Source organism: Cucumis melo, chromosome 1 (genome assembly GCF_025177605.1).
Source record: "Cucumis melo cultivar AY chromosome 1, USDA_Cmelo_AY_1.0, whole genome shotgun sequence".
Taxonomy (NCBI): domain Eukaryota; kingdom Viridiplantae; phylum Streptophyta; class Magnoliopsida; order Cucurbitales; family Cucurbitaceae; genus Cucumis; species Cucumis melo.
Genome location: NC_066857.1, coordinates 25,910,613 through 26,054,791, shown reverse-complemented (window position 1 = coordinate 26,054,791; position 144,179 = coordinate 25,910,613). Strand labels below are relative to the sequence as shown.

The following is a 144,179-nucleotide window of genomic DNA, read 5'->3' as shown; positions in this document are numbered from 1 at the left end:
TACAAAACAAACAGCCGAAAGTCACCCAACAACACAATTGCAGTTTTCAACCTTTCAAGATATTCCAGCACAAAAACACACAACCAACTATAGAATCACCCTCCCCTTTGCATGTTGACAAAGAACTAAGAAGCAGGTGGAGAAGACCTCGAGGGCTCTTGAGCTTCAATAAAAGAATGCACTACTTGAAGAACAGAATCAATGGCAGCTCTTCAACTAGTTGAAGGTATGTTCACGATAGAAGCCAAGGTGGAAATGCATGCTCGAGGAAGCTGAAGCAGAACCGAGAAACTACCGTCTCCCATATGTAGAGTCTAATCACACAAGTAACATAGGTGGCCAATGTAGTGAATAGACTTGACATGCACAAGATATATAGGAAGCTGCCTTCCCAACCATAGTCTAATGTGCGGAATGTTAGTGTCATCTCTACCATATGCTCTGATGAGATTTCCGCTCAACCTTTTGATTCTGTGAACCCCGTTAGACATTGAGGCTCAGGATTTAGTTCGACCCTCATTTATGACCTCTTGATGGTGATGTTCTTAGTGCTCATTTTCCTAACAAACTAGCAAAGGGAGTAGTGTCTTTGGAAAAGGAAGAAAAGAACAGTCCTCCACAATCTATAGGTAAGAAAATCCCAAAAAAGAATAAGAAAACATGGACTGAAGTGTCATCTAAGGAAGTTGTAGCTAAAATGAAGAGTGAGATCAATCAGAAGACTCCCATTCACAGATAATCTCCATGTGAAGCATGATGATCCATGCATGTTTTCTATTCCTTGTTCTATAAAGTCTACAAAATTTGAACATATCATGTTAGATTTTGGATTTGCTATTAATTCCATGCCTACTATTAATTCTAGGTTCCGGTCACATATCCTGCACCTTGTTGATCAATTAGTGCAGTTAGATGATCTCTCTGTAGTTAGACCTTTAGGTTTGGTTAAGGATGTCCTACTTAGGGTGGATAGTCTAATGTTTCTTGATGACTTCTACATTATTATTGATCCTAATACTTTCACCCTCCCTCTGATTTGTTTATTCTATCAGATAGACCCTTCTTGGAAACGATGAAAGTTGTCATAGATGTGGAAAAGGTCTCTTGAAATTAAACAAGAGGGAAATCTCAAACCTTTGTTATGCGTAATGATTTCACTACTAATTCTCCATGTTTTAGTGCATCTATTTTACAAGATGGTAGCCCACCTTCTAAGTTAAGGATTGAGGATGTCGGCTATAGTCTTCCTGGAGTTCATGGTTGATGAAGCTAGTTGAGTACACTTGAGCATAACGACCTTAAAAATTTGCACTACATGAAGGCAACCAAAACTTTTATTGCTTTTTTTTTCTAGGTGCTATTCAGTTATTTTTATTTTTTTCTTAATCTAATTTTTCCTATCATTTTATGGTTTTAGGAAAATTTTAAGAGATTGTAACTTTTTGTGAGCTAAACGTCCATCCACAGTGTGCCAAATTCCAGGGAAGATTTTGGTTTTCCTTTCTTTTTGTCCATTTTTTACTGTTTTATACATTGAGGATACTGCATAGTTTTAAGTTATAGATGGGGTGTGTCTGTGTTCTAATTAGAGCCCTTGAGCATCTGAGCATAGGCAATTGTGTGCTTGCTTGTTTTGTGTTTTCTAATGACACATCTATGTTGCACCCTTAGAGTTTTTAGCATGTATGAAGTATTGCATGATGATAATAGGTATGATTTTACTATCCTAGGCCTAGCATGCTTAGAGTAGTGTTATCGGGTCCACAGGGTTGCTGTCACCCTGAAAAGCCTCCCACAAGTCAATTTAGTAATGCATGTACAAGAATTAAACCAACTTATCTCCCCAACCTTTCATATAAAAAATAATAAAAAAAAACAATAAATAAAATAAACCAACTCTATGTTAGTTTCAAGGAAATCCACCCTAGCACAAATTTGGCGTTGAAAGAGTCTTGCCTAAAGTAATAATTTCTGATCTCGATGAGAGCAAGATCTCAAGATAAGCAAAGAGAAATACAAAAAAATAAAAAAAGGAATAAAAAGAGAAATGGGAAAAAGGACTTGAAGTTGGATTGCCTAGATACTTGTTATTACCACTTTGCATTAGGGAGTTGCATTTTAGTCTTATTTTGCCAGAGTAGAGGGAAAGTGAACTAAGGGTCCTTTAAATCTATTTCGGGTTTTGTTTGAGCCTTAGTAGGAGAGTTTTAGACTCGCTTATGCATGAACAGATCTAATTCTAATATCTTGAATTGATTACTTGGTTTTTTATTGGAATATGAAGTGACGTTTTACTCTTGTTTACTGTTAAGGCGTGAGAAAAGCATGTAGCAACCTTGTAAGCTATCTTTATGTTATTGGTGTTTTGTTATACCTTGCACGAACGATCAAAGTATTAAGTTGGAGTTGATGATAGCGTATAAAATACGTTATCCATTTTCGCTTAATTCAAGCTCGTTTTGTGATTTCACAATCTTATTTGATTGTGTTATAGGTTTTGAGCAATATATGGTGTAATTTGGATTTGATGTCATTTCGGAGCTTATTCGAGTAATTTGGAGTCATATGTCATCAATCATTTCAAATCGAGGTGAAAGAGGAAACAAAAGAACCAAAAGCCTTCTGCCTTATAGCATCAGCACTATAAGGCAAAGAGTTGCATTTCGCGTAAATGGCTAACCACTACGGCAAGGACGCCAACACGCTGCATGGATGTCAGTGATAGGTTTTTGAAAATAAGATTTGATCTCGAGTCTTGTCTCAAACCGTTTATTGGAGGTGACAGCCTGAGAATAAGTTAGAGGAGTAGAAGATTCCCTATTGGATGAAGGAGAGGTAGGAGGTCTCATTTGAACGACACCACCAGAAGGTTGGCTGAGATTGGCCCAAGGCCTAGGTGGAGTTGATGACTCCGTTTGAGATCCAATCTATATGTCGGACGATCTTGATCTGGATTGGGTTACTGTGGTAAACCCTAAATCCATTGCATATTGATTTGCACTCATAGGTGAAGGTGCAGAATTAGAAGAAGAAGATGGGAGATTGCCCTTTGAAGAAGTAGAGTTTGTTCTTCCTCTAGTACTTCCCTTTTTCGAATTCATTTTCTAACGAGAAAGAGTTTTTAGAAAGGAGAGAAATTTTTGGAGTTAGAAACTCCCTTCATAAATAATCAGCTAAGGGGTTTTGTTCTTCTTTTATAAGCACAACTTCAAAATTAAAGCAAGACAGTACGGCTTGCTATCTTGCAAAAATTTATTTTGAGACAAAAAATTTTACATCTTTTTCCAACACAAATTTTGAGGCTTTAGAATCAGTTTTCGTAATGAATTTTTTATAAATCAATTCTCCTTGGAATTTTGGAACCCAAAGAACTATTGCAAGTAATTCATTTTTTACTGTTGAGTAATTTTTTTGTGTGTCATTCCAAATTCCTGAATGGAATCGAATTATTGATTCGGTCTTACCTAGACACTACTTTAGGATTCCTCCATATCTGATATCATTGGCATTAGTTTCAACGATAAAATTTTCTTTTGAATTAATTAAACTAAGGCAAGGGATTGATTTGATAAAACTTAATTTTTTTAACAGTTTGGGTGTGTTTATCTAACAATGGTTCTGGATTTTTCTTTAAACTTTAGTTTAGTGGTTTGCAAATGAGCTTGAGATTTTGGATAAAATTAGATACATAATTTTGAATAACCCAAAAATCTTTGAAGTTTGGTTTTTTTCTAAATTTTGGATTTGGTCAGGAAAATTTGAAGCAAACTCAATTGATTTCTGAATAGGCTTAATTTTTCCTAGGTGGATTTCAAAACTCAAAAAATCTTATTTTTGTTTCAAATAATTTGACTTTTGGTAAAGAGACTACCAAACCATTTCTTTTTATAATATCTATAAAAATATTAATATGCTTAAAAATATTTTCTAAAGAAAACTAAAACATTGTCAATATAAACAATTGTAAAATCTTGAAAATTATTAAACTTATCGTTCATAATTTTTTAAAATTCTGATTGGACATCTTTTAGCTCAAAAGACATTACATTCCATTCTATTGTCCGAACGAAACATTAAAAACAATTTTATATTTATCTTTTTCGAAAATTTGAATTTGCCAAAATCTGGATTTCATATCAAATTTTGAAAATATTTTTGCATTTGCAATTATTTTGAGTAAATCTTGTTTATTGGAAATTGGATATCTAATTTATTCCAAAACCTTGTTTAAAGGTTTGTAGTTGATTACTAACCTTGAAACTTCATACTTCTTTTCGATGGCGTTGTTGACATTAAAGGCGACACATGATCCAACGTGTTAGCAAGTCTGTGTTTTTTCTTTCCCAAAATGCATTTGGTAAATTAAAACAAATTTCTTTTTCAATTTGTAATTGAATTCGCTAAAAACTTTTGTAAATGTAACAAAACACCAACCTATTTACGACCCGTGTAACAAAGTCCATAAAGTTAGTCATTTTTTAAATATTTCAGGTTTGCCCTTTCATCTTTATTTTCTTCCTCGCGATTCGTCTTCCTCATGCAATTTCGTTTTCCCCGTCTTCCCTTGCGATTTCGTCTTTCTTCTTTCCTTTTTTTTCTGCAATTTTTTTCCATCATTTTTCTTATTTTTCAATTCTTTATTTACGTCATTTAATCTTTCTATCGTTTTTCTCCTTTTTCCTCTTTTTTTTTCGCTTCAAAATCTTTCCATCATCTTTGTATTTTTTTTCTCTTCTTTTTTTTTTTCGCTGCGATTTCTTTCCATCGTCTTTCTTTTTTCCATTGTTTTTCTTCTTTCTTCTTTTTTTACGTCGTTTACATTTGGATAACCAAATATAAACAACTGTGTAAAAAAAAATAGCAAAATCTAAAAGATCGTTTATAAAGAATCTTGAAAAAAAATTATTTATATTGGAGTAGTCATTTGTAAACGATCGTGTAAAAAAAATAAAAGATAAAGAATCTTGAAAAAATATCATTTAGATTAGAGTAGCCAAATGTAAATAATCGTGTAAAAAAGTAAGATTGTGTATAAAAAATCTTAAAAAAAATCATTTAGATTGGAGTAACCAAATGTAAACAATCGTTTAAAAAAAGTAAACTAAAAAAAATAAAAGATCGTATATAAAGAATCTTTGAAATAAATCATTTGAATTGGAATAGCCAAATGTAAACGATTGTGTAAAAAAAGTAAACGATCATGTAAAGAAATCTAAACGATCGTGTACCAAAAGAATTAAAAAAATCTTGTACCAAAATTTTTTAAAAAATTATTTAGTCCCCAAATCTAAACGATCATGTAACCAAATTTAAACGTAACCAAATTAAACGATCGTGTAACAAAATTAAATGATGAAATTGAAAAGATAAATTGTAGCCATATCTAAACAATCGCGTATAAATTGTAACCATATCTAAACGATCGTGTTGTAGTCATATCTAAACAATCGTGTTCTAGCCATATCTAAATGATCGAATATCAAACAATAACTAAATCTAAATAATCGCAAATATATTAGGCATGCATTGTTGAAGACACATTTTTTATATTTTACACGATGGACCTTTAGGTTTTTTTCATTTTCGAAATTGTTCTATAAAGTGTAAATATTTTATCGATTTTTTATATTTTTTAAAAGACCCCTTCCTTTTATTCTATTTTGAATCGAACATTCTTTCAAATTTTCTTCAATTCCTTTGTAATCAATTTCTTATTTCAGAAAACTAATTTGTCTTTTTTTTCTTTTTATTTGCTCACTTTTTAAAACATTAATATCTAAAAGTTTATGAAGTAAAATTGGAGTGATAAATTCCAAAATCAATCATTCACCAAATTTCTTTGTTACTAATTCTTTTTCTATTATCATTAAAGGATACAATTGAATAATAAAATGTGTTTCAAGAATTAATTCTTTGCGAACATCTTTAACTAAAACGAAAGATGTTTTGAAGGAATGTTCTTTATTACAAACATGTACTTTTGAAAGTTTAAATTTCATATTTAATCTTTTTACATTTGATCCAGTAAAAACATGTGGTTTTTTTCACAATATTTTGCAAGAATTAAACCTTCTTGAATACAATTTTGATCGAAACCTCACTTGAGACAATTAGTGCTTTTAAGGTAATTTTGAAATCTTCTACTTTTAGTGTAATTAAACAATACCATTTTTTAAAACTTATTTTTGAAATTAAATCAATTTCATGATTCAAATTACTTAAAAAAATCTTTTTCTAAATTCAAATCTCTAAATTATCATTTTGTTTCATTTGAGAAATTTTTTTTTTTAATTTCTAAAATTTCATATTTATGTTGAGAAATTTCTCTTTTTAAGCAATTAATTTCAAATTTTAAATCATTAATAGAAACTGGTATTTCTTCTTTTGAAGTTTTTAAAATTTCAGAAAGATTTTTTTCAGAAATTGTTTTCCTTTTTTGAAATGGCTTTGAAAATAACTCATTTGTTAAAGAATCTCTAAGTGTTTCTAAAATATTTCTTTTTAATTCTTCGTTTGAAATATAGCTAATATTCTTCTTCATTGTGGGCACTTGTTGGCATAATGTCCTTTTCTGCATTTGTAGCAAAAAAAAAACCTTTTTATTTGATTTACCTCTTTTTTTAGCTTCCTGTTGCTGTTTTTCAACGAGTTTTTTTGTTATTTAAATATTTGTAATACCCCTTAGGAGTATAAGGTTTGCTATACCTTCGAGATTTCTATAATATAGGGTTTCATATTATAGTTTTTTAGACACTTTTCTTACAGATGAACCTGATTCTTTGACTTTCTCAAATTCATATTGAGAACAAAAAGTCTTTATTTCTTTCTTTGGAAAATTTGAATGCTTTTGAACTTTGGTTTGAATTTTTATCTCGTTACATATATTTAAACCACACTCTATAATTTTAGAGGTTAATTGAGCAAAAGTAAAGTTCTCCCAAGGTATTTGTTTGGGGTAAGCTTTGTTAAGAGAATTGTAGACACGTTCTGTCATAAAGCTAGGAAGTCCATCAATGAAAATTTCTTTCCAGTGTCTAGCATTGCAATCCTTGAAAATATAAATTCTTAATAAGAACATATCCTTATACCATCTAAAATTTCCCATAGAGGAGTACTTTAGATTTTTTTATTATTTTCCTTTGATTTTCTACATTCTTGTCACTTCCTAGACCGAAATGCAGGTTAATTGCATAGAGAAGAGTTTCTATAAGTTATCTAATTCTTCCACCTCTTGAGTTGCTGAAGTTCCTTCTTCAACTTTAATTGCCCTTCTAACCTTTGTCTTATGTCTTTTTATTGTTTCTTTTTGTTTAGTGGTTAGGGCATGATCCCACCACAAATTTGAGACTTCCACTAAATCCATTAATCAGAAGCATGGCAACTTCTCTATTTGAATGACCGTTAAATTCATAGCCTATAGCACAAGTTGACATATTATTAAATATGTCATAGATTTCAAATTCTGGAGCTCCAATTTGGATACGCTACTGTCGTTGTAGGGCTGCTTCGCTCTAACAGCCTTATTCATCATTGATTGCTCCTATATTTCAATCAAAATGTTACATAAAAAGGGAGAAGATAAACTAACATTTGAAAATATTAAAAATTGTGAATCAAACATTACAATTCCCATGAAGTGGTCAACTTTACATCGATCAAAGGCAAATTGATCCCGACGTCTCTTTGTCAGCGTCAGGAAAAAGTTAAAATAATTTTTTAAATTTCAAGTTTTCCCTAACGTGGTCAACCGTGGCAACGTCGGCATACCCTGACGTCGACATGCAAGTAGATGTCGAGGAAACCTTTAATTAAAATAATATTTTCAATTTTTTTTCAACACCATGAAATTACACGTCGATAATGGCCCAACAATTGCTGACGTGTACTTTTACGGCATTAAGAAAAATTAAAAATATTATTCTAATTAAAGATTTCTAAACGTCTACATGCATGGCGTCGAGGAAACATTAGTCTATACCGACATCTTCAAAAGCACGTCAAAATAGAGGACCAATCCCGACACGTCTTCCCCGACATTGGGATAAGTGTTGTTTCTTGACTTCGTCTTTTCTGACATTTTTTTGTGCGACGGGATATCTCCAATTTCTTGTAGTGACAACTGCATTGATAGCAATCGCCTGACAAGTGGCCCATATTTAACTAAACAAGCAACGAAGAGATTGTAGCAATACACTCTCATCGACAAGTTCATCCTTCACATAAGTTCATAAATGTTAACGTTTACGACGAAAGCACTAAGGGGTTACATGGGAACAAGGGTTAGGCAAAATGAATCGGGCGTGGATCTCCCGACGCATAAAATGGATCTCCCGATGTCGTGTTTCTGATGCTGCATTTTATGCGTCGAGTTCCTCTATTTTATTGAAAAAAAATTTATCTGCACGTTTAAATTTCTTCAGCACCGACCCAAAACTCATCTTTTTTGCCAAGTTTTTTTCACTACTCTATATCTATCTTGCTTGAGAAGTTCGATGGTTAAAAAATCAAAAACAAGTTCTACCAATCTATTATTCTTTTTCCAGATAACCTTCCTTTCCTTTAAATAATAAATCAGACATCAAGAAAGTAAAAAAAGTACACAAAGGTCACAAACAAGGGAACACGTTAACAAATATAGATGTAAAAGATGAAAACGTTCCAGAATGAGTAAAATCGGTGAAGAGAGAGGGGTTTACATTCAAATTACCTCAAACAACACCACAGAGCAAGAGACAGAAATGAAGACGAAGGGAGTGGCGACAACGAGCAAAGCAACCACTGACGGCAACGGTTTCTTTCTAGCGACGGCGAGTAGAGCAACCCTAGCACCTATCTTTATAAATCTGTCCACTTCCCCTTCTTTGCAAATCTGGGAAGAGATTAGGGCTTATTAAAGGTTAACTCCCTACGCATAAAAAACTATGTCAAGAACTACAAATGCATATAGCAAAGCGTCAGAATTTCTCTTAGATCTCCCAAAGAGGTAAGTAACGTGTCGGGAGATAGTACCGCTCCTGAAGCACTAATTTGTGCATTGGGAGAGACCCTATCTCCCAACACAAGATCTTTCGATGGTTTAAAATGACATCGGAAGATCTAGAATTTCTTGTAGTATAAGAGGCGAACAAGTATGGCAAAGGCACCGAAAGGACGCTCGCCTGAATTTTAAAGCTAATAAACGTTTTGTATCCCCTCACAATATTAATACACACTACATTACAATTAGTTAATTAAATATTCTTACATGTCATGCCTACAAATTGAGTTCATTTTCCATTTCACTCCATCGCCATAATCACTTTGCACCACCAAATGCACCTCAATATATATAATTAGGGTAAAACATATTCTTCATATTCATATTGTATAGATTATACCACATAGGTTTAATTGTGCAATAGGTTCAATAGAAACATTAATTTCCTGAATTCGACCCTAGACTTACTATGAAACTCCCTTCGCTTGCACTTGGGCGATAGAGATGAAAACTTGTATTACATACATATCATGAGAAGATAAGCAATGCATAGATAGGATTTGCTCCTTTTATCGCATCATCCTAGTCTAGTCGCCTAATAGATCGCTTAATTAGAACTTAAACATCACATATCCATGAACAAAGTATGCACATAAGGAAACAAGTAGGGAGAATCCTAAAGACATGAAAATAAGGTTAAGAAAAGTTCAAAAAGAATTAAAAGTTAATACCTTTACCAACAAAGTGCATCTTTCTTTTTCGTGGCTCGATCATAGAAACTCCAAAGTTAAACGTACTTAGCTTGAAACAATTTTATGTTGAGTGACCTTTTAGGCATTTTCCCATTATGCATATAAAAGCATGCTGAAATGACTTGTGTTGATTTATCGGAAAGACTTTCACTCTAATAAGCCTTTAAGACAAGTAAGGATGGTGTTGCTAGGATGTAGGGGAATGTCGAGATCCGAACACCGAATCCTGATATGAACTCTAGACCTAAGGTGTTACACCTTGAGTATAGAAGTCAATAGAAATTTGTAAGTTAGATGTATACAAGCTTCCCAAAAACGGAAGTGTTATTGTAGGAGTGGAGTGTCAAATAACTCATAGATTTCTACGAATAATACTAGACGGGGAATATAACAAAATGGAACACAATAATTCTTCAACTCCGTCATCTGCTTCATATAAACTTAAAGCAACAATCGTCAACTGCTTCACATCTTGCGGCAGTGGAAGGAGTTGGAGCCACGAACTTGCGAATTTTTATATAATTGGAGCCACAAATCTCAGCAAGAAACTGAAGAGAAGACAAGATTCATACATAATCTTTTCCTATCAAACAATCCATTACTTCCTCAGGTTAGCCTATATGTGCACGTGTATTGTGTAAATGCAAAAAAAGAACATGTTTCTTCTGACGAGCTAAGTTCTAAATTCTTCTAACACATATTCTCCAATCTAGTATTGCCCTCCTGTGGACTTCTAGTGGCTGCCGCCTTAAACACACAAACACGACAACCAACACAAGATCAGAGAAAAACAACTCCAGATAAATCAGACTAAAACAAGTAAAATAATCAATTACCTTAACCCAAGAGCAATATAGATCGCTCTCATCGAACATAGCTTTGAAACAATCCTTTTCTTTATGAGAATCTCATAATGATTTCAGTCATTCTAAGAAACTCACAACAACAAAATGGACAACCAATAATGCGAATCCCACAGTATGGAATATTTCCACGAAACCTACAGCTTCAACGACCCTCCACTTGATGTTAACTTCATGTATCCTACATACAATTCAAAGAACTATGATTGTGTAGCCTTTCAGGAATTTCAGTCATTCTAAGAAACAAGCTACTACTAAAAAAGAATGTTAGTAAAGCTTGCAAGCATTGCTAAGTTATCATACTTACATAGAGTTAGAAACTAAATGGAATTATAAACCACTGATCTGAGTTAATAATTCTTTTCACACCTCGTAGCAGTACACAAATAAAGCAAAGAGCTAACATACACTGCTATTTATTCAAGCTTTGACAAAAAGAAAATGTTTGATTTTCAGTACGACGACGAAATAAAATTAACCAAAAACTTGCAAATATTTGAACTCACTGTTGTTCCACCCAGCTATTCACTCCGATCCGGCAGGCTCCACTTTAGGACCTTCTACACAAAGCACTAAACAAAACTATATATATTATCCTTTTTGTTGAATTAAAACTGACTCATAATCTAAGAATAGAATGCATACTAAATATATCTTTTGAACAAGTTGAAGAATAACCAAAACCAAGTTGAAGAATATAATGATCCTCAAATAAGCAAATAGAACGGTGGAAAAAGTCGTCGTCGCACTGACCGCTTGGTTAAAGGATACAAGTTACCGAAGGGAAACATTAGCACCAACGACAGAGCCACAAATCTAAGATTGAGAGGCAAAGGATGAAGTGGCAGAGGACGAATCAGAGATCAGCGGCGGACGTGTAAAGTAATCTGCGATTGAGACGCAGAGGATGAAGTGACGGCGGACGAATCAGGGATCAACGGCGTACAAGTAAAATAATCTGAGATTGAGATGTAGATGAATTAGAGTCTATCGGCCTTCTCTGTAGTTGGGACGCAGCGGAAGTGTCAGAGTATGGAATGAATCAATGGAAGCTTCTCGAGTGAGATTTGTGGGATTTGCCGTGAGTAGGGTTTGCCAAAATGATTCATTCACTTAAAAATCAAATGCTCTTTTTTAAGTTCCCTTTTAAAAAAAATGCATGGGTTACTCCGCGTTTTCATAAAATTATTAACGTTTTTTTAAAAACTGCCAAAGTATTTAAAATCACAGACGTCAAGATAGTATTTTTCTAGTAATAAGTTGTAATATTGAATTCAAGTAGTTGTATTAGGTTATTTGGGACGAGGGATTTATAAGTGTGTTTGAGAGTTCTTTTCATTCTCCATTGTAGTAGAACATGTAGTTACAAACAATTGGTTTTCTTTTTTTCTGTGTCAATTCTATTTAAAATTTTATGATTGATTGTTTATTTGATTTTAATTTGTAGAGTGGGAGTTTGAGATATAATTTAGTTTATTCTACATGCATTTATTTATATCTCGTATAAATTCTCAATAGTCATGTGAAACCAACTAAAGCAAACTTAGAGAGAGTTTTTCTTCTCTTTGGGTGTGTTCGTTACCCAATCATAATATAATGCAACAAAACACAACAACAACAAGATCATGAAGTGGGTGTTGAATATTAACAAGACTCGAGGAAGTTTGTTTGTGAGTTGTCCAAACATGTAACCTGCCGAGTATGATAATGCAAAAGCCCCAATTCCAATGCAAACATAAATGGTTGTAGTTTTGATATAGACAAGCCTATTTTATAGTCTTCCAATGATCTTTCTCAATAGCAAGAAATGATGAGCATGAAAGGGAAGCCCTTGCGGTAGCTACAAGCTTGAGCTCCTTGTTACCAATGTTATAGAATAAAAATAATGCATAAACTAATGGAGGCACTAAACCAAAAAATATGAAAGATAAGAAAGCAATGGTAAAATGGAAAAGACTATGCATCTTCTCTTTCAATTTTTCTTTCTAGTGACTCCATCTTCCCACTTCTTCGTATTCCACATTAGGCTTATTATTCATCCAGCGGAGCCTTGATAACTGCAAAGTATTTAAAGTAGATTCCACGAATAGACTAAGAAAACAGTTTCATGCATGAGAGAGAAAATATCATTTTTGAGTTAGCATATTTAATATATATGTGTATATATACATACATACACACATATATATCATATGCATATATCTACTCATTTTTTTTAGAAAATTATAGTAGGTGATAATTTGAGTATAGAGATTTACGGGCAAGTCACATTTTTTCCATTTTGTAGATATGACAAAATAATAAGTCCGACCCAAATGATATACCAAATACACATATATTTGTTTGATATACCGATATACATTATATACATTTGATACACAAATTTAGATATATAAAGGTTGAAAATGACAAAATATTAAAGACTTTTAATTTAATGGAAATTAAGTAAAAATATATCTAATGACATTCGACTCAATAAAGCAATGTGATATTGTTGTAAATAAGTTGATCTTTATCAACTTCAAAGCAAGGAAAAAAAAAAGTAAAACACTTTTTATTTTTTTGGTTGTTTGGGACAAGAAGTGAGTTATCATAGTTCTGTGTTATTATAGTTGGATTGTAATTAATTGTTTTTATTTGGAGTGTATATTATTTTAGTTTGGTTACAATGGTATGTGTTGGTGGTTTATATTTTTACAATAAATATATATTTTTCTTTTCCCAAATGTTTTTTAAAAAAATTCAAAATCTTGTCATAAATCTAAAAGTTGTTGGTTTATCAAGGGAGTATCAAGTGTATATCTCATGTATCAAATGTGTACCAAGTATATATTAAGTATATATCACGTGCATTTATATCAAGTATATATCATGTGTATCAAGTGTATATCAATTGTTGTATAACATATGTGTGTATCAAAGTGCATATTAATATAGTGTATCAAGTATATTTTAGTAGTGTATTAACTGTGTCAAGAGTATCTAGTGTATATCAGGTGTCTCGGATGAATTAAGCTTGTTTGTTGTCATTTTTACAAAATTAAATAATTTTGTGCAATGGGCCCAATTTTATAAACTTATTTTGGCAAACATAACTGAAGTTTTTTTTTTATGTATTTTCTTCAAACCTTTCCATTTTAGTTCCATAGTTTTCTTTTCTCATTTTTCCAATCACACGAGGAAAAACTAGATAGGACCTCTCGTTACATTTCTTGCATATATAATCATTAAATAGTTCTTTTCCCATATTAGTATAATCTTTTGTTATAATTTTGCAAGCACAAGAACAAGAGAGTTCTTTACTAATCAAGAAAAATCAAAGGGCACATTTTAAAAGCAGTGGACGAAAATAGAATAAAAATTAGGGGTCTTTGAAAAAATATAAAAAAAAAATGCAAAATATTTACACTTCATAGAACAATTCCAAAAACGAAAAAAGTCCAAAGGCTCACCGTGTAAAATACCAAAAATACCCTGTCAACCACACCGTCAACCACGCGATCGTTTAGATATGGTTATTATTTGAGATGCGATAGTTTAGATATGATTACAATTTATACGTGATCGTTTAGATATGACTACAATTTATCTTTTCAATTCCATCGTTTTATTTTGTTACACGATCGTTTAATTTGGTCACGTTCAAATTTGATTACACGATCGTTTAGATATGGTCGTTTAGATTTGGGAACCAAAATCTAAATGATTTGTTTTTTCAAAATTTGGTACACGATTTTTTTAATTCTTTTGGTACACGATCGTTTAGATTTCTTTCCACGATCGTTTACATTTGGCTATTCGAATCCAAATGATTTTTTTTTCAAGATTCATTATACACGCTCTATTTTTTTTTACATGATTGTTTACTTTTTTACACAATGGTTTACGTTTGGCTACTCCAATCTAAATGATTTTTTTCAAGATTCTTTATACACGATCTTTTAGATTTTGCTATTTTTTGTACACGACGTGAAAAACAAGGAAAAGAAGAAAGACGATGGAAAAGAGAAAAAAAAAGCAGAAACGAAGAAAAACGATGGATAGATTAAACGACGTAAATAAAAAATTAAAAAATAAGAAAGATGATGGAAAGAAATTGCAGAAAAAAGTAGGAAAGAAGAAAGACGAAATCACAGAAGGAAGACGATGAAAGAAATAGCAGGAGGAAGACGAATCGCGAGGAAGAAAAGAAAGATAGAATGACAAACTTGAAATATTCAAAAAATCACTAATTTTATGGGATTTGTTACATGGGCCGTAAATAGTTTGGTGTTTTGTTACATTTACAAAAGTTTCCCCAAAACTTAACATTAATTTTAAAATTTAAAAGATACCAAAATAAACTAAAAAAAGAATAAATAGAAGCAACCAAAATAGTATCTCATTATTAAAAGTTTAAACCCAACTGGATTCTAATTAGAATTAATTTCCATATAACAATATAATAAAATGAAATAAAATTTAGTAAAATATTATAGTCTATCCATGATGGACTGCGATAAACTAAGATAGAGCACTATATTTGTCTATCATGATAGACACAAATACTAGTTAATCTTGATAGACACAAATAGTAGTTAATCTTGATTTTCGTGGTTCATCACAGATAAATTGCGATAGTTTGCTATATTTATAAATATTTTCATAATTTTTGTTATTAAAAAGTGATTTTCCTATTAAACTAAGGGTCTATTTGAATTGACTAGAGATAAAAGATTATTCTTCAAAAATTATTTTTATTTATTTATTTATTTTTTTTTATTTTTTTTGTAAAAGGTGCTAAGCCAAACTAAACTTTTGGAAAGTGCTTCCAAAGCTAGTTAGATGGAATTTGAGAGGAGAAAAGTATCACTTAGGTTATGTCTAATGAGAAAGAGACCAGTAAACAAGTTTATCAATGCAAGTGCTACTATATTCCCCGCAATACAATTATGTATGTATGAATGAATGAATGAATTATTTATGATTGAAGTCGAACAAACATTAACTTTTAAGTAGAGAAGAAAATGGGAAAATTTTGAGAAATAGCATTTTTTTGTTTTATATTTTCAAAGTAGCAAGTTTTAAAAAATTCGTAATTATTTTTTCTCTGGGTCAAATATCGGCCAAGATTGAACCCAAATTTCTTCCCAAAATTTAAAAACCTATCTGAAGAAAATTTCTCGATCTCTCTCTGTTGAGTGCCTCACTGAGATAGTGTATTTTTCATTGGCCTCAAGAAAACTAATAATGGAATAAGGAAAACTTGGGGACCTCTTAGGCGAACCTTAGCCCAAGATCATATTACATAATGTTTATGTTCTTTAGCTCAGGACATCTCTGGGCAGCCTTAGTCCGAGATCATGTTACATAATGCTTATGTTTTTTAGCTCGGGGCATCTTGGGACAACCTTATCCCGAGATCATATTACTTAATGCTTCATATATCCAAAGTTTCTTGTTACGCTGTTTGGCTTCTTTGTCTTTATTTTTAAATTTTTAATAAAAAAAATGCACTATCTCAATGATGCACTCGACTGAGAGAGACTGAGAAATTTCCTTTAAAGTGTTTTTTTTTTAATTTGGGAAGAATCTTAGATCCTGAGAGAAATAAAACTACGAGTTTTATAAAAATGTGCTATTTTTTAAATGTAAAATAATAAAAAAAAAGTGTTAGTTTTGTGAATTTCCCAAGAAAATGAAAAAGGGTTACCATCTAAAAAATTGGCACTTGATGCAGAAGTTGCAATGACTAAACTTGTGATTGATTCGAACAAACCACCAACTACTATAATTTTCTCAATTTTCCACTTTCTAATTATTCAAACCATATTATTTTGTTGGGTCGTATGATCTTCTATTCCTCCTGAAGAGTTTCCTGCTCTTAGATCTGGACATTCTGTTGAAAATTAAACATGTAAGAATTAATTTATGAGAGTTAAGAAATTAAAAGATGTGAGAGTTAAAATGTTAGAGTTAATTTAGTAAGAGTTTTACATTAGTTAAATGTAGGATTTAAATTGTTGTATTTAATTATAGTGTGAGTTATGCTTACGACAATCCTATAAATAGGATTGAAATGTTGTAATCTAAATCATCCAAGTGTGATTTGAATACACACGAAAATTCTTCCAATAAGTTTTTGTTTCCTCTTAAATATTTCAGTTGGTGATTATTTATTTGGGGTGTTCATCACATGCTTCCAACAAAGTGGTATCAAAGCTTGAGTTTGATGTGAAAAAAATTGTTTTTGCAAATGGCAAACAACAATTCAATTCCCTTCCAAGTACCTCAGCTTACGAAAGGCAATTATAACAGTTGGTATATTCGCATGAAAGCTTTATTTGGTTCACAAGATATATGGGACATTGTTAATAATGGTTATGAAGAACCAGAAAGTGATGCGGCTTTGAGTCAAGCTCAACAAGAAGCTTTACAAAATACAAAGTAAAAAGATCAAAAGGCTCTCACCATCATTCATCAAGCCATTGATGATTCCAATTTTGAGAAAATTTCTAGAGCAACTACTGCACATAAAACATGTCAAATTTTGGAGAATAAGTAAAAATGAGTAAATCAAGTCAAGAAGGTTCGTCTTCAAAAATTGAGAGGTGATTATGAATCATTGCATATAAAGGAGTCTGAATCAGTTTCATATTATACTTCAAGATTGCTAGCAGTAGTAAATGAAATGAAAAGATATGGTAAGACAATAAGTGATGAGCATGTAGTAGAAAAGATACTTCGCTCATTAGATGAAAGATTCAATTTCATCGTTGTAGCTATTGAAGAATCAAAGGATTTGAGTACAATGTCCATTAATCAACTTATGGGTTCTGTATAAACCCATGAAGAGAAGCTTCTTAAGAAGAACAAGCAGACGACTGAGCAACTTTTTCAGTCAAAATTGAAATTAAAAGACAAGGAAGACAGCCTAGAAAAAGGCAATCGAGGTCGAGGATGTGGTGGTAATCGTAAACATGGTGATTTCAGAGATTGAGGTCGAGGAAACTACGATCAAAGAAAATTTGATGAGAGTAATTCAAACTCAAATTCATCAAGAGGTACTGAAAAACAACATTATTCGAGGTTAAGTGAAGAAAGATCAAATAATGACAGGAGGTCTGATAAAAGACAAGTTGAATTATATAATTGTCATAAATTCAACCATTATTCATAGGAATGCAGAAATAGAGTTGAAGGAAATGCAAATTATGCTGATAAAGATGAAGAAAGCGGTAATTCATTGTTGCTTCTAGCATGCAAAGATGTGGAAATATGTGAAAACAGTGCATGGAATCTCGATAGTGGTGCAAACAATCGAATGTGTGAAAGTAAATCAATGTTCGTGAAGCTTGATGAATCTATTGGTGGCGATATCATATTTGGTGATGCTAAAAAAATTCCAGTTAAAAGAAAAGGTAAAATTTTGATCAATTTGAAGAATGGGAAGCATGAGTTTATCTCTAATGTTTATTATATGCCTAATATGAAGAACATTTTAAGTTTGGGACAACGCTTAGAGAAAGGCTATAATATTTTGATGAAGGATTATAGTCTTTTGATAAGAGATAATCATGACAAAATGATTGTTAAAGTGTAAATGACAAAAAATACAATGTTTCTATTAAACATTCAAACTGATGTTGCTAAATGTTTAAAGTCATGTTTGAAAGATCTAAATTGGATCTGGCACTTGAGATTTGGGCATTTGAATTTTGATGACTTGAGGCTATTAGCTAGGAAGAACATGGTGAAAGGGTTGCCATATGTCAAACATTCAGATCGATTTTGTGAAGGTTGTCTTTATGGCAAACAATCAAGGAAGACTTTTCCACAAGATTTGTCTTCAAGAGCAAGGAGACCACTAGAGTTAGTTCACATTGATCTTTGTGGACCGATCAAACCAAGTTATTTTGGTAAGAATAACTATTTCTTTTTATTTATTAATAATTTCAATCGATAAACTTGGGTTTACTTTGTCAAGGAGAAATAAAAAATATTTGGCATGTTTGAGATTTAAAGCTCTTGTTGAAAAAGAAAGTGGTTATTACATTAAAGCTTTGAGATCAGACAGGAGTGGAGAATTCACTTTAAATGAATTCAAAACTTTTTGCGCAGAAAATGGAATTCGTTGATCTATGACAGTTTCATTTACTCCTCAACAAAATGGCATTGTTGAAAGGAAGAATCGAACAATACTTAACATGGCTCGAAGAAAGTTGAAGAGCAAGAATATGCCAAAAGAATTTTGGGCACAGGTTGTTAAATGTGCAGTGTACTTGTCAAATCGTTCCCTTACTAAAAGTTTATAGAACAAAACTCCTCAACAAGCATGGACTAGAAGAAAACCATCCATTGCTCATTTGAGAGTATTTGGATGTATCACTTGTGCGCATATACCTGATCAAAGGTGTAGTAAGCTTAACGATGAAAGTGAGAAACATGTTTCTTGTGAGCTATGATGCAAGCTCAAAATGCTACAAACTTTATAATTCTGTTACAAAGAAGACAATGATAAGCAGAGATGTCGTGTTTGATGAAGAAGTATCTTAGATTGGAATGATGAACCAGAAGACTACAGATTTTTGCTTTTTTTTTTTTATGATCATGATGAGCCTAGTGACATTGCTTCTCCAACAACACCACCAACATCGCCAATCACTCCATATCAAAGCACACCTTCATCATCTGCAAGTTCAAGTGAAGGGCCCCGTGGCATGAGAAGCTTACAAAACATAAAGCTACACAGAATCAATTGGCAAGAGGTCAACGATTATGTGAGTTACTCAAACAATCCCAATAAGCGCCTTTGAATTTTGAAGAAGCTACGCAAAATTACAAATGGAGCTATGGATGAAGAGATAAAAGCCATAAAAAAGAAGATATGTGGAAACTTTCTACTCTTTCAAATGGAAAGAAAGAAGTAGGTGTCAAATGAGTGTTCAAGACAAAAAGAAATGAAAAGGGAGAAGCGGAGAGATACAAAGCAAGATTAGTTGCAAAAGAATATTATCAAAGAAAAGGCATTGATTATGATGAATTACTTGCTTCTATTGCTCGTTTGGAAACCATAAAGTTGTTAATTGCACTTGCTGTTTAAAATAATTGGAAGATCTTTCAGATGGATGTCAAATTGGTATTTTTGAATGGATATCTAGAAGAAGAAGTTTACTTAGAAGGTTATTTTGTGAAAGGCCAAGAGGATAAAGTTCTAAAATTGAAGAAGGCATTGTATGAATTGAAACAAGCACCAAGAATGTGGAATAGCAAAATCAACAATTATTTCCTTGATAATGGGTATTTGAGGTGTCCTTATGAACATTCTCTTTATATTAAGACTAATGGTCATGGAGATATTTTGGTGGTTTGTTTATATGTGGATGACTTAATTTTTATAGAAAGTTGTGCAAGTATATTTGAAGATCTTAAGAAGGCGATGACCCAAGAATTTGACATGATGGATATAGGACTAATGTCATATTATCTTGGCATTGAGGTGATCAGAGGAAGGTATTTTCATCTCTCAATAACAATATACTAAAGAAATTCTAGAGAAGTTCAATATGATCAACTCTAAGCGTGTCATAACTCTAATTGAAACTGAGACCAAACTGTCCAAATATGAAGGAGATGATGTTGATCCTTCATATTTCAAAAGTTTGGTTGGGAGTTTGAGATATTTGACTTGCACACGATCAGATATCCTTTTCAGTGTTGGATTGGTGAGTCGATTTATGAAATCTCCTACAACTACTCATTTGAAAGTGGCATAGAGAATTCATCATTACCTCAAAGGTATGCTTGACTATGAGTTATTTTATTCTTCATCTAAAGAATTCAAGCTTGAAGACTATTGTGATAGTGACTGGACTGGAGATACTAATGATCGGAAGAGCACTAGTGGATATATTTTTTTTGTTGGTAATACTGCATTTACTTGGCGTTCTAAGAAGCAACCTATTGTGACATTATCCACTTGTGAGGCAGAATACGTTGTTGTAGCGTCATGTGTTTGTCATGTAGTTTGGTTAAGAAATTTGTTAAAGACAATTGGAATTTTGCAAGATGATCCAACTTTGATCCATGTAGACAGTAAGTCAACAATTGCTTTAGCAAAGAATCCTGTGTTCAGTGATCGTAGCAAACTCATCGATACAAGATTGCATTTCAAGAAAGAAGGTTCAAGCTGAATATGTGAAGACTAAAGATCAAATTGTAGATATCTTCACAAAGCCACTCAAAGTTAATGTGTTTAACAAGTTAAGAAATTTGCTAGGAGTTTTTTTTTCTTCAGAAAACAGGTTTAAGGAAGGATGTTGAAAATTAAACATGTAAGTTATAAGTGAATTAATTTATGAGATTTAAGAAATTAAAGGATATGAGAGTTAAAATGTTAGGAGTTAATTTAGTAACAGTTTTACAATAGTTAAACGTAGGATTGAAATTGTTGTATTTAATTATAGTATGAGTTATGCTTATGACAATCCTATAAATAGGATTGAAATGTTGTAATCTAAATTATCCAAGTGTGAGTTAATACACACAAAAGTCATCCAATAAGTTTTTGTTTCCTCTCACATATTCCAGTTGGTGATTATTTATTTAGGGTGTTCATTATACACTTCCAACACATTCTCCTCCATTGTTTTTTTTTTTTTTGTCGACCCCTTAAGATTTTTAGGTAAAGAAAAAACTAATAATAATAAAAGACAAGCAATCAGTGTATAATAAAAATACTATTTGAATCATCATGAATGTGCATGAAAATAAAACAAAATTTAAAGACAACCGATAAATAAGTGAAAAAAGTCCCATAACCAATAGAAAATTGTGGGGAAGATTCAAATATTAGACCGGAGGAGGAGCAACGCACTCTATTTCATAAGGATTTTGAAGTCTTTCCTTTTGCTTGAATAACACACCCCTCAGGATGGATTTGGATGTAATATCATTCCAAGCTTTATGAACTCTGATACCATATTTGATGATATGAAGTTTTATTTCAAAATTAATTGGTAACCAAAATAGTAGCACATTTTATCTTATGAAGATAGTGTGAGATCTCTTAGTTTTTCGAATTCTCAACATAAAAAATAGTTGTTTTATTCTTATAATTTTTCTTTTTCTAAAATTAATTCGACGAGATCATCTTTTCAAGTATTATACATACCAATCATAGGGAAAAGCTATGGTCACAAGAATCTACCAAATAGGAAAAAATTAAAATAAAGCGTTTAGGCCTTTATAGTCATTTGCTTTAATTTTTAAGTTAAAATTAAGCTTATGTTGAAGAAATTGGCACTTAATAAAGAGACACTCACTTGGAAGAATGAAAGTTTTATTAAGACAATTTACTATTGATGAACACCTTTGGAGAAAACACTCACTCACTTTCACTCAAAGTTTCTTACTAACTCTCTTTCTCTTTTCCTTACTTTTCTTTCTTGCTTTGATTTTTGCTTGGTCCACAAATGAGGATCACACCTCTATTTATAGGCATGAATTCCTTGGAGCCCAAGCTAAAAAGAGTCTTTAGAGTTCTACCTATTTTAGATATTTATTTACATAATTCTAGATATTTCTCTCTTATCCCTATCTAAAAGAATTCTCTAGAATTCTTTATCATATAAAATCTAAGATATTTCTAGGTTTCTTCTTTGGGATAGTTGCAAATGTAACAATTATATTCAAAATAATTAAGTATATAGCAACATTTAAAAAAAATTACAAATATACAAAATCTGTCAAAATCTATCGATGATAGGAGTCTATCACTGATAAACCATATAGTAAATATTGGTCTATCACTGATAAACCATAAGAGTCTATCAACGATAGAAGTCTACCACTGATAGACTTTGCTATATTTGCAATTTTTTTAAAATATTGCTACATACTTAATAATTATTCTAAAAATTGCTACCTATTATAATTACCCTTCTTCTTTAATTTACATAATTCTAGAATTTTAATCTACTCATTTACTATCTCTAGAAGATATTAGTTAGTGTTGCTATATACTTTTACACTCCCCCTCAACACTAACTATCCTTGGTCTTTCAATCATCCCGAGTTGCTGCAGAAACTTCATATGCTTGGTTGTGGGTAAACCTTTCGTGAAAATATCTGCAATTTGGTTTTCAGCCTTTATTGGCTTCATTTCAATTTCCTCTTGAAGTACCTTTTCTCTTATAAAGTGATAGTCTAACTCCACATGCTTGGTCCTTGCATGGAAGACTGAATTCTCAACTAAGCGAACTGCAGATAGGTTGTCACAATATAAAGTTACTGCATGATTAATCTCTTGGTGCAAATCCTTCATTAGTTGTTTTATCCACATATTTTCTTGTGTTGCTCTATACTCTACCTCTGTGGTACATAAGGCAACTATTGGTTGTCTCTTGCTACACCAAGAAACTGCTCCACAACCAAGTTTAAACAAGTACCCAGTAGTTGATCGTCGTGTATCATGATCTCCTGCATAATCATTATCACAGAAACCTTCTAACTTGCAATCCTACCATTTCTTATATAAAAGGCCATATTCAGTTGTTCCTTTGAGATATCTTAAAAATTCTCCGAACTGCTTCAAGATGAGGCTTCTTTGGTTTCTGCTTGTAACAACTTACAACTCTGACAGAGTATGAGATATCAGGTCTTATTAAGGTAAGGTAGATCAAACTACCTACCAACTAATGGTACATTATTGGATCTGCAAGATCTTTGCCTTCATGCATGTAGAACTTTTTGTTCTCTATTAGTGTGATATTGACTTGCAGTCACTCATACCATACTTCTGTAGAAGATCCTTCACATATTTTTGTTGTCCAAGAAAGTGCTTTAGTTCTCCAAGTTTCTTCATTTCAAAGCGGATTAGTAGGTTCTGCTTTATTTGTCGAACTTCTTCTTTGTGGTCTCCTATTGTGATTAGATTATCCACATAAACTAATATAATTGCGACCTTTGAGTCTCGAGCTTTGACAAATAAACTGAAATCTGCTAAAGCTACTGTAAAGCCACTTTCAACAAGAAATTCTGCAATCTTTTCGTACCAGGCTCTTGGCGCTTGCTTCAAGCCATATAAAGTCTTTCTTAGCTTACAAATATAGTTATGATGATGAATTTTATCCTCAAATCCTTTTAGTTGCTCCATATATATATTTATATCTTGATCCAACTCTCCATTTAAGAAGGCATTCTTAACATCCATTTGCCATAGCTTCGAGTCCTTACTAGCAGCCAGTGCCAATAAGACTCGAACAGTGGTAAGCTTTGCTACTAGACTGAACGTCTCATCATAGTCCATACCATATTGTTGAGAAAATCCTCCAGCGACCAATCGAGCTTTGTGTCTCTCGACTATTCCATCTGTTCGTGTTTTAACTTTGTAAATTCATTTACATGATATGGGTTTAACATCCTTAGGCTTCGACACCAAGTCCCACGTATGATTCATTTTTAATGCGTCAACTTCTTCTTCCATGGCTTTTCTCCATTGGATGCTTTATGACACTTCTTCGTATGCTGCTGACTCTTCAAATATTGCTAATGCTGCATCTACATATCTGGAATTTGGTTTTTTTTATTTTGGTTGACCTCCTAACAAAAGTGTGATCGTGACTATTGGTGTTAGAGACAAGTTAGCTCATGAAGCTGAAAAGCTATTATCATGTCGACTACGAAATAGTTAGGAAAGTCCCACATTGGTCGGTTAGTTGAGATAGAGGTGCGATACTCTATTTATTGAAGTCCCTGATCAAATTCCATTCCTTAAGGCTCGACTAAAGGAAGTCTCTGATAATGGCAATGAATCGATGTTGTAGCTAGCCGCTTAGATGGAATTCTCGTCAAAGAGTTGATGATAAGAGTTGACATTCTAGAAACAAAAATTAAACACCTTTAAACCTCATGCATGTAGACAACTCGATGGACTATGTTGTGCAAAAGTTAGTTATGCAAAGGCAAAGGTAAACCTCACCATGAGAGCGATGGAAAATCAAGCCCTATTTGTGGGGGCAGTCCAAACCAACAAGATAGTGATATTCAAGACCAATCCCTTCTGTAAGGCTTGTGATGCAAAAACCCTCAAAACTTCATCTTTGACATGGAACAATACTTTAGAGCCATGAATATGGTTATTGAAGATTAAAAGATCACTTTGGCAACGATGCACTTCAAAAAGGACACCAAACTATTATGGAGGTCCCATTCGTGGACATGTAAGAGGGTCGATGCACAATCACACATTGGATAGACTGAAGCAACAGTTACATTCTCAACTCATCCCAAAAAATATTGGGATTTGGCAAGATGTAAGCTACAAGAGCTAAGACATACCAATATTGTTAGAAAATATTGGAAGCAATTTTCTAGGATGATGTTGGACACATGTGACATGTGTGAGAAAGACAGTTTCATGTTTTATCAAAGACTTAAAACTGTGGGCGCAAGAGAAAAGTTATACGAACAAGAGAACAAGACCTCTACGTCACAAATGCAGTAGTCGAAATAGTGTTTGATCTAAAAGATGACCATAAAAAAGAGAAATAACAAATGAGTTCACCAACTAAGGGACATAAGAGTCCTCCCAAAGATAAGTGGAGAGAAAGACACTGTGATATAGACAATAGAAAATTTCATTAGAGGTTGGAAATACATTGGGGGTGGGGGGGACCAAAATAAAATAATCAGAGTCGCTTGTGCTCTATTACATAAACTTTTTATACCAAGCTGAAGTCATTACCTTAAAGATAAATGACAATTTTGGCACTTTCTTGAAAGGAGGAAACTAAACTTTTATTTAAAATAATTTCAAATAACTGTTAATAAAACATAATTTGGCCAAATCAGTAAGAGTGCCATGAAAACATGTCCCAACTGAGTCTAATTAATTTGAAAGGAAATAAAAGAAATAAAAAAATCAAAATGTTTAAAATAAAAATACTGAAAACAAATAATGAAAAGTAGAAGAAAAACTGAGTCCCTATACGACAGACCATTCTTGTTGCTCACCAGATTTCTATTTTCTCTACATTTGCCTGAAATATTTAACACAGAAAAAGATTGAGTATAAAAAATATACCCATTAAGGGACCTATTATTAGTTCTGCTAGATGATCTGTTAACTTTCAATTAAGAGCTAGGTACCAAAAAACTATCGTACGCCTGATGGAACACATGTAATCTAGTGATCTCATAGGGACACTCTCATTAGCCGGTGAACCTGAAGGAACACACATGATATTGAGTTGTAAGGGATCCAGCTGGATAACTCATAAAACATGGTATGACAGTGGTGGCCCTATTGAATGCACACAGTCATATATCTGTGAAAGGTGGTGATCCCAAGTATCACGCACTATTCTAAGTTACTTGACACAACTTAAATAAAACTTATCCATGCAGCGGAATTTAAATAAGTAAACTTCTCTTATTAATTCCAACCCAACAGTTTCTACAACAGAACATACATGATACAAATTTTCTGAACAAGAATTAAACAAAGAAATGCCAAAAGTCTTCAAAGTCTTCAACCTTCAGCGATTGTTTAGGTTCCCAATCCGATTGTGTAATCCTGGATCGATCGCTTAGTGGTTCTTTTGAAATCCTTTTGAGAATACAATTTATAAATCATTTTCGTTTAATATAGCGATCTAACTCTTCGTACTAAGTTGAGGTCATTATTGTTAAAAGAAAATAAAAACTTTCTTAACCAAAATGGAAAATAACACTAACTTTCACTGAAAACCTTAAAAGTTCATTATAATTATAAATAAATAAAAGTATATAGAAATAAGATCTAAAATAAAATCCTAGTTCAGACCCTATCTAATTTTAAAGAAAAATAATCATAAAAATAACTCACGAGTTTGATAAACATAATAAATACCAAAAATACTAAAAGTCAAAATAGTAAAGCAAAAGCGGAAGCAAATAGTTCCCTATGGAAAGTCGTCGTTACTTCTTGTCATTTGCCAGCTTCCCTCTACCTCTACCGCTACCTTTACCTAAAAAATTAAACATAGGAAGACTGATATAAACATATACTTAGTAAGGGACCTACTATTAATTCCGCTAGGTGTCTGTTCACTTCCCATTAGGGTTTTATAAAGAATTACCCCTAAACTGACGCGTTCCCAAACACAAGCAATCTAATAATCCCGTAGGAACACATTTGGTCTTCGGTAAACCTAAAGAAACACCTAGGACAAAACTGGTCTTCAGTAAACTCGAAGGAACACCTAGGACAAACTGGTCTTAAGTGAACCTCTAGTGAATCCGAAGGAACACTTCAGAAATTGGTCTATAAATGACCCCGTCGTACCACTCATATACATAACACATGACAGACTGGTGATCCCGTTGGACCACACAGTCATAAAAAGGTGGCAATCCCGAGGGACACTCATATGAGTACAATCATAATAGATAAAGTTAACAGAACACTGAATCCATAGCATGTAACACATCATGACATCACAACATGGCATGAATATTAATCCTAAAGTTCTTAATCATGCGATTAATATTTCATGCATCATCACTAACGTAAATTTGTCATCATCGTCAACATAAATCAATCATAACTATCACTAATCAACATACATCATCAATACATTATCCATCTTAGCTACATCTATGCATAATGGAGAATTTACTTGCAAACTCTTAACTTCAGTATAAAGGTCTAATAGGAGAATCTCTTACCTCGAGATTAGCTTAACCAAAAATATTCCTAACAACAACAGTCAAGCTTTCTAAACAATAGGCCCTAAATAGTGAGGAAAATAACTAAGTTCAATAATTTAACCGTTGCTTATAGACCTAAAAATATATTTAATCAACATACCCAAGGTTGAGGTTGAATCCAAATTATCCTTGATTGGAAAAATTTCACAGCTCAAGACTTCCGATTAGATCTAACCAATCATTCATGAAAAATACACCTAACTTAAATATGAAATTAAATTATTTAGAATCCAAAATCAGCATATCATGGGTATTATTAAAAACCCATTAAAATGTACCAAAATAGGTGAGGAAATGACAAAAAATGGCTCGACGGCTCGACTAAAGAGGATCGGCTCGGATGCTCAGCTCGAAAAGGAAAATGGCTAGCTCGTTTGCCCATGTCGCTTATAAGGGACGCGTGCGGCTCAACTTAAAGAGGGTGGCTTGCACAGCTCACAAAGGAAATAGCTCGCGTGCACAGCTTGGATGGCTAACCAACGAACAATTAGTCCGAAAACTTGAAACGACACTTCGAACAATGACCGGTGGTGGCTTGATGACCGATGCGCGAGATGGAGACGTCGAAGCGTGACGAAGCACAACAGAAACTCACCACGACTACGACTTGCTAACGAAAAAAAGCACGTGAACAGAGACGACACAATGAAGCTTGCGACGGAGCTTGACAGCTTGGATTGTGAATGGAGGGACAACATAAGGCGGAGGTTGACGGAGAACCAAAAGCAGCGGCGACAAGGGTTTTGGTGAAGGTGAAACTAGGGTTTTTCTTAAGGAAGAAGAAGATGAACAGTTTGACTTGTGCATGTTTCTCGAGGTTCTATAAAGATTATTGTTGTTGTTATTATTATTATTATTATTATTATTATTATTATTATTATTATTATTATTATTATTATTATTATTATTATTATTATTATTTTATTCTTTTTTGTTCCTTTTTCGTCGTCAATTCCTCCTATCATATCATCTCTTTTATCTTCCCAAAATTCATAACATCATTTATAAAAATCTTACTAATTATATCATCCTTAATATAATTATCCAATAACAAAAATTTAATAGCATAACAATCTCTAAACTAATTAAATATTTTCCCAATAAATATTTAATTAATCACAATTTCCATAAAAAAAATTCCCACCAATTAACTCAAGTAACACCCAAAGTAATTTCAAATGATTAAAATTAAGCTTAAGGTAATTAAATTTAAAACTACCTTATTTTAGGGCGTTACATTTAAACACAAAGCTCACTGCGTAAATTCAATAACACATTTCAAACCATAAATACACATTAGCTTTACTTATTCCTTTTACCAAGACATGAGTCATTCTCGTACATGGACTACTGTGATGGTCTTTTCATCAACAACATCCTTGAGAATTTTCGGGTTCGTCTCTTGTTGCTCAGGATTCCTAGCATAATACACATTTTTTATGCATTGTCCCGCCTCATTCCACCATGCAGGCCTTCTCTACATGACTACCTTTTACTCATTATGTACACATAACAACTAGCTCATCGATAGGAATAAAAACTAATGGTTTGTACATAATTTCACAGTCATTTAAAGAAAAGCATAAAAACATAATATATTTACAAACCGTTATATTGATTTGTATTGATCTTTCAAACATGAATGTTTGCAAAGAGATTTCAAATGTAAGCTTATATACAAAATCTTATATAAATAAACATAAACTTTTAGGCGATAAGAATACTTCACACAAGAAGATAATGAATAAAATTCTTTATTAAACGCAAGCTAAGCGTTCTACAATATGATACAACATATTACAATAACACAAGTGTTTAAACTTAGAAAGTAAAATGCCTTGGTAGCCTTCTCGCCTAGCAAGCCCTTCAACTTTTCTAACTTGGCCTTAACATCTAATTCCTGGAAGATAAAAATTGAAAACGTAAGTCTACATATTTAATTAGTGAGGTTTTTAAGAAATCCTTTTCGCGAAATTTTTGCAAACCTCATTTCATCAAACATAAAATAAAACAAAAATGTATCAGTTCATACCATTTTGCATAAATTCTTCTCCTTACATAAACACACATTAGTTACCAAATATTCTTCTCACCAAGGATTCAGAATCATTCTCTACGGTAAGTCTCATTACTTTGCATTTAGACTGCTATAACAACAGCATCGAAGAATATACAAATTTGTCCTTGTTGCTCAGGTCACTAAGCTTAATTAATATACGTATTAGCCCGCTTCTCATCACCATATAGCCCCTTTCACTCCATGGTTGCATTGACTCATTATGTGCACATAATAGTTAGCTCATTGACAGGAAATTACTAATATTTTGAACACCATTTCATAAACAAGTCATGCTTTGAAATACATAAATCATACATTGAAACACATAAATCATACTCTTTGAAACGTATAAGCTTTTCATGTAAATCTCTTTTAGAAACATTTAAATTTATTAAGGAAATTTATTCTTCTCTTCTGTCTTTCTCTTATGTTCCTTTTATGTAATTCTGAGCAATTCTATGTCTGTCAACTTTGAGTGGTTTATTTGATTACTAGTTGGTTTCCGTGCAAAATCAATTGAACGGTGAGGTTGGTTTATCCTAGGGATGATGGGGCGACAATCTGTTTGCACAATTCAGAGCAGAGCCGCAAAACGTCTTAAAGAGAGTGTGTTCCGTGACTCAGCCATCTACTAATCTAGTTTTTGTTTTGCAGTTTCTATTCTTTTATCAATATGTTCTACTGCCATTCATTTGCTGCCTTTTTTTCTTAACTATTGTTTGTCAGATCTGGACGAATTTTTGTGTTGAAGACCAAAATGCAACAACAGGCTTAAAATCATTCAAACACTTTAAAGAAAACACTTACTCTACTTAGTTACTTAAACTTCAAAGGCTTTTCTTCTTCTTCTTCTCACGTAGTCTTCTCGCATAGACACTTTGACAACACTTCAAAACTTGAAATTTTCTCTTCTAATTCTCAGAATAACCACGACTAATAATTTGTTGGCTGAAGACCCTTATTTATACTAATCCTTAAACAAGCTTAGTCACCCTTAAGATTTTGATAAGTTGCCACCTCCTACTTCTTAGTGGTACACGTGTAATCTTAAGATTTAACTTTATCATGTTTAACTTAAACCTTACATGTGGTCCATTAAGTAAATTTAGGAAATTTCTGAGAAGTTTCCTTGTTTCTTTTCGTCAAGTTTCATTTCACGAAAAACTCTAATTGCCTATCATTTCAAAAGTCTTCTTGCATAACTTTTCTCGCAGTGTAACCAACTTCTTCTCGCATAGACCACCTAAAATGCCTATATTAGGATACTTAGCCAAATTTTACTTCTTGTCTTAACTACAGGTCTAAGCTACTTGTCTTAACTACGAGTCTAAACTAGTTGTCATAACTACGATTCAAGACTACTTGTCTTAACTACGGGTTTAAACTAATTCTCTTAACTACGAGTTTAAACTACTTGTCTTAACTATAGGTCTTAGAAAGAATGTTATGGTCATGCTTGTCTAGGACCTATTGTCTTTGGCTGCATGCTCGATCCGACCTCATTTTCTATTGCTTTCATCGTACTTTAGTTTCTTTAATTTTTATTGTAAGCGGCCGCTAGCACATTCTCAAACATGCTTTCACACATTTGTGAAAATCTTTTCCTCTAATCCCATTTTCTAAAACCCTTTGTCAAGAACAGAGGTGGAGGTTGAGAAATTCATCTATTGTGTCATCAGCTATTTAGATTTGGATTGGCTGACTTGTTCTCAAGCGAGAACAAGTGTCACACGATTGCTTATGAAAGTGCGATCGTGACACTAGGGACAGAGCCATAGCAATGTGCTCCTTTCATGTCCTTCAGCACTGCATGCAACATAGTAAGATGTCATAACACTACAAGGTAGATGCCAGTTATGGGCTTTTCTTCACTTTTAGCTTGTGCTCTTTGCTTCGTGTCTCGCTTGTAAATCTCAAATTCACTATCATTGCTCGGATCCAACATTGACATGCTCAAATTCTACAAAATAGACATATTAAAACATAAAATCATAGAACAATCGTAAATTAAGTGGGATTAGATAGCACATTCTCTACCACCATTAAACACTCAATATTCATTTTTTTGAAAGTTGATTTTTAGTGTTTATAAAAAAACTCTTGTTTTATAAACTGGTTTTCAAAAATACATTTTAAATGGTTGTCAAACGCATAAATACATTTTCAAAACGATTTATTTTTTAAGGCTAAATTATGAAAATGACCATGAACTTGACATTTTGTGTCAAAAATGCCCCTAAAGTTTCAAAAGAGTATTATATCTATGTCTATGTGAATCTATCATAGATAAATTGGGATATTTTTGCTATAGTTGTCAGTATTTTTAGAAGTTTTGTCATTTAAAATAGTTTCCATAATGTTGGTTGCATTTTTCATATTTTAGTTCATTTCAAATTAAGCAGTTAGCTAAAGACAATGCCAATTATGGTTTAAAATTAAATTAGGTGTATTTTCAAATATAACAAAAATGAACCAAAATATTTTAAAAAATATAGTAAAATATTACAATATAATATATACGTGATAGATTAAGATAGATTAGACGACTATCTAGGTCTATTAAAATAGTAGTGAATTTGTGTATATCTAAATTCTAAATGTATCGGCCTAAATAAACCGTGATATGTTTTGCTATATTTGTAAATATTGTTATAAGTATTTTGATTTAAAATAATATTTAATTAAATGATTTGTAACCTATCTTTTTTATAATTTGTAAAAGTTTGCACTCAAAATAGATACTAGACTAAAATTGTTTGCATCATACATATAGATTAGTGCAAAATATACTTTTGCTCCGTGAGATTCCAAAAAAGATAATTTAATTTTCAGTTTCAAAAATTGATCTTTAGTTACTAACAAGAAAGTAAGTGATGTAATACGATTTTTAAGTGTCAATAACTTTTATACACACATTTATATATGTATATATGTTTGAAGATAGAAGATTAAGGGAGAGAAGGAAATGTGAATGAATCTAGATAAATTTAAATTACATAATTAATTGAAGAAAAAAGTTATAATAGGAAGATGAAAAGATTTTTAAAAATCATTTCACTCCAGCAAACATTAAAAGTTAAAACACAAGTTCAAATATTATTGCAATCTGCAGGAAGTCTCTATATTTCAAGAAAAACTTCAACATCCACATCAAAACATGAAATTGAGATTGTTTTACATAACTACTCATCAGGTTTGTTTTCAGCTTTGCACTTTCTAAATCAAATCAACATTGGTTCTGCAGCTTCCCCTATTTTCAGTTCAAAGCTATTTTTCTAAAGCTATTTAGTTTATTAGTTTTCAAAATTGCACCCTTTTTTCTTTCAATTTCTTAACAATCAACCTTTTTTAGGCAATAGTTTGTTAGAAAATGTATGAGCCCACCATATTACTTTACAATATATCTCACAATTTTAAAAGAGAGAAAACATGTTCTCTCTAATATATCTCTTTATATTATATTCGAAACGATACCACTAAAAGACATTAATTAAAAAGGGGTTTTGTAAATTTAGCAAAATTAGTTTGATAAATTAGGTCTATAGCACACCACTTTTAAATTTGCAAAAATGGTAAAATTCAACCCCACCCCACATTTGAAAAATGAAAAATTACAAAACTATCCACTAGAATTATCAACATTTTCACGCATCACTTGATGTGTTAGTTGATACACTCGATGTGTTGTTTACACACTTGTTATGTTTTGTTGATACACTTGATGAATTAAATAACACTTGATACACATCATTGGTTTGATACACTTAATATGTTGTTGATACATTTGTTAAACTCTACAAATACACTTAATCAATTAAAGACACTTGATGCACTAAGCACGATACATTACATTGTCGATATACTTGATTAGGTTTAATACACTTAATAAGTTTGATACACTTAATACACTAGTGATAAACATTTTATACTTTCATCGATACACTCGACAGATTTATTACACTTGTTGCAGTTCATATGTTTGATACCCTTGATGTACGGTTGATACACTAATATATACTGTTGATATACTTGATTTGTTTCACTGATTTACTAACCATTCACCTTTTTTTTACTCTTTAACACTTCACTGATACATATTATTAGTTTGAAGCACTTGATATGTTGTTGATACACTTGCTCAATTGTTGATACACTCAATCAATTAAATACACTTGATGCACTAAGCATGATACACCTGTCATGGTTCGTTGTTACACTTGATAGATTTAATATACTCAATCACTCTTGCTAAACTTCATTGATACATATTATTAGTTTGAAACACTTGATATGTTGTTGATCCAATTGTTATGGTATGTTTACAATCTTAAGAACATGTTGAACATCATTACTACCTATAGGCAATAAATTAAAACTGAAGGTTCAATACATGACTTAACCTAAATTTAAGTACGTATCAAGTTGACAAAAGAATCAAATGATGATATCACTCCATCAACCAAAACACAATTTATTTTGTAATCCACATAGGATTGTTGCTCATCCCATTGACCACTATGAAAAACAATTACTGCAAGCTTAACCATAACTACAATGAACTGCAACAATTTTGGGAAAATAATAAACACGTAGTAAGTGTATCAGTCAACTAATACATATAATATAAGTATATCATACCACTGATATAAAACTCTGATACAAATTAAAAAAAAAAAAAACAGAATCAAACGTAACTAAATAAAACCAAACAGATCTATGAAGCCCCTTTCGATAAAAGATATTAGGAACAAATAAAAAAACAAATAAAAGAGATGAGGAAGAACAAATCGTAGCCCTAATTTCAATAAATAATATATGAGCAATTCACAGAAAGAAAAAAGAAAAGATAATGATCAAACTCTCCGACCAATTTTAGACACTAAAATACATACATATAAGTATAAGAAGGAATATTAGGGCTTTAAAAAGGGGAAGAAATACATACATTATTTTTGTTTTCCCTGAAGAAAAAATGAGAAGAATAGGAGACGAATACAAGGAGAAGATGATAAAAAAAAAAAAAAGCCGACGAAAAGGAAGAAATCTAAAAGAACGAAATTGAAGAGAAAAGAGAAGGACGGTGGAGCAGAGGCAGAAGAAGACAAAGAGAAGAGAAGTAGGCGAAGAGGAGAAACTGTGAAGAAAAATGGTGGAAAAGAGGAGAAGAAAACGAAGAATGAAGGAGAATGAAGGAGAACGATAAAAGAAAGAAACGAAAGAGGAAGAGAAAACAATGGAAATTCAGAGGACAATTTTGGAATAATGAAAAACTAAAAAATTGCTATATTTGCAAAATTGAAAAAGTTAGTATTGATATTGCTAAATTAGATTTTTATTGTGCTACCAAATACAAGTTTCCAATTAAATGAGTACAAATATTTATACAAGGAAAACTATTCAAAATTCGGAGTTAATTAAAATTTATGAATGTATCCCATGGATCTTGCTAAACTTCTACTACATTTGAATTCATACTTCTCAAAGTCCGAATCCCAAAGCATGCTTATTAAAACACTTCTTTTATTAAAAAAAATAAAATAAAATAAAATTGGAGTGAGAGAGTGTTCGATTTCTTGACCTCAAAACAAGTCTATAGCTATGAGACCTATGCACTAGCCAACTGTATTGAAAATTAATTAAGCATCATTTAGGATGAATTAATGAGAGTTGAAAAAGTTAAAGAATAACGTGAGTTAATTAAGCTTTTTAATTGATGAGACTTGGTAAAAAATGTATCGGAGAAAGTTAGTTATGTTCATAAATTAGATATAGGACTTTAAATGTTTTTATGGTGAGAGTTATGGATATAGATTGTCCATGGCAATTCTATAAATATGAATGATTGGTTGTATTGAAAAAAGAATCAAGTGAAGATATCAATATACACATAAATATTTGAATTTTAGAATCTTTTAAATAAGGTTTTTTTTTTTTTTTTGTTTATCTCTCTCAAATATTGTAGTTTGGTGATTATTTATTTGGAACGTCTTTCACACGCTTCCAACAAAGTGGTATCAAAGAGTTTGAGTTTGGAGTAAGAAAGAAATTTGTTATTGCAAATGAAAAATAACAATTACAAACAATTACTATTTGTATGAAAGCTCTATTTGATTTACAAGATGTGTGGAACATTGTTAGTAATGGTTATAAAGAATCAGAAAGCGATGCAACTTTGAGCGAAAGTTTAACAAGAAGTTTTGCAAAATACAAAAAAGAAAGACCAAAAGGCTCAGACCATTATCATTCAATCAAGCCATTGTGATTCAAATTTTAAAAAGATTTTTTGGAGAAAGAAGTGAACATCAATCATGAGAAATTTTTGGAGAGTACATATAAAGGAGTAGGTCGAGTCAAGAAGGTTCACCTTAAAAAATTGAAAGGTGATTATGAATTACTGCATATGAAAGAATGAGAGTCAATTTTATAATATACTTCACAATTGCATGCTAGCATGTAGTAAAGGAAATGAAAAGATATGGTGAGACAATAAGTGATGACCAAGTAAAAAAGTTACTTCTCTCGTTAAATGAAAAATTGAATTCATTGTTTTATAGCTATCAAAGAATCAAAGGATTTGAGTATAATGTTCATTGATTAATTTGTGGGTACTTTCACCCAGGAGAAAAACTTCTTAAGAAGAACATGCAGACAACTATGCAACTCTTTTAGTAAAAGTTGTAGTTGAAAGAAAAGAAAGATACGAAAGAAAATGGCAATCGAGATTGAGGCTGACGTGGGTGGCAATCGTGGATGTAGTGATTTTAGAGCTTAAGGTCTAAGAAACTACGGTGAAAGAAAGTTTGATTAGTTCAAACTCAAATAAATCAAGAGGTCATGGAAGACAAAATTATTTCAGGTTAACTGGAGAAAGATCAAATAATGACAGGAGATATGATAAAAGACAGGTTAAATGTTATAATTGTCATTAATTTGGACATTGTTTCTTGCAATCCAGAAATAAAGTTGAAGAAAATGCAAATTAAGTTGAAAAAGATGAAGAAAGCAGTTAGACATCATTGCTTCTAGCATGCAAAGGTTAGGAAACATGTCCAACAATGCATTTTATCTCGATAGTGGTGCAAGTAATCACACGTGTGAAAGTAAGTTGATCTTCGTGGAACTTGATGAACTCTTGGTCGTAGTATTGTGTTTGGAGAGGCAACAAAAATTTCAATTAAAAAAAAGGGTAAAATTTTTATCAATTTGAAAATTGTGAAGCATGAATTTATCTCTAATGTTTATTATGTGTCTAATACGAAGAATAATATTTTGAGTTGGATAACTCTTTGAGAAAGACTATAATATTTTGATGAAGGGCTATAAGATATGTGATTTAAAAAAGCATCATTGAATTGGAATAATGAACCTGGAAACCACCATCAGTACCACCAACATCGTCAATCACTCCACAACAAAACACAACTTCATCATCTGAAAGTTCAATTGAAGGGCCTCGTGGCATGAAAAGTTTACAGTACATATATGATGAAATAGAAGAGTTAAGCCAAAGTTTAATAACCGTACTCTTTCTTGTCTATTTGGTGACCGCAAATGATCTTTGAATTTTGAAGAACCTTTGTAAGATGAAAAGTGAAAGATTGCAATGGATGCAACATAAAAGCCCTAAGATGAATGATTTATGGGAGCTTTCTACTCTTCCAACTCAAAAGAAAGTAGTAGGTGCCAAATGGGTATTCAAAATAAAAGGAAATGAAAAGAGAGAGAACTGAAGAGGTACGTTGATCGAGTGGATTTTGTTGCCCAAATTTGGATAAAAAAGGGTTGAATTTAACACTAATTTTTCCTCATTGGTTTTAGTGGGTTTCAAACACGATTGCCTAATGTCTCTTTGTCTACGTAATGGACAAATTTTGAAATGATCACGTAAATGTTTTGTTCAATTTTTAGATTCTCCTCCCAACTTTTTTCCACAATAATTACAAATTTCTTTCATGGTATCATTTATTTTTTGTCTTTTATAATGATTCCATACAACCAATGTCAATCTACTACTTTTTAGTATTTCCTCATTATCATCACTATCTAATGTAATAGGTGTAGTTTGATCATGACCACTTGAAGCACTATTTATTGGAGTTGATTCACTCGTGTTCATAGATGGTTGAATCACCTTGTTCTAACTCATTATCATTAGATAGAGTCATTTTTACCTACAAATAGTCAAAATGTACTCTTAAAATAAAGTAGATTAGCCTAATACACCAACCATAAAGAAACTAGAACTTTAGAATAATACTTGTTAGACCCACTAATAACACCCCCTATATTTGTTTACACATATTCACCATAACCTACATATACAAAGGTAAACACAAATATTGGGACAAGAATTATTTTAAATAAAGTAAAAGTTCAAAGGCAACTTCAAAATTTAATCACAAATTCTTCTAATCACAAATTACTGCTACAACAAAAAAGGGTTTACTTGATGCTTTTTACCTGTCAAGTATTTGTTAATGCGTCAAGTAATCCAATGTCAAGAATAAGAGAGGTTTACTTGACAATTTTTAAGCGTCAATTAAAATTATACTTGACAGTTTATAACTGTCAAGTATATGAAATTACTTGACATTTTTTACGCGTCAAGTAATCTGATGTCAAGAATAAGAGTTTTTTTTTTTTTTTTTTTTTTTTACATTTTCTACACGTCAAGAATTTGTTTATTCTTAACCCTCTTTGTCATGTTTTTTTTTTAATTTTCAAATGAAAAATTATATATTTTAAAATATCCATAAAATTTATCCTATACCTGTTCTGAAGTCGAACAATAATGAACAAAAGTAAAGCAAGAGAGTTACACAAATGTGCTAAACTACACATTAATTGAACAATTGAATCAACCCAAACTTTCAATCAAAGAACTAACAAATTACATTTATATCCTTGAATATACATATAGTTGGTTATTACTTACTTACAACATAGGAACATCGTCCTTATTCATATTACAAAACGAGCTATGATCATCATTCTTAATCATAAAACACAATGTACATGTAATAATAAGAAACAGAGACATCACCCTCCTCCAAGAACCACACTCTTAGATAACTCCAAACTCAAAGTCTCACCGATTGTTATCACCAACTCCTTGAAATCTACAAATAAAAAGAACAACATTAAAACTAAGAACTCTAACTTTCATGTCTAAGAACTTAGAATTATATCCTTCAAATAGAAACAAAATGTAGGATCTCTATGAAGTATTGGAAGCTTATAAACATATTTTAAGAATTAGTCGATGGTTGCTCACATAGCTATCAAAAGAATAAGAGATAACACATGGCATGTCATAGTACTTAGATGCCTTTTTTTTTAAGAAAAAAAGACTTTGTTTTAAACAAAATCAATAGTTTGTTTAAGAGAATATAGGCTAAAGCAAATGAAAAACCTAAAAGAGTGACTTTATCAACTAATTCTCACATAAAAAATCTTGTATCTTTGTTGGAGCAGTCCAAACCTACAGTTAAGTTGAAATGCAATACAAATTTATAAAACAAGAAAGCTTTTTAATAGCTAAAGTCCAGTCAAGGAATTATCATCATAATACAAGTTCAAAATTCAAAATCACGTACAGAGATTCAATTCAAGTAGAAAACTCAGAACTACAATGACATTGCGAGTTCAAACAAAGAAACTGAACCTAGCATGAGAACTAAGAAGTATAGTCAAGGAATTATCATCATAAGTATACGTTTTGTACACCAAATGAAATCCACTTATGAATTTCTAATTGGTAAAGTATATCCAAGAATTGTCATGAAGAGGACAAAACAATAAGGACAAAGATTTGTACAAAACTTCTGGAAGCTACATTAGCCTTAAATATTCAAGTAGTGAACTTAGGATCATAAGGATATTGACAATTACGAAAAAAAAACGAAACTAGAAAAAATGTGATCCAGGATATGTAAATATAACTTTTGTTCACAAAATGAAATCAACATGCATATACTTAATTGATAAAATATAGTTCAGGAATTATCATCTATATAAAAAAAAATTTTAAAAAGTATTCAGATCAAGTAGAAAACTTCAAAAATCTACGGTAGCGTTTATGAAAATGAAATTCAAATCACAAACTCATAATTACAATGATAATCACGATTAAGAACAGAGAAACGAAACCTAACATAATAGACAAGAAGAACGAAAACCAGAAGATAACATTTCCAATGCAATGTAACTCACATCATTGAATTGAGATAGACCGAACTGATGATAGTAAGCTATGCATGACACCCAAAATATTTCAATGTATACATAGCCTTCAACTTTTTAACTAAAGATGGAATAGGTTTAACATTGAAATATTTTGGATATTCAAGAATAGGTAAAATATCCCAACATGAGGGATGGAATAATACTAGCTTGGATAAATCTGCAATGTTTTTTTTTTTTTTAACTCTTTCTTTATATCTAGCGTACCCATATATCTAATTCAAATATATCTTTGAGAGTTTATAACTTCAGAATTCAAAACAGTGCTAATAGCAATTGATTATAATATATCATACATATATATGACTCCAAAAGTGGAAGGAATTCAAAATTTCACAATTCTTGTAGAAGACTCCTGTTGCCAATGTGTTAGCAAACCCTAAACAAAAAAAAAATGAGTTAAGAAATAAATAATGAGCTAAGAACCTGGTGATGGCGGTGGACACAACGAGCAGATGAGCAGACGAACTGGCAGACGCAGCAGACAGACGAATAGACAGCGTCGGAAAAACTGGTGGTGGCGGATGCAACGAGCCGAAACGACGACGAACACAATTGGAAAAGTTAACAGACGACGACGACTTAAGCAGATAGATCGATATGGATTGGAAACATCCAGAAACGGCTGGAGACGCAACTTGTGGCTGACGAACTAGTGGCGGACGCTACAAGCAGACGAAGAGACTGCGGCGGCTTGAGGAGATCAACTGGAAACGTTGCGAGCAAAAACAGAGATCCACCAGAAACGCTGCGAGCGGAAGAAGAGATCCATTGGAAAGGGGCAGACACGGTGTGGAAGTGCTTTCTTCAACAAAGAGAAAATATGGGGGGGGGGGGGAAATTAGGGTTTTTTTTTTTACAAAATTTGGGTGAAAATGGAAAATTTGGGAAAGTTAAATTAAAAGAGAGAAATATTTTAATTGAAAGAGTAAAAAATATATATTATTTGATATTTAAAATTTTTCAAGTAATTAAAATTAATCCCGACGCTTTAACTTGTCAAGTATTTAAAACTTAAAAAATAAAAATTATGGTTTTTTCATTCTTTCTTATTCTTAACGCTTTTTCATGTTACTTGATAGTTTTAATTAAAACTGTCAAGAATATCAATTATAAGTCAGTTTTCTCGTAGTGTACAAATTACAAAACAAAAACCCATAGTCTACTCAACATCATATACTCTATAAATCAAAGAATATAAAACATTAAATATAGAAGAGTAAAACATTCATATAAAAGGTTCATATAAAACATAAATTATTCACAATGTAGATTTGTCTGTGGCTAGATCTAAACGACAGTCAGTGAGTAAAACTTAGAAGAAAAGGAAGAGACGGTGGCACAGAGAAGACAATAAAATGGAGAAAGGAAGAGAAAAGAATCGAAATATGGAAGGGTGAAAGCAACAGAGAAGAAGAAGAAGAAAAAATAAGAAAGGAAAGAAAAGAAAAATGGAAGGCGGCGGCTAAGTGGAAGAGAAAAGAAGAAAAGATCCTTTAGGATTCTGTTTTTTATTTAAATAATTAAATAAATAATATTTAATTATATATATATATATATATATATATATATATATATTTAAAATTCACTCTTTTCTTTTTTATTTTACCCTAGTTGACGACGTCAATTTCACCCGATTAAACTCCAAATCGGCATCAACACCAAATTTTAACTTTAGATTACTCGAAACCTATAAAATAGCCAAATAAGAACGTAAAATCATGAAAACTTTTTTAATTAAGTGGAGTTAGATAGCACATTTTTTGTGTTATCAGATACAAAGCAAGATTAGTTGCAAAATTAGATAAAATTCAAAAGGTATTGATTATTATGAAGTATTTTCTTTTGTTTCATTTAGAGACCATAAGTTTGTTATGTGCTTGTTGCTCAAAATAAATGGGGGAATTTTTGAGATGATCATGTCAAATTAGTATTTTTTTTTAATGAAAATTTGGAAGAATAAGTATACTTATAACAATATCTTATTTATATCGTGAAATAACAGGAAGATAAAGTTCTTAAATTAAGAAGGGGATTGAACAAACCCTCAGAATGTGTGAAATAATAGTGTAATCAACAAATATTTCTGTGACAATGGCTATGTGAGATGCTTTTATGAACCTTCTGTCTATATTAAGACTAATATGGTAAGAAATTGTACAAGTATGTCTGAAGATCTCAAGAAGTTGACCAAAAATATTGAAATGACAAATATTGGTATAAGGTCATATTATCTTAGCATTAAAGTAAAGCCGTTAGAGGAAGGTATTTTCATCTCCCAAAAATGGTATACTAGAGAAATTTGGGAGAAGTTCAAGATAGCCAATCCTAAGTTTGTGAGAATAACTCCAACTGAAATTGAAACAAAGTCGCGTTTATCCTTCTTCCGAGTGGTAACTCCACTACTTATTTCACCAATGATGCTACTAGAGGGATGATTTTTCTGAATACGAGTTGAAGGAACAAGACTCTAATTATCAGAAGATTCAGTCCTAGCAGAACTCGCATTGCTGGTATTAGAACTGGTTTTACTTTTTCAACAATCTTCAGAGGTGATACTACTATCCTTTATAGGCCAATTCTCTGATATTGCAACTGTAGACTCAACCGTGGAGTCTTTCTGAGCACGATTACCACTTATACTTATAGAAGTTTCCGTTATGGAAGAATGATTCAAAGTCTATTGTCTTGAATTGTCATCATCATCTATACCCTAAGTAAGAGCTTTAGAGTAATACACAATCACATTTATAAATTCTATAACAGATTCAGTTCTTTTGTTGTATACTTGAAACGTTCTGCTATTTGTGGAGTACCCAAGAAAGATACATTCATCAAATTTAGAATCCCACTTTTGATGGTATTCTTGATCATTAGGAATATGACATTTGCTGCCCAAAACATGAAAATATTTGACATTTGGTTTGTGGCCTTTCCATAGCTGATAGTTAGTGAACATAGTACCAGATAGAAGAGCAATTTGATTGTGAATGTGGCCTGTGGTATTTATGGCTTTGGCAAGAAGTACAGAGGGAGAGATTTAGAATGAAGCATAAACTGAGCCATTTCTTGGAGAGTTTGATTTTTTCTTTCAACAACTCCATTTTTTGAGGAGTTAACAGTGTAGAGAATTCAAGGAAGATTCCTTCAAACTGACAAAAATCGGTGAACATAGAGTTTTCAAATTCTCTGCCATGACACTTCTAATTATCCAAACGTCTTTATCTTGTTCTAGTTAAAGTTGGAGATATAGAGAGCGAAAGACTTTGAAAGTGTCAGATTTTTCTCTAATAAATCTCACCCATGGAAATCTCGAGAAATCATCAACTATCACATAACATATCATTTTTTGCGAAGACGCTCAACAACTTGCATATAGGGCCTATCAAGTCCAGGTGAAGAAGTTCCAAAACTTGATCTAAAGCACTATGATCACTAGTTTTGTATGAAGCTTTTGTTTGTTTTTTAGCAGGACATTCTTATCAGTAGATTGTTTCAACAAAGATACCATGTGAATAGCTTCAACCTTCAAAGTTTTGCAAATTTTTGATATACTCATGTATCCTAGACATTTATACCATAGCATAGTTTCATCAGATTTAGATAAGTTTCACTTAAGATTTTTTAGATTATTATCCCAGTAATAGCAGTTATAAAAAAGACGAGTATCAATCATAACAATATGTTTCATTGAATCTAACACTTCACACTTATCTTTTCAAAAGTGTACCATAAAGCCTTGATCACACAGCTAACTAATACTGATTAAATTTGCTCACAAACCTTCAACTAATTTGGCTTCATTGAAAATAAGAGCACTAATCTGGTTGATATTTCCTTTTCAAATAACATTTCCTTTTACACCGTCTCAAAAGGTAACGTGTCCTATCGTCCTACTCTCTTCTAAATGAGTAAACAGAAGAGAATTTCCCGTCATGTGTCTAGAACAACCACTGTCAAAATACCAGTCTTCGAAATTGGAAATATGAATAGAGGTGAATGCTACATTACGCTTCTCTTGGTTGCACGATTCTTTTACTCTTCACACAGTCTTTTATAATTATTGCTTCTTCTGTTTGGCCCTATCTTGCTAAAACCATGTAGTTTGTAGTAGAACGGTCTAATGTGACCTAGTTTTTCGTAAAAGTGACTGACCCACCTCTTTGATGAACTAGCCATTCTACTCGAAGAACCTTTTGAGAACTCTTCAAATTTAGGAATAATGTCTTGACTCTTTTTCTCTAAGACTCAAACAAAAACTACAGAACTAGTTTTAGAAGTAGAGTAACTTTCTCTTAAACTTAATTTCTTTTTACTTTTTAAATAAAAACCTAATTTCCTTTAAAAAAATCCTAACCCCCTAATTTCCCTTCTTACAGCCGCTGCACTCCCATTCGCCACACTCCCATCCACGACCGATATCGCAGCCGCCACACTTCCATCCACGACCAATATCATAACCGCCACACTCCCATACACGACCAATATTGCAGTCGCCACACTCCCATCCGCGATCTCTGTAGAACGCAGCTCACCCATCATCCGACCGTTGAAGAATGCAGAAGGACGTCGAAGAACACTAAAGAACGCCACCGAACACCGCTGAACACTCATATCTGCCACACTTCCATTTGCGAACGACACCGAACACCGCTGAACCTCGCCGAATCTGCTACTTTTGGAACGCCGGTGAATACTGAACACCATTGGAATGCTGTTGAACGCCATTTGAAATGTCGACGAACGTGTTGTTATTGGAACGCCGCTGAATGCCATTGGAACGCCTACGAACGTGCTAACATTGGAACGCTGCTACCTTCTGGTAATTTATCATTGAAACTTCTTGTTGATTGTTTAGGATTGATTGTCTGAAGTTTAATTGAAACAATTTTTTTTTACAAAAAAACAAAACAAAACTATAAGGTATTTAAGTATTGAAGACAATAACGAAACTGCTTAAACAACCGCCTCATATCATTATATTGTAGTTAGATATATGTAGAGGTTGTGTGTGTTTGTGTGTATGTGTGTGTGTGTGTTTTTTTTTTTAATTTCACAAGAGAAAGATTATTGTGTTTTTATTCCTTGGATTGGAAGTTTAGTTAGAGAAGCTGAAGTAGTCAAGTTTGTATGTATTTGGTAAATTGAAAAGTTTAAAAGTGGCGGCCCTCATCCATTATACACTACATTAGTAAGTGTGCAATCCTATTAGATGTTTAATTTAGATTTACATAATTTGTTTCAATTTTCATATGTGTTACCAATGTATATTAGCTAGGATGAAACAAAAGTTTGATGGTGATGATGGTTATTATTATTATTATTATTTATGGAGAAGGAGCATTGTTGAAGGGAAAAGAATAAAAGACGATGGATTAATTTATGGAAAGAATATATACTAGTGCTTAACCGTTGCATTTGGTAATTTAGATTTGTATAAAGCGCTTGAAGAGTGCTTTTTTGGGATTCTCTCTAATAATCAATCACCTTTTGTGCTTTCTATGGATGTTCTTTTCAGACATTTTTTGTTAAATGAATAAATTTTTGTTACCACAATTATGTATATAGATTATTTATATAGGAAAAACAAATTACAAAGTAATAGTTAGAGAACAGAATTTATAAATTGTCATGATAGTTTAGGGACATAGAAATAGAGCAAAGTATGAGGTGCTGTAATCTTATTTATAAATAGTTTTAAGTTCTTTATTTGGTTAGTTGGTGGAAATTTAGTCTTATTAAGCGAATGTTTGTTCAATTTCCATATTTGTTTTCTCTTTTAATTATCTCAACAAGACTTTTTGAACTAATTTAATTTACTTTATTTGTCAATAGATTACATCTATGGATAAATCATGGATGCATAAAAGTAGATTATCCAAAGAATATGAGTTGAGCGTGGAAAATTTCATCAAATTTGGATTTTCGAATACAAGTACCTCCGACATTCGTTGTCCTTGTTTGAAATGTGAGAATTGTGAAAAGCATAGTAGAAAGGGTGTTAGAGATCATTTATATGTAAATGGTATTGATGAAAGCTATAAAATTTGGTCTTGGCATGGTGAATAACTTCCTAACTCATCTTTCTATGGAGAATTTTCAAAGTTTGACACACATACATGTGAAGAGAATGATGTTGGAAGTGTAAAAGAAATGATTGAAGTTGCTCACGAGGAGTATTCAAAAGACCTAAATGGATTTGAGAAGTTGCTTATTGATGCTAAAAAATCATTGTACGAAGGATGCAAAAAGTACACCAAGTTGTCTACTCTAGTTAAATTGTATAATTTAACAGTTAGATATGGATGGAGTGATACCAGTCTTTCAGAATTACTTAAAACTTTGAAGGAAATTCTGCCAACTACCAATGAACTCCCAAATTCATTGTACGAAGCAAAGAAAACATTAGGTACATTAGGAATGGAATATGAAAAGATTCATGCATGTCCAAATAATTGTTGTCTCTATAGGAAAGAATTTGCTAATGCAACCGAATGTCCTGAATGTGGTCAATCGAGGTGGAAAAAGGTTAAGGATATAAATGAAGAGAGGAAGCAAATTCCCTCAAAAGTGATATGGTACTTCCCACCCATTCTACATTCAAAAGACTATTTAGAAGTATTGAATGTGCTAAAAACCTGACTTCGCATGCTAGTGAAAGAATTGAGTATGGTAAGTTACGACATCCAGCGGACTTTCCAGCATGGAAGTTAGTAGACTTTAAATGGCAAGACTTTGGTTCTGAACCTAGAAATCTTCGTTTAGCATTGTCAGCCGATGGAGTAAATCCTCATGGTGACATGAGTTCTAAATACAGTTGTTGGCCGATAGTGATGGTTATTTACAATCCTCCACCATGGTTATGTATGAAAAGAAAGTACATGATGCTATCAATGCTAATTTCAGGGCCAAAATAACCAGGGGATGATATAGGAACATACTTAGCACCACTAATTGAAGACTTAAAAATTTTATGGGAAAATGGTGTTGAATGTTATGATGCTTATCGAGAAGAAGTATTCAACTTAAGGTCGGTTTTGTTGTGGACAATCAATGATTTTCCTGCATATGGTAACCTTAGTGGATGTTATGTTAAAGGGTATAAGGCATGCCCAATTTGTGGAGATAATACAAATTCTATAAGGTTATGACATGGGAAGAAAATAGCATACCTAGGACATCAAAAATTTCTAGCACGTGATCATCCGTACCGACGACAAAAAAAGTCATTCAACGGTAAAAGAGAACTTGGTACAATTCCAGAACCACTTTCTGGGGAGGATGTGTACTTAAAATTGAAAGATCTTGAATTTCCTAAAGGAAAGAAGATCCATAAGAACCTATTGATGAACATAAGTGAAAATATTTGTTGGAATAGGTTATCTTCCTTTTTTGAGTTGCCATACTGGAAAGATCTTCATGTTAGAAATTGTTTAGATGTGATGCACATCGAAAAAAATGTTTACATGAATATCTTAGGTACGCTTCTTGATATTCCTGGTAAAAGTGAGGATGGGTTGAATGCTAGACGTGATTTAGTTGATCTAAAACTTCGACCGGAGCTTGCCCCTATTAGTAGTGAGAAGAAAATATTCATTCCTCCTGCGTGTTATACTCTTACAAAGGAAGAAAAACGATGTGTTTTGAAGACTTTGTCAAGAATAAAGGTTCCCGAAGGTTACTCTTCCAATATTAGAAACCTTGTGTCAATGATAGATTTAAAACTTAATAGTTTAAAATCTCATGATTGTCATGTGCTCATACAACAGTTGTTTCTCATTGCGATAAGATCGGTGCTACCTAAACATGTTTGTCATTTACGGGTTGTTTGTTTCTTGTAAGGCTTTGTAATTTAGGGGGGGATTGTTTGTTTCTTGTAGGGCTTTATATAGTTTGTGGAGTTGCATAAAAAGTTGTAAGTTTGTTTTCTGTAAGACTTTGTCATTTAGGGGGGAGGGGGTTGTTTGTTTCTTGTAAGCCTTTGTCATTTGGGGGGGGGGGGGGTTGTTTGTTTCTTGTAAGGCTTTGTATAGTTTGTGTGGAGTTACATAAAAAGTTGTAAGTTTGCTTTATACCTAAAATGGAATACACGCTAATATGTTTACCACTTGAACTCCATGTTCTCGAATGAAGAAGGAGTGTTCAAATGAAGTTTATGTTGATCGAGCTAAAATGTGGAAGAAAGTTCGAGTTAACAAACAAGGACAATACGACAACGACGACATTCAGCAAGTCGTCCATAAAATAGTAAGTCATTACATGTAAATCACACATTTCAATTATCCATTACATAAGCAATCATTTCTATAACTTACATTAATTTTACTATCTTTTTAGGATGAGATATTAATGAATACAGATTCATCGTCTGTGAATAGACACTATTCGAATGATGTGTTAACCCAAGCATTGGGTACAAAAGAGCACAATGGTTGTGTGCGTGGGGTTGGTGGATACGCTACTCTGACAACCTACTTTCATTAAGTTAAGAAAACATCAAAAGATGAGGCGAACATTCTAGTTGAGAATGAAGAACCCCGTAGGCGAGTTAGTGAATTTGAGGCACAAATTCGCTCAAACTTGTCTACACCATTGTCTACACACGGGAGTTGTTCAAGGCCAATAATGTTAGAGGGATTGAAGAGAAGGGTAAGAGAATAGAAGTGGAATCGTTGGACAAACCAAAAGAGACTGAAAAGAAAGGGAAGGAGGGATTGAAGATGAATGAACCAGAGTTGGACGTCTTGAAGGTATGTAATCCACTATTAAACTGGAATGTCTAATATTGTACGTCTTACTGAATGTGGATGTTCTTGAATTAGGAGAGAGACTTAATAAAAATGCCTACAGAAAAAGAAGTTGTATCTGAATCGACATCAACTTTGCCATTAGCGTTGAAGTCGATTCCCAGATATGCTGAGAAGGTAATGGAGAAAGATTCCAGCATCACTTTTTCACTACCCGCTGACCTTTTTGGCATTAGTCGAAAGAGTTCTGTGCTTCGAGAGGATATCATTGATATTTGTAACATGAACGAAGTCAAAACGTTTACATTGGTGGCCTATATGATGTAAGTCAATTTCATTCCTTTACGAGTTTATATATTTTGTAGGTACTTGTATTCATCTATTATTGGTTTGAAAGAAAATGTGCAGTATGTCTTCGTAGATCCGTCCCTAATCTCTTCTGGAAATACACAAGAATCTTGAATTTGAAACTTGTCTAGTAGATTGATGGTGTCAAAAGCAAAACAAGTAGTTCTTGCTTCTTTTAATCCCGGGTAAGTTTAGTTAGGGTATTAGTTGCATTGACAATAAAATATTACTTACATTTTTGTATAATTAGAGGTCATTAGGCACTGGTTGCCATAAATGCGTATGAGGATACAATGTTTTACCTTGACTCGTTAAGGACGACATCAAAAGCAACTATAAGATATGTAACCGACACATAAGTCTAATCTTCTATATCATGTAGTGCTGTTAATTCTAATGCATGTACAATATTCTAAGATATGTGGAATCTTATCTTGGCAAAACAGAGCAATAGCAATATTTCACTCGCAAAAGAACATTAATAAAAGCAAGAAACAAACTTTATGGCGAACAGTAAAGGCAAGTATAAATATTTAAATTCATTGTAATTTGTAGATTACTAGCAATTAAGATTAGTCCGTTATTCTAATTTGTTGTTTTTATAGTGTCCACTACAAGTCGGGAGCACTGCGTGTCGATACTATGTCATGAAGTATATGAGAGAAATTGTAAATAGGGGAAGCATTGACATCTCAGATTCGACATGTTATATATAAAACTATTTCTTTTATGGGTATAATAATTTTCATGAATACTAATTCATTTATTTTGCATGTCTACAGATTAATACACGAAAACCATATTCACAGGCCAAGTTAGATGAGGTGCGGGTTGAGTTGGTTGAGTTTTTGGGTTCGTACATATGATCTAGGACTTATTTGTCATCTCTGAAACAGGAAATTAACTTTATTTTTTGTGGCTGATTTTTTGAAATATTCATATGGAGGGGGAAGGGGGGTGTTGATTGATACACTTTTGAGAATTTGTTGAGGTTTAGAGTTTAGATAAATTGTTGATTGGTGAACTGTTCATATGTAGGGGTTGCCATTATGAAACTTTATGTATTGGGGATGATATATTTTGGGGTAGGTTAGTTAATTAGATGATGTTTAGTTCAATTCTTGGAAATCTGCTGAAATTATTTTTATATATATTGATTTTGTAAATGATATATGAATATGATGCAAAGTTTTGGAAATGATATGAATGGATGATGTTTAGTTGTCATTTGATGTATATTTGTCGTTTATATGTAGTTGAATTCTTGGACCAATGGGAGCATAATACAGGAACAATAATATAAATAAATTACAATTAAAAAATGAAAAATTTCTTGACGGTTCTAAAATATCATGAACAATAAATTTCTTGATGATTCACAAATGTCATAAACAACGAAATTTTTGACGGTTCCAAAATGTCATTAAAAAGCATACTCTTAAAGGTTCCCAAATGTCATGAAAAAGAATACTCTTGACGGGTACAAAATGTCATAAACAATCACTTTCTTGACGGTTATTAAATGTAAAAAAAAATGCACTATTGACGTTTTAAAATGTCATGAATATTCGTATTGTTGACGGTTCTTGTCATTCATACTCACATTTCTTGACGGTTCTAAACTGTCATTAAAACTTATACTCTTGACGGTTCTAAATTGTCATGAAAAATTGAATACTTAACGGTTATAAACTGTCAACATTAACAATTCTTGACGTTTTTTACAACTGTCAAGAAAATTTCCTTTCTTGACACTGGATTCAACGACAGTTTTAAAACCGTCAAGAATAATCATTCTCGACAGTTTAAAACTATCAAGAGAGTCAGTTTCTGTAGTAGTGTATGTGGAGAAATTTCTAATGCACTTAAATATAGAAATTGAAGTTCGTTGTAAATGATCATAATAATCATAACAATTTTAGCTGAATTAGAACAAAAATAAGGGATTGGTTAATTAAGTCTTTGATAAATTAAACCGTAATAATTATAATAAGGGATTAATTGATTAATTAATTAAAATGTCTAAGTTTTTTTTTTTTTTTAAATAGAAAAGTTTTTTCTAAGAAATTAAATGTTTATAATTATGTTTTTAAGAAATTTAAGCCTAATTTTTCATTTTTTTTAAGGAAGTCGTATACCGTACACGACATCTTTATCGAGTCATGTTCCACATGGGTCAAATTGATCAAAATGAGCTGATGTGGATATGTATATCTAATACATGACTTCTTTTACTTTTGAAAACTATTTCATTCTTGTTAATAGTTTAGTCATCTACTCTGCTTTTATTATTTCTTCGAACAATACACAGTTTTTGTCATTATTTTTCAAAAACACTGTATTTCTGAACATAGTTCAACTAAAGGGCTATAACTCCCATAGATGTTAGAAACTCTCCCCCATTCTTGAGGTATGTAGTCTGAGTTTATTATATTTTTTTTATGTAGTTTATTTTTCTAATCGTTTCATGTAAACTTCTTGTTGTATAGTTTTTTTACATGGTTACTAAGTCACTATTTTATTATTTCTTCTTTATTTGTTAAATTGTTTTATTATCTTTTTGTTATTTATTTTTACTACTATTTAGGTTTTCTTTGTTTTGTTTTAGGTTAACTTGAATCCATTAAGATAAATTGCAGTGGAAAATTCACTCAACGATAATACCTAGGGCAGTTGAAAAGTATCGGTATATATTATAAATCAATACAAACAATAATTTTTAGAAATAATAAAATTTAGATTCAAACTCTCGTAGTCAATCAAGGATAGATTTTGTTGCTTATAAAAGCTGATGAGCACTAGTATCTATCGTTGATAGTAGATATTTAATGAAAAATTGAGGTTAAAAATATAAATATTGAAATCCGTAAGATGAAATTGAAAAAAAAAATTAAATCGTAATTTTTTTTAAACATATGGACTAAATTTAAACCAAATTCAAAATTTAAAAGAACAATGATTTAACATTTTTATATTGATATGCAATGTTTAACCACAAATGATAGATTTATGAGTCTAAATTAAAATGATAGCTGCGCTTATGATTAAATAAAGTATTGCAATTCATAATTTCTAATATAAAGTTCCTTTCGTATATATCTATACACACTTTTTAAAAATATTCGTCGATATCTAAAGGTTGAATTTCCTTTTCAGCGTCCCAATGGAAGAAACCATACCAAATTAATTAAGCATGGGCTTGGACGTTACACTTCACTTTTGGAAAAGAAAAAAGCAACGATGAAAAGACACAACACCAAGCTCTCATAATTCTGATTTAAGATTGTATCTTATCTTCAATATCAACAAAAGTCCCACCACTTACGCAAAGGTTGTATGTCGGTATACTTTTCATTATTATGCTTTATTTTACTATTCAACAACTGTCTTCATCAATAGTTTGTCTCCTCCATTTGATATAACGTATCCAACACCAATAGTTACTCTCTCTCTTTTTAATTTGGTGAGGAATTGTGCTCCTTCCAATGGAGGATGATCGTGAATGTTTGAAAATAGTTGAGATTTGTAGAGTTGCTCCTTTTCCTTCTCTATGTTCACCTAAATTTCTTCCTCTCACAATCTTTGACATAATACTCCTTCAATGTCCTTCCATATCTCGCCTTTACTTCTATCAAAACTCAATCACTAACAATAATAATGTTCTTCAAAAACTAAAGCACTCACTTTCTCTCATACTCACTCACTACCTTCCTCTTGCTGGCAACCTAATTTGGCCCCAAGACTCCCACAAACCCATCATCCAATTCCTCGAAGGCGACACCGTTTCACTTACCGTAGCCGAGTCATCATCCGACCACGACTTTCACTATCTCTCTGGTGATGGCTTTCGTCTACAAGCCAAATATTGCCATCTTGTACCCGAATTACCGATGGTCGACAACCGTGTTGCAGTCATGGCTCTCCAACTCACCTTTTTCCCAAACAAAGGGTTTTCCATTGGAATAACTACTCACCATGGTGTTGTGGATGGAAAAACTTCAACTTCCTTTTTCAAAGCATGGGCTCATGTTTGCAATAATAATCTTGATATCACCCAACCATCTTCCATTCCTTTCTATGATAGAACCACAATTCTCAATTCCACGTCTCATCTTGAACCAACAAGCTTGAACAAAGACTTAAATTTACGATTTTCATTTCAAACAAAACCCGATTGGTTTCGATACACTTTGGAATTAAGAAGCCAAGACCTTCAAAAACTGAAGAAATGTTTTGATGAGTGTTCTAGTTATAAGGCAACCGTAGCTTACTTATTAGTGTGTAGTGCAAAGATGAAGAGTGGTTTAAGAGATGGAAAAATATATTGCACTTTTCCTGTGGATTTAAGGTCTCGTGTACATCCTCCTTTGCCTTCAAACTATTTCGGGAATTGCATAATTGGTCGTTTGTTTTCGGTTGAGCGAAAGGAGGTTTTGGGTGAGAATGGAATGTTGGTTGTTGCCAGAGAGATTTCAAAGGAAGTACAAAGTTTGGAGGAAGAAGGAATTGGAAAGGCAGTAGAGAAAAGGATTTCACAAAGTAAGATGTCAAATGAAAAAGAAGAAAGATATTGCATGCCAGGTTCACCTAAGTTTGAGGTTTATAGTGCTGATTTTGGTTGGGGAAAGCCTATAAAGGTAGAACTTATTTCTATGGATTGGATGCTTCGTCCACTCGCTGATAGTAAAAATGGAGATGGAGGAATAGAAATTGGATTGGTTGGGGAAAGAAATGAGTTGGAAATGATGGTTGCTGTTTTCTCCCAAGGTCTTCAAGCACTTTGAAATCCTTTCTTTTGGTCCTTAGATGAATATGTTTCATTATTCTTATAATTTATCATTGTTGTAATTTTAAGGTAATTTCAGTTTCTGTTTTTTTTTTTCTTTTTTTTTCATGTATTCATCTACATGTTTAAGTGAACTTGGTTGTTTATATTTTCTGGAAGAATATGGAGCTAATCTAAAAGTCCTGAATATGAACCAAACATCATGTATTTAGCTTACCTCGAATGGAGAAAACCCAAAATTGTTGTAATGAGTGGGTGACACAAACAAATGAAACACATAATTCTACTGAGACTTGTGTAATATCTAGTAAAAAAAAAAACCAACACATTCATGATAAAGTTCTGTTAAGAAATTGTGGGTTCGTAGTTTTTGATGTACATGTCATACAAAATCTTGGGTGCCGAATTTTATGGATGAGAGGATATGATATTGGTAGTCAGATCTTCTTGGACGTTAGGATTTGCGAGATTATCTCCGTTTTGTGTGAAAATCAAATAACATATAAATAGTTGAACGAAGTCGTGTGATTGTTGGTTATTGCAAACATTACTGTGCAGAAGGTCAACTGCTGAATATCGGAAGACTGATTAATTGTAAGTGATTCTAAGTGATCGTTCCAAATGAGAAATTAGCAAACAAATTCATATTACACTAGTAGAAAAAGGGTCTACAATGACAGTTAAATGTTGTCATTAAAGGTTTTCGTGACAGTTTTTTGGAGTCACTGATGCGACAGTCATGGAAAGTATTTTATGACAGTTGTAAAAGACTGTCACGAAATGTGGTTTTCATGACATCTAATAAATGTCACGAATGAAACGTTTTATGACAGATTATAACTATCATTATTTAGTTTCGATGACAATTTTATTTTTCAATTTAAATGTCATATTTCTGTTTTTAGTCACTATTTTCAACAGCCCTCTTTCTTTTTTAATCCTGTATTACACACTTTGTAATATTGCTTTAATTGTTGGTACAAATGTGTTTTGGTACGAACAAACTATTTAAATAACTACATTTAAACAAAAAAAATTTCTACAAAACCTACAAAAAAAAAAAAGCCTATACATCAATGAATTGGCGTAAATATAGCTTCATTGCTCCAATGGATTGTGGCAAAACCTAATAAGATAAGAGAAGGAAAAAAAATGATTCAACAAGACAACACATTCACCCAAATAAACACATCACATTCACTTCATGACGAACAACACACTTCAACAACATAGAGCACATACACACTTCAAGAATAATAACTTCTAAGCTTAGCTAAATTCATCCCACAAACTAAGATAAATTACATACACACTTCAACAACACTTCATAATCAACAACACACTTCAACAACACTTCATGATAAACAACACACTTCAACAACACTATTTTATCAACAACACTTCATGATCAACAACACACATCAACAACACGCATCAACAACATAAAGCACATACTTAGCTTAATTACATACACACTTCAAGATCAACAACACACTTTTTTATCAACAACACACTTCAACAACACAGAGCACATACTTAGCTAAATTACACAGAGCACATAGAGCACATTCTTTCATATTTTTCTCAATGAAAGTTGTTATTTCTATAAACAAAAAAAAAAAAAGTACCCGAAGAGGATGATTGCACCTAGGAGGACCCATTATCACAGGAAAGTTTTAGGAAGCAACATCACTCGAAGCAGCATCACTCGAAGCTTGTGTGCTACATAACGAAAGAGCTCATGGACACCAAGAACCCACCTCAAGTCCTTCCAAATGGTTATGTGTATAGTGCCAAGGTTAGCATCTTTTCATTTGTATGAACTGATTAGAAGATTTATAACAAAGTTCATTTCAAAATGTTGAGTTTGTGTTTGACATTGACGCTTGGCAGGCTCTAGAAAGAATGTCCAAGGAAACAGTGGTAAAATCACTTGCCCAAGAACAGGCTTTGTGTGCAACTATTCAGAGCTGGTGAAGGCATACATATCATAGAACTTTCAATATATTGGTAAGTGCAAATCACATTTCCTATCATCTTAACACTTTGGTTCTTTACTAGTGATTATCAATATGGCCTCATGAGTTTATGGAAATTGATATTTCCCTGTAGGGTGAGGGGAGGGGGCGTATATTTTTATAAAAAGAAATTTCCCTGTATGTTCCAAGAAATGATGACATGTATATAAAAATTAAATAGCTTTGTTCTTTCTATTTGGTGGGAAGTGTCGTATTTAGAAACACTTGTTCTGAAAATGAAGCTTCTTTATTTTGTAATCCACTTTTTTTTAATTTATCTTTTGATATTTTTATTTCTACTTCAATTGTGGTTTTCAAAGTGGTGAAAATCATAAACCAAAGGAATGAAACAAATAAATTTTGAAAATGTCTTTAGAAGCATCAAGATAAGTACGGATATATTTAATATTTAAATTGAGGGGAGAAGACTGCTAAAACTGATTCATGATACAAATAAAAACAAATCATCATTTTTTGGCTTGAAAAGTTCGAAGTTTTTTTTCTCAAAACAGTGTGAACTATTCATATCACTCATCTCTAATATTCTTTAGCGAATAATCAACATTACAATTGTAGAAATAGAATCAAACCAATGAGAACATTCTTATGGGACCAAAAGAACATTTACGTAATGATGAACTCTTCTTATTCATTCCTACCGAATTTCTATCAAACCAAATAAAATACGACTAAAAGCCAAAACCAGATGACCTCTTTAATGCATTAATATAACCTAGAACGAACCTGAAGAGGAGTTTCAGTCAAGAGTACCCGAAGGCCACTAGAAAACTGTTTCAATGAAGAAAATAATTTCGAATCCTTATTCTTAAGCCGGTGGCCTTCATCAACAATCTATACACTAGAAGAATTTTGGCCTTTAATGTCGGTTTAAAACCGACATTAAAGGCCTTTAATGTCACTTGGCAACCGACATCTTTGTGAGCGTTATTAAAGGCCTTTAATGTCGGTTGGGCTTTAATGTCGGTTTAAAAACGACATTAAAGGCCTCTTTAATGTCGGTTTAAAAACGACATTAAAGGCCTTTAATGTCAGTTTTCAACCGACATCTTTGATGATGTTATTGAAGCCCTTTAATGTCGGTTGGGCTTTAATGTCGGTTTAAAAACGACATTAAAGCCCTCTTTAATGTCGGTTTGTCAGTTTTCAACCGACATCTTTGATAGTGTTATTAAAGCCCTTTAATGTCGGTTGAACTCTGATATGTCGGTTTAAAACCGACATTAAAGCCTAGTTTTTTTATTCATTTTTACAAATTTATTTTTATTTAATTGTTACATTATTGTCCTATAGACCAACATTTGGTCAATGTAGATAAATATGTTTTTCACACGCCAACAAATCAATGAAATTCATATTATGTTAGAAACTATAACATTTGTCTTTTACATTTGAATACACAAAATAAAATATTAATATTATGTTTATATATACATTCTACAATAGTACATGAAAAAAGATTCTAATACAAGAATTAAATAATTAAAAATCCTAAATGCCTTCTCAGTCTTCAATTTTCAACGGTCGCTTGACCATTTCTACACAATCGCTTAGCTTTCAACCCGATATCACTTCAATTATCTACAAACAATATCCAAATAAACCATTTATATGAATAACAAAGCTGTTTGAAGTACTGAAATTGCAGAAAAGGATGAAAAGTTCTTAATATTGCCCACCAAATGAATGATCAACATTTTTTTACATAACATTATTATGAAAACCAATATCAATATATAAAGAAATAAGCAACATCAACACAATAAGCTGAAAAGTAAAGCTCAGTTATAGTAACTTCATTATCTGCTGATACTTGGAGATGAATCAAAATGAAAACAAAAACCTTATGATTCAAGAGAAAGAAAAGCTACTTGTTAAAATTAAAATTACTTGTTAAAATTCATATTTGTCTCTCCAATATGACGATGAGCTGAATGTATAAACAAGTTGTTAAAATTACTTTCAATCACTAATATATTTAAGAAGAGGCAGACAAAGTCCTAACAAACCAGAGGTATTGGCTTCTAAGAGATCAAAATAGAAATGAAAATGAAATCATTTCAAGAGGTAAAAAATTCAAAACGCTCCCTATTCAACTCTTCAGTTTCAAAATTAGAAGTTTAGAATTATTAATCATGCAGGGCAGCTGAAGGAATTGAACCAAGACAAGCAAAGCCCATCAAACTAATCCCACTGACATTACTAGAGTTATCTGACTAAGTTAAGTTGAGCCTCATGTCTGATGCTGAAATGATCAGCTTTTCTGCAACACTTTCCACATCCAAGTAAAACAACCTTAGAACATGTTACTAAATATATATCTTAGAGATAAAATGCTCAAAGTCAAACACAAGGCTAAGACAGCAGACTAGAACAACAAAATGAAGCTTGCTTTAAGTTATAGCTAAGTCAAATAACCTGAATCTATAATGGAAGTGTTTGAAGCATCCGACAATGGGGGGCTGACTTCTCTGAAGCAAATAATAGGCAAAGCACGCTTCGGTATCTTTCTTGCTTTTGTGATGTCCTGAAAACATTGCATATAGTAAGAAAACCGAGATACAAAGAGAGATTGCAATTGTAATGACTGATAACATACTTGCAAATCTAGCATAAAGTTTTATAATAGAAAACACCCACGTCACTACAACGCATAACAAATCTATGAGTTTTATGCTTGTTAAAAGATTTGCAGCAATCACTGAAGCCATCTGCCAAAAATCAAGGAAAATATCATCATTAGGAAGGAATAATACAATTTAAAAAACACGCATGAATACTTGAAAGAAAGACAATTAATAGCATAGCAGCCTCCTACAAAACAATCAAGAAAAAACCAGATCAGAGACAATGATTATGAATCTTGATCAGAAAGTACCTAATCACTTGAACTTGTGCCTTTATGAGAGTGTCAGCGTCAATAAAACCATCTAACACTTTTGAGAGCTCCATGAATTTTTTCCATCCCCAGTCATGTTCTTTCTTTCAGAACCGATGTAATGTATCTGTACAAAATTTTTTATTTCACAAGTTATGCTAAGTTGTACCAAGAACAACTTGAAAAGCAATGATAACGAAACCAACCAGAATATTTTGATTTCTTTGGATCCTTATTCACCACTGCTATTGTAAACTGTGCAAAATGGCTCCAACCTATTTTGCAAGAAACAAGAAACAAGAAAAAAAAATGCATACGCAATTTTGAAAATACTAATGGATCTATCCCAACCATTATCACGTGGAAGAAAAGAATATCTAGAAGAAAATAATAATAATAAAAAGAAAATGAAAAACCTAGACGTCAAAACTTTCTCATCAATAACCCCCACCAAAAAAGTAAATATCAATATATCATCCCCAGAGTAAAAGATAATTCCAGAAAGGATAAAACTCATAATGTAAGCAGAAAGATGTGAAGATATTGGCTTGGAATTCCATGGAAAAATGCACGAGACTTGGAGACAAGGAGATCAAAAAATGTTAAAAATATTAGAAGGGATAGAATTTATTTCAAAGATATACCCATCCACGTACCATTTATAGCCTCCAACCTCAAAAGCATTACTTCGAAGTTCTCGTTTGGTAAGTTGAGAAAATTTCTCTATTTTCCATGTATGTTTTCCATACAAATATGAAGGTTTTGGTCCTACAAAGATATAGGATAGAAAGATAAGTACATATTTTCATAGTACAAAGACAAGTGGTAGATCCAATAGACCCAGAACAGCTATCATTAGAGAATAGAGAGCATGATAGAGCATGATACATGAAATAAATATGAAAAACAATAAAGGTGAAATAAAATAATCCACCACCCCAGTTAAAATTTCCAATTTTACTCCAATAATTATAAGCCAACCTCAGGTTTAGGTCATGTACATGACTGATATGAAACACCAGTTGGTGCACTTTCATGCAGATTAGTATTGTCAAAATCCATTAAGCCATCTTTAGGAGTTTAAAAAGCCCATGAAGGTTTCTACTCATGAAACATGACAAGAAAACATATTTTATAGCTCACAGTTTCGTAAATACATCTCAAAATAAAGTTAAACTTTAATGACAACCATGGAGACCCAATAGCTGCCACATTAGTAAATATGAAAATCTAGTGAAGATCTCTCAGATATTTTTTCAAACACCTTAACTACAAAAAAAAGGTTATACTAAGTTATGAAAAGTACTTTAAAATAAACAATCGTCAAAATAAAACTAGCTCATGAAAATTTCTCATCAAAACTTTAAGATAAGAGAGTTTTTTGCTATAGTAAGAACTAACAAAAATAGCTACAAAACTAAGTTTAAGGTCAAGTCTTATAAACATTACAACAATTAACTCCATCAAATTAACAAAAAAAATTAAAGTCATCAAGTAAACCAAACAAATTAAAGACTTCACTTACATAACAACCAACATAGTTATTACTTCATTTACACGGAGAAGTAAAAAGCCTTTAGAAACCTGAAACTTGTTTACATTAGAGAGTTCATCAAGATATGCTAGAAAGGAATCAGCCAAAGTAGCCTACAAACCCAAGAAAAGAATATGAAAATTAACAAACAAGATAAATGACAATATCTAAGAAGCATTCAAAACAAGAAGCACCATACCAAGTCGAAAAGCCTAATGAAAGTATAAGAAATAAGTCATCATCATCCATACCAGATTTATATGCAAACAAAATAACTTTTTGTTTTACAATATTGTATCATTATTAAACCACCTTCTTCTTAGTATTATTATTATGTGAGCTAGAGTTAATAACCTAAAATTAATGTAAATCATCTTCTTCATGGAAAATTGTTTCTGGCTAATTTGAAATGATTAAAGAGAATCAAGAGTTATACACACTAGAAACACACCTCCTAAACAAAAGGATAACAACTCAGTACTCTTAAACAACCACTTGACAACTTCTCGACTCCATGAAATAAAGCAAAAGAAGAACTTACTACTATATGATCAAAATACACTATGCTACCCCTATTGTTGATTAAGCCTTGCTGCGGCTGCCACCGACGCTGGAGTTCCATCAGGAAGCATCACAGACTGAAAAGAAAATATATATATATATATATATATATATATATTAATGAACATTTTATCCAAAAAAAAAAAAACAACAATTCATCATCCAAAAGAATGTAACTGATACTAGAAATAAATTCGAAAATACTTTAAAGATCTATTACAGATACCTATTGAACCTTTCGGATGACAGCTAATCGGCGCTCTTGCAACATATCTAGCCACAAGCAGACTAGATTTGAGCCTGTGAGACAGATGTGGACGTGCAACGGTGGTGGTGAGGGCTGGACACGAACGTGGTCGAAGAAAAGGACTACAGATGGTGGTGGCAAGCACAAAGACGATCGAAGAAAGGGAAGAGTGACAACAGTGGAGGCGGGCACGGGATGGGCACGAGGGACGACTGTGGTGGCGGCGGCGGCGACTGTTCGGAGAAGAAAGGGAACACTGTGAGATGAGAATGAGAAGAGAAGAAGAAATTGGAAGGAAGAAATTGTGTGGGTCATTTAGAAAGAGTAAAGTAAGAGAGAGAAATAGTTAGTTTTTATTACAAATAAAAAAAATAAAAATAAAATTAAAAAGGATTTTTAATGCTGCTTTTCAAAAAGAGGATAAAGCTCCCTCTTTAATGTCGGTTTAAAACCGACATTAAAGCTGCCTCTTTAATGTCGGTTTAAAACCGACATTAAACATCCGCTTTTTAAAAAGCGACATTAAAGCTCATTTTTCATTTTTTCCAACCGACATTAAAGGCTAGATTTCTTCTAGTGATAGAGAAATCAGCAATGAGAAAGCAAGTCAATTATGATACCTCAAACTTCAATGTAGTTTGCAATACACGATCATAAATCAAGAATTCATTGTAAAGATAAACTAATGGCAGACTCTTACCAGGGATTGCCATTTTATAGGCTTCAGTGTTCCCACATCAAAGTTAATCATCTCATATGATGTTAGCAGAACATCAAACTTGATTCTATCTTGCGGCAAGTGCATATTAACATAATGTAACAGCAGTGTGAACCTACACCTTGCCAGATCTCTGGTTAGGAACACAAAAACTAAAAATTGCCTTCAACCCTAGAGCAGGTTCATCAATTGTAACAGTAGTGCGAACCTACAGCTCAAGCAAAAACAAACCTTTAGCTTTAAGTCTTCACACCAGCAACACCAAAAACTAGTTTTTCTAACACAATAGAAAGGAAACTATTTACACGTACCAAACACTTGGAGCATTTCAAAATACAAACTTATTCAGTGAAACTATATTTTCAAAACACATGGAAACCTTATGATATGTTTAATCATTTAGACTTACATTGGAGTGGGTGTCAACTTTTACATCAGTTGTGATATTGTTGTTCTTTAGCTGAGTGCTTACATCTGCCAAAAATATGTCACCTTTCTTAACTCCAGTTGAACTGATAGCCTAAAAAGTGAAACAAAGAGAAAGTTCAGTTACAACATAAGAGAATACAAAGACGAAAGATGTGACATACAACATCATATAAAAATCAGATAAGCAAATAATAGTTTTATAACAAATTCATAAAATTCAGTTATACATTATGTTCTAAACTAGATTATGGCATTTACCATACCTGCCTATTACTTTACATATGAAAACGACAACAATTATAAGAAAAGCTTGATTCAATGAGAATTAAAAGAAATTAAAGTTTTGCGTAAGAGGTTGCTTAGACAAATGGGAGCTTCAATGTATCAAAATTCTTATTGTTAGCTAGTAAAATAAAGATAAAAAAACAATATCGATATCCGGTCTGAAAATGACAATACCGACAGAAATAAATTCTTGAATCTTCAAAACAAAGATTACACCCCTCCGACCTACCAACCAAAGAAGAAATACTAATTACATAGAAATAAGTGAGGTCAGTCAGTCCGTCGGTCCGTAGGTCAGTGAGTCGCTTAGTTTTCCATTGCAAGCATTTCTCAAGAATCAAACACAAGCAACACACAAAGAAATTACAGCACAAAGAAAGAACAACTATATGTTGATTGCAATAAAGAAGCCGCCAAAACAACAAAATCCAACTGAAAATCTAAAGAAGAATAATTCAGAAACTCATAACTCCACCGGCAGTGTAAGTACTAACGAGATTGATGAACAAATAATTTTCTCAAAACGATTCAAATATTGATGCAGAGAAAAATCATTTAAGCAATATTGATGCAGAGAAAAATCAAACTACAACATCAGTGGCGGACTACAAAACCTTAAGATTGATAAAACTTGGGTTGATGAATGTTATAATTTAGCATTGACCAAGCATCTGGATCTCAAAGCATATTATTAGTTCAACTTCAATCTTCCTTTTCTATAATATAAGAACTCTTCAAAAATAAAAAGTAAAAAAAAGTTATATTTAATACTCTCATTTTCAACAGGTCAAAATCATCAAATAATATTTGGATAGAAAATAGTACCAGCTGGACTTAATGGTGGTAATGAAAAATTGTGAGCCATTTGAATCAGGTCCTGAGTTTACCATCGAGACAACACCTGTATAACAAGCAATCCATTTATAATGAAGATGTGAAACTTGAGTCAACAAACTAATAATGAAGTTAACATGCCATTTGAAAGCATTGGGTTCAATACCTGCATGTGAATGTTTTATTCTGAAATTCTCATCAAATGTACCACCATAAATTGATTCATATCCTTTTCTATCACCATATAAAATATCACCACCTTGAATAACGAAACTAGATACAATACGGTGGAATGGTGTTCCTTTGTAATGGAGTGCTTTTCCACTTGTAGTTTTACCTTTATCCTCTACATTTAGAATTTTAGAGCAAGTTCAGAAAATGAGAAAACTAAATTAGGTAGAAGGTAAAGAATACAAGATTCATCATACCTGTACATAGAGCCCTGAAATTTTTTGCAGAGAAGAACACAAGTCAGAATTTAAACAAAAATCTGATCATAATATCATAGAAACATATTACAGGTTTAAACGGGAGACTTGAGAATTCCATTGCAGAATACAATCAATAAACAATCACACACCAAGAATATTGGCAAAAGACAAGTGAAATAAGGCAAAGCATCCATAAGTTCTAGTCACACTTCCAAGACTACTCTTCAGTTTCAAGGTAACTGAATACATCCTCAAGGCAAATGGTGAAAAACTTACTACTTGTTGAACTTGAAACCTTTTCTACCTTGGCCATGCAACTTAAAACTGAGAAGAATTTCGAGTTCAATTTGAACTTTTCCATATAAGGTGGAATTCAAGACAAAATTCATCATACCAAGAATCACATTGAATCGAAACGAATCCACCAAACAACAAACTCCAAGAAACAAAAAATGGCATATAATTACACATTGGACACGAATAAAAGTACAATTAAAGCTACCATTTACAGTCAAATTATCGGCAATCAGATTCGAAACAGAACCAGGAATAGGAATCCTCAAAAGGGAAGAAAACATACTTGATTGTGAGTGAAGAGCGCGAAAACAAGGAAAATGAGAAAGACGATCAAGAGAAGGAGGCATCGTGGTTGATACAACAAAGAGAAGTGGGTGGACGTCGTTGACTCGGTCAGACGTTGAAGCTAAGGTGGATGTTGAAGACGACGGCAGCAGGTTTTCGGATGTTGAAGACGACGAAGACAACAAATTTGGAGAGGCATGGAAGACTTCGAGAAATTAGAGCGTGTGAATTTGGGGAATTTTGGGATTTTTTATTTTAAAAAATTATTTTATATTCCTAAATCCTTTTATGACAGAAAATAACTGTCACGGAAAAATAAAATCCGAAAACAGTGTTTTTTCCCGCAAAAATAGCGCTTTTTAGCCTTTTATGACAATTGTTTTTCTTTCCTTCCAATTTGAGTGTTAATGAAATGTCATGGAATGTCATTTTTCTTGTAGTGTTAAGTAACACACACACCATCATTGTGAAGATCGTGTATGACTCAAATTAGATATAGAACCCTGATAGGATGATTGATGAGATAAAAGATCAAGGGGAAGATCTTCACCTTTGAATTACTTAGTCAGAATGTTTAGACGAATGTTGATTAAGGGGAGATTGTTATGAGTCTAAACAAATATTAGACCTAGCCGTAACTTGTTCTTTGAGTTTTATGATTGATGTCAATTTAGTATAGAATGTGAATGAGTGTGCAAACTTTGTACTGTTTATCATAAGAAAATACTTATGATAATTTGTTGAAAGAAATAAAATCTTCTATAATGGGTCTCGTGCCTCCTAAATGTAGATGTAGTATCATCGAACTAGGTTAACAAATCTATGTGTCTCTACTGTCTCTACTATATGTTTCTACAACAGTTTCTTGTGTTATTTAGAGTATTGATTATCTCAAAAAAGTTGTTGTTGACTGTTTTATTATTTTTTAACTTCTAATAAATCAATTTTCATTAAAAAGAAAAAGTCCAAACAATAAACATTAATTATTTAATATTGTAATGAAAGCAAAATTTGTGGTATCAATAATTAAAGATTGCAATTATTAGCCCCTTAATTCATTCCAACTTCATCACACCTATGATCTCTTGAGCCTTCCTCCAAGTTTTTTCTAAAGATACTAAACTTAAAAGGACGATCACCCTTCTCTTTCTTTGTTCTGTATATTACTATTATTGCTGATAGGGAAGATTTTGATTTTATGGTCTCATTAGCTTTTTCTATGGAAGGCCTTTTACCGTTGTTATTGTATATACTTCATTATTGTTTATATTATTTTAATTTATGCTTTTGCCAATAAATTCAAAAAACAAGTTAATGATTTTTTTAAAAAAAATAAAAGTCAAAACTCAAAGTTGGAAAAAAATATACCGATAAAAATATAACGTTAAAAATAACTCAAAATATTAATTTTTTTTAAAAAACAACCATTAATTTTTTAGGTTAGTTTTCATAAATACAGCAAAGCACCAAAATATTTATGACCCGTGTAACAAAATAAAAAAGCTAATGATATTTTCAAAAATTCCAAGTTTACTCTTGAATAATGTTGTCCATTTTCACACTTCTTTTTCTTCTTCTTCTTTACGATTTATTCATCTCCTCTTCATATTATTAATTTCTTTATATTATTACTTCTTCTTCATTTTACAATATTATGGTTATTTATATAAGTATTTACAAATTTCGTCATTTCCTCTTCTATAATTCCTTTCTTCTTCTTCATTTCTCATATTCTTTTCTTTTTCTTACAATATCAGATCGTTTAGACTAGATACAAGGGTACAAGATCGTTTTTTATAAATTTCATATTTGCCCTTGAATATTGCGAACGATTCGTCACTTTCTTTCTTTTTCTTCTTTTTGTTTTATTCGTTTTTTCTTCCAAATTTCTTTATCTCCTCTTCCAGATTTTCTTTCTTCTATTTTTAAACGATCCATTCTTCTATTTAAATCTCTTATTTCATCTTCACCATTTTCGACAAAATTCTTTGAATACTTCATCTTCCTCATATACAAGAATATCATTTTGACATGATCTAACCGATTGTTTACCATTATCAACACGATCGTTTACCATGATCAACACGATTATTTAAATTTGAAGTCATTTTTCAATCGTTTAAAATTATCTAAATGATTACATTGATATGATCTAAATGATTGTTTACCATAGTTAACTTGATTCTTTAGTATGGTCAACATGATCGTTATATTTGAAGTTTTTAACGATCATTTACATTGGACTACACGATCGCTTACCATAATCAATACGATTGTTTAAATTTGAAGTCTTTTTCCCCATCGTTATAAAAGAATTATACGATCGTGTATCATGAGCTAAATAATAGTAGATTATTCCGTTTAGACTATAGTACACATTTGAGGACAGAAGATAATATCTACTATGGAGAGCACAAGGTTTCATCCAACCAAATGGCAACAACGACAATCATAGTTACCTCATTGATATTGGTGAAGCATGATCTTGCTTGTTCGATAACAAATAATGAATATGTGCGTGGACCGAAGCGGAATGTCCTCGACAAAAAACTCATCACTTCTTTTTGGAAGAAGATAGTCATATGAAGATCAACTTATGGAAACATTATCTAAAGCAACACATTTGAGGACATTTTTTAGACAAGATCATTATAAAGTTGGTTCACAATAGAACTTCAAAGAAATCTTTCGCAATATTTTTTGATTTCGAGCATTGGTCTTATATTTGAATCATAAAATCGAAAATGAGTCTTTAGAGTTTATCGATAAGCTGAAACATTTGAGATATTTGAGAATTGGAGGTTCAATTAATATTACATATCTTCCAGATTCCATTATGAAGTTGTATAATTTAGAAACATTTATCGTACAATGTTTAGAAGATTCAGAATGTTTGCCCAATAACGTAGGAAACTTGATTAACCTTAAACATTTGGATATTTGTTTTAGTAGTTATTTAATATACCTTCCCGATTCTATTACTGAAGTTGTGTAAGTTGGAAACACTTATCTTGAGGATTCTCATAAATTAAAAGAATTGTCCGAAGATACTAGGTTGATCGACCTTAAGTATCTTGACTGCGGGAATGTTTGACTCTCACTTATATATATGTCAAAAGGATTAGGTGAGTTAGACTAATCTTCAAACAATAAACAGTTTTGTGTTGGGAAGGGAAGAGGGTGTGAGTTAGAGGAGTTTGATGGATTTACCAAATTAAAAGGAAAATTAACCATTATTGTACGTAAGGAATTTCGTAGCATGTTTGTTGATCGACAAATTAAGTGTAAGTTCTTGCAACTAAAGTCTGGTCTTCAAAAGTTGGAGTTACATTGGGAGAAAGATCGAGGTGGTGAGCTGCACTATGCGATCGATACCTACGAAAGTGTTTTAGATTGCTTACAACCACATTCAAATATTCAAGAAATATGAATTTTTGGATATGGTGGAGTGAATTTATGTGATTGGGTATCCTCTACGTTCCTTAGTTTTCTTGTCACCATACGTCTTCATAATTGTGAAAGATTACGACACTTATCTAGATTCGATCAATTTCCTATTCTCAAGCATCTTTATCTTGGAAACTTACCCAACATCAAGTACTCTTTTGTGAACATTGATGATTTTGTTTCTTCATCAACAACTTTTCCATCCATCGAGGAATTAGAGATGTGGAACTTGCTTGAGTTGGTGAGCAGGTGTAAGAGTACAACCTCAACCAAATCTCCTATAATAATATTTCCATACCTTTGTAGTCATTGGATGAATTTTGGTAGTGGCCCACTATAGATGTTGAAGTTTTGGCATGCACCTAATTTGAAATCATTGAAAGTTAGGGATATAAAGGATGAATTGAGTGGTGTACCGTTGAAAAATTATGAAATCCTCAACTATCTAATATCTTTCCTTTTTGAGTAAAGTGGAGTGCTTGCCCGAGTGTGTTGGCAACATTACATAACATTTTTGCTACTTCTTTCTTTAAAAGATTGTGAAAATTTAAAGAACCTACCTGAATGGATTGGATTGGTAACCTCACCTCACTCATAGAATTACAGATTTATTCTTATAAAAAGCTCACTATATGTTACTAGAAGGAATTGGCAATCTTACCTCACCCACACAATTATAAATTTCTAATTGTAAAGAACTAACTATGCTACTGGAAGAAATTTGCAACCTTATTTCACTTACAAAAATGAAAAACTAGTTTTGCTACAAGAAGAGATTCGGCAAATCCATAATTTACAATACTTAACGATTCATGATTGTCACATATCCGAAGAAAAGTGCAGGAAATACTCTGGAGAAGATTGGTCTAAGATAACCCATATTCCAAACATCTGTTTTTAGAGATTTTAGTTTATTTACTTGCAAATCATTTTTCTCTCATTATTTTATATTTATTATTCTCTGAAAAAACAATAGTCGTATCATTTTAATTTCTTTTACTTTTATCTTTGTATTGTCTACAAATGTCACAACATGGTCTAACACGAGGGTATAAATGATATTTGGTTGGTTTTGGACACATTGACACCAACTTATATTTAAAACAAAATGGTAATATATGGAGAAAGAAACGGTATTTATATAAAAATTTAGCAATAATTTTTCAACCTTGGCAAAAATAAATAAATAAATACACAAATGAATAAAATAAAATAATCGTATATCCATTTTTTCATTATTACAATGTGATTTTCATTTGTGTATTATCAGATATATTTGATATGTACTTTACATAAAGTATATATGTACCCAACTATTATACCATATTTGGTTTAAATTAAATTGTGCTATATGCTCAATATTGTCTTTGTTTTTATTTTTTATCTTTTTCGATATAGTTGTTTTTATTATATTAAATACAAGAAAAACTCTCTATTATAACATTTGGTTCCATCTCAAATTGAAAGGATGGAATAAACAACCGTCATCAAATGTCAAAAAGCGGTTTTTTGGTGAGAAAAGATAGTGATTTCGGAACGACCAAATACATGACAGTTATTTGTTGTCATAATACGTAAGAACATTAAAAAATTAATTAAATATATTTTTATTAAAATAAAAAAAATAAAGAAAAGGATGCGATCTTACCTCATGATCACTTGTCTTTGTTACCTTTAGAAATGATAAATTTTTCTGATATGATGTTGCATTCAAGAACCGGAAGGCCCGGCTCAATGCAGTAGACAAATTGTGACAGATAATAGTATTGATTATTGGAAAAGTTCTCATCAAAGCTGTGATTGAGTGGTGAACTGTGGAAGTAATTCTTTTGGAGGTGAAATGTTGAATCAGGAAGCCAACTTGCATTGGATGCCAAACTTCTTCCTCTTTTAACAATACATCCAACCGGACATTCAATCAAGATGGACAAAAACGTATAGTAGGAGAATTGCATTTGCCTCCAATTTACCAAAATACCCTTTAGGTTTCTTTCACTAATGAATACAGAGCAAAGAACGTCCCGTGGTTCTTCTCCATGGTTATGACAGGTTTCTTTTCCTAATTAGAAATAATATTCATACAACGCTGTTTGTTGGTTCTGTTATTATTGTTATTAGTTTATCTTTTTCTCGTTCATCACATTTTATTATTCAGCTCCTGTTTAGAATGGAGATGCACATATCCATTGCTTGAGGAAGCTGGTTTAAAAACTTCGGCTATTGACCTTCTTGCCTGGGGCTTCTCTGATTTAGGTTTGTCTTATTGCTTTTTGTTCCTATATTCATTGATCAATAGACCCTTTTTTTCTTTCTAACTTTTGTAGTTGCATTTTTTTGCTATGTGTTTGAGGCAATTTTCTCTCCATTCCAATTCTGTTTCCTTCCTGTATAATCATAATATGCTGACACTTGTTTTATTTTTTTTATACAGTTTTTAACTCTTTTTTCCCTCTCTCAAAGATGGAGAGAAAGAAAAAGATATAAAGAAAAAGTGTTTGTATTATTATTATTATCATTATATTTATTATTATTTTCTTTTTTTCTTCTAGGATGACCCCACTGTTCTTTTTTTCTTTTTTTCTTTTTTTTTTCAATTTTATTTATTTTTTATTCAGTTTTATTTTATTTTTAATTATTATTATTATTTATTTTTTTCTTTTTAATTATTTCTTTCTTTTTTTTCTTTTTATTTATTTATTTTATTTATTTATAATTATTTTTAACTTATTATTATTTTTATTATTATTTATTTTATAAATCTTTTTACTTTTTACTTGTCGCCTTTGTTCTTATTTTCTCTTTAATATAACTTTTACTTATTTATTTATTTAGTTTTTTTATACCCTCATAATATTTTTTAACTTTTATCATCTTTATTATTATTTTATTTTATAAATTTTTTATTTTTAAATTTAACGTCATCCCTCTGTTTTATTTTCTTTTCTTTTATTTACCTATTTATTTAATTTCTTTTATTTATATATTTGTTTGTATATTTATTTAAGTTTTTTTTCTTTCTTCTTTTTTCTCCTATTTTATTTATCATTACTATGTATCTTTCTTTTCTTTTTCTTTTAACCTATTTTTCATTACTATCGTTATATTTAGTATATGCATGCATTGATATCCTAAATTATTTGTCTAATTTATTGTGTAGTATATTTGATTTTGTTTATGACGTGTTGTTTCTATTTGACATTCATTAATTTTTTTTTGGAAATTTTTAAAATACTTGTAACCATAATTGCATGTAATTTTGAAATCTTTTTTTTTAATTTCTCTCTTTAAACCATTTAGAATTTTTTTTGCTTTAAAATTATTTCTTTTAAACTCAAAATTAAATATATATTTCATAAAGTTTCCTAATCTATTTTTTTTATAATAACCCATGTCGATTTGGCTAAAAAAATCCTATGATGGAATCTAGAAATTTCAGGGAGTCCGTTATTTTTAGATTCTTTGGGTGAGGGATCAATATCTTTGGGAGTTCGAGATTTAATCCAAAAAAAAATCTAATCAATGTTTTAAAAAAAACTTATTTGAAGACTAGCCTATGATAGAATTTGAAAAATTGTAATAATTTATTATTCTCTTAAGATGAGGAATTTTTCTTCAATATAGTCTAATTAATTGGTGTATCTCACTTATTTTATAGGATCATTTCTCCAAATATTGGAGTGGTGAGCAATAAAATAAGATATAATTTTTTTTAAAAAAATGAATTTTACTCAAGACATAAAATTTAGCCATCGTTTACTAAACGGGTGTTATGGGGTGCTAACACTTTCCCCGTACCCCGTACACAAATGACTCCCTAATTTTTTGGTAGACCAGTTTTTTTTATTTGAAATGATTTACTTCATTTTGGTGTTTAATCACACCGTAAAAAAGATTGGTAGCGACTCCCATTTTTTTCTTTTTTGAAATTAAACCCTTTTGAAGGACGTCGGCCGCTCCGCGTCATCACGGGTACGTGGCGACAACTTGGCGACTCTGCTGGGGACCTAAGGTTCCATCTCGAGAGTTTGGTCTTTTCTTTTGTCTTGATCTTGTATATTTATTTTATTGTTTTATTTTCTTTTCGTTTTAGTGTGTTATTTATTATTGTTTCACACACAATCACAAGCCTCCTGCCCGAGCTCTACCCTATAGGATTAGAAACGAGGATGGAGTAGTGTTGACCTTCGAGGAGCTTATGCTTTCGTGTAGGCACACAAAAAGTTTTCACTCAATTTGGTTATACAATCACGTGGGACGGTTGTGATCAAATTGGGGGCATTTTATTCTTTAGGATTTATATTCAGCTTCACTCATTATGATTTGTATATCGTGCTAATTCATATGTTTTAGAATGTTAATTTTTCTGTCTTATTCTCACACACTATCACAAACCCTCTACCCGGGTTATACCTGTAGGATTAGATCTGAGAATGTAGTAGTGTTTGACCTTCAAGGAGTTATTGCTACCGTATAGGCACACGAAAAGTTCTCACTCAATTTGGTTATGTTAATTTTGAGGGCCTGTATCAGATAGGATACTAGCATTAACTTCACTAAGTTTGTTTGAGCCATTGTATTATTTGATCATTTTCTTTCTCACATTTAGCATTTACATCTAGACTCATCCTAATTGAATAATTATTCTCTTTTTTTAGAAGATAAAAAGCCAAAACTTGTAAAATAGCTCAAGGTTCACCTCATCATCATCCATATTGGACAAGAAGAAAGGCTCGAATAATGGATGAGCAAACCAATGATCAGGTCAAGCAGTTCGTCAAGACGTTGAAGTATTGAAAGATCAATTACAAAGATCCTAGAATTACTCACTACTGGAAGAGGAAAGAGTGTTGAGAGGACTTCATCACAAGTGGAAGTAGATTTGAACCAGGTATTAGAAGACATGCCTGCATACCCTCCGGGTTTTACTCCTCAAAGGTCATCTAGTCCACGCATGGTGGATAGGACATATCCTACATCCTTTCCCGAGTAAAATCCTAACACAACCACCCAACAGGCAGCCCATGTGAGAGATCCTATATTTACTCCAATTACGGAAGGTGGTAAGAAAATTTCAGAAGAGCATGGTAGTAGAAGAAGACTGGAATTTCTAAAAGAAAGACTGTGCGCCATTGAAGGTGCAGACATGTACGAGAGTATCGACACAACACAACTATGTTTGATATCAGATGTGGTGATCCCTCCCAAATTCAAGACTCTAGATTTTTTAGAAGTACAATGGAACCACATGCCCAAAAAGTCATCTAGTTATATATTGTCGCAAAATGTCAACTTACGCTCATGATGATAAATTGTTGATTTATTGCTTCCAAGACAGCTTAGTTTGTCCAGCTTCTCGCTGGTACATGCAATTGGATGGTTCACAAGTGCATAGGTGGAAGGGTCTTGCTGATTATTTCTTAAAATAATATAAGTACAACATTGATATGGCACCCGATCGTCTGGATCTTCAGAGAATGGAAAAAAGAATGTTGAAACTTTTAAGGAATATGCACAGCGATGGAGAGAGTTAGCTTCACAAGTGCAACCTCTCTGATCGATAAAGGATTGACGACCATGTTCATAAACACTCTTTGGGCCCTATACTATGATAGAATGGTTGGAAGTGCTTCAACTAATTTCTTGGATGTCATAACAATTGGGGAGAGGATTGAATTTGGAGCGAAGAATGGAAGGATCGCTGATCCGCTTCAGAGACAAAAAGAATGATGACCCCAAAGAAAAAAGAAGGAGAAGTACACGAGTTGAGCTCGACTGAAATAGTAGCAACACGTGTATCCTCACCAACTGTGGGGCAGACAAATTACTCTCCTAGTTATCATTTTAGATTGAATTATATTTTTTATGAAGGCTTGATTAGAGTTTATTGGAGAAACTGAGAGCTTTGATTGTTCCAATTAAGCTTGAATTGGAAATTCAACCTCAATTTTGGGTAAGTTGAACTAAATGGTTTTTGGATCTTTAAGCAACTATTAAGTTATTGAACTTAGTAATTTTTCTCCTTACTGTTGAGGATTTATTTTTGGGAAGGTTGACTATTGCTGTTAGAACTATTTTTAGTTAAGCTAATCTCAAGTTAAGAGATTCTCCTATTAGACCCTCGTAATGAAGTTAAGAGTTTGCATGCGATTTCCCTATTATGCATTAATGTTGCTAAAAAATGCATAATGTATTGATGACGTATGATGATGACTGATAATTATGACTGAGTTATGTTGATGACGGGGAGAAGTTTGGATGCACCAACGGGAAGTAGTGTTTATTCCACCCTGAGATAGATGACCATTCCATTGAGGATTGTTGTGAGTTCAAGAATGAGGTACAAAAGTTGATGGATGCAAAGATTCTCTTGGTAGGACAAATTAGCATGCAAGAAATCAAGTTCGATATGATCATTGATGCTTCATTTAATAAGGAAACTTCAAATGATACCTCAATTGCGATTATCTCCGAGAATTGTTTTTCGTCTCATCCATTGATTTATCAGTGTCCACCAGAATTTGAGTTGAACAATTAGGAGATCAAGAAGACGCTAAAAGTCTCTTAGGGATCACAAAAGTAATAGCGTTTTATACACCCTCTGACTATGCCTAAGGTCACAAGGTTTCTTTTTCTTTTTGTAATAAGGGCATCCTACCTTGTTTTTACAAGTTGCATTTTAATATCATAGTCCTTATATGCTTCCTTTATTTTTTTCTAAGAAATGAAGAATGTTGATTTTATCCCAAATACTGTGTCTATTCCTCTTGTTTCTCTCTTTTCGCCTTTTTTTCCCTTTTACTGATACAATTTAGGATCCATAATTGGGGTTTCAAAGTTGAAGGTGACATCGATGACATTGTTGATTTCGAGGTTTCAATATGTAATCTTGAGTAGAATATTGAAGAGGATGAATACGATGTATCTCCTGAATTACGAAAATTGATAAAGTAAGAGGAAAAGAAGATTATGTCATATCAAGAGACGTTGAAGATTATCAATTTGGGAACACCATAAGAAGTGAAAGAAGTGCGAATTAGCACTTTAGCTCCCGAGCAGGATTAATCAGATCTAGTGACCCCGCTTCATGAATTCAAAGATATTTTTGTATGGTCCCACCAAAATATGTCTGGTTTGGATGCAGAGATTGTAACACTGATGGAAAAAACACTAGAGACATGCAGCAGCGAAATTAAAAGGATCATGCTTTACTCTATATGGATCTAAATGATTTAGAAGTTAACATGCATCTACTATGCAATGGACTTAAACGAAAAGCCAAAAGGTAAACGATGTTCTTACTTTTGTAGTTTTGAACTTCTTCTTTAATCCAACGCTTCTTCGCCTGAATATCACGAAAAAGGACAACCGCCAAGCTGACCTACTATTGAAGTGCATCATCATGTCCAAGACATGTTCTCTGACAGAGGTCCTCTCCTTCATACGCTTAGTGTAAATGTATTTGATTGCCTCGTGTCTTAGGGACCATTCTGGTTGCCCAAACATTCCTTTAAATGAATCCATAATTTCTTTAGTCGTGGCAAATGATTCATGTTTCATTGCTAAAACATCTAACATGCTAGCAAGGATGTAGACACGAACTTTCTCATTTGCTTTTATCCATCGATCATATGTTTCCCGACTAGCTCAGTTTGTATTTGAGGCAGGGGTTTGAGGACATTCCTCAGTTAAGACAAATCTTATATCATCAACTACTAGTATTGTGTTAAGATTTGATTTCCATGCCGTATAGTTATCGCCATTAAGTTTTTTGGAAGCTAATAATTGAACTATCGAGCTATTCATGCTGAAAAACAAACATACTTTGTTTAGAAACTATAATTTGAATAAACCAATCATTTTAGCTAAACTTTAAATAATATATCCTTTTATTATGTTTTGCAACGATAATTCAAAAGTTCAAAATAACCTCTACCTAGTGATAGTCGATTACTCGTCTTTTGAATCAAGACAATCTTGACCAAATGCTAACTCACAAATATCTCATATTTACATAGCATTTAGTTACCGTTTACTTTGGTCAAGAATATACTAACTATTTTAGTAATTCTTGTAAGTGTGACCCTCCATTTTCGATCCTCAGAGATGAGAATCATTATGCCCCCGAAGGTGGAAAGACAATATGAAAACTAATCTAAGAGACCCTATCCATATATGGAGTTCACAGTGTACCAAATCCTATAATACAGCCCTCCGAAGGAAACGTCACTCCAGGGCAGACAAGCAGGCGCATTATAGGAACCTCACGGTGCGACCCAATGAAAGAGACCGTGGGATGTATTGTCATATATCCCTCACCCACTTACTATGAACTATTTTCCCCATTCATCTTGTTCATAGCTCATGCAAACACTCTCCGAAGAGAGTCCGCTCCTATGCACGGCCCAAAGCCCTGCATGAACCTCACGATGAGAACTCTTAGGGACGCTAGAGCTAAAAGTACGATACTTTTCTCTAGCTGAAGTGTTCTAAAATGTTTTTGGGTAAAAATATTTAGGATTTAATTTAGGCTAACTTAAACAAATCCTAAATCTAGGTAAACCATCCAAATATAATATTTATACTAGATTTTTAACCTACGATGTCTAGGTGATAAATCAATTTTATGACCTTACATCTCTCACGCATGCTCATAAAACTAGGTTAACTAGGCTCAAGAACCGATTACGATCTCCAGGTAGGAGGTGTTCTGTAAACCGTCAACTTAAAAATCTCCAATCCTTAGTCATTTTATCTGACTTTTTGACAAGATCGAATCAGATGAGCCTCTTGTAACTTAGTTTTACAAGATATCGACCTAAATCTAATTTTGGAAGATATGGTATTAACTTAGGTGAGCATGCATTTTATCTTTATTATAGATTTTGATGTCTAATTTCATTTTATAACAATTATAAAACCTTAGACCGACCTATAATCATTCATCTAGAACAAACAAATTAATATGGTTTTGCAATAATTGAATAATTTTGTTAAATCATATTTAATAAAATTAATTCAATTATCTTTTAAATTAATCAAATTAATTTAACCATTAATTAATCATATTAATTAATTTCCATATTAATTTTCTCAACATGCGTGTACATGTTAACCTATGGTGGGATTTTAAAACTATTTGTCATACAATATGCACATACAATTTTAGTAATAATTAAATCATACATTACATGCAAGATTAATTAAAACACCCAAAAATAGATTGATTTTGGCTCTCTAAATTAAGTTAAAACTAAATTATTGCAATAATAATTTGATGGAGTACAATAATCGTTTAAAACTTTTGCACGATCATTCAGCAGGCAGACGATATTCACGGGCATAGGCGATTCGCATACCACATGCGATCGTTGAGCAAACCATACGCGATCGCTTAGCAGATCATATGCGATCGTTTATAGGACCCAGTGACACATGTACCATACGCAATCGCTTAGCATATAAACGATCGTTTAGGCGCTTAGCCTTACGCGTACCTTACGTGATCGCTTAGCGGATATACGATCACTTCAGAGGTAAACGATCGTTTAGCGCTAGCACAACACATACCTTACGCGATCGCCTAGCTAGTATACGATCGTTTCTTATGCAAACGATATGTGTACCTTACGCGATCGTTTAGCTGGTAGGTAATAGAGTCTTCTTCAAACGATATGCGTACCTTACGCGATCGTTTAGATGGTAAGCACGATGTTCATTGGCCCAAGCGATATGCATATCTTATGCGATCGTTGAGAGGGTGAACGATAGACTTGACTCATCTCCTTCTGAGCTTCTTAAACAACATCATCTTCTTCCCGCATGCAAGATTTACAGCCTAATCTCAATTCTAATGACTCCAATAAATTACAGACTCTTTGCAAAATTAAATTAAGCCACCAAAAAGGCTATTTACAAAGATTGAAGCAAATAAACGACTTAATTTAGAGCCAAAACCAAAACTAATCTATTTTAGTTCAACCATATCCACTTATCACATAAATTGTAAGAACCCACCATATGCATATGAGTGAAAGCTAAGCATGCTCTGATACCACAAGATGGAAAAAACACTAGAGACATGCAGCAACGGAATTAAAAGGATCATGCTTTACTCTATATGCATCTAAACGATTTAGAAGTTAACATGCATCTACTATGCGATGGACTTAAACGAAAAGCCAAAAGGTAAATGATGTTCTTACCTTTGTAGTTTTGAACTTCTTCTTTAATCCAACGCTTCTTCGCCTGAATAGCACGAACAAGGACAGCCACCAAGCTGACCTACTATACTCAAGACTAAGAACGGAGTTGTGGAACTCAGTTATGCGAAAAGATATTTAGAGAGAGATGGGAGCGTATCGTTTAGGTGTTCCCTTTTTTTAGATAAAAACATCATCATCTTCTCATTCGGTAATGAGAAGTTTCTATATGAAATTTACATGCAAATTGCATGTAAATTATTTCATATATAATCAATACCTAATCAAATCAATAACTCTTAATGAAATTAGTGGCTTCAAATTCATAATAATTTTCCACATTTTCCATTAACCGTTAATTAATAAAGTAATTAGGCAAAGGGGCATTTTGGTCATTTGACCAACTTAAGTCAAAGTCAAACTTTGACTTTTCTTAGTCAAAAGTCAACTTTTTGACTTTTTACTATTTTTTCCGTCTTGACTAATTCTAACCTCCCGACTATGAATCCGTATCCATTTCTCTAAAATTAAAATTATATTTGAATATAAATCCAGTCAAAGTTCAAAATCAACATGTTGACTTTTGACCGTTTTCTAAACTTTTCAAGCTTTTAAATATGAATCTATATTCATATTTATTTAAATCATATTTAAACACAAAACTTAAAGTTTATTTCTACCGACTTATATCTTTTATCGGTTTCTCTGTCTTATCTTTATACGAACAATTCGAATTACTTCAACATACTTGTTCTTAGTTGAATCCATATGAGCTAGTAGGGGAACCTAATGGACCTATAGATCATGGGCTCCAACGATCCCAGATTAACTGGCTAAACTCTTTTAGACCATAATTAATCAACATTCGTTAACTAAAGAGTCATTCCACTAAAGACTCTTAGTTGCACTCCCCTCACTATAGATATATTTTTGTCCATCTGATATAACCATGATAAATAAGTCGATCCTTCACAGGTTGTTTGTAATCTTAGCTAGGTCAAAATAGCGAGTTTACCCCTGAGAGTACATCTTGTTCCTTAAGACCCATTGATCCACTATTGAACAATTGGTTCAAGGTCCAACCTATAAACCTGAATCCTTCTCGGGCCAATAAGAAGGTAAGGCCCCTTGTTCAAGATTTGGATTCAGTCCTTAAGGGAACAACCTATCTACTATCTCAGAAGTGGGTAGGAGTGAATTCCATCTTGTACCATATGTCCCTAACTATCCATTCAGTCTTACCCCTGAAATGAGAGGCTTATTGGGCCAGCGATGTTGAGTTGCCCTTACCTATGCAGATCTAAGGATACTACCGAATGAACAAAAGTTCATAGTTAGCTCAGGATTAAGATCAAGTTACCTAGGTCATCATAAATGAAATAGTCAGTTTACAGTTTATGGTGTTATAACTAAAAGTGACTATTTCGTGGTTCCAGTCTTATGCAAACCATTTACATAGGATGTCATCACTCCCATGTCTTTACATAAACGATTCAGGATTACATTGTTTGTACTTACTACGGAACGGGCCGCATCCATAGTGTTTATCTAGAATAAGGCGTCCAACCTTATTCATACACTATAGATTATTTGGGCTATTAACCTGAACTTAATCCATATTTATGTCTATACATAAAGTTCAAGTGTATTTGACAAACTCAATAAAATAGCCTCGGGACCTTTTTTTTATTGGTTTTAAGATTATAGTATTCAATAATAAATTTTATTGAATCAAATAACAAAGTACAAGTTTTAGGACACAAATTCCAACAAACACATCGATTACCACTTAAACCAAAATGTAAGCCTATACGACCAAAGCCATGCAAATTGAGCTAAAAGCATAAAATGACCATCGACTCATTTTGGTAGTCATGAACTATTTCACGAAATGAGTAAAGGGTGCTTCATCCAAAAGTGTCACCAAGCAAGCCATTGTTAAGTTCATATGGAATGATATTATATGTCGGTATGGTTTGCCTAAGCGTATCATCACAGACAATGGAAAAAACCTGAATAATAAATTAATGTAAGAGTTATGCAGTCAGTACCAGGTTAAGCACTCTAATTCCACTCCATATCACCCTAAGATGAATGGGGCAGTGGAAGAAACAAACAAAAATATCAAAAAGATTCTAAAAAAAAAATTCTGCCACTTATAGAGATTGGCATGAAATGCTACCTTTTGCATTACATGGATATAGAATATCAGTTCGCACATCAACAGAGGCAACTACTTTTTCACTGGTGTATGGTTTCGAAACAGTTTTACCTATTGAAGTTGAACTGCCATCTCTTAAGGTAATCCAAAAAATAGAACTAGATGAATCAAAGTGAGATCAAGTAAGGTATGAGCATTTAAATTTCATAGAAGAAAAGAGATTGACTGCTATGTAGAGAACAGTTGTACCAAAGAAAATAGCATGAGCGTATGACAAAAAAGATCGACACCGTCATTTTCAAGAAGGAGATCTAGTGTTAAAAAGGATCCTACTTTTTCAAAAGGATCACAGAGGAAAATGGATTTCCAATTACGAGAGACCATATGTAGTAAAAAGAGCTTTCTCAGGAGGAGCTTTAATTTTGATAAATATGGACGGAGATGACTTGCCTAACCTATTAAGCACGGACTATGTGAAGAAATACTATGCAGAGAGCAATGATTAGCTTTTGGTTGTAGCATTTTCTTGTCAAGTCACTAATATTTTAAGGATTTGAACTTGTATTTGAGGTTCAGTACTCATAAACGTTATTGGGCTATTACGCATGTTTTGGTTTTTTCTTGAGAAAAGTAAACAATGATTCAATTTTTTATACTTAATTAACATGTTCATGCATACATAGTCTTTCACATTGTGTGCATTCCCATAGGTGGTCTGGTATACGTTCTTTATATGATAATTTAATATATGGCCTCCAGCCTTATTATTCATTCTTTTGTCATGAAGCGTTTGTTTTATCCTTAGCCCTTGGCACCATGTTGTTGCAACGGTGCTTGTTTTATCCCTGGCCTCCAGCTTATTTATTCTTTTGTCATAAAGTGCTTGTTTTATCCCGGGCTTCTAGCTTATTTATTCTTTTGTCATGAGGCGATTATTTTTCCTTGGCCCTTGACACCATGTTGTTGCGATAATGCTTGTTTTATCCCTGGCCTTCAGCTTTTTTATTATTTTGTCATGATGCACTTGTTTTATCTCTGGGCCTTGATACCATGTTGTTGAGATGACACTTTTTTATCCCTGGCCTCCAGCTTTTTTATTCTTTTATCATGAGGCGCTTGTGTTATTCCTGGCCCTTGGCACCATATTGCTTTGATGTCGTTTGTTTTGTCCTGGCCTCCAATTTATTTATTATTTTGTCATGAGACTCTTGTTTTATCTATGGCCCCTAATGCCAGTAATTTATCTAAAATATCTTAACTTGACGAGTTAGTGGCTACACCTTCGTCCACCTTCTAATTCTATAAGGATGCACGAAGAGGAGCATGTTGTAGCCACCTAATTTTATCCTACAAATTTTTTTCTTATTCTTTAAAATATAATAATTGTAATAATGGCTAAGATTTGTATTTATTTATTAAAAAAAGAAAAAAGGTTAAATTTTTTTGTAATAATATAAAATCTTATGATAATTTTTATTATTATTACTATTTTTTTAAAATCTTCTATTAAAAGGGAAAATAAAAACCATTAATGAAAATATATATTTTTTTAAAAAAATCAATTTATTACATTTGATTTATTTTTATCATTTTTAGGAAAAAAACAATATAATTTATTTTATCCAAGATCTTTTAATATATCATATTTGATTTATCATTTTAGGAAAAAGTAAAATAATTTATTTTATACAAAATCTTTTAATATCATATTTTGATTTACCTTTATCATTTTAGGAAAAAATAAATAAATTTATTTTGGACAAAATCTTCCAATATCACATTTTTACTATTTTAGAAAAAATAAAATTAATAAAATTACATAATATCTAATTTGATTTTATACTTATTAAATTTTCCTAATTTGTGATACACCCTAGGATCTATAAATAGGGACCTTTGGTGGTTTGAAAAAGGGGAGAAAAAAATTGGCTTACAGAGAATCTCTACAAGAGAAAAAAAAATGGCTTCGAGAGAATCCATATGAGAGAAAAAAAATTGTTTAGAGAATCTCTGCAAAAAAACAAAATTTACGAAACCTATTTCTCTACAAAAGGACGTTGGTCGCTCCTTGTCGTCTCGGATACATACTGACACTAGACTCAATGTTTTATCTTTTGAGAGTACTTTTAGCAAAATCGCACAAGTGTTGTGGGGGTAATGTCCATCTGAAGTGACCTATTTATACTAGACCTTGCATGAACCTTTATTGACGTCACCTACTTGTCGAAATCTAAATTAAGCATTCAAGGACACCTATAAAGCACCTCACCGACTCCACCTCTTCATCATGTCGACTAACCAAAATGATGCCCAATGCTCAACAACATGCCAAAACGCCTTGTGCCTAACCCTTGCTAACCTCTAAGCTTTTCTTGCCTACCATCCTTCTCAACCAAGACTATGTTGTCTTGCCTTCTCGCCTAGCCCATCAACACCTTAAATAACCTCTAAGTGACAAGCCTTCCTTGCCTAGATAAGCACATAAATCTTAGCTACCTATGACACTCATTTAGAGGTTTACTTCTCGTCTAAAGCACAACCATCAAGCCTTAGCTACGTAGAAATGTCCAAAATGCCTATTAACATTTTTAGAGGTTATTTTCCTTCCCTTGGTCATCCAACGCACCATCAAAATAACCTCTAAATAATTAGCACTTTAACCCTTGACACTTTAAGTTACTTTTCAACCTTAACCTCAATCAACTTTTATTCTATGAAGCTCTTCATAAGACTTAAATTTTCTAAGATCTAGAGTTTACAATTATTCTTACCAAAAGAACTTGGTTTGATTGGTCCACAAAGATTAATGTGAACTAACTTTAGTGGTCTCCTTGCTCTCGAAGATAATTCTTATGAAAAACTCTTCCTTGATTGTTTACCGTAAAAACAACCATCACAAAATTGATCTGAATATTTGACATATGACAACCGTTTCACCATGTCCTTCCTGGCTAATAGTCTCAAGCCATCAAAGTTCAAATGCCCAAATCTCAAATGCCAGATCCAATTTGGATCATTCAAACATGATTTTAAAATTTAGCAATATCAGTTTTAATGTTTAATAAAAAACATTCTATTTTTTATCATTTGCACTTTAGCAACCATATTGTCATGATTTCTCTTATAAAAAAAACTATAATCCTTCATCAAAATATCATAGTCTTTCTCTAAGAGTTGTCCGAAACTCAAAATTTTGTTCTTCATATTAGGACATAATAAACATTAGAGATAACTCATGCTTTCCATTCTTCAAATTGATCAAAATTTTACCTTTCTATTTAACTGAGATTTTTGTGACATCACCAAATATGATATCGCCACCAACAAATTCATCAAGCTCCATGAACATCGATTTACTTCCACTCATGTGATTGCTTGCACCACTATCAAGATACCATACATTATTTTCACATGTTTCCATACCTTTGCATGCAAGAAGCAATGATGAATCACCACTTTATTCATTTTTCTCAACATAATTTACATTTTCTTCAACTCCGTTTCTGCATTACCAGGAATAATGGCCGAATTCATGACAATTATAACATTCAACCGATCTTTTTTCATACCTCCGTTGTTATTTGATCTTTCTCCATTTGACCTCGATTAAGGTTGTCTTCGATGACCTATTGATGAATTTGAGTTTGAATTACTCTCATCAAATTTTCTTCGACCGTAGTTTCCTTGACCTCGACCTCTAAAATCACCATGTCCATGATTGCCACCATGTCCTCAACTCGATTGCCTTTTTCTAGGTTGTCTTCCTTGCCTTTTAATTGCAACTTAATTGAAAAAGTTGTCCAGTCGATTGTCTGCTTGTTCTTCTGTAACGCCCCGAATTTTCGAGGTAAACTTTTACCGTTTTATATAATTTTTCGGGAATTTTAAATTTTTGGATTAATTTCTGAAATTCTGAAATTAATATTTGTAAATTTATATAATAATAATATAATAGTAATTATATTATTATTATTATTAATATTTATTATAATCTTTATATATAATTTAATATTAATATTATCTTTTATTATTATTATTACTATAATTTATTATTGTTATTATTACTATTATTTAATAATATTATTATTATTATTATTATTTAACATTATTATTACATTATTATTAATTAATATTATTATTATTATTATTATTATTATTATTAAATATTATTATTATTATTATTTAACTTAATATATATATATATATATATTTTATAAAAAAAAACCCTAACTTACCGCGCGCGCCGTCTTCCCCCCCGCCCGTGAATTTTTCTTCTTCTTCTTCTTCTCCATTCCTCGCCCGACAGCCGCCCGTTCTTCTTCTTCTTCTTCTTCTTCTTCTTCTTCTCTTCAGCTTCTTCACCCGACAAACACTGCCGCCATCCGCACGTTTTCGTCTTCCGCCCCATTTCTGCATCCGCACATCATCGACGGGAAGCACCCAGCGACAGCCGTCCCCAACCGTTCTTCTTCTCGGTTCCGCGTGCACGGCCAGCCATCGGCCGTCTCTGCCTCGGTGGTACAGCGTCGGCCGTCGTATTACTAGCATCGACGTAAGTAACCGGGCAAGCCATTTCTGCCATCGCCGCCGTGTGTTCCGCCATCGGGTGGTGTGGAAATTAAATCGGCTCCAAGCCGGCTGTGTGGAGCCGAGCTAGCCGAGCCGCCATCCTTGTTCGAGCCGAGCCCCAAGCCGAACCGAGCCATGAGCCGAGTCAAGCCACGAGCCGAGTCAAGCCGCGAGCCGAGCCGCGAGCCAAGTCGAGCCGAGCCGAGCCGAGGACCAAGCCGAGCCGAGCAGCGATCCAAGCCGAGCCGAGCCACGAGCCGGCCAACCCAAGCCGCGAGCCGAGCCGAGCCGAGCCGTTCACCTCCAAGCCAAGCCGAGCTCCCTGTTCACCGAGCCACCTAAGCCATATTTTCCTCCCTCCACTTCGGGTCACGGTGAGTTTTCGGTAATGATTGTTTTTGACGAATTCCCTAATGTTGCTACATCCGATTCGAGTTTGAATATTGGAATAAGATTTGGTCCTACCTTTCATCCCTTGAAGGTATTAAGGAGTTGACGTTCAAGTTCTCGGGTTCCGCGGCAGGCTTGTTTGGAGATAGCTTTCCTTCCCTCGGGTAAGTCAACGGATGTCGCTTAGGACCATTTAAAATGACTTCTACTAGTGTCATCGATTAAAACCTTCGTGTTTTCGTTTAGGTGGATCCGTTGAGCGTGGACTCGATCGAGGGGCATAACCGAGTATCAGGTAAGGGTTTTCCTACTACTGGACCTCGGAGCGAGGCTGGAAATGTAGTAGTCCACAGGGGATTACACGTTAGTAACTGTACCGAATAAATATAAGTGTGTTTGACTTTTAAGCATTGTTATTATATTCTTGTCTGATGTAAGAGTAACGCGACCGCTAGTTGTAACTTGTGCGCTATCGGGTATAAGGAGTTACTTACTAGTAGACCCCGATGCTGGGTGCTCGGTATAGTGTGGTTATGTTAATGGGCTACATGGTAGATTGGAATTGTATGTCGATGGACCTTGAAGTTACGGTTAGGTACGTGGTAGTCATTGGTCTGGACATTGATCATGGAGTTTGGACGGGAAAGGACAGTGAATCCGATTTCGATTGATTAGTTGATTGGGTCTAGGGGTTACCATAATGGTGTGCGAATTGGAAACGCGTATGGTAACTGAGGGTGTAGTTGTTTAAACCTATACTATCTGACTGGCAAAGCCTATGGCGAAATTGTAATATGAGTGTTGATGGGGTATGACTGTTGTAGACGGTTTAGTATGGACTGAGGGGTAACGGTTAGCTTCATCTATGGGGTAGTGTGCCTTACTGATATGTGCATCCTTCGGGAGCACTAGACTGATGTGTGCATCCTTCGGGAGCACTAGACTGATGTGTGCATCCTTCGGGAGCACTAGACTGATATGTGCATCCTTCGGGAGCACTAGACTGATATGTGCGTTCTACGGAACCACTAGACTGTTATGTAGGGTACCCCTGAATAGGAAGTTAACTGTTGTTCCCTAACGGGCCCAGTAGTGGGTCCCTTACTGGGTATGTTTATACTCACCCTTTTCTTTTCTTAAACTTTTCAGGTAAGGGCACAGCGAGGGGCAGACCGACGAGGGGCAGGAAGGATGCGTGAAGGCCATATGGACGCGTCTGGTTTTCTTATTGCTTCCGCTATGTATTTTGTCAGAATATTTGGTTTGTGATTTTGAACTGATGACTTGAGTTTTTTTTTTTTTTGAAACTTTTGTGACTGTGATTTAAAATAGGGCCCGAAACTGTTTTTTTGTAATATTTGTAACGTTTTAAGAAATCGTAACCGGTCCGTTATAAATTCTATGTTGTGTGGTCGAGTTTTGGTATTTAGTAGTAACCTCAGCTTAGTCCGGAAAGTTGGGTCGTTACATCTTCTTCTTCCTTCTCTTCATGAGCTTGTAAAGATCCTATAAGTTGATCAATATAATGGACATTATACTCAAATTCTTTGATTCTTCAATAGCTACAACGATGAAATCTAATTTTTCATCCAATGAGCGAAGTATCTTTTCCACTACTTGCTCAACACTTATTCTCTCACCATATCTTTTCATTTCATTTACTCCTGCTAGTAATCTTGAAGTATAATATGAAACTAATTCAGATTTCTTCATAATAACCTCTCAATTTTTTAAGATGGACCTTCTTGACTCGATCTACTCCTTTATATGCATTCTCCAAAATTTGTCATGCTTGATGTCCAATAGTTGCTCCAAAAATTTTCTCAAAATTGGAATCATCAATGCCTTGATGAATGATGGTCAGAGCCTTTTGATCTTTTTCCTTGTATTTTGTAAAGCTTCTCGTTGACCTTGACTCAAAGTTGTATCATTTTCTAGTTTTTCATAACCATTATTAACAATGTTCTACGCATCTTGTGAACCAAGTAGAGCTTTCATTCGAATACAGAAACTGCTATAATTTTTTTTCGTAAGTCGAGGTACTTGGAAGGGAACTAAATTGTTGTTTGCCATTTGCAAAAAGAATTTTTTAGACTCCAAACTCAAGCTCTGATACCACTTTGTTGAAAGCATATGATGAACACCCCAAATAAATAATCACCAAATAGAATATTTGAGAAGAAATAAGAACAAACTTATTGGAAGACTTTAACTCATTCTGTGTGTATTCTACTTCACATTTGGATGATTTAGATTACAACATTTCAATCCTATTTATAAAAATGTCATAAACATAACCCATACCACAATTAAACACAACAATTTAAATCTTACACTTAATTGATGCGAAAATCTTACTAAATTAACTCTAACATTTTAATTCTCACATCCTTTAATTTTTTCTTTAACACTCATAAATCAATTCGCATATAATTTATTTATTTAAAACATGTTTATTTTTTAGCATCCTAATGTTCTTCCTTTTTATTCCTTAATTATTTTATGTAATGGACCAAGTAATTGTGTTGATGTCTTATTGTTAATTTCTCTTATGTTCTTTTCTAGATAAGGACTTGCAAATTTGTATTTAAAGAGCTGCCTCACCATTTTGATATATAAGTCCGAATATTGTGTTCTTCCTTTTTTTTTTTTACCCTTAATTTTTTGCATAGCCCAAGAAAGTTAGATGATTTAGCCTTTTGTTTTATTCTTCAAAGTTGATATGTTCTCATACAAATAAAGTTAAAATTAAATTTTTAAAAAATAAACATATTAGTAGCGGTTTTTGTTAGTGATTCAATGAATTTACAATATATGGTTTGATGGCAAATAACAGAGTGAGAGAAAAGAATGCTCGAAGTATACTAGTCGATACAATGTAATAGAAAAGGGACTCAAATTGATCGGGGAGGATGAAGAAGGATTGAATAGGATGCCTAGTTTTGGATCGAGAAATACATATTAGATGAGTTGTTTATCTTTTTTCTTAAAACAAAAAAGGTTAGCGTAAAAATTGATGTATAGCCAGATTGCATGTGAGATACATATCTAGAAAGTATTTGAGAGTATCGATATCTGATATGGATTCTTTACCCCACAATACTCTGCAGTTGCTTCTAAATAGAGAGGTGAAGATCATTTTTGGTATAGCATATGCATGTGTGGAGGAATGCAAAGAAAAAGAGATTTACCCAAAACAACGTACTTGATTCGTGAGTTCCAATTCTAATTAAGTGATTCTTTTTTTCTTTTATGTAATGTTATCACGTTTCTTAAATATTTATCTTGATAGGATCGATTTATTTGTGTAGCTATTATTACTAATAGTGGAAATAATTTTGACTACGTCTACGTAATTTTTTACTTCTCAATTTGATGAGGTTTTTCTACGTTAAAATTGTCGATGTTTTGTGTTTTGTTCATTGTTTTACGACTTGGTTAATTTCCGTTAGGTGTTTAGAGAAAAGAGACAAACCCATTCAAGAGGTTGAATATGAATGGTTAAAGAATGAATGGTCCAGTCTCTTGGCTTCGCAACAATATTTCTATGATCATTCATAAACAAGAGAATAAGAAGGCTTGGCAGGAAATCATTAACCATGAAAGCAAGGCTATAAAGACGAATTCGAAGTCGAATTGACTCTTTAATGACTAGGGATATAAAACAGACAACCAGAGAAACGAGCTAGTCTGGCATCCATGTTTTCCATTTAGTATTAATAGTGGATTTGGAACTCGATGGTCAAGAATATTTCATTAACAGAAATTCATAAGTACAAAAACGGGAGCAAATTAAAATGGGTATGGAAAAATAACTTAACGTCTTGTGAGGACTCCGACGGCTCCAATAAATACTCGTATGCTTTCCCTTGGGATCCAAAGATTTGTGATATGCATCAACTTTTGTTTATTTTCTACTACCTCAAATTGCCTCAAGTAGCAATGGTTGAATGAATGAATTTCATTGCTAATTAACCTCGGAATGCCCCTTTGATCAATCATAAATTAGTTTTAGTCGATTATTGGGCTATCTAGTTATATTGGTCCATTTTAACAAAGATACACTGACATCCGTTGGTACATCAAAACATTACAACTAATTAGTTGACATTTCTCATAGGCTAGACTGATATCTAATTGGTTAATCATATAATTAATAAACTCTTAAGCAATTGTGTCTAGAAATTTAACCTAATGTTTTATATACTAACATAAATCAAATGCAAATAAATAAAACAAAAGGCAAGAGGTTAAAATATTAGAACATATCAAAATTTATTTTATAAAGCAATACTTTCAGCACATAAGAAATGAACATCATATATTCATTCTACTTGGTTGCTGGAAATTTCCAATAATGAATAAACTCATCCTCATTTGTACTATTATCTTTGAGGTAAATCCCATTGTCTTCGACGGTCCAATTGCAAATATTACCATCACATTTGACACGCAACCATTCGGTCTTCTTCTCAACCCAGAAAGCGTCGAACTTTAATTCATGTCCGTTTGGCTTGCGTAAGTAACACCAAAACAATGTCGTATCCCAAATGTTCACTTTGAAGTTCCACTTGAACTCGGCTCCGGTGCTAAGGGTTTGCTTGCCCAAATCAGAGTCTTTCGACTTGCATTGCACGAACAACGCTTGCCCATTGCTCAATCCATTCTTGATGTGGATCTCCCATGAGCTCAATGGTTTCGAGTGAGCCAAGGCCAAGGTCGAGACAACCAAGAAGACCAAAAGTTGGTCCTTGAAAGAGATAGCACCCATTGTACGTTGATGGATTATCTCTGCATGGAGAGCTATTTTTTGTGCATGTTATTTTACAAAATTAATGGTTGGTTTTCAAAGATCTTATCACTATTTCTAATTTTGAATTCAAATGCCTTTTGTGTTGCTCCATTTTTCTGTGTTATATCTAATTACTAATTATTTTCAACAATAAATTCAGATCCTTTTGATTGATTTTCCTAATCTCCAATATGGTTGAGTTTTTTGTGAGCGTAATTACCTTTAATTTTCCAGTAGCCACAAAAAAAAAAAAAAAAAAAAAAAAAAAAGAAGAAAAATAATAATTAAGTGTATAACAACGTTTTAAAATAATAACTAATATAGCAAAAGATTGTTTACAATTTTTTAAAAATTTGTTACATGTGCTGAGACTTTGAATCTTGCAATCATCTCATACTAAGGTGTTTGCATGTGCATTTGTCATTAGTTTTCACCTGGTTTAAAGTTTATTTTAGCCTCAAAATCTAACAAATTTGCATTCATGTTTAAACTTTCACATGTTTTATCCCAATTACCTGCATGCTCATATCTTTTGAATATTTCTGAGTTTTTGTCATCAAAGTTTGTTATTTCTTTTTCAAAGCCAATTTTTTTTTGGCGTTAATACTATCATATAATTCAAAGCCCACACATTTCATGAAGGTAGGGAAGGAAGTGACAATAGGTAATATAAGTGAAGATAATTATCTCCATTGATACGAGATATTTTGGATAAAATCAAAAGCAAACCTATGACTATGTATGTCGAAAGTTGACAATATTATATCTTGTTGGGATATTAGGATAAGATTTTTGTCCCAATTAGGCCCCCAGACCAAATAGATATAGAAAAATGAAGAAATTCAAGTATGAATGGCAATACAATTCATATGCTAAAATTTTATACTAAGTCATAAATAATTTCAAATATGCAGGCATAAAAGCCAAAATGTGTAGGAAAAAAAACTTTGAGACTGGAATCTTGCATCCTATACTGAACTAAAAAAAATTGAACAAATACACAATATATTTTAGGATGAAGATGTACTTTTGAATTACCTAGGTGTTTGCAGAGGGTCCAATGTACAAGGAATTTGTGAAGTTTTTTTTTTTTTTTTTGTCAAAGAGAAACAAAAGAAAATTAAAGTTTTCCCTCAAGTTATTTTTGTGTTAAAATATATAAAGAAAGAGATAGTGATGAGGAGGATGAGGGAGATTTGATGCGGAGAGAGAGAAGGAAAACAATAACAGATAAAGAGATAAATTAGCTCCAAACAAAAGAGAGAGACCAATAGAAATTCGTCCGCAAATTTTCAACGTAAATCATCCTTTGTTTAACCCTTTTCTTAAGATAGGTCTTGTAACACCCCAATGATCTCATGTTGTTCATTTTTTTTTAAAATTCGATTATTTATTTTTATTTTATTCATTTATTTGTTTATAATTAAATAATGAAACTTATGTCATCAAGATGTGAATTTTCCCCTTTTAAAATATTAAGCAAATTTCAACTTTAATTATACTTGGTAATTAAAGATTTAATTGGTATTTGGAAGTTGAGGGAAAGGAGGAATTTGGTGAGGATATTGGAGAAATTTGAGAGAGAAGGGTGAAATTTGGAATTTAACAAAGAAGAGAAAAGAAGGGAAATTATTTTATAAAAGGAAAAGAAAAGGAAAAAGAAAAGGAAAAGAAAAGGAAAAGAAAAGAGAAGAGGGAGAGAAGGGGAAACCCTAGCCGCCGCCGCCAATCTCCACCGCCGCCGCCGCCGTCGCACGCCGCCGCAAGCCAGCCATCGTAGAAGCCGCGTCGTACCGCGTCCGCCAGCCGAAGGAGCCGCGCCGCTTCGATCTGAGGCAGGTCAGCCGAAACCCGTCGCGTCCCGAAGCCGAATCCACCTCTGCGCCGAACGCGTCGCGAAGCCGAGATCCATCTCCACGTCGAAGCCGCGTCGCCAGCCATCGTCGTCTGCATCCGAGCCGCGAACGCGTCTGCAAATCCGAGCCGCGAACGCGCCTACACCCGAGCCGTATCGAAGCCGCGAACGCGCCCGCCTCCAGCCGACGAACGAACCCGAACCCGGAACCGCCCGCGCGCTCGAACCTGGAACCGCCCGCGCGCCCGAACCCGGAACCGAACCCGCGCCCGTGCCACACGTGCCTGACTCTCCCGCGTGCAAGCGCGCCGCGCCGTGTGTTCCGCGTAGCCGAGCCGCGTCCCCTCCCTGTAGCAAGCCGAGCCGCACGCGAAGTCCCCATACCGAGCCGAGCCGCGTCTGCACCAAGCCGAGCCGGTCCTGCCTTCTTCCAGCCGAGCCGCCAAGCCTGTTTTGGCTCCTTCCACCTAAATTTTTGGTAATTTCCAAATTCCCTAGCCTGCCCAGTAATTAAATGAGTTAATTTGGAAATTTAATTAATTTAATTACTTTCCTCAAGAAGCAAATTGGACCAAATAGCTGCTGCAGCTTAGGACTTCCTCAGTAGGAACTCATCTAGCAACATCTCGAGGTAAGAGATTTCTACTACTAGCCCCATGTGAGAATTTGATGTTGCATGTTCCTTCAGTGACATACGATGATGGTTGGGCTTACGATGTATGATAATATTTTATCATGATCTGACGAATGACATGGCCATACTTTGGCATAATATTATGGTAATGAGAACCCTCGAACCATATGTGACTGTATGGGAAGACTGATGGACTTATGATGTATGTGACTGTATGATAAGACTGATGGACTTATGATGTATGAGACTGTATGATAAGACTGATGGACTTACGACGTATGTGACTGTATAATGAGAACTATTAGTGACTGTTTGATGATAGCTGTAGTGGGGGATGAGATGGTGGTTATTTTCTGATGATAATTTGATGACGTATGCATATGTATGTTGGGATTGGGGTATCTGTTAACTTCTCCTATCTGAGTCGTACCTGCATGGGTGTCCTTCGGGATCACCACCTATTTAGGACTGTTAGGCTCGACGGGGCGCCAGTCCAGCATGACTATAGATATGACTCGAGCGACTCGACGGGGTCCTCGCATCCCGACGGTCCTAAGTGTCCCCTGGACACCGAAGACCAGAGTTAAGTCCCCACGGGGCGCATGTTGCACGTGTTCGGGAGCGTGCCAGAGATTGGGTACTAGTTTCAGGACTCGATAGGAATGTTAACAGGCACCTAGTGGGACTAGTAGTGGGTCCCTTACTGAGTATTTTTATACTCATTCTCTTCGTTTTATGTTTTCAGGTAGAGGACGAGGCAAGGGCAAGGGCAAGCTGGCGAGCGACGTGAAGTGACCGTGGCGAGCCATAGGGGTTTTCCTGCTTCCGCACATGTTTTACTTTACAGTTAAATTCATGTTTCGGCTTTCTGCATGTTTACTTTGGTTATTTTTGTAGATAGGGCCCGCTTAGGGATTTTAAACTTAACTCGTATTTCTACATGTTACTTTAACTATCTTTCATAAATACATTTGCTAGATTTCTTTGCATTTATTTACACCGGATTTTATGACTTAAACACTGATCCTAGATTCAGTAACCACTTCGATTCAGCATAAAGAGTCGGGTCGTTACAGTTGGTATCAGAGCGCAGTGTTTTAGGTCCTGTAGACTGACTTATGATGTAAGTCATTTTGTTTTGATTTTTACCTCACCCTATGGCTATACGGTCCTTCGTCACTCGCCAGGTATGCCTAAAGCTTTACAAATATTAAGATTATAATGTTGCCTGATTAGATTAGACTTAGAGTGAGAATATTGAGTTCTAGTGGTGAAAAATTTGTTGGTGAATTTTAGGAAGAATGCCGCCACGTAGAGGTGCACGCCGAGGAGGTGGCAGGGGAGGCAGAGGAGCCGGTCGTGGCCAACCGGCGGAGCAACCTGCCGCGCCGCCAGTCAACCCCGACGTACCAGTCAACCCTAATGCACCGGTCACTCAGGCGGATCTCGCCGCAATGGAGCAGCGTTACCAGGCCATGCTGCAAGCTGCTCTAGCGCCGTTCCTCGCTGCTCAGCAGAACCAGGCCGCCCCTGTTCAGGACCAGCCTGTAGTCCCTCCAGCCCCTGTTCAGGACCAGCCCGTCATCCCTCCAGCCCCGGTGGAAGCCCAGCCGGTGCCAGTACAACTGTCAGCTGAGGCCAAGCACTTGAGGGATTTTAGGAAGTACAACCCGAAGACTTTCGACGGATCCTTGGACAACCCCTTTAGAGCCCAGCTGTGGTTGACATCCATAGAGACGATCTTCAGGTACATGAAGTGCCCAGAAGACCAGAAGGTGCAGTGTGCAGCTTTCTGTTTGGAGGATAGGGGGACTGCCTGGTGGGAGACTGCTGAGAGGGCGCTGGGAGGAGATGCCAGCAAGATCACATGGGAGCAATTCAGGGAGAGCTTTTATGCTAAGTTCTTCTCTGCCAACGTGAAGCACGCCAAGCTCCAAGAATTCCTAAACTTGGAGCAAGGCAAACTGAGCGTGGAACAGTATGATGCCGAGTTCGACCTGTTGTCCCGTTTTGCCCCTGATGTGGTAAGGGATGAGGCCGCCAGGACTGAGAGATTTGTTAATGGCCTCAGGTTAGACCTCCAGGGTTTTGTACGAGCTCTTCGACCAACCACTCATGCGGATGCTCTACGCATAGCACTGGATCTGAGCCTGCATGAGAGAGCTGGTCAATCTAAGGTTGTCGGCACAGGGTCAGCCTCGGGACAGAAGAGGAAGGCGGAGGCGCAGCCCGACGTAGTACCACAGCAGACTCCGAGGTCAGGAGGTGTCTTCCAGAGACACCGTCGGGAGCTGGCAGCAGCTGGGAGAACTTTGAGAGAGCTACCCACTTGTACTACCTGTGGGAAGGTCCATGGAGGACAATGTTTAGCTGGGAGTGGAGTCTGCTTCAGGTGCAGGCAGCCGGGGCACACTGCTGATGCGTGTCCTCGGAAACCCTTAGAGACGACGCCACGTCAGCCTTCTGCTCCCCAGCAGGGGAGAGTCTTTGCCACGAACCGGCAGGAGGCCGAGCGAGCTAGTACGGTGGTGACAGGTACGCTCCCAATCTTGGGGCATTATGCTTTGGTACTATTTGACTCGGGGTCATCGCATTCATTTATATCCTCTATTTTTGTCAAGCATGCGGGTTTAGAAGTAGAACCGTTGGGTAGTGCCTTGTCTGTCTCTACTCCTTCTGGAGAGGTCCTTTTGTCTAAGGAAAAAATAAGGGCATGTTGGGTAGAAATAGCAAACCATACCTTGAACGTAACTTTACTGGTGCTAGATATGCAAGATTTCGATGTAATTTTAGGCATGGATTGGTTGTCAACTAACCATGCAACCATAGACTGTTTTAATAAGGAAGTAGTCTTTAACCCTCCTTCCGGGGATAAGTTTAAGTTTAGAGGAGCAGGCATGGTAGGTATACCCAAGGTCATCTCAGCAATGAAGGCGAGTAAGCTACTTAGCCAGGGTACTTGGGGTATCTTGGCGAACGTAGTAGATATGGCAGAACCAGAAGTTTCCCTATCTTCCGAACCAGTAGTAAGGGAGTACCCTGACGTTTTCCCCGACGAACTCCCAGGACTTCCGCCTCCCAGGGAGGTAGACTTCGCCATTGAGTTAGAGCCCGGCACCGCCCCTATCTCTAGAGCTCCTTACAGAATGGCTCCAGCTGAGCTAAAGGAGTTGAAGGTCCAGTTACAGGAGTTGCTGGACAAAGGCTTCATCCGGCCCAGTGTATCACCTTGGGGAGCCCCAGTGTTGTTCGTGAAGAAGAAGGATGGGTCGATGCGCCTTTGCATTGACTACCGAGAATTGAACAAGGTGACAGTTAAGAACCGCTACCCCTTACCCAGAATCGAGGACCTGTTCGACCAGTTACAGGGGGCCACCGTCTTTTCCAAGATCGACCTGCGATCAGGCTATCACCAGTTGAGGATTAGGGACGGTGATATTCCCAAGACGGCCTTTCGTTCGAGGTACGGACACTACGAATTCATAGTGATGTCCTTTGGTTTAACTAATGCCCCTGCAGTGTTCATGGATTTGATGAACAGGGTGTTTAAGGACTTTCTAGACCAATTCGTCATAGTCTTCATTGACGATATCTTGATCTATTCCAAGACTGAGGCCGAACACGAAGAGCACTTGCACCAAGTCTTGGAGACCCTTCGAGCTCATAAGCTATACGCCAAGTTCTCCAAGTGTGAGTTCTGGTTAAAGAAGGTGACATTTTTAGGGCACGTGGTTTCCAGTGAGGGAGTCTCGGTGGACCCAGCTAAGGTCGAAGCGGTGACCAACTGGCCTCGACCGTCTACAGTCAGTGAGATTCGCAGTTTTCTGGGTCTGGCAGGATACTACAGGAGGTTTGTAGAAGACTTCTCACGCATAGCCAGCCCATTGACCCAGTTGACCAGGAAGGGAACCCCTTTTGTCTGGAGCCCAGCATGTGAGAGTAGTTTCCAAGAGCTTAAGCAGAAGCTAGTGACGGCACCAGTCCTGACAGTGCCTGATGGGTCGGGAAGTTTTGTGATCTATAGTGATGCCTCTAAGAAAGGACTGGGATGTGTCCTGATGCAGCAAGGTAAGGTAGTTGCGTATGCCTCACGCCAGTTGAAGAATCATGAGCAGAACTACCCTACCCACGACTTGGAGTTGGCAGCTGTAGTCTTTGCACTGAAGATATGGAGGCACTATCTGTACGGTGAGAAGATTCAGATTTACACCGACCACAAGAGCCTGAAGTATTTCTTCACTCAGAAGGAGTTGAACATGAGGCAGAGGAGGTGGCTCGAGTTGGTGAAAGACTACGACTGCGAGATCCTGTACCATCCAGGTAAAGCAAATGTAGTGGCTGACGCGCTGAGTAGGAAGGTTGCACATTCAGCAGCGCTAGTCACGAAGCAGACCCCCTTACTCAGGGATTTGGAGAGAGCCGAGATTGCAGTCTCAGTAGGTGAGGTTGCCGCACAGTTGGCTCAGTTGACAGTTCAGCCAACCTTGAGGCAAAAGATCATTGCTGCTCAGCTGAGTGATCCTTACTTGGCAGAGAAACGTCGTATGGTAGAGACGGAGCAAGGTGAAGAGTTCTCTATATCCTCTGATGATGGCCTTATGTTTGAGGGACGCCTGTGTGTGCCGGAAGACAGCGCAGTTAAGACAGAGCTTTTGACTGAGGCTCACAGTTCCCCGTTTACCATGCACCCTGGGAGTACGAAGATGTACCAGGACTTAAGGAGTGTCTATTGGTGGAGGGGCATGAAGAGGGATGTAGCAGAGTTCGTCAGTAGGTGCTTGGTGTGCCAGCAGGTGAAGGCACCTAGGCAGCATCCAGCAGGGTTGTTGCAACCCTTGAGTGTGCCAGGGTGGAAGTGGGAGAGTGTGTCGATGGACTTTATCACGGGACTGCCCAAGACCTTGAAGGGCTACACGGTGATCTGGGTTGTGGTCGACAGACTCACGAAGACAGCCCACTTCGTGCCAGGGAAATCCACGTACACTGCCAGCAAGTGGGGGCAGTTATACATGACGGAAATAGTAAGACTGCACGGAGTACCAGTATCCATCGTTTCAGACAGGGATGCCCGTTTCACTTCGAAATTTTGGCAAGGGCTCCAACTTGCATTAGGTACGAGGCTGGACTCAGCACGGCATTCCACCCTCAGACTGATGGTCAGACAGAGAGACTGAACCAGATTTTGGAGGATATGCTGCGGGCCTGTGTGCTAGAGTTTTCAGGAAGTTGGGACTCCCACCTGCATCTAATGGAGTTCGCCTATAATAACAGTTACCAGGCTACCATTGGTATGGCTCCGTTTGAGGCTCTGTATGGCAAGTGCTGTAGATCCCCTGTCTGCTGGGGCGAGGTTGGAGAGCAGAGGATGCTAGGCCCCGAGTTAGTGCAGACTACCAATGCAGCCATACAGAAGATCCGAGCTCGTATGCTGACCGCACAGAGCAGACAGAAGAGTTACGCTGATGTACGACGTAAGGACCTCGAGTTTGAAGTGGGAGATATGGTCTTTTTGAAGGTAGCACCGATGAAGGGCGTTCTGAGGTTCGAGAAGAAGGGGAAGTTGAGTCCACGTTTCGTGGGGCCATTTGAGATACTGGAACGGATTGGCCCTGTGGCTTATCGTTTGGCCTTGCCCCCATCCCTCTCAGCAGTGCATGACGTATTCCATGTCTCCATGTTGAGGAGGTATGTCGCAGACCCGACGCACATCGTGGACTTCGAGCCCCTACAGGTCAGTAAGAACTTGAGCTACGAGGAGCAGCCTGTCGAGATCTTGGCAAGAGAGGTCAAGAAGCTTCGTAGTCGAGATATTCCACTAGTCAAAGTCCTCTGGCAGAACCATGGAGTTGAAGAGGCCACGTGGGAGAGAGAAGAGGACATAAAGGCCCAGTACCCAGAAATGTTCGAGGATTAGAGCTTTCGAGGACGAAAGCTTTCTAAGGGGGGAAGTTTGTAACACCCCAATGATCTCATGTTGTTCATTTTTTTTTAAAATTCGATTATTTATTTTTATTTTATTCATTTATTTGTTTATAATTAAATAATGAAACTTATGTCATCAAGATGTGAATTTTCCCCTTTTAAAATATTAAGCAAATTTCAACTTTAATTATACTTGGTAATTAAAGATTTAATTGGTATTTGGAAGTTGAGGGAAAGGAGGAATTTGGTGAGGATATTGGAGAAATTTGAGAGAGAAGGGTGAAATTTGGAATTTAACAAAGAAGAGAAAAGAAGGGAAATTATTTTATAAAAGGAAAAGAAAAGGAAAAAGAAAAGGAAAAGAAAAGGAAAAGAAAAGAGAAGAGGGAGAGAAGGGGAAACCCTAGCCGCCGCCGCCAATCTCCACCGCCGCCGCCGCCGTCGCACGCCGCCGCAAGCCAGCCATCGTAGAAGCCGCGTCGTACCGCGTCCGCCAGCCGAAGGAGCCGCGCCGCTTCGATCTGAGGCAGGTCAGCCGAAACCCGTCGCGTCCCGAAGCCGAATCCACCTCTGCGCCGAACGCGTCGCGAAGCCGAGATCCATCTCCACGTCGAAGCCGCGTCGCCAGCCATCGTCGTCTGCATCCGAGCCGCGAACGCGTCTGCAAATCCGAGCCGCGAACGCGCCTACACCCGAGCCGTATCGAAGCCGCGAACGCGCCCGCCTCCAGCCGACGAACGAACCCGAACCCGGAACCGCCCGCGCGCTCGAACCTGGAACCGCCCGCGCGCCCGAACCCGGAACCGAACCCGCGCCCGTGCCACACGTGCCTGACTCTCCCGCGTGCAAGCGCGCCGCGCCGTGTGTTCCGCGTAGCCGAGCCGCGTCCCCTCCCTGTAGCAAGCCGAGCCGCACGCGAAGTCCCCATACCGAGCCGAGCCGCGTCTGCACCAAGCCGAGCCGGTCCTGCCTTCTTCCAGCCGAGCCGCCAAGCCTGTTTTGGCTCCTTCCACCTAAATTTTTGGTAATTTCCAAATTCCCTAGCCTGCCCAGTAATTAAATGAGTTAATTTGGAAATTTAATTAATTTAATTACTTTCCTCAAGAAGCAAATTGGACCAAATAGCTGCTGCAGCTTAGGACTTCCTCAGTAGGAACTCATCTAGCAACATCTCGAGGTAAGAGATTTCTACTACTAGCCCCATGTGAGAATTTGATGTTGCATGTTCCTTCAGTGACATACGATGATGGTTGGGCTTACGATGTATGATAATATTTTATCATGATCTGACGAATGACATGGCCATACTTTGGCATAATATTATGGTAATGAGAACCCTCGAACCATATGTGACTGTATGGGAAGACTGATGGACTTATGATGTATGTGACTGTATGATAAGACTGATGGACTTATGATGTATGAGACTGTATGATAAGACTGATGGACTTACGACGTATGTGACTGTATAATGAGAACTATTAGTGACTGTTTGATGATAGCTGTAGTGGGGGATGAGATGGTGGTTATTTTCTGATGATAATTTGATGACGTATGCATATGTATGTTGGGATTGGGGTATCTGTTAACTTCTCCTATCTGAGTCGTACCTGCATGGGTGTCCTTCGGGATCACCACCTATTTAGGACTGTTAGGCTCGACGGGGCGCCAGTCCAGCATGACTATAGATATGACTCGAGCGACTCGACGGGGTCCTCGCATCCCGACGGTCCTAAGTGTCCCCTGGACACCGAAGACCAGAGTTAAGTCCCCACGGGGCGCATGTTGCACGTGTTCGGGAGCGTGCCAGAGATTGGGTACTAGTTTCAGGACTCGATAGGAATGTTAACAGGCACCTAGTGGGACTAGTAGTGGGTCCCTTACTGAGTATTTTTATACTCATTCTCTTCGTTTTATGTTTTCAGGTAGAGGACGAGGCAAGGGCAAGGGCAAGCTGGCGAGCGACGTGAAGTGACCGTGGCGAGCCATAGGGGTTTTCCTGCTTCCGCACATGTTTTACTTTACAGTTAAATTCATGTTTCGGCTTTCTGCATGTTTACTTTGGTTATTTTTGTAGATAGGGCCCGCTTAGGGATTTTAAACTTAACTCGTATTTCTACATGTTACTTTAACTATCTTTCATAAATACATTTGCTAGATTTCTTTGCATTTATTTACACCGGATTTTATGACTTAAACACTGATCCTAGATTCAGTAACCACTTCGATTCAGCATAAAGAGTCGGGTCGTTACAGGTCTACTTATTCAAAATTAGTTCAATTATTACGTTAATTTTTAACTTAATTTCGCTCAATTTTAATTTTTTGATTAACCAAATTTTTTAAATATTATTTAACTACATTTAACTAAGATAGACGGAAAAATAGTACTAAATGACAACTTTTTAAAATCGGTTATTTTGGATATCAAAGGCTCCATTCCATTTTGGCCAAAAGCCGGTATTATTTCCAATTCAAAAAGTCTAGCAATTATATTTTTTAGCCATATGAGAAAACTTTTTTTAGCTATGAATAACTCTCATCTTCATCTTCTTTATCCACGGGGAGACACACAACAAAAAGCCGCACAGAAACTTAAGGGATTTTTACACGACCTCTACATCCCCTCTTCTTCATCCAAACCTCTACCCGGCCTCCACAACCATCACTTCTCCTAGCCTTCATTATCTTTTTTTAAAAAAATCAAGAGATTTACAACATCCATTTTGTTTTCTCTTCTAGCAATCTTTTATCTCCATCTTTCTCACAAAATCTCTCTACAATGTCAAGAATCAACACACAAAAGAAAGTCTAACTTAATTGGAGGTGTATTGGCGTAGGGCATTTTGTCCCAATGATCCACACTTCAAACAACGAGTGAGTTTAATGTAACACCCTGAGTTTATGAGGGGGACATGAATGAACCGGATCTTGAGGACATGAAAGTAAGGTTAAGAAAGACTTGAAAAAATTAAAAGTTACTAACTATACCAATAAGGTGTACCTTCCTTTTGCATGAGTCAAAGTTAAGCATGCTTAACTTAAAGCAATTCTATATTGAGTGACCTCTTAGGAATTTTCTTAAGATGCATGTGAGTGAGGACGAAGCATGCTGAAAGGACTCATGTTAGTTTGTGGGGACAACTTTCACTCTAATAAGCCTTTAAATTTAAATAAGTAAGGATGATCTTGCCAAGTTGTAGGGGATGCAGGGGAATGTCGTAAATCCAAATTTTGAATCCTGGTCTAAATCTTGAGATTGGGGCATTACATTTAGTGTATAGGGATTTCTTCCTTTCTATCTTTTTTTTTCGTCGTCTTCTTATTATTATTTTATTTATTTTTCTTCAAGCATCGAGGAAAGAAATGCAAAAAAAAAAAAAAAAAAACTAAATGGTTAAACATTTGGTTAGTGGATTATTAGGCGTTGAGATTTAAGAAGCATGTAATTAGCTTCTTTAAAGAGCTTTTTTTCAATTTTTTGGAAGACTTTTGCAAATTTTGGTGATTTTTATTTTATAAAAAATTTATACCAAATTCTTTTTTCTCTCTAAATTCTCAATCTAATTTCCACCTTCAAAATCCATCAAACCCAAGGTAGACTCTTTTGACGTTGAATCTTTACAATTTTTTTTTGTTTCATTCACTTTAATTTCTTGCAATTAAATTCAACTTAACTCTCTCTCCCCCCTCCAGTTACATGGTTGAAAATTAGTTTGTTTGAAGAATCAGTATGCTCCTTAAGTTTGACCGACACTTACCATTAAGACTAGTTCTTGGTAAGTGAATTCCGTAAATTATTTGCCCCAGGTTTGGGCGACCAAACCCGTCTACAATCTTAGTACACGAAAATTATTTGGCAGCAAGCTTTACCGATGGTTGTATTTTTAGGCATCAGGATAAATCGTCAATGTCGACGCGCCTTCATTTTTTTAAAAAAAATTACTTTATTTTTAGAAGCAATATATTTCTCTAAGCTTCACTTTTAACTAAATATTCGGATAAAATATTCAAATACTCTATATAAAACAAAATATTTAAAAAGATAAAACACTAGAATTTCATTTAAATAGTCATATTAATTAAGCATCTTTACAAAAGTCCCAAAACCGACTAACCTAACTAGCTAATTAGAATAGTAAAAGACATTAATCTTGAAATACCTACCATCGTAGAGGTGGGTGGTTAGAACCCCCAACCTCCGACTGTGGTACTAAAAGAACTCTAAATAAGTGCTACCCATTACTTCCAAAATCACATTTAACCATCTCATTGTTGGAAACGTAATAGGCCCTCACAATACAAATCAAGAAACAAGAGAAGAAGATTGTTCTCTTATTCACACAATTGAGAAGAAAGAACTTGAATAATATTTCTTAAACTTGAATTTCTTACTTTCTTTCTTACATGCAAATGAGAAACCTTACACATATTTATACTAGTAGAAAAGTATATTAAAAGTCATTAACAATAAATATCAATATATGTGACTCTTCATATATCAATTTATTTAGTGATTAACTATTCCATGTATCTCAACTATTCATGCATATTTAATAATGCAAATTCATGTATTAAGTTTAGATTAATTTAATTTCAACCTCCTCCCTTAATCTAGACTTGAGCAACTCCAAGCTTTCCTCTGAATTTAACAAATAAGTCAAACTTAAGCGCCTTTGTAAAATATCAGCCACTTGATCTTGATTCTTGCAATATTTTACTATCACTTCTCCATCTTTAACCAAGTCTCTGATAAAATGATATTTGATTCTAATATGCTTGCTTCTTCCATAGAAAACTGGATTCTTTGATAATGCTATGGCAGATCCATTATCACAAAATAAAACAGTTTCACATTTTTTAGTATACTTCAATCCTTTTAACATCCACCGAAGTCATAAAGCTTGACATCCAGCTGCAGCTAACGAGATATATTCTTCTTCGGTTGTAGAAAGGGCAACAACAGATTGTTTCTTTGAAGTCCATGAAAAAACACCTGAACCCATACTAAAAACATAACCAGATGTACTTTTATGATCATCCACATTACCACCCCAGTCACTATCACAAAAGTCAAACAACACTGATTTTGAAACTTTCTTGTAATAAATTCCAAAACTAATGGTGCCAAGAATGTAATGAAGAGAAAATATATTTAATCAATGTTTTAAAAAAAAAACTTTATTTGAAGACTAGCATATGTCTCTCACACACTAGCACAAGCCCTCCCATGAATTTTTTTTTTTTTTTTGCTTTAAAATTATTTATTTTAAAACTCAAAATTAAATACATATTTCATAAGGTTTCCTAATCAATCTTTTTTGTAATAACCCACATCGATTTCGCTAAAAAAATCCTACGATGGAATCTAGAAATTTCTGGGAGTGTGTTATTTCTAGATTCTTGAGGTGGGGAATCAATATCTTTGGGAGTCCTAGATTTGATCCCAAGAGAAAATATATTTAATCAATGTTTTTTTAAAAAAAAAAAAAAAACTTTATTCGAAGACTAGCCTATGATAGAATTTGAGAAATTGTAATAATTTCTCATTCTCTTAAGGTGAGAAATTTTTCCTCAATATAGTCTAATTAATAGGTGTATCCCACTTATTTTATGGGATCATTGCTCCAAATATTAGAGTAGTGAGCAATGAAATAAGACATAGTTCTTTAAAAAAAAAGAATTTTATTCAATACATTAAATTTGGCCACCGTTTTCTAAAACGGGTGTTACGGGGTGCTAACACCTTTCCCGTACACAAATGACTCCCGAACTCAACTCTATTTTTTTTCGTAGACCAGTTTTTATTTTGTTCAAAATGATTTACTTTATTTCGGTGTCCAATCACACCGTAAAAAAAGATTGGTGGCGACTCCTCTTTTTTTCGTTTTTAAAATTAAACCCTTCTTAAGGACGTCGGCCGCTCCGCGTCGTCTTGGGTACGTGGCGACACACACTTCACAAATATTTGTCTCATGGTTGATATTTTGTATGTCTCTCACCATATGATTTTTGCACAAATAAGATAGTGATTTGAAGTTTAAATGACCAGATCGAAAATGCCAAAGCCAGGATGGATCCTTCAATATGCTGCTGAAGCAAGATATTTGACCATATGTAAAGTTAAGAGGAAACATCTTATTAGCAGTCATTTTTACCTTGGCAATAAGAACACCGACCTGATCTTTGATTGCACATATATCACCTTCAAATGAAACTTTTAAACCTCGTTGAAGCAGTTGGCCAATACTCAAAAGATTATGCTTTAGACCTGGAACATAAAACACATTTGTAACTCGTTTTGTGCCTTTCTTTGTCTTCACAAGCATATCACCTTGGCCTTTGACTTGTAGTCTGGTATTATCACCAGTCTTCACTTCACTTTAGAAAGATTCATCCAAAGTAACAAATATACTTCTATTTCCTGTCATGTGGTTACTACAACCACTATCAAGATACCATGTAGACTCTACAACATCGTCTTGAACACTACATGCGAGGAATAGAATGCCTTCATCATTTTTCTTCTGTTCTTTATGCATATTCATGGTGGTATTTCCATCTCCATTTTTTAGTGCCCAACAATCTCCTTGGAAATGACCATACTTTCTGCAATTAAAGCATTGAATGTGAGAGAAATTACCACGACCACCTCCTTGGTTTCTACCAAAGCCTCTTCCTCTTCTGCTTTCTCTTCCTCGAGATAAAGAAGAGCTTTCTTGTGAATTTTCAGAATTTGCACCGCTTCTATTATCATAGTTTCTTCCACCTCCTCGTATTCCATGACCACCACGTCTTCCATGTGAACTGCCTCTTAATGAAGTTTGCATTTGAAAAGCTTCCTCAGGGTTAACATCAAATTGTTTTAATCTTAGCTCATGGGATTGAAGAGAACCCATCAAGCTATTTATAGACAACGTAGATAAGTCTTTCTATTCTTCAATTGCAACGACGATATGCTCAAAATTTCTTGGCATACTTCTAAGAATCTTTTCAACAACTCTTTGATCGCCTACTTTTTCACCATTTGATCTTAAACTATTAACAATTACAAGAATACCATTGAAAAATTCTTCAATAGTTTCAGTTTCTTTCATTTTAATGCAATCAAATTCGGATCTGAGAGCTTGTAACCTTATCATCTTTACCTTATCTTCTCCTTAATAGGTAGATCGTAGAATATCCCAAGCCGCCTTTGCAAAATGGCTTTTGTGAAGAACAGTCAAAATCGTAGAATAACCTTATCATCTTTACTTTACCTTATCTTTACCTTTCGGTTTCTTTGGCCACAAGACTCAAGACAACTCTAGAAGAAACCATAGCATAAAAGAAACCATAGCAGAAAATCAAATGGATTTTGTGGAAAATAGACAAATTACTGATGCAGTATTGACTGCAAATGAAGCCATTGATTTTTAGAGAGCCTCAAAGACCAAAGGATTTATCATAAAGTTTGATATTCAAGAAGCCTTTGATAAAATCAATTGGGATTTCATTGACTACATGCTGAAGGTGAAAGTCTATCCAATGAGATGGAGAAAATGGATAAAAGCGTGCATAAGCAATATTCAATACTTTATAATCATAAATGGAAAACCTCATGGGAGATTGAATTCAACAAGAGGAATCCGTCAAGGTGACCCTATCTCTCCTTTCCTTTTTGTCATTGCAATTGATTACCTTAGCAGACTCCTAAATCACTTGGAGGATAGGAGAGCCATAAAAGGTGTTGTGCTAAATGATTCCTACAGTTTCAATCATCTGTTGTTTGCTAATGGCATCCTCATCTTCGTTGAAGATAATGACAAGTATTTAAGCAAACTTCATTTTGCTATCAAGCTTTTTGAAATGGCTTCGAGGCTTAAAATCAATACTACAAAATCTACCATTAGCCCGATTAATGTTAACAGTGAAAGAACTAAGGTTATTGCTAATGTGTGTGCTCTTGTTCACCAAAATCTTCTTGTTAAATACTTGGGAACTCCTCTGAGGGGTAAACCACAATCAAAGGCTTTTTGGGAGAATTCAATTGAAAAGGTCCACAAAAACTTTTTTACTAGAAATACAATTAGATTTCCAAAGGGGGTAGGCTTACATTAATCAATTCCTCCCTAACAAGTACCCCTACTTACCTTCTTTCTTTATTCAAAGCTCATATGGTGGTGTGCAAAGAAATTGAAAAACTTTGGAGGAACTACCTTTGGGAGGGAACAGAAAGGCTTCGAACTCTCACCTCATAAACCGGTCTTTATGCACAAATCCGAAGATGAATGGTGGGCTTGGAATCACAAAAATAAAAGATACAAATTTTGCTTTCTTAAGCAAATGGCTATGGAGATATCACCAAGAAACCAATTCTTTTTTTAGGAAAATCATTGATGCAAAATATGCTAAACGGTTTCAAGGTGAATTCCCTGGTGAGGGCAAATTTAGTACTGCAAAGGCCCCATGGAGATCTATTTTAAAAGGAAAGGATTGGCTTGAAGCAAAATTTAGATGGACTCTTAACAATGGCGAAACTCTTTCTTTTTGGCATAGTAATTAGTGTGGGATCTTCCACTGTCAAAGAAGTTTTCCAGAATTTATGCAATCTCTACTAAACAACATTCTTCTAAAATACATGTTGGATTCTAGCATAAATAACTAGAACCTTTATCCGAGAAGACAGTTGAACCAAAGAGAAAAAGACAATTGACAAGCTATCATTGATTCCCTTCCTGCCATTGACGTTAACAAGGGTCTAAGTAAACCAACTTGGCTTTTAAACAATAATGGTCTCTTCTCCATCGCATCAATTAAATGTGCTCTCTTTGAAGAAAGTAATATGTCTCTGTTGAATATCCAACCAACCTTATTAAAAAATTTACGGTGATCAAGAATTTAGAAAAAATGCAAAAAAAAAAAAAAAAAATTTTGTGGACTGTTAATCACAAGCGTTTCAACACAATGGATCTAATTCAAAAGAGACATACTAATTATTGCCTCAATCCAAATTGGTGCATCTCTTGCAAGTCCGCTGCTTAAAATCTAAATCACATCTTCATTCACTGTATTAAGGCTAGAAACATTTGAAGAAAGATCCATGATGATATAGGGTTTTCTATGCAAGATAGTAGTGCAAAATCATTATGCTTCACTTTGTGTGCTATCAACCAGAATAGCACATGCAACATTCTAAAATTCAATGTGATTACGGCTGCTATGTAGACTTTATGGTTGGACAGCAACAACCTTGTTTGTTCATACACTTTACAAATACGGGCAATCAATTAAAGATCACGTTGTATAGAAAACCCATAAAGTCTATATTTGCTTAGTGCATCAAATGTTATTTAATTGATTAGTGTATTTGTAAAGTTTAACAAATGTATCATAAAAGAAAAAAAGTGTTTCAAACTAATGATGTGTATCAAGTGTTATTTAATTCATCGAGTGTATCAGCAAAGCATAACAAGTATATAAACAACACATCAAGTGTATCAACATCATATCAAATGATGTGTGAAAATGTTAATAATTCTAGAGGGTGGGTTTGTAATTTTACATTCTTCAAATGTAGGATGGACTTTAACTTTGCCATTTTTGCAAATCTAAAATGGATGTGATATGACCTAATTTATCAAACTCATTTTGTTATATTTACAATAGCGCTACTAATAATTGTGAGAATAAATGATGGGAGATTGTTGGCAAAAAGGATAAATTGGTTTTAAAAAAAAATTACGAAAACTATAAACGAAATAATTTAAAACTTTGGCTATTTACGAAAATAGGCATGTGAGAAAGCCTATTTGCCAAAATCTTTCCCAAGTAAAAGTGGGATAGAATGGCTAGGATTGGTTAAGAAAAAAAATATTTTTTAAAAAACTCATTTTTATTTAAACATTTTTTATTTCCTTTTTATAATAACTCTTTTTAAAATAAACTTTAAAAAAACTAAATGTTATGTTGTCATATTTTAAATTAAACATGGAAAGATGTATTCCAAAACTCATCAGCTGTACAAGTATTGTAATCCTAAAAAGTCAAGAGGGTACGATGAATACGCAACCGGAATCTTTGACTTCTTTTGTGGAAACTACACACTACAACCTTATATGAAAGAGAATCATCCTTTTAGATTACAAATTTGAAGCCATGTGCGTGGACTTCCATATTCACATTCAACCAATTTCATTTCCCCAACCACTACCATTCATAATCATCTTCTCCGATCCCCTTGGTTCGTTCCTTATTCATTTCTTTTTACTATGAGATTTCAATATTTCTTTGTTTGTGAACTGTCAACAAAGTAGATTTCAATCATCTACTTCTATTTTCTTCTTTACATTTCCATATTCTAGTTATGATTCCTCCTATCTATGTAACTTTTTTTCATTTTTGTTTCTATAGTCGTTCAAATTATCGAGAGTGTGATTATCTAGTTAAGAATATAGATTGCGATTGTTCTTTCTAAACGAGATCATACTCTTCATTTGAGTATGATTAGACTTTTGGAGTGATAGAACCCTGTGAACTGGGTGCATACTACTTCCCAAATCTTCAGTGAACCTCTCTTCTTTTATGATTTTTCGCTATTTTCTGTTCTTTAAAAAAGTGATGGATATCATAGAGTCTCTGTCTACTCAAATCAACTAATCTACTTCATGGAGAAGTTCGGCCAATGTGGTATAGTTATTGTATATTGTGGTAAATTTAGACTCCTCACCCTATCTCTTAAAGCCACAACATTACTATTTTAACCATGCATGGAGATGAGATTCAAACCTCTAACTTCTTGGTTATTAAACTTCAAATTAAAGAGTTGACATATGCTTATGATTTTTAAGGTGATCGAGCGATTAATTAGTATATGATGGGTTGTGTGCAGGATTTGTTTGGAGGTTAATCAATTAAAAAGATGTATGTGGTGGAGAGTAAAGGAGGTGCTATAGCTTGTATGGTATTTGCACTTTTGTTATTAGGAACATGGCCAGCACTTTTGACTTTGCTTGAACGAAGAGGGCGTCTTCCTCAACATACTTATCTTGATTACTCCATAACCAACTTATTAGCTGCTCTAATCATTGCTTTCACCTTTGGTGAGATTGGGAATTCCTCTCTTCATCATCCTAATTTTATCCAACAGCTTTCTCAGGTTTATTTCTTTCCCTCTATTTTTCTCTTCTATTTTCATATCTATACAACCACCCCTTTCATGACACTCTCTCTGTTTTCTGTAATATCTTCAAGTTTGTTGTAGCTTTAGTACTTAAGCTCTTAAAGTATATGATATTTTGATCTTACTAAGGACATAGTTTCTAGTCTGTGTACTAGCATGCCTATCCGAACATGATTTGAAGTCATATACAAGTTAATGACAAACATTTGGATAAGTGTTATTAGATGGAAAAATAATAGAGTATGCGCTAAATTAGTCTGTCTTCTAAGAGTTTAAGAACTAAAATGGGATTTAAAACATCTCAATCTCTGAAAATGGGCAAATTAATTACAAAAACCACACCCATAGTCATATATGGTAAAATTAAAAACCTTCAAACTTCTACAAAAATGTTAAAAGTTTGACTTACAAAGTTGTAGAAATTGTAACAATAATATATGTACACGTATGTGGGTGTTTTATTGTATAAGTTTGTGGGCGTTCAATTTTTATGTTGTAAATAATAATAGGTTTATAATGTTGTAAAGTGTGGCTTATATGCAGGATAATTGGCCTTCTGTGATGTTTGCTATGGCAGGTGGGATAGTACTAAGTCTTGGAAATCTTTCAACTCAATATGCTTGGGCTTTTGTCGGTTTATCAGTTACAGAAGTTATCACTTCAAGCATAACAGTTGTTATAGGTCTTGTCTCTCTATAAATATCTCTTCGATAGCTAACCTATATATATAGTTAATATGTTACTTAAAAAATGTATTTTATATACCATTTTCTTTAAATAGGTACAACTTTAAACTACTTTCTTGATGACAAAATCAATAAAGCTGAGATACTTTTCCCTGGTGTTGCTTGCTTTTTGATTGCTGTTTGTCTTGGTTCTGCTGTTCACTCATCCAACACAGCTGATAACAAAGCAAAACTTGAAAGTTTGTCTCGCCACACGAACCAAGAATCCAAGTACGTTTTTGTTGCTTTCATAATCTTATGATCTTGTTCATTGTTATATAAATAAATTTACTTTTACTCGTTAGCTTAAGCTTTTGGGTTGAATTGGTGATTTAAGATGGTATAACAGAAGGTGGTGATTTCTAGCCCCTGTACCAAAGGTCCAGGTAAATTTAATCTCACTTGTAGGCTTGAAATATTTAAAAGGCTTAACAAGTGAAAATCAATTTTGATCGAGGGGGAAAGAACATAGTAAGGGATTGAACACAAGACTTTCCTATACAGCCTACTCTTATATATCTTAAATTACCGATCGATCCAAAAACTTAAATTAGTAGATAAAGATAAATTTAATATAATATCTAACATTTTCGAAAATCTGTAAAGAGATAGAATAGAAAAATGTAACAATTAGAGAATTGAAACAAAAATTTATGTAGTTCATTAAACATATGTGTTAGTTGTGTACGTGACAGAGTGAGAGTAATTTATTAGTTTGTTTTGATTGTTTTCATTCCCCAATTTGGTAATATATTTTATTGGATTTGTGTGTTTTTCTATAGAAATATTGGTTGATTTGACTATTCATTCATATTTGTTTGATAATAAAGTTTTTCCTTAATCCAATTTTGACAGCACAACTGATGCTCCTCCTAAATCAAGCAAGGGTAAATTTTTTATTTTAAATTTTGTGCATTATATATGATTTAACTTTTTTAGTCATCCTTGTATATGCAAATATAGAAGTTTGTGGCTTTTTTTTATGTTATTTTGACATTTATATAATTGAGTCAGCAGACTTGGAAAGTGCTAATTGTTCTTCACTGAAGGCAAAATTTGGTACTGCAGATTTTCTTGTTCAACTTGAGAAAAGAAGATCCATTAAAGTATGTATAACACACTAGCAAATTCTGAAATTCAGAGGAAGAAATATTTTGGGAGAGATTAATGGAGAGAACTAATACATAGCTAATTCCATGAATCTAATTTAAATAACATTTTGATCCAAACTTGCAGGTCTTTGGTAAGAGTACATTAATTGGACTATCCATAACTTTCTTTGCTGGAATTTGCTTTTCTCTCTTCTCACCAGCATTCAATTTGGCAACAAACGATCAATGGCACACTTTAAACAACGGTGTTCCGCACTTGTCGGTCTACACTGCGTTTTTCTACTTCTCGGTTTCTTGCTTCGTCATAGCCATCGTTCTCAACGTCGTCTTCCTTTACCGCCCCATACTTAACTCGCCAAAAACAACATTGAAGGCATATGTGAATGATTGGAATGGTAGAGGATGGGCGTTGTTGGCTGGACTCTTGTGTGGCTTTGGCAATGGTTTGCAGTTTATGGGTGGCCAAGCTGCTGGTTATGCTGCAGCGGATGCTGTGCAGGTCAGTTTTTTTCTTCTCCAAAATGCTTTTATTTATTTACTTTTTATGTCAACAAAGCCTTGTGTATTTCATGCTAAATTTACCATGCTTTTTCGTATATTGATGGTGTCGGAGAAAATTTTGTAGGTTCTCTGTTTATTGTTTCATCCCATTTAATATTTATTTCTACTTATTGGGTCTGTTTCTTATTTCAAACCTACGTGAGAATATTTGATATTATATTAAATTTGATCCATCCATTAGCATAAATTTTTAGGTCAATTGACAATTTTAATTGAGAAAGAAAAAAAACTTTGTAAGAGGGCTTGAACACATCACATCCTAGACAACGCAACTTTTCATATCATTTTAGTTTATCAATTGACTCAAAAAAGGTGAAGCTAAATGTAATTATGTAGAATGTTGCATATTATATCAATTTATGTACATATATACTTTCGATTTTGGATCACTTGTTTCCTATAGTTTTAAAATATTCCATTTTTGTCCCTATAAATTCTGTAAGTTTATGTTTTAAAGGGTTCAATCATCCATAGACTTAAACTTCTATGCTAATATGCATGAAGCTAGGCATTTATCTGTTGGATATATAATATCTGGTTGTCAAGTTAAGTAGCCAACACATATACATGTATTCCGACACAAAGATGAGAGGTTGAATCTGGCCCAAGATATTCTTAAACTCATAAAAAAAAAGAAAAACATGTTACATTATTGGTTTATGTTTCAGGCGCTTCCACTGGTAAGCACGTTCTGGGGAATTGTTCTATTTGGAGAATACCGTAGATCATCGAAGAAAACATATGCTTTGCTCATAAGTATGTTGTTAATGTTCATGGCGGCTGTTGGTATCCTAATGGCTTCTTCAGGACATAGAAATCAAAGTTGATAGATATGCTACAAAATTTATAAAAAAAAACACACACACACACATCTTGTTTTAGATACTTACAAAAGCTAAGGCAAGTGTGATATATATATTAGCTGTTGCATGAATCATTATCAGAAGGAAATCACACCCAGTTGTTCATAATGCAGAAATTTGTTCATTGTAGAAATGTTTAATCATAGGTGAACGAATAAAATAAATTACAATAAATGTATTTGCAACTGTTTCTTCTTCTTCTTCTTCTTTTTTTTTTTTTGTGTAAAAATTAGATAAAATTATAAGAGGCATAGTGTAATTATATTAAAGACCGAAAAGGTTTAATAATATGCACCAAAACAAAAATAGTTGTTCCAATGAGAACTTAGCTTAACGACCATATAAAAGTACTAGTTAATCAGCACGAAGTATGTTATTTTAATTCTCTACTCTCAATTGGTGTACTAAAACGAAAAAATTTAAATAACAAATTAAAACTTTTGAAAATATTTATAAATATAGTAAAATGTCATCATTTATTTGTAGACCACGATAGATTACTACATGTGTCAATCATTAGTAATCTATATATCTTGGTCTATTTTGCTATTTTTTTTTCGATATTTTTGTCCATTTGCTATTAAAAAAATAACTTTTTATTCAAACTACATAGACCAAAATTGGAGAATTAAAATACAAGGAAAAAATTATAAAAAATATCTAAGTTTGAAAATCAAAATGGTATTTTGATTTATTTTCACCACGTTCTTGAGACAATTTAGAACGGCAAACGTCCTCAAAATAAGTTCATTTTAAAATAAAACGCAAAAAAAATCGCCTCCAATCTTTTTTACGTTGTGATTGGACACCAAAATAAAGTAAACAAATTTTTAATGAAATTATAAGAAAATTATTTGCAAAAACTAGAGTTGAGTTTGGGAGTCATTTGTATATGAAGAATTTGTTAGCACCCCACCAATACCCATAAAACAAGCGATGGTCAAATTTTATATTTTGAATTGAAATCATTATTTAAAGGAAACTCATTTGGAAAATATGATTTTTAAAAGCGTCTTATTTCATTTCTTGTTACCTGAAATAAGTGGGAGCAATCTATCAATTAGACTATATTGAACAAAAAAATTTTACCTCAAGAAAGTGAGAAATTAGTACAATTATATTTCTCAAAATCCGTCGTAGGAATAACCTTCTAATAAAGATATTTTTTAAAACATTAATTAAAACCATTTTTTTTAGATCAAATCTTGAACTTCTAATGACTTGATCCTTCGGCTCAAGAAATTTTAGAAATCAAACTCCTAAATTTTCTAGATTCAATTTTAAGATTTTTTTAATGTTTGATAACAAAAAATGCTTAATTTTAAATAAGATTGAAAGTGATCTAAAAAGGAGTTTAGAAAAGATTTACAAATTTGGAGAAATTCAAATTGAGAATTAAATTATATAAACAACAAATATTATTTAGAGATCGATCTCAGATATCAAAGAATTAATTTTCTTACCTCAAGAGTTTTAAAAAATTGGACTCACAAATTTTACTACATTCCGTCGTTGAAAATTTTATAAAAAACATATACTTGTTAGAAAGATAAAAAGAATTTGAAAGTCTGGAAATGATACCTTAGTTCTTTTTAATAATTACAAAAGATTTGACTATAAAAACTTTCAAATGTCTTAAAATAATTTAACAAGTAGGAGAAATATTAAATTCAACATCTATGTAACAATTAATGCAATATATATTATATAAATAACCAAATATTATCATTTAAAGAAGCATAATGATTGATTAATGAACAAAATACAACACTTTAGAGAAATATTATTCGAAATTGATCTCGAACTTCCAAAAAAATCAACTGCTCATTTCAAGAATTGTAGAAATTCGAACTTTCAAAATTTTAGATTCCATAGTAGTTTTTTAAAAGAAAAATAATTCAAAATGTTACCAAATTTAAAAAACTATTAACAATAACATATTAAATTTTGACCACGACAGAAAGGAAATATATAATATAAAATAACATATAAAAGATGAAAAAATAATTTAAAAAATCAATACTATGAAAAGAAGAACATAAAAAATGAATTCAATAAAAAAAAAGATAAAGATAAAGAATAAATTAACAATACAAAGAAAAATAAACAATAAAATGTGAACAATATGTATAAATAAAAAAATATATATAAAAGAGACAAAGCTCAAAAGATAGTAAAGAGGGATCATAATATATTGTAAAAGAAGGTTTATTTCTTGTTTTTCTTTTTTTATTTTTGTATTTTTAATAAAAAGCTAAAATAAAAATCTCTCTCTAAAAGATGAAGTCAAACCATAGCAACCGTAAACATTGTCTGTCATTAAATGTTTACTACCCACCGGTATCTACCACGATCAATATGACAATATCCATGCAAGCATCTCTTTAAAAAGGTACACTTTCTCTTTTCTCTTTACCATTTTCAGCAACCACCTTCTATTTATCATACAAATGTAGAAATATTCAAAAAAAAAAAAAAAAAAAAACCCTCCCAAGATCATGAAAAGTCAAAAGAAAAGAATATGTGTCATCCTTGGATAAGATTTCAAAGAAATTGTAATATTGGTTAATGGAAGTAGGTGCCCATAAATCCTTTTCAGTAGAGGTTACTCCAAATGCCTTAGATTGGCTTAGAGATACTTTCATAACTCTGATAGTCACTTCAACCTCAAATCGTTTATTCCTATAAACAAGATATGAAGATCACGTTATTTGGGTCAGAAAGGTTAAAAATAACAGTGGAAGCACAACAGAGGTTTTCAGAGTAGATTTTAAGGGTAGAAAGTCATATCTTAATCCCCGAAGAAATTGAAATAAGTGGTTGGGTGTCCTTTCTTTAAATGATCATGCCAAAGGTAGAAGTGGAAGCAAAAACTAGACCACTTTACATCCACAGTAGTAAACGAAGATCATATCACTTCCCATCCAACTCTGATACACATAAGAGAATATAAGCCAAGGCACTCTCAGAAGGTAGTTTAAGTGACTCAAGTTCATCCTCAGGTAAGCGATCACTTGATTACATAAACCCTCTGAATATTGAGAATGTTGTTGTTGTTCGAAGATTTTTTCATGATGATTTGTCTAAAATCATGGGAAATCTAAGAAAGCAAATAGAAGAGGATTTTACTTTTAAGCCTTTCCATTCCGAAAAAGCTTTAGTGCACTTCAAAGATATTATTCCTGCAAAGCTCCTTTGTCATAATAAAGGTTGGACGACGATGGGGAAATACTTCGTCAAATTTGAGAAATACCCAAAAGTGATCCCAAATTACAGAGGATGGACTAAGTTTAGAGGTAAACCCCTACACTTGTGGAATACAAATACATTTTACCGAATTGGAAACACATGCGGATGTTTCCTTAAAGTTGCATCAGAAACTAAAAATGTTGTGGACCTGGTTGAAGCAAAAATAAAAGTCAAATATAACTACTTCGGTTTTTTGCCAGCATTCATTGGGTTAACAGATGAAGAAGGAAACAAGTTTTCAATCCAAATTGTTGCTCATTCAGAAGGAAAATAATTATCAAAAAGGAATGTTCAAGTTCATGGCACTTTCAAAAGACAAGTCGCAGCCAACTTTGATGAATACAATCTATTATTATAACAGTTCATTTTCAATGGTAATGCAGACATTCAACTGAAAAACTTACATTCTGACAAAAGAAAAGGCATGCATGATGACGTGACACTAGCATTAGAGTTTAGCATTGTCACTAATGAAAACAAATCCACACTCTGCAAGGAAGATAAGTCTATATCTAGGGCATTCAATGAAGTAAATCTTCAAATGAAAAATGGGAACAATATCCAAAACAACACAATGATAAGTCGTTGGACAAAGGGTATGAATTAATGAACAAATCCAATTACAGGGATAGTTCATTTATTAAGGGAAATTCAAAAAGAAAAGTTTCTTTCCAATCTCTAAGGAACAAAACGACATACTATAATCTCGACAATGCCTCTACAATGCAGTCCCGCAACAAAAATACTCTAGACAAAAAGCAAAAAGTCAATGGGGAGAGGCCCACTAGAAAAACGGCTCCAGCTAAGTAGTATCGTGTGGAAAGAAAAACAAATTCTGGTTTAAATATCCAATTATCGAAAATCATGATAGTAATAAATGGCTGAAGAAAATGGATTGCAACTAACAGTGGATCTAGGCAATATTCCTCACTTCAGACCCAATACTCTTAATGAAGATAATTTCAGTTTTGATTATGCAGAGGAAATTGATCTTACCAACACAGTAGTATTGGAAACTCCAATCAAAAGTGACTCTTCTCCTGACAACAACAGGGATTTAAATATGGCCTACTGAGAAGAAAAAGGAGATGAAAGACTCAAGAGGATAATTAAAAGAAAAGAAAAGATGAAAAAGAAGAAGAAAGTGAGGAATTCAAGGAGCAATTAATTAAATGACTTAAAGAAAACAAGCTAAATTTGACACTGACTCTACTTTGGAAGACCCGAGCACTTCTAATGAAATCAATGTGGGCATTTTAGAGAAAAGAGAGGGATCAGAAGGAATTAATCCCTTAGGGAATTTGTGTGTAAAATGAAAATTTTATCTTGGAATACCAGAGGGTTAGGCTCTCCCTCAAAAAAGCCTTAATAAAAGATTCAATCTCATCCTACTTCTTAATTTTGTGATATTGACTTAAACCAAATTAAAAAATGTTAACAAATATATCATCAAATCATTGTGGAGTCCATTAAGCATCAATTGGATTGAAAAAATTCAACTGGCAATTTTTGAGGGATTCTTATTCTTTGAGATGACCTAAGACATAAATTGGAAGATCAAATTGGTTATACTCTGTCGGCAAGCTTCATAACAAACAGCAACAAACTCTAGTGGTTAACTGCCCTGTATGGTCCGGCTAAAAGAAGAAACCATAGAGAATTATGGGATGATTTACAAAGTCTTCACCAAATGTATCATCAACTTTTATTGATTGGGGGGGGGGGGGGGGGGAGAGACTTTAATGTTGTTAGATGGATGGAAGAAACTACTGCCATTAATCTAGCACGAAACAGTATGAAGAACTTCAACAAGTTCATTCAAACAAACAATGTGATAGATCCTCCTTTAATAAATAATGAGTATACTTGGTCTAATCTTCGTGTTCAAACAATCCTCTCTCGTATTGACAGATACCCTTACAATTCAGTTTGGGAACAAATGTTCAACCCACACTCCTTAAGAACCTTATCCAGAACTACATTAGACCATCATTCCCTAGTTCTTGATTCCACAAAAATCAGTTAGAGTCCTACTCCTTTCAAGATGGACAATAATTCTCTCAATGATGTGGATTTCAAAAGAAATTTAGAAATGTGGTAAGAGAATACAATCCAAGTGGGTTATCCATGATTCACTTTCATTCAAAGACTCAAAGACCTGTCCAAAACAATCAGAACTTGGTAAGCTAAGAATGTGAAATTTTGGCTAATACGAAGGAAAGATTTATTCGAGAGATTGATGTTATTGAAAGATTAAAAGAGCAGAAAATTATGGGCCCAAATGACACGAGTAAAAGGTTATCTCTCAAAGTTGATCTCAATCAAGTTTCTCTCAAAGAAGCTCAATAATGGTATCAAAGAGCAAAAGCTATGGGTCAAAGATTGGGACAAAAATACAAACTTCTTTCATAGAGTTTGCTCAGCTAACCAAAAAAGAAACCTTATCATGTGACGAGAATGGCAGCTCACAAACCTCCAACGTAACAATTGCTAGGAGCTTTATTAGTCACTTTAAAGCCTTATACAACGGAGGTCACAAAGAAACCCTTCTTATTGAAAATTTAGATTGGCATCTCATAGCAAACTTCATCCATCCATCTCTCTGTGAGCCTTTTCAGGAGAAAGAAATCAAGAAAGCTATACTCTCTTTTAGAAACAACAAATCTCCCAGCCCAGATGGTTTCCCTATCAATTTCTACAAAAAAAAAAATTCTAGTATATCCTCAAGAAAGATATTATTGATTGTTCCAGGGATTTCCACACGAAAGGCATCATCATCAAAAATGTGAATAACACATTCATTGCTCTAATTGCTAAGAAGAAAGAGTGCACTTTGCCTAAGGATTTTAGGCCATAAGCCTTACCACATCCCTTTATAAGATTATAGCAAAAACAATGGCCAACAGATTGAAAGCTATTCTCCCTGAAACAGTCTCAGAAAACTAGCTAGCTTTTGTAAAAGGAAGACAAATAATTAATGCAATCTTAATGACAAATGAAGCAGTTGACTATTGGAAAGCAAGCAAAACCAAAGGCTTTATTCTAAAATTGCACATTGAAAAAGCTTTTGACAAAATAAATTTAGACTTTATTGATTACATGCCTCAAAGTAAAAAACTTCCCTGCTACTTAGAGAAAATGGATCAGGGCTTGTATTGGAAATGTTCAATTCTCTATTCTTATTAATGGTAAACCATATGGCCGAATCAATTTAAATAGGGGTATCACCAAGGAGATCCTATCTCTCTCCTTTATCTTTGTACTGGCAATGGATTACTTTAGCATACTTTTAACACATCTGAAGAAAACAGAAGTAAACAAAGGAGTCACCTTCCACAAGAACTCTTCTTTAACACATATTCCTTTTGCATATGACATCCTTCTGTTTATAGAAAACAACGATTCTTATCTCAAGAACCTTCATATGGCAATAATTCTCTTTGAAAAGGTTTCTAGTCTCAACATAAACTTATCAAAGTCTTCAATTTTCCCCATAAATGTCTTTGAAGCTCGTGCAAATTCGATTGCAAATGTTTGGAAGATCACATTTCAACACCTTCCTCTCTCATATATGGGGCTTCCCCCTCGTAAAAAATCACAATCAAAAGCTTTTTGAGAAAACATTGAAGAGAAAATTCATAAGAAATTAAACATCTGGAAGTACTCCCACATTTTAAAATGAGGGCAAAGATCACTCTTATCAAATCAACTTTCAGTCTACCCACCTATTAACTTTCTATCTTTAAAACCCCGGTGACAGTGTATAGAAACATTGAGAGACATTGGAAAAACTTTCTCTATAAAGGGAACAAGGAGACTAATGGCTCACATGTGATAAACTGGCCAAAAATCACGGCTCCAAAAGAAAAATAGAGGCTAGGGATTAAAAGCCTCGAGATACAAATTTCGCCCTACTCTGTAAACGGATGTGAAGGTATCAAATGGAACCAAATGCTCTTTGGAGGAGAATAATTCAAGTTAAATATAAAGGATCTCACCTTGGCACAATCCCAACAAAAGGCAAATTCAGTTCCTCTAGAGATCCTTGGAGGCTTATTATTAAAGGTTTAAACTGGTTCGAAGATCACTATTCTTGGGAGTTTAACAATGGAGAGCTCATCTCCTTTTGGCACAGCAATTAGAGCTCCAATGGCCCTTTATCCATCCTCATGCTCTTTGCCTTTTCCAATAAACAAAATGAATCTATCAAGGAAATATGAAACAACTTAAAAGGGCAATGAAACATAGCACCAAGAACATATTTTCAAATGCCTTTGGAAATCAGTTATACCAAAGAAATGCAAATTCTTTGTATGGTCCATTTTACATAAAGGTCTAAGCATAATAGAGGCTCTTCAAAAAAAGGCTCCCTCAATCCTACCTCAAATCAAAAGTTAACATTTTGACTTTTTACCATTTTATCCATGATGACTAATTTTGACCTCTTGAGCAGGAATCCGCATTCATTTTCCTGAAAGTCAAGTCACATTTGAATATAGAGCCAGTCAAAGTTTGACTTTTCAAAGTCAAAAGTCAACATTTTGAATTTTTACAACTTTGACCATTTTCATCAATTCTAAGCTTCCGAATATGAATCCGTATTCATATTTTTAATATTTAAATCACATTTAAACATAAATCTCTATCTCATACTTATAACTGAAAACTATATCAAATATATTTGTCGGTTTCTCTTTCTTTATCTAATTCGAATGATTTAAATTATTCCAACATATTGTTCTAAGTAAATTCCATATGAGCTAGTAAGGGAACCTAATGGAACTAAAGATCATGGGCTCTAACGATCCGAGATTAATTGGCTAAACCCTTTCAGACCGAGCTAATCAATATTCATTAACTAACATATCATTCCACTAAAGTCTCATAGTTGCCCTCCTTTCACTATAGATATATTTCTGTCCATCTGATATAACCATAACCAGTAAGCTAATCCTTCACAAGTTGTATGTAACATTGGTTGGGTCAAAATACCATTTTACTTCCAAAGATTACATCTTGCTCCTTAAGTCCCACTGATCCACTATTGAACAATTGGTTTTAGGTCCAACTATAAACTAAATCCCTTTTGGGTCAATGAGAGGGTGGACCCCTTATGGAAGACTTAGATTCAACCCTTAAGGGAACAACCAATCTATTAACCCTAAAACTGGTAAGAGTGAATTTCATCTTGCATGTTATGTCTCTAGCCATCCCCAATATTACCCCTGAAATGGAAGGCTTATTAGACCATCGTCGTTCAGTTGCCCTCATCTAAGCAGATCTAAGGATAATTTCTTGTGAAGAGAAGTTCATAGTTAGTTCAAAATTAAGATTAAGTTACCTAGGTCATCAATAATCGAAATAGTCAGTTTTATACAATCAACGGTGTTACAAATTAAAGTGACTATTACTAGTTCTAGTCTTATGTAAACTTTTTACATAGGATGTCCCCAATTTCATGTCTCTACATGAATAATTCAGGATCACATCATTTGTACTAACTACAAAGCGGGCCGCATCCATAGTGTCTCCAGAATAAGGCACCCAACCTTATTCATACACTATACACCGTTTGAACTATATACTCGAACTTGATCCACATTTAAGTTTCTACATAAAGTTCAAATCTATACTAGATAGCCTTCAGACCTTAGTTTATTGGATTCAAGATTATAGTATTCTATTTTCACTAATAAGTCCTCAATAACTACTTTATTGAATAGAATATACTTTTAAACTACAAACTACGAGTTTTAGGACATAAATTCCAACAATTCTTATCATCTAAACATCTCAACGTCGATGCCAATCTCGTCAGGTAACATCAACTCCACCGCCCACTTTTGTCTTCTTAGTGAATCAGTAGAGTTTTAAGATTGTTGTCAAAACGCCTCGCGATTTGGATCACCTAGCATCTTCTCATCACCTCATTTATCAATGCCTCCTCTATGATTCGCTTCTTTCCTTCTTTTCCTCATCCTGCATTTAGAAAAACTTAAACTTATAGTTAATTAGGCATAATTTCTTATGTATCTTACTTTCTCTTAAGGTTATAAATTTACAACAAAAGGTATGCATTTTGGTCGCTTACTTCGCATTTTGACTCCATTGTTTTACGTAAAAGCCATAATAACTTGTATTTCTACAAATTTTACAGTTTAATCCTTACACATGCATTACTAAATTGACTCTATAAAGGCTTTGTAGGGTGACAACAAACATATGGATCCGATAAGGCTACTTTAAGTATGCAAGACCTAGGATAGTTAGGCTAAATACTTAAATGTGCATGAGAGATGGAAGAAATTTTTTAAAATATGCTCAAAATTATACTTATTTTTGTCATATAATGCTTCATACATGCAAGTTTCTAAGAGTGTATCATAGGTACAAGACAACACAACAAGCATCAAATAAGGATCGCAACATTGTTCGAACGTAGCACTCAAGGACCCCAACTATAATAGACACGTACAATCAAAATCACAAACACCACACCCCCAACTTAAAAATTCACATTGTCCCCAATATAAACCCAATCAAGAAAGTAAGGATAAAGCAAAATATAAACAAAAAAAAAATCTTCCCTAATGGTGTAGAATAGAAGGGTGAGCTACAACGATCCACACTTTCCAAAATAAAAGAAAAGGAAAGAAATGACCAACACTATAAAAGAAAATTCAAAAATCGTGGAAAGAAATGGTCAAAGAAAATAAAAACCTACCTAATGGTGTACGAGACGCATCGTAGACTACTACTCGTCGTCGTCGGTCTCTGGAGGACTAGGGCTCATCGAAGGAACATCATGAGCTCTAACCAACTTAAGCATCATGGGTAAATAGTGGTTCTAAAATTGTATCTACCTCTTAATGTGCCTAACTGACCAGGCATAGCCCTATTACAAGCACTGTCCTAACGAACAATGCTATGTAACAAACAGACATCTTCAATGAGGTGTTCAACCACTGCCGACAGGAGCTTCACCTCAGTCCCAAAATCCTCAGCCTTTTCAACCTCCTCTAAGTGCATCTCTAGCAGCCTTCTTATGAATATAAACTATGTTCTAAGAAAAAAGATTATAGAATCTAATTTTCTTTAAGTTTATTATCTAAGAAAGTATTTATGAATGATTTTTAAAAAATATATATTTAAAGTTTATTTTTTAAAGAAAGAAATGTCTTTTATGAAAAAAACATTTAATGAAAAATTATAGTGCCTTTTAATAATATAATACAGCAAATATAAAACATTGTTTTAAAATTTTGCAAATGTGGCAAAATTCTCACTTTTTAAAAGTACTCTCCATCTTAAACTTGTTATTTTTTTCAAACTACTCTTCAACAATTTATTTCTTCTCCTCTTTTTTAATGCTCTAATCATCCCTTATTACTCCTCCCACTTTTTTAGGCCCTAACCATTCTTTCTTATACAGGAAAAATTATTTTTTCTTCTTGTCTTAATCTTGCTTTTAGGATATCAATGGTACATTAATTGCAGTATGAAATATAATGGTTGTTGATCGGTGTAATTTAACTTCATTTGGGGTTTTTCTCTACTTTCTTCGATGTGTATTTTGAGTTGAATCTGATTTCAAATGATTTTTTTTTGTTGATTTGTTTTGGTTTTGCTTTGTATTGGTTTTGTATATCTATGTCATGATGTACTTATATTATATGTATTAGTTGGTTGGTATACTTACTACGTGATTTTCATTTTTTTTTTCAAATTTTATGCAGTTCATTATAGTATTATTAAGTATATGAATGATATAACTCCGTGTATCATTATCAAGTATATCAACTATATATTATTAAAGTATATTCCAGCATATCAGTAAAATGAATCATTATCAAGTATATCAATCAAGTTTACAAGTGTATATTAATAGTGTATCAACTGTATAAGTAGGACTTCAAGCATATCAAGTGTATTTAATCAATCAAGTGTATCAAACATATCACTTACATCAAGCGTATAAAATTTGTTGAGTGTACCAATAAAGCATAACAAGTTTATTAGCAATCCGCCAAGTGTATCAAGGCCTAAAGGGTATCAAGTGTAACAAGGAGTATTAAGTTGTATATATGTGTTTCAAGTGTATCAAAGGATATCGAGTGTGTAACGACCCAACTCCTTATACTGAGCTGAAGTCATTACTAAATGTAAATAACATAATTAAAGTCATAAAGTTTGGCTAAAACGAATAAAACCTAAGACTTTTATTTATTTAAAAACCAAATCAGGGTAATGTGTGAAATGTAAACAAATATTAAAATCCTACTCAGACCCTATCTACTTTTAAAGAAACGAAATAGTAAATAAAGAAAAATAAAAACTCAAGTACTAAAAGTTTAAATGGGGTGTAAAGCGGAAGCAGAAATCCCTATGGCTCGCCACGATCACTTCTGGTCTCCCGCCAGCTTGCCCTTGCCCTTACCCTTGCCTCTACCTGAAAATGTGACATGAAAAGAGTGAGTATAAAATACTCAGTAAGGGACCCACTACTAGTCCCACTAGGTGCTTGTTAACTTCCTATTAGAGTCCTGAAAATGGTAACCAAAAACTGGCACGTTCCCGAACACGTGCAACATGCGCTCTCGTAGGAACGGAATCTGGTCTTCGGTGTCCCGGGGGAGCACCTAGGACATACTAGTCTGTAGCGAACCCGGAGGAAACACTAAGACAATCGGGCTGCGAGGATCTCGTCGAATCACTCGAATCATATCTATATCTATGCCAGATTGGCGGTCCCATCGGACTACGCAGTCCTAAATAGGTGGTGATCCCGAAGGACACCCATGCAGGTACGACTCTAATAGGCTAAGCTAACAGGTACCCTAATCATAACATACATATACATAATATCATCATGTAATCATATCAGTCTAATCATCATATCACATCTCATCACAATATCCAAACATAAAGTCATAACCAGCTGTCAACACATTATACCATGTCATCATAACAAATCACATCAACAGTCACATCATGCCCTCATTAATTAACATATCGTTATGCAGTCTAGTCCTCAAGTGCATAACTAGAAATGCATGCGGTCTCATGATTCTAGTCGTATAGCTAGTAGTAGAAATCTCTTACCTGGAGATTTGCTCAACGAGTTCTAACAGAAAGAAAATGCGTTTTCCAAGCAACAAGGTCCTAAATGTTTAATAACGCCAATTTTCATAATTAATTCACTAAACGACCTAGGACCCAAAAATGTAGTTGAGATGACTTACCCTAGGTCGAAGTTGCAACGCTTGAGCCCTTACTGAAGAAATCCAACGCTCCAAAATCAATTGGTCCAAGATGTTCCTTAAGAGAAATGATTTAATTTAGTTCAAATTTAATTATTTAGGTTAAAATTCAAGTCTTGACTGGGTATGCTAAAAACCATTTGACTTACCAAAATAAGTACAAAGGACTGGAAAAGGCTAGGTGGTTCAAAATAGATTTGGCGGCTCGGCTGGAAGAGCAGGGATTGGCTTGGCTTGAGAGCAGAAGGGAGACGCGGCTCGGTTGGGAATCGGCTCACGAAGAAGGGCGCGGACGCGTGTGCGCGCAGGCACGACTTGTGGGTGTACGCGGCGCGGCTTGCGGGTGCACGCGGCGCGGCTTGCACGCGGGAGCGGGGCGGCTGGACACTCGGGTCGGGTGGCGACGCGGCGCGGCTGGATGCGTTCGACCGGCGGCGACGCAGAGCGGATCGGTCTTCACGCGGCTGTTCGGGTCGACTGCGGTCGCGGGTGGCGTTCGACTCACTCGGGACGAGTGGTGGCATGGCTCAGCTGTGCGATGAAAGCTGCGGTGATGGGCTGGGCTGCACGGCTTCGTAAACTTCAACCCAGATGCGACGATTGGCACAAGGACGGACAACTGATCGACGGGGCTCCACGTGATCGGTTTGGAGGTGCGGCTGAGATCCGTACGTGATGGCTGGAGCTCGGATGGGTGTCGATCGGCTCGGCTACTGGCTCGGGCTGATCTGCGGCGGATGGTCGACGACGATGATTGGCGGAGGGCGGCGGTGGCAGCTTGCTAGGGTTCCTTTTTAGGGTTTGGTTGAAGAGGAAGATGAATAGTTCATGTATTTAATGCCACAATAATAATAATTCTTTATCATTATTATTATCTTTTCTTTTCCCCAAAAAACTCATACTCTCTTTCTTCAATTAAACCCATCAAAATCTCCCTTTTAAAAACTCAATTTCAACCAATCACATCAATCCCTTCTCTTTCTTTTTCTTTTTCCAAATAATATATCACCATTATCTTTAACAAAAATCAATTCTCTCTCTCCTCAACCCAAATATCTTTATTTACCACAATAATTCTACCAATATTTTATCCTCCAAATAAAATAAATATAATCCTCAAAACTTAGTAAATCACAAAATCAAAACATAATTAGTCAAGTCTCCTCAAGTAACTTCAAAATTCCAATAACCACCCTTAAGATAATAAAATGACAAGAGTCTAAATTGTTGGGGCGTTACAGAGTGTATCAAAGAATATCATGATATCAGTAAAGGATATTAGGTGTATCAAATAAATATCAGTAACGAGGGCATTCATGACATTTTATATTTTGTATATGTGGGTTGAGCATTCACTACTACAACTTGGGATACAATGACCCTTAAAATCAAGAAAAAAAGTTTATAAGATGAGTAAAATGTGTTGTTAAAAACAAATGGTTTATATATTTCTTGACATAATTTTTGCATCGTTAATTAACGATATAACTTTTGTGTCATTAAAAAACATTCCAAATCAAAGAAACCCTTATTCTCAAATCTAAAAATTTCCCATTTCCTTTGTATGCTCGTGAACACCTACCTCCTGCTCTCGTGAACATCTCCGTGTTTGCTAAAAAACTCTCTAAATCTCTCCCTTTCCCATCTCTTTTCACCAATTCATATCAATTTGAACGCCAAGGATCACTTTGGCTTCTACTTATTATTCATCATCTTGCTTCAAGAATCTTCATCTCTTCAAACCCTCTTCCACATTTTCCCCATCTCTCTCCAATCTCAAACACTTAAATCCTTTCCTCAAACCACCTTCCAATCAAGTAAAATTTTGTTCAATGCCCTTTATTCCTCTCTTTCTCATAACTATGATTCCTTTTCCAAGTGAAAAAAGTTACCTCACTTTGATTGTAGACCAGGTCTGGTAATGGGATTTCTAGGACGAAATTAGGTAACAATGCACCTTTCGTTATTGTGACCAATGTCTGCTTTCTCACTTCTGTTGTTGTTTCGACAACTGATGGTGCTTTCGATGATGAGAGCGATGTCATCATTGGTTCTACGATACTAGTCTTGTTTTCATGAGCATCATTAGCTTTTTTCCTTACTTCAATTGGCTAGTATGTATATTTCTGATTTTTTCTATTGTTCAATTTATGTTTTCTTTGTATAGATTTTATTTTATCTAGCTTCTTCGATTATTTGGATAGAGTTGGGTTTTCCATTGCCTTGATTCTAAAAGAAGACTTTATGATGTGTATGCAACGAGCAGGTGTGAAAGATCTGTTTCATTCTAAAATCACATTGAAAATTTTGAAATGACCAATTTACAACACTTCTATAATTTTATCTCTTCTATTCGCTTTTCTGTGTTTGTTTTCAATCAAATATTTTAATTGCGCAATAAATGTTTTCCCTTTTTTGAAACATTTGAAATCATGGGGTTTGATGATTATGCTTGTTCTTTTCTGAGTATGGAAAATTTTATCGAAAATATAAATGTAAATTATATTCAAATTTATATCTTGCTTTATTTAGTTGTTGCTTTATTTTCTTGTATTAACCTTGTATTTATTCCTGCATTCTTCTAATGTAAAGACACGTAATATTTTATCAATAAAATAATTTACCCATATTGTATCAGAGATTTTAACCTAGGTCTACTTTAACAGTCGTCGCCGCCACTTCCCCTACCTCGAATCTCACTGACGACATCCTCTACCTCTCTACTTGTCTTTGTTTGTCTCTGTCGTACTCGTCGACGAATGTCCAAATCGATTCCATTCGTATTTGTTCTTCATGTATCGATTTCGCCAGCCATTCAGATCTGTCTTACCAATGCCTCTGTCCGAATTTCGGCCAATCGATCATCTCTATTTGACCACCAAACCTATTAGTTCGCGCCCCCTCAAGTTCGGTCTAATCTTTGATCTTTGACCTTTGACATCGCCGCCTCTCTCCACTTCAAGTCCCGCTGTCACCGACGTTGTCTCTAGATCCCATTCGTCTGTTCATCAATTGGCTCGTGCCCGAAGTCTCTTTGTCTGTTCATTTTTTGCACATAACAATTTTAGATCTATACCAATTATGCAATTACAATTTCAAATTTTTTCGTTCATCTGCTTGTTTCTTTCCTTTTTGCACATAACAGATCTATACTAATTTTAGATCTGTTTCATTCCTAACTGACTGCGGCCAAACTCCTTGAGTCCGCTCAGTTTCTATTCAGTAGCTTCATGGGCCTCCAAATCCAACTTTAAATGGAGAAAGACTATATTATTCGTCCTATCAGCACAATCCTTGATGGCACAAATTATCTCACCTAGGAAAATCAAATGAAAAGTTGTTTAATTGGACGAACTATGGTGTATTGTCACTAACGATATTACCAAACCAACCAAACTGGGCAATGAGAATGATAGTAAATTTGTTGAACGCCTCGAAGATTAGGATAGTAAGAATCATCAGACTATCACCTGGATTGGTAACACTTCTATTCCTACTATACATGCACAATTTGGTGCTTTTGAGGATGCTAAAGAGTTATGGAATTTTTTTTTACATGTTTTAAATCTAGGGGACTAGCTCATTACTATCAACTACATAGTACACTTGTCAATCTCAATCAGGATGTTGGTTAATCTATTAATGAATATCTAACAGATCTTCAAACCATCTGGGTACAGCTTGATCAAGCTAAAATCAGTAAAGATCATCTTCGACTTATTAAGATCCTCATGGGATTATGTCCAGAATATGAATCTGTTAGGGCTGTCTTACTACACTGCAATCCCTTACCCTCATTAGATGCAACTATTCAAGAGATTTTGATTGAAGAAAAGCGCCTTGGCATCAATTTCTCCAAAATCTGATGTTTTCCTTACAAGTAATTATCCACCCAATAGAGCATCAAACACATTTTGTAAGAATTGTAAGCTCTCTAGTCATAAATTTATTGATTGTTCTAAAATAGAGTGCAGGTATTGTCGTAAGTGTGGTCATATTTTGGATAATTGTCCCATAAGATCACATTGACCTCCTGATTCTTCTACAAAAGCAAAGAACTTTACTAAATCTGATACCTTCTCTGTTGTTGTTGCTGCCTTAGATGATTCCACCTCCTCCCACCTTCAGATAAGTGATCTTCAGAGCTTATTGAATCAGTTAATTTCATCATCTTCCTCTGCTCTTGTTGTCTCACTAGATAATCGATGGCTTTTTAACTCTGCCTGTTGCAACCATATGACATCTGACTTTTCTCTTATGTCTACTTCTAGTTTTGTGAAATCTTTACCTCGTATTTATGCTGTTGATGGAAACTATATGAACATCTCTCATTTTGGCACAATTGATACTCCCAGTCTAAGTCTTCCCCACACTTACTGTGTCCCAAACTTGATTTTTAATCTAGTGTCTATTGGTTAATTATTTGATCTTGGCTTAACTATTTCCTTTTCTCCTAATGGTTGTCAGGTTTAAGATCCACAGACGAGACGAACAATTGGCACGGGTCACAAAGTGGGAAGATTTTTTGAGCTCATATCACTCCAGCTTCCTTCCCATCCTCCAACTCTGATCCTATCACTAACTCTGATACATATCAATGGCATCTTCATCTCGATCAGCTTCTTTTGAAAAACTCTGTCATTTAGTTTTCGTTAATAATTTGAATAATGTTACTAAGTTTATTCCTTTTCATTGCTTAAATTGCAAACTCACTAAACTACCTCCTTTGTCTTTTTCTCAATCCTCTTCTATGTGATATAAACATTTGATTTAGTTCATTCTAATATTTGTGGTCCTGCCCCTACTACAGTTCATGGTTATCGCTTCTATGTTCGGTTCATTGATAATTACTATTCATTTACATGGATTTATTTTCTTAAACATCACTCTGAATTATATCGAACGTATATTGAGTTTGCTAACAAGATTCACACTCAGATCTTTTATCTTGTCAAAACTCTTCGTATGGATAAACTTGTAGTTTATTGTTGGCACGTCGTCAATGCAGCCTCCCTATTGAAGACTATAACGTAAATAACTCAGTACTCTATACGGGGGACCTCCCACATCCCACATGTTCAATCGCTTTTTAGCAATTTCCTCATAGATCTTTCTAATTAATGCTATTTTCATTTTGCTCATTAATGGAGTTGTATTTAGTACTTCTAAGAAAGATTCTTATTCACCGTTAGTCATGCCTTGAAGTATAAAGACTCCACTCTTCTTTTCTTTCTCTCACAGCAGGATACTCTTGTTAGCGCTTCTACCCTCATACCTCTCAACAAAACGGGCGTGCTGAGCACAAACATCACCACATTCTTAACTCAGTACATGCCCTCCTTCTTTCTGTCTTCTGTCCTGAAAAATTTTGGGGTGAAGCTGCTCTTTTATTCGTCTATACCATCAACCATCTTTCTTCTTATGTTCCTCATAACATCTCTCCATTTGAAAGACTATATAGCACTCCTCCAACTACTCTAACCTTAAAGTTTTTTGTTGTGCCTACTTTGTTTTTCTGCATCCTCACGAACACACTAAACTTCAATCACATGCTTACCAATGTTGCTTTCTTGGCTATGGCACAGAAAATTAAGGTTTTTGTTGTTGGGATCCTCTTTCTAATAGACTTCATATATCTCAATATGTCACCTTTTGAGAGCATACTATGTTCTCTCGGTTGTCCTTTTTCCCCTCCTCCCTTTCAAGTCCTCATCCTTTCTTCACTAATACTTTTGTTAATCTTTTTCCTCCTTTTGAGGCCACTCTTGATACTGAGCTTACTCAATCTGCACATGCTCTTGCAAACTCGAACCAGTCGTTTGTCTTCAATGATATTCCTGAACCTACTCTAGATACTACTCTTCGTCATTCTACTCGGGTAAGGGAACCTTCCTTGCATCCATCTCCATGATTATCACTATTTTTTAACTATTGTTTCCCTTGTTCAACCTACCTCTTATCAAGAGGCCAATACTTATTCTTTATGGCAGAAAGCAATGAATGATGAATTGTAGGCTCTTGAAAAGACACACACTTGGGACTATGTTGATTTACCTCCCGGTAGAAGACTCATTAGATGCAAGTGGATTTATAAAATCAAGACTCACTCTTATGGTACCATTAAGCGTTATAAGGCTCGTCTTGTTGCGAAAGGATACTCGCAAGGATATGGCATTTACTATGAAGAAACATTTGCTCATGTGGCTCGAATGATATCTGTTCAAAGTCTATTAGCTGTAGTTGCTGTTAAGCAATGGCCTCTTCTTCAGATGGATGTCAAAAATGTTTTCCTTAATGGAACCCTTTCTGAAGAAGTTTATATGAAGCCACCCCTAGTACTTCTCCTCATTCTCATAAGGTGTTCCTTCTACACTGAGCATTATATGGTCTGAAACAAGCACCACGAGCTTGATTTGCCTCATTTAGCTCCATCATTCCTCAACTTGGAATTGCATCTAGCTCTCATGACATTGCACTTTATATCAGCCAAACACCAATGGTGTTGTTCTTCTTTTTCTTAATGTTGTTGATATGATTACAACTGGTAATGATCCACAGGCCATCTTTAACCTACAATATTATCTTGGTCAAAACTTTGAGATGAAAGGTCTTGGATCTCTCAATTATATTCTTGGCCTTGAAGTTTTTCAGCGCTCAGATGGGTATCTGTTGTCTCAAGAAAAATATGCCTCTAATCTTTTTGCCGCTTAGGTATCACTGACTCCAACACTGCTTCAACACCGTTAGATCCCAGTGTCCATTTAACCCATTTTAATGGTGTTCCTCTTGAAGATGTAAGTTTATAACGGCAACTTGTTGGCAATCTCATCTATCTAATAGTGACTCATTGAGACATTGCATATGTTGTTCATATTGTTAGTAAATTTATGGCTTCTCCTTGAACCATCCATTTTACTGTCGTTTTGCGCATCCTTCGCTATGTCAAGGAAACTTTACGGCATGGTCTTTAGTTTTCTTCTCAATTCTCTCTTGTGCTATCTAGCAACTCTAATGCAAATTGGGTTGAGGATCTTATTGATCGACAATCTATAACCGTTTACTATTTCTACTTAAGAGATTCATTTCTTGGTGTAGTAAGAAGCAAAGTGTTGTCTCTTATTCCAATACTGAATCAAAATATCGTGCTCTTGCTGATACTATCGCTGAACTCATATGGCTTCATTGGCTCCTTGCTGATATGGGTGTCCCTTAACAAGGTCCCACCCTCCTCCATTGTGATAATCGTATTGTCATCCAAATTACCCACAATGGTGTCTTTCATGAGCATAAGAAACACATAAAAAATGAATGTCACTTTGTTCGTCATCATCTCTTGAGCAACACACTCATTTTACGCTTTGTCTCCACTGCTAAGCAACCAGCAGATATGTTCACCAAAGTCTTACCATCTAATCATTTTGGTCAATTACTTACCAAACTCAAGTTGACAGCTACTTACCATCTTGAGTTTGAGGAAGGGTATAAATGTAAATTGTATTCAAATTGATCTCTTGCCTTATTTAGTTGTTGCTTTATTTTCTTGTATTAACCTTGTATTTATTCCCTCATTCTTCTAATGTAAAGACACACAATACTTTATCGATAAAATAATTTATCCATAAAAAAGATTATAGTTTTGAAGAATTTGGGTTGTTATATTGAACTTCTTGTTCTAATTTTTTCTATTATGTTTGTGGTTTTAAGACTGAAAATAGGAAGAAGAATTTGAAGACAAAGATTTGTGAGTTCTTCTTTAGTAATAAATCCAGAAGATGGGCTAGAGACGTTGATGAATGATGGTACTATTGATTTTCTCAAGTTAAAGATCATTAACCAGCTCAAAGCCAATGTCATATCGCTCCTTATCCACAGTCCTATCTTGTTTTCTTTAAGTTTTAAATTGGTCCTATTGATCTAACTATGTAGTGCCCTAAATGTCTTCCCAAATGTTTGGTTGTAAGCCTTTGAAAAGTGATTCCAAACATATCCATAATATCTAGCTCATAATGAAGAAAAATACACAAGGACGTTTTCACTCGTGGTTCATTTTAATTTAACAAAAATTTAGGGTAGACATTTAAACTTCTAATCAAAGGAAATACTACTTAGCAAATTGAGATGAAGTTGGTTGTTTGGCTTGCAGTTTTATAAGTCGAAGGTTGAAAAGTTTGATTGAAATAAGTTATAGAAAAAATTTGATTATGATGTAGAAGGCCAAGATAAATCTTATAACATGAGTTTATTTTTCCTTTTTCCTTTGTAATAACTTCAAGTACTCTTATTATATTATATACTTGATCTTGATCAAACGATGCCATTATTTTGGTTTTATTTCTATTATATATATGCTACTTAAGAATAGATGATGCATTATTGGATTGAGTATAGGTGGTAAATGCGGTTGTATCGTTAAAGCGTGTGGAGGAGTTCGTTATAGCTAAAGAGAGAATTGTACTTTCAAATCCAGCATTAAATCCAAGTCTTCCATCCATCTCAATAAAGTATGGAAACTTTGCTTGGCATCAAATCAGGTAAGGGGTAAGGTATTCTTTGGAGTTGAAATTGGTTAGAAGAAAAAGAATTAACATGATTTATGATAATAATAAGGTTGATCACTTAATTAATTTAAGCAGAGTGAGAGGTTCACATCGTCAAACATTAATTTGGAGATATCGATGTTCTTTTCTTCTATTACCATGGTTTACAATGCAATTTACCAGTGTCATATTACTGCAAGGTGAAGGTGGAGCCTGATTTACTTCATTTTTCCACGTTCTCTTCTGTACTACCACCTTATTGGAGCAATCGAATACTATTTGCACTTGTCCACCTTGTCATTCACAAAGGAACGAGGGTAGAACTTGTTTTTAAATACCTTTATGAACTCTTCCCACGTGACGAAGCCTTCTCCACGTGGAATCCACCAATTCTCTACACTATCTCGCAACAAGAAAGTTGCTAATTTCACTTTTCTTTATTCGAGGCAGTCCATCACCCTAAAGCACTTTTCAATCAAACTAAACCGCTTCTCCGCGTTAGCCGAATTAGTGGTCCCTGCAAATGTCGTTGCCCCCAATACCTTTGGTCTTTCAATGCTAAATCTTTTATCAAACTTCTAAGGAAAGTGGTCAAACATGTCTTCCTCTACTTGCTCCCCATGGATTCATGTTGGTTACTATACATCTCACCCGATCCTTGCGCTCTATTGGCACTCCTAGTAGCTAGAACATTCGTTACCACTTGCCTAACTCGCCTTGGCCTTCCTCATGGTGCCATAGTTTCTATATCGTGTCAATATATACATCAAACTTTCATACAACCATACAACTCTTTATGTTTGACTCTACTCAAAACCTTTCCCAACAACTGATGCTCTGATACCATTTGTCACACTCCACCTCAAATGTCACTTTATGCGATTAACTTAAGGTGTATTGCTTAATCCTCAACGCGTATCTTCCCATAAGATATCATGCTGAACACCTAATAAGCAAAATAATTTTTAAATCCTAAATTTAAACACGAAATTTGAACTTGAATAAGAAAACTTCATTGATAAACAAATCGCAAAGCTACATTTGCTTCTTAGTACACAAGTCTTTCAAAAGAAACAGAGTAGACTCAAATCGATGAATTAACTCTTCTCGCCTAGCTTCTATACGTTATGCGAGATAACATTGACCACTACCAAAATGATGCGATTACAAGGCACAAATTGCGATCAAGGCTATAAGTTCAACGTTGGATGTTCTTCGCTATCTGAAGGTATAAAACAAAACATTTGAAAGGTTAGATGAAACGTCTAGTAAGTGGGATCTTTTATCAATACCTTTACTAAATCAAGATTTCCTTGACGCAACATAGCCATTTTATCAAATCAAGCGATATAAATAATATGTAAGTCTATCGTTGTAACTTTGAATTTTTTAAAACACCCATTAAAGGCGTTAAGCATTTTCACATCTCAATTTATCAACAAATCAGAAATCTCAATGACATCTTTTATCATTCATCATAAGTCACATAAAATTCTTTTCTTTTTAATTCTTTCATCATAATCCATACCTCGTTGTATGCCTCTTGCATACTACATAGTCATTTCGCATAATCATTCTTCATATCCAATTACATTTTTGTACCCTTTCTTCAGCTCAAGCGTTTACCACACTCTTTTGCCAAGTTGCAGCTATGTGGAGTAATCTCAACACATATAGCAAGTTTCATCAATTCCACTACGCATAACGCGTCTTCCAATGTCAGATCACACAACAAGTAAAGGGCATCTCATACCATATAACATAGCAAGTATGAGCCATCCTGATAGTTCACATCACATCTCATACCAGACCACACAACAAGTATGAGACTTCTTATACTAGATCACACAGCAAGTATGAGGCATCCCATATCAGATCACACAACAAGTACAAGAGGCATTCCATACCAGATCACACAACAAGAATAGAGCATTTTATCCCAGATCACATAGCAAGGATAAGACATTATATCGCATAGGGTACGAAGATTAGGGGTGAGCATAGTGGATCCAAAAACTAAAACGAAGGATCGAAACCGAACGAACTGAGGTCAGACAGTCAAAATAATACAATCGGTGATCGGGTTTCGGTTCTAGAAACTTAAAAACAGAGTTGTCATCGGTCGGTTTGGGGGATATGGTCAGTCGATCGGTTTGAACCAACCCACATGTCTTTTTAAAATAATATATATATATGTGTGTGTGTGTGTGTGTGTGTGTGTGTGTGTGTTTGTAATTATAAATTTAGGTTTAAAAAGAGAAATAAAACAAAATAATGCAATTCTTAATTTTTAAAAACGTCTATGAAAGAAAATTCTGCTCCAACCATAAAAAACAATCTATATATTTCACATTTCAAAAACAAAGGAAAAAAAGGAAAAGAAAAAGAAAAAATAAGGAAAAAGAAAGTAAGAAACAGAAATGAAAAAATAAAGAAGGAGAAGAAAAAACAACCAAAACCAACTGATCGACCACTGTCGAATCGACCGGTTTTGTTGGAAACAGCAACTGAATTCAATTTTGCAACTTATGTGTCGACTTGTGGTCAGTTCGGAGGCGGTTTGGTCAAAACACTGACCCCGACCGCCCACTACTCACCCCTAAAAAAGATCATCTCATTTCAAACCTCATGCAGTCTCATGCATTCTTTCAAAATCATCATTTCAAGAACATTACTTTTCTCTTTTCACATATACAATGTCAATATCAATAATACATACACAATGCATTAAACATAAATGCAACATAAGACTCGAAGAGAATGAATTCAAAAAATTCTTTTAGAAAATCTCTCATAAAATACTTTTTTTAAATTATTTGTCATAACTTATATCGTATTGTATGATCACCTCACTTCAACCTTTATCGGTGTCTCATGATTTCTTCAGAATACATCATTTCATCACATTATTCCAGTTCATAATAAATCCAATTCATGTATAAGTCATATGCATTTTAAGAATTGAAAAACATAAGGGAAATCATATGGTTCATAATCTCAATTAGAAATATATTTAAGGATTCTACACATTTTAGAAATTCTTTTCATTTGGAAATATTTTATGAAAAGAACCACTCATAGTTACAGTCAACTAGTTCTTCAGCCTAGCTTCCTTGACCAAGAGTTTCCTTTGCACTTTCTCGTAATCCTCGTCAGACTCAAGCTCGTTTTGGATCTCAGAAATCCTTAGAAATCTTTCTAATTCTCCTAAGTGAGCTCAAGGAAAAAGCAACTTCAAACTGGTCTAAATTCCTCTATTCATAGGCCTATCTTGGTGAGTTTTTCCATACCGGAATGATTACTCTTTTTAGCGGCGAGAAGTGGTCCAATCCCAAAGTGTCACTTGTCGGTGTCCAACCCTTATCCTGAATTCAGATTGGTCGATCGAGTCTAATTAATCGTCAACCTACTAACATCATGGTCACATCACTGCTTTTAGATGAGGTACCCCAACTTTTCCAATTGCCTGTGGCGTACTTCTTTTGTGTAGTAGCGCTTCAATCGCATAATCCTTTCGCAAAACATGTTGCACTATCAGCAATCCCTTTGTAGTATATCTACTGCAGGACCTTTACCGCTTTAGTGGTACACGATCAGGATCTTACAGTACAAAATTGTTTAGATCCTCGTACACGATCATGTACCAAATCTAAACGATATTGGTACACGATCTTGTACTAAATATAAATGATCTTGATATATGATCGTGAACCAAGATCATTTAGATTTGGTATACGGTCGTTTAGATCTTGGTATGCGATCATGTATCATTTCCTACACGATCGTGTATCATGATCATTTAGAAGATGAATTACACCCACGCATGTAGTTGATGTTGATACTAACAACGATCATACATCATTTTCTACATGATTGTTTATCATGATCGTTTAGAAGAAGAACTACACGTGCGCGTGTGGCCGATTAATGGCATGTTGACGGGGCATTTTTGGTATTTTCCATTATAGGCCTATGAGCTTTTTCTGTTTTCAAAATTGTTCTAAACAGTGTGGTTTGTTTTATTTTTGAAAAATCTTCTAATTTATTCTTCCTAATATGAAATAAAAAGATTTATTTTAAAAAATATTTTATTTAAAACAGAATAAGAAAATGAAACCTTATTTTGTGTTTATTTTTATTTAAGAAGTTGGTGGATTTTAAAAATATTGAAAAAGAAACAAATTTGCATAAATAAATAAATATTTGAACAAATTTGGAGGTTTACGGATGGGTCTTCAAGAAAGAAAAAAAAACATGTGAATGAGGATTAAGGTTGAAGGCAAGGTTGGTAGCTAAAGGTTTCACTTAAAGAGAATGTGTAAAGATACCACAGAGGTATCGATGTATATTGATATTCAAAAGATCAATTACGATATGAAAAGTTAACTTGAATAAATGAAGCTTAATCATGGAAACAATCTCAACGAAATTACAATCAACTAATACTCAAGATAATCAGAAAAGCAGAATTCACAATCAACCACAAACTCTAACTTAAAAATCATAGAAAACAATAACAACGAAGAACATGGAACCTCTCCCTCTCCTTCTCTTGCAAGGAGGATTACAGCCTCACTACTTCTTCACAAAATGCTTGATGTCTCCCCCCTCCTCTTTCCTTCTTTTTATTATGTTTTTTTAACTAACTATTGCGTCCCACCAGAGTGGTCCCGAACTTCCTTGTTTCCTCCTCCACTGCAACGTGTGGTATTAATATTTTTTATTTCTTCTACTATATTTAAAAAGCAACAAAGGCCTAACATTACTCTCCTTCTCCAAATCCACCTTGTTCTCAAGGTGGAAGTAAGGGAATTGCTGCTAAAAATCACTGCAATCTTCCTATGTAGCTTCATGTGGAGGTAACCCTTTCCAACTGGTTAATACCTCCCATTCTTTTGTAGTTAAATTCTTTAAATACCTAAAGACATCCTCTGGTTGAGTAAGCCATTCATCATTCTCATTCACAAAAGGGATAAGTTGATGCACTTAAGTATGGTCTCCGAGAGCTTTTTTTAACTGTGATACATGGAAGACTGGATGTATTACAGCTGTGGTTGGAAGTTCAAGCTTGTATGCTACTGCCCCAGTTTTTTCCAGAATTCTATAAAGTCCAAAATACTTGGGTGATAATTTCTCACTCCGTTTCTTCCTCAATGATGTTTGTCCTAGGGTATGATTTTTAAAAACATCATTTCTCCTGTTTAGAACTCCACTTCTCTCCTCTTTAAGTCAGCATATTTTTTCATCCTTTCTTGTGCTGCACGGAGGTGCTCTTTCAAAGCCACTAAGGCAATATCTCTATCTTTCAACTGCTGATCTAGTGTAGAATTTATGGTCTCCATACTTTATTAAAGGTACGGATAGTCTCCCATAAACTGCTTGGAATGGGGTAATTCCAATAGAGTTGTGGTATGTTGTATTGTACCAATATTTAGTCCAGTGCAGCCAGTTGATCCACTTCTTGGGCTTCTCTCCACAAGAACACCTCAAATAAGCTTCTACACTCTTACTAACTACTTCAGCTTGACCATCCATTGTAGATGGTATGCTGAACTCCTATGCAACTTAGTTCCTGCCAATCTTGATAAGCAAATAATTGGCATTGATTATCTAAAGCATAGAACGAGTAACTTTCAAGCTAAATTTTCAGCTTTTAATGATGAGTTGAAACTTCAAGAGTCATTTGGACACCCAAGGGTCATAATGAATCTAGAAATTGAACATTTCATTCCAGAAATTACTGATGGAAACTCTATCTCGGTCTGATACAATTAATCTTGGATAGTCATGCAATCTCACCACTTCCTTCACGAATACCTCTACCACTGATCTTGCTGTATAAGGGTGTTTTAAGGCTATGAAATGAGCATATTTACTTTCTATCAACAACTACAAAAATCGCTTCTCATCTTGCTGCCTTTGGTAACCCTTCTATAAAATTCATGAAAATATCATTCCAAATCACATCTGATATTTCTAATGGCATTAGTAACCCAGCTAATTACAGAGTTAGCATTTTATTTATTTGACAAATTAAACATTCTTCACAATACTTTTTAATATCTTTTTTCATCGCTTCCAAGTATAACTCCCCTGTTATTCTCTTTATAAGTTCTTAAAAAGCCAAAATGACCCCAAAATACAGAGTTATGATAGGTGTGCATAATTGTAGCTAGAAAAGTGGAAGTTTTCGAAAGCACTAACCTCCCATTCAACTTCAGGACTCCTTATTGCACCGTGAAGTCTGGAACTTCTAGTTTCTGTTCTTCTATCTTCTTTTTAATAATCTCCTGCAAGTTTTAATCTTTCTCCACCTAATATTGAATCACTGCAATATCTAATAATGTTGGTGCTGAAAAATGATTCAATGCACTGTATAAGGGACTCTCGATAGGGCATCTGCTGCTTTATTCTTTAATCTCAGCTTATACATCACTTCAAACGAATAACCCGGTAATTTGGGTATCCATTTTTTATACTGTGGTTGTATAACTCTTTGTTCAAGTAGGAATTTCAAAGATCTCTGATCTGCTTTCACAATAAACTTCCTCTCCAGTAATGGTCGCCATCTTTGGACTACAAATACCACTGCTATCAATTCTCTTTCATAAATTGATCTTGCTTGACCCTCATAGACAATGTTTTTCTGAAATAGGATATAGGTCTCTTAGCTTGTGTTAGAACGGCTCCTACTCCATAACCTAAAGCACGTCTCTATTTCAAAAGGTAAATTGAAGTCAGGCATGGCTAAGACAGGCAATGTCATCATTGTCATCTTTAATTTTTCAAAGGCCATATTTGCTTCTTCAAACCATTTATCAGCTCCTACTTTAAGTATTTGAGTCAAAGATCCAGCCATACTCTCGTAATTTTAGACAAATCTTCTGTAGTGCCCTGTCAGCCCTAAAAATCCTCTGACTTCACAGACGTTGCTTAGAATTAACCACTCCTTAATGGCCCTTATCTTCTCTCGGTCAACTTCTACACCCTTCTCAGATATAATATGCCCCAAGTACCCCACACAGGTCTTATCAAAGCTACACTTTCCCAAATTTGTATACAATTCATTCTCCTTAAGTATTTCCAACACCATCACTATGTGTTGTAAATGCTCCTCTACTCCTCTACTATATATAAGTATGTCATTAAAGAAAACCAATACAAAGCACCTCATATATGGTTTTAAAGATTTGATCCATCAATGCTTGGAATGTGGAAGGAGCAATGATCAACCCAAATGGCATAACCAAAATCTCATAATGACCCTCATGGTGCAAAATGCAGTTTTCTCTACATCTTTTAGGTTCATTCTAATTTCATGATAATCAGCTTTTAAATATATCTTTAAGAACATATTGGCCCTATTAATTCATCAAAAAGTTCTTCGATTACCGAAATTGGAAATTTGTCTAGAATTGTCACATTGTTCGATACCCTATAGTCCATACAAAATCTCCAATTACCATCCTTTTTCTTGACTAATAACACAAGGTTGGAGTATGGGCTTGAGCTGGGACGAATAATTCCAGACGACAACATCTCATCCTCCAATCTCTCCATCTCTTCCTTTTACTGATGAGCATAACGGTATGGTCTAACATTCACATGATCAGTCTCCTTCTTTAAATGGAAATAATGTTCAATTCCTCTTTGTAGTGGCAGCTTTTCTAGCCATTTAAACATGTTTTCATCTATGTCCAACAAATGAGAAATTGAATTCTCAATGGTTGGTACTACCTCCTTATCATATATTTTTTCTATATTCAACCCACCTTTTATAGCTCGGCATTCAACCAAAAATCTCTGATCATCAGCCTCCAAAGGCATCATCATATTCTTCAAGCTAACTCTAGTCTTAATTAAACTAGAGTTCCCTCTAATCACCACCTTCCTTACTTCATGTTCAAAAGTCATCACCAAATTCCTCCAAACTACTTCACTGACTCCCAAGGAGTGCAGTCATTGCATCCCTAGGATGACATACACCCTTCCCAGCTTTAAAGGTAGAAAATTGTTAGTGATCTTCCATTCTCCCACCATTACCTCTATTTTCCCACAAACTCCCTTGCCTTTAACGATTATTCTTGATTCCAGAATTACCCCATAATTCGAAGTCTCTTTCATGGGTAAACTTAGCGTGCTCACTAACTTATCCGAGATAAAATTTTGGGTTGCTCCACAATCAATGAGTACGACTACATCTTCACCTTTGATTTTTTCTTTCACTTTCATGGTCCCTCGAGTTAGTTAACCCTACCACTAAATTCATGGACAATTCAATATTTAGATTCTCCACATTCTCTATTTCAATTACCTTAATTTCAATCTCAGCATCAAAATATTCATCCTCGATGATCTCTAATTCTTCTTCATTTTCTCTGACCACCAGCATTCGGAGTTTTTTCTGCTCTTGGGCTTTGCAATGATGCCCTATGTCATATTTTTCTTCACACCTAAAACACAGCTCCTTTTCTCTTCATGGTTGGAATTCGACATTTGATAACATTTTTGTCGGCCCTTCCCGGTGATTATCCCTTATCATCATTCCTCTAAGTGTTATGGTTCTCATCTGTAAATTTCCCCTACTTGTGTTTTGTTGTTCGTCACAGATGAAGTGTTTTTCGCATTAGGTAAATTGAATTGTGGCTTCCCTCCATAAACACTTCTGAGCCCACATTCTCTTCTAACCATTTCTCTGTTCTCAATCTTCAATGCCAACTTATCAAACCTATTTCGGTACTCTACTGTCATTTTTTTTTTTTTTGCTTGATTGATAGAAATCTTCGAACCAATGTTCCATCTTTAATTGATCTAAATCGGATGAGCATTCTTTGCTTCAGATCAGCCCAATCCTTAAAAGCTTCTCGTTCATCATGCAATTGATACCAGTCAAGCATCGATCCATCAAAACTGATAACTGCTACCATTAGCTTCTCTGAATCCTTCAAGTCATGTATCTGAAGGGATGAAAACACTTTACAGCGGAATAATTACAGAAAACCAATTTTAATTGGAACCTTAAAAATAACAATACATTGGCAAAAATTACAAAAATAATTTTTATGGTTAAACATGGTTTGAAAAAATACAGAGAATAAAAAACTTACGCTCGTTGACGACTCTGAATCTACCAATCACCAAATTTTGGGGCACAACCACTTGGAAACCTTCCTATTCTCTGATTGAGATGGTTTGTGTAACCAAAATTGGAATAAGGGAATGGAGAGAATTTTTTTCAGAGAGAATGGAGAGTCTTCTTCGCAGAACTCACTGTTGTGATTGTTACGCAAAGACTTCCCACTTCTTCTGACAGAAAAAGTGGGAAGTTGGAGATAATAAATGGAAACGTGAGAAAACCACCCACGTTCCCTATTAACTTAATAATAATTATTCAATTAATATATATATATATATATATTAAATTAATTAATTAATTAAATTAAATAATTAATTAAATCATATTTAATTAATATTTTCATTTAAATCATATTTAAATGAATATCTCTCGCATAACCTATAGTTTTAATTGAATTAATTTAATTAAATCAAATTAAACTAAACTATTAATTAATTCTTCAATTAATTAATTTCTAAATTAAATATCTTATATTTAATTTAATCCATAATTTGAATCATATTCAAATATAAATTTCTCTCCTAACCAATAGTTTTAATATGTATAATATACACATTAAATTTTAAATTATATTTTTAATATGAATCTAATTCAAATTAAACTAATATTTGAACTTATTCAAATATTTTATTCACTCGTAATTTAATTTTGAATCATATCCAAAATTAAATTTATAATAAAGTCTAATAAACTTTATATTATAATGTATCAATATACATTATATTAATTCCCAAAGTAAATTTGAACATTTCAAATTACAACCAATATAAATAAATCTCATTACTCTTTATGAGCTAGGAAGGGGACCTAATGGACCTACAGATCAGAAGCTACAACGATATGAGATTAATTAGCTAAACTCATTAACTACATTAATCAATATTCGTTAACTGTGTGTACACTCCACTAAAGACTCACAGCTGAACTCTTTTCACTGTAGATATATTTCTGTGTCCACGGATATAGACCAATACCAGTAAGTTAGTCCTTCACAAGTGTTCGTAACACCAGCTGGGTCAAATTACCGTTTACCTCTGGGTTACATCTAGTCCGTAAATACCAGTGCTCCTCTAATGAACAACCCGTTTATGGTCCAACCACTAAACAGAAACCCCTCTTGTACCATAGAGAGGGTAGGACCCTTTGTTCAAGTCCGGGAGACACCATTTAAGGGAACACTTATCTACTTACCCTAAAGGCGGGAATGAGTGAATTCCATCTTGTGTGATTATGTTCCCAGCTTTCCACTCGGTCTTGTCCTCAAAATGATAAGCATATTGAGTCGGCAATTTAGCCACTCTCATCCGTACAAATCAAAGTACAATCCCTCGCAAACAAGAGTTCATAATACACTCAGGATTAAGACTAAGTTACCTAGGTCATCCTAATGAAATAGAAATCCAACTAGTTAACAGAGTTACATCTAGTAATTACTATTTCGTGGTCCAGTCTTATGCAAACTCATTGCATAGGATACCCTCACTCGCATGTCGCATACATGAACACATTGGATCAATGTGTTTGTATCAAATACAAAGTGAGCCGTATCCATAGTGTTAACAGGAT

General features: G+C 34.1%; 5 protein-coding genes and 6 long non-coding RNA genes across 23 annotated transcripts; 4 read left to right on the top strand and 7 right to left on the bottom strand.

Annotated features, from left to right (window-relative positions):
- Positions 1 to 7,525: 7,525 nt before the first annotated feature.
- LOC103497579 (uncharacterized) lies at positions 7,526 to 11,715 on the bottom strand. Of its 4 annotated transcripts, none has more exons than XR_001763768.2 (5): positions 11,099 to 11,715; positions 10,566 to 10,773; positions 9,709 to 10,476; positions 8,708 to 8,869; positions 7,526 to 7,540 (listed from the first exon to the last, which is right to left on the bottom strand). It is a non-coding gene; the product is annotated as an uncharacterized LOC103497579 (long non-coding RNA). The 4 variants fall into 4 exon arrangements; XR_001763769.2 differs by lacking the exon at positions 7,526 to 7,540 and adding an exon at positions 7,654 to 8,119; XR_007815910.1 differs by lacking the exon at positions 7,526 to 7,540 and having other exon boundaries at positions 8,605 to 8,869; positions 11,099 to 11,164; positions 11,346 to 11,715.
- A 26,535-nt stretch (positions 11,716 to 38,250) lies between these two features.
- LOC103497578 (uncharacterized) lies at positions 38,251 to 41,075 on the bottom strand. The gene is made up of 2 exons (XR_539436.3): positions 40,051 to 41,075; positions 38,251 to 38,501 (listed from the first exon to the last, which is right to left on the bottom strand). It is a non-coding gene; the product is annotated as an uncharacterized LOC103497578 (long non-coding RNA).
- A 10,779-nt stretch (positions 41,076 to 51,854) lies between these two features.
- On the top strand, positions 51,855 to 53,658 carry LOC103497576 (malonyl-CoA:anthocyanidin 5-O-glucoside-6''-O-malonyltransferase). Its single transcript, XM_008459815.3, has one exon. It carries the CDS (start codon positions 52,205 to 52,207, stop codon positions 53,501 to 53,503), a length of 1,299 nt encoding a protein of 432 aa, XP_008458037.1. The 5' UTR covers positions 51,855 to 52,204; the 3' UTR covers positions 53,504 to 53,658.
- A 2,609-nt stretch (positions 53,659 to 56,267) lies between these two features.
- Positions 56,268 to 63,475, bottom strand: LOC103497574 (uncharacterized). Of its 2 annotated transcripts, XR_007815898.1 has the most exons (5): positions 63,287 to 63,475; positions 63,019 to 63,094; positions 61,889 to 61,999; positions 61,462 to 61,687; positions 56,268 to 56,375 (listed from the first exon to the last, which is right to left on the bottom strand). It is a non-coding gene; the product is annotated as an uncharacterized LOC103497574 (long non-coding RNA). The 2 variants fall into 2 exon arrangements; XR_539434.2 differs by having other exon boundaries at positions 63,019 to 63,475.
- Positions 56,947 to 59,165, bottom strand: LOC127144282 (uncharacterized). Of its 2 annotated transcripts, none has more exons than XR_007815900.1 (6): positions 59,076 to 59,165; positions 58,626 to 58,694; positions 58,420 to 58,546; positions 58,141 to 58,252; positions 57,960 to 58,068; positions 56,947 to 57,122 (listed from the first exon to the last, which is right to left on the bottom strand). It is a non-coding gene; the product is annotated as an uncharacterized LOC127144282 (long non-coding RNA). The 2 variants fall into 2 exon arrangements; XR_007815901.1 differs by having other exon boundaries at positions 58,182 to 58,252.
- Positions 63,476 to 69,619: 6,144 nt separating the features above from the next.
- LOC127144276 (uncharacterized) lies at positions 69,620 to 86,329 on the top strand. The gene is made up of 3 exons (XR_007815895.1): positions 69,620 to 69,740; positions 71,430 to 71,496; positions 85,956 to 86,329. It is a non-coding gene; the product is annotated as an uncharacterized LOC127144276 (long non-coding RNA).
- A 2,733-nt stretch (positions 86,330 to 89,062) lies between these two features.
- On the bottom strand, positions 89,063 to 90,784 carry LOC103497573 (S-protein homolog 74-like). 2 transcript variants are annotated; one of them, XM_051080002.1, is made up of 2 exons: positions 90,637 to 90,784; positions 89,063 to 89,609 (listed from the first exon to the last, which is right to left on the bottom strand). In XM_051080002.1, the coding sequence occupies exon 2, from the start codon at positions 89,575 to 89,577 to the stop codon at positions 89,137 to 89,139; it is 441 nt and encodes a 146-aa protein (XP_050935959.1). In that variant the 5' UTR covers positions 89,578 to 89,609; positions 90,637 to 90,784; the 3' UTR covers positions 89,063 to 89,136. The 2 variants fall into 2 exon arrangements, with proteins under 2 accessions (XP_050935959.1, XP_050935960.1); XM_051080003.1 differs by having other exon boundaries at positions 89,063 to 89,597; positions 90,637 to 90,783.
- A 272-nt stretch (positions 90,785 to 91,056) lies between these two features.
- Positions 91,057 to 98,908, bottom strand: LOC127144272 (uncharacterized). The gene is made up of 2 exons (XR_007815877.1): positions 98,759 to 98,908; positions 91,057 to 91,680 (listed from the first exon to the last, which is right to left on the bottom strand). It is a non-coding gene; the product is annotated as an uncharacterized LOC127144272 (long non-coding RNA).
- LOC127144269 (uncharacterized) lies at positions 91,674 to 100,207 on the top strand. Its single transcript, XM_051079994.1, has 4 exons — positions 91,674 to 91,931; positions 92,016 to 92,084; positions 92,833 to 94,622; positions 99,935 to 100,207. Exons 3-4 carry the CDS (start codon positions 93,389 to 93,391, stop codon positions 99,982 to 99,984), a joined length of 1,284 nt encoding a protein of 427 aa, XP_050935951.1. The 5' UTR covers positions 91,674 to 91,931; positions 92,016 to 92,084; positions 92,833 to 93,388; the 3' UTR covers positions 99,985 to 100,207.
- A 2,697-nt stretch (positions 100,208 to 102,904) lies between these two features.
- LOC103497649 (uncharacterized) lies at positions 102,905 to 104,908 on the bottom strand. Its single transcript, XM_008459897.1, has 3 exons — positions 104,469 to 104,908; positions 104,168 to 104,390; positions 102,905 to 103,108 (listed from the first exon to the last, which is right to left on the bottom strand). The coding sequence occupies exons 1-3, from the start codon at positions 104,906 to 104,908 to the stop codon at positions 102,905 to 102,907; spliced, it is 867 nt and encodes a 288-aa protein (XP_008458119.1).
- A 3,181-nt stretch (positions 104,909 to 108,089) lies between these two features.
- LOC103497572 (ureide permease 2-like) lies at positions 108,090 to 112,616 on the top strand. 7 transcript variants are annotated; one of them, XM_051079989.1, is made up of 8 exons: positions 108,090 to 108,231; positions 108,880 to 109,146; positions 109,714 to 109,852; positions 110,072 to 110,126; positions 110,751 to 110,782; positions 110,964 to 111,001; positions 111,132 to 111,506; positions 112,237 to 112,616. In XM_051079989.1, the coding sequence occupies exons 2-8, from the start codon at positions 108,910 to 108,912 to the stop codon at positions 112,393 to 112,395; spliced, it is 1,035 nt and encodes a 344-aa protein (XP_050935946.1). In that variant the 5' UTR covers positions 108,090 to 108,231; positions 108,880 to 108,909; the 3' UTR covers positions 112,396 to 112,616. The 7 variants fall into 7 exon arrangements, with proteins under 7 accessions (XP_050935946.1, XP_050935930.1, XP_008458033.1 ...); XM_051079973.1 differs by having other exon boundaries at positions 110,913 to 111,001; XM_008459811.2 differs by having other exon boundaries at positions 109,952 to 110,126.
- Positions 112,617 to 144,179: the final 31,563 nt, after the last annotated feature.

Coding starts and splice junctions, on each gene's coding strand:
- LOC103497649 (XM_008459897.1), bottom strand. CDS start 104,908: ATGGGTTCTCTTCAATCCCATGAGCTAAGATTAAAACAATTTGATGTT. Junction 104,391..104,468: donor GATGTTGTAGAGTCTACATG/GTATCTTGATAG, acceptor ATCTTTCTAAAG/TGAAGTGAAGACTGGTGATA. Junction 103,109..104,167: donor TCGGTGTTCTTATTGCCAAG/GTAAAAATGACT, acceptor ATTTATTACAAG/AAAGTTTCAAAATCAGTGTT.
- LOC103497576 (XM_008459815.3), top strand. CDS start 52,205: ATGGAGGATGATCGTGAATGTTTGAAAATAGTTGAGATTTGTAGAGTT.
- LOC103497572 (XM_008459808.2), top strand. CDS start 108,910: ATGTATGTGGTGGAGAGTAAAGGAGGTGCTATAGCTTGTATGGTATTT. Junction 109,147..109,713: donor TTATCCAACAGCTTTCTCAG/GTTTATTTCTTT, acceptor GCTTATATGCAG/GATAATTGGCCTTCTGTGAT. Junction 111,507..112,236: donor CTGCAGCGGATGCTGTGCAG/GTCAGTTTTTTT, acceptor TTTATGTTTCAG/GCGCTTCCACTGGTAAGCAC.
- LOC103497573 (XM_051080002.1), bottom strand. CDS start 89,577: ATGGGTGCTATCTCTTTCAAGGACCAACTTTTGGTCTTCTTGGTTGTC.
- LOC127144269 (XM_051079994.1), top strand. CDS start 93,389: ATGCCGCCACGTAGAGGTGCACGCCGAGGAGGTGGCAGGGGAGGCAGA. Junction 94,623..99,934: donor AGCTAGTACGGTGGTGACAG/GTACGCTCCCAA, acceptor TTATGTTTTCAG/GTAGAGGACGAGGCAAGGGC.